Source organism: Coffea arabica, chromosome 2c (genome assembly GCF_036785885.1).
Source record: "Coffea arabica cultivar ET-39 chromosome 2c, Coffea Arabica ET-39 HiFi, whole genome shotgun sequence".
In the NCBI taxonomy this organism is placed as follows: domain Eukaryota; kingdom Viridiplantae; phylum Streptophyta; class Magnoliopsida; order Gentianales; family Rubiaceae; genus Coffea; species Coffea arabica.
In genome coordinates this window covers 4,686,019-4,820,796 of record NC_092312.1, presented here as the reverse complement: position 1 = coordinate 4,820,796, position 134,778 = coordinate 4,686,019, and the positions used below count along the sequence as shown (strand labels likewise).

General features: G+C 37.2%; 21 protein-coding genes and 1 long non-coding RNA gene across 68 annotated transcripts in view; 7 read left to right on the top strand and 15 right to left on the bottom strand.

Moving 5' to 3' along the window:
- The window catches only part of LOC113730304 (sorting nexin 2B-like), a 3,769-nt gene extending 1,204 nt beyond the window's left edge, over positions 1 to 2,565 (top strand). Inside the window, exons 1-5 of one of the 2 annotated variants that reach the window (XM_027254922.2) lie at positions 1 to 217; positions 750 to 959; positions 1,035 to 1,295; positions 1,690 to 1,776; positions 2,188 to 2,565. The exon at positions 1 to 217 is cut by the window's left edge and continues 1,198 nt beyond it. In XM_027254922.2, coding sequence (XP_027110723.1) covers positions 1 to 217; positions 750 to 959; positions 1,035 to 1,295; positions 1,690 to 1,776; positions 2,188 to 2,268 — 856 coding nt within the window. In that variant the 3' untranslated portion in view covers positions 2,269 to 2,565. The remainder of the gene's footprint in view (positions 218 to 749; positions 960 to 1,034; positions 1,296 to 1,689; positions 1,777 to 2,187) is intronic. The other variant, XM_027254923.2, reaches the window with a different exon arrangement.
- Positions 2,566 to 4,718: 2,153 nt separating this feature from the next.
- On the bottom strand, positions 4,719 to 8,085 carry LOC113725330 (probable leucine-rich repeat receptor-like protein kinase IMK3). Its single transcript, XM_072073776.1, has 2 exons — positions 5,678 to 8,085; positions 4,719 to 5,591 (listed from the first exon to the last, which is right to left on the bottom strand). The coding sequence occupies exons 1-2, from the start codon at positions 7,614 to 7,616 to the stop codon at positions 4,972 to 4,974; spliced, it is 2,559 nt and encodes an 852-aa protein (XP_071929877.1). The 5' UTR covers positions 7,617 to 8,085; the 3' UTR covers positions 4,719 to 4,971.
- A 5,141-nt stretch (positions 8,086 to 13,226) lies between these two features.
- On the bottom strand, positions 13,227 to 15,927 carry LOC113730302 (PRA1 family protein B1-like). Of its 4 annotated transcripts, XM_072073775.1 has the most exons (3): positions 15,070 to 15,927; positions 13,865 to 13,917; positions 13,227 to 13,630 (listed from the first exon to the last, which is right to left on the bottom strand). In XM_072073775.1, the coding sequence occupies exon 1, from the start codon at positions 15,772 to 15,774 to the stop codon at positions 15,121 to 15,123; it is 654 nt and encodes a 217-aa protein (XP_071929876.1). In that variant the 5' UTR covers positions 15,775 to 15,927; the 3' UTR covers positions 13,227 to 13,630; positions 13,865 to 13,917; positions 15,070 to 15,120. The 4 variants fall into 4 exon arrangements, with proteins under 4 accessions (XP_071929876.1, XP_071929875.1, XP_027110719.1 ...); XM_072073774.1 differs by lacking the exon at positions 13,227 to 13,630 and having other exon boundaries at positions 13,678 to 13,917; XM_027254918.2 differs by lacking the exons at positions 13,227 to 13,630; positions 13,865 to 13,917 and adding an exon at positions 13,928 to 14,139 and having other exon boundaries at positions 15,070 to 15,926.
- Positions 15,928 to 20,140: 4,213 nt separating this feature from the next.
- LOC113730300 (uncharacterized) lies at positions 20,141 to 25,912 on the bottom strand. 4 transcript variants are annotated; one of them, XM_072073773.1, is made up of 9 exons: positions 25,692 to 25,912; positions 24,672 to 24,872; positions 24,195 to 24,262; positions 23,263 to 23,316; positions 22,515 to 22,766; positions 22,354 to 22,416; positions 21,683 to 21,751; positions 21,480 to 21,525; positions 20,141 to 20,539 (listed from the first exon to the last, which is right to left on the bottom strand). In XM_072073773.1, exons 2-9 carry the CDS (start codon positions 24,820 to 24,822, stop codon positions 20,478 to 20,480), a joined length of 765 nt encoding a protein of 254 aa, XP_071929874.1. In that variant the 5' UTR covers positions 24,823 to 24,872; positions 25,692 to 25,912; the 3' UTR covers positions 20,141 to 20,477. The 4 variants fall into 4 exon arrangements, with proteins under 4 accessions (XP_071929874.1, XP_071929873.1, XP_027110714.1 ...); XM_072073772.1 differs by having other exon boundaries at positions 24,195 to 24,295; positions 25,692 to 25,904; XM_027254913.2 differs by having other exon boundaries at positions 24,195 to 24,295; positions 25,616 to 25,903.
- Positions 25,913 to 26,708: 796 nt separating this feature from the next.
- LOC113725327 (uncharacterized) lies at positions 26,709 to 29,020 on the bottom strand. Its single transcript, XM_027248446.2, has 2 exons — positions 27,778 to 29,020; positions 26,709 to 27,689 (listed from the first exon to the last, which is right to left on the bottom strand). The coding sequence occupies exons 1-2, from the start codon at positions 28,824 to 28,826 to the stop codon at positions 27,050 to 27,052; spliced, it is 1,689 nt and encodes a 562-aa protein (XP_027104247.2). The 5' UTR covers positions 28,827 to 29,020; the 3' UTR covers positions 26,709 to 27,049.
- Positions 29,021 to 31,677: 2,657 nt separating this feature from the next.
- LOC113725326 (uncharacterized) lies at positions 31,678 to 39,009 on the bottom strand. Its single transcript, XM_027248445.2, has 12 exons — positions 38,789 to 39,009; positions 38,625 to 38,670; positions 37,212 to 37,384; positions 36,928 to 37,109; positions 35,782 to 36,804; positions 35,596 to 35,673; positions 35,072 to 35,396; positions 34,793 to 34,992; positions 34,065 to 34,141; positions 33,114 to 33,215; positions 32,052 to 32,238; positions 31,678 to 31,960 (listed from the first exon to the last, which is right to left on the bottom strand). Exons 3-12 carry the CDS (start codon positions 37,381 to 37,383, stop codon positions 31,871 to 31,873), a joined length of 2,436 nt encoding a protein of 811 aa, XP_027104246.1. The 5' UTR covers position 37,384; positions 38,625 to 38,670; positions 38,789 to 39,009; the 3' UTR covers positions 31,678 to 31,870.
- Positions 39,010 to 44,605: 5,596 nt separating this feature from the next.
- LOC140034935 (protein RETICULATA-RELATED 5, chloroplastic-like) lies at positions 44,606 to 50,707 on the top strand. 2 transcript variants are annotated; one of them, XM_072073769.1, is made up of 8 exons: positions 44,606 to 45,508; positions 45,635 to 45,778; positions 46,003 to 46,132; positions 46,675 to 47,223; positions 47,803 to 47,910; positions 48,018 to 48,566; positions 49,496 to 49,609; positions 50,149 to 50,707. In XM_072073769.1, the coding sequence occupies exons 1-8, from the start codon at positions 44,862 to 44,864 to the stop codon at positions 50,293 to 50,295; spliced, it is 2,388 nt and encodes a 795-aa protein (XP_071929870.1). In that variant the 5' UTR covers positions 44,606 to 44,861; the 3' UTR covers positions 50,296 to 50,707. The 2 variants fall into 2 exon arrangements, with proteins under 2 accessions (XP_071929870.1, XP_071929871.1); XM_072073770.1 differs by lacking the exon at positions 45,635 to 45,778 and having other exon boundaries at positions 44,607 to 45,508.
- A 30-nt stretch (positions 50,708 to 50,737) lies between these two features.
- On the bottom strand, positions 50,738 to 52,643 carry LOC113730296 (arogenate dehydrogenase 1, chloroplastic). Of its 4 annotated transcripts, none has more exons than XR_011838806.1 (7): positions 52,366 to 52,643; positions 52,068 to 52,236; positions 51,811 to 51,966; positions 51,564 to 51,661; positions 51,402 to 51,471; positions 51,229 to 51,323; positions 50,738 to 51,143 (listed from the first exon to the last, which is right to left on the bottom strand). XR_011838806.1 is itself a non-coding variant. In XM_072073771.1 (7 exons), exons 1-7 carry the CDS (start codon positions 52,539 to 52,541, stop codon positions 51,078 to 51,080), a joined length of 810 nt encoding a protein of 269 aa, XP_071929872.1. In that variant the 5' UTR covers positions 52,542 to 52,641; the 3' UTR covers positions 50,738 to 51,077. The 4 variants fall into 4 exon arrangements, 2 of the variants coding, with proteins under 2 accessions (XP_071929872.1, XP_027110703.2); XR_011838807.1 differs by having other exon boundaries at positions 51,564 to 51,646; positions 52,366 to 52,640; XM_072073771.1 differs by having other exon boundaries at positions 51,229 to 51,303; positions 52,366 to 52,641.
- Positions 52,644 to 53,996: 1,353 nt separating this feature from the next.
- LOC113730293 (cation/H(+) antiporter 15) lies at positions 53,997 to 57,145 on the bottom strand. 4 transcript variants are annotated; one of them, XM_072073767.1, is made up of 4 exons: positions 56,844 to 57,145; positions 56,517 to 56,570; positions 55,569 to 56,440; positions 53,997 to 55,436 (listed from the first exon to the last, which is right to left on the bottom strand). In XM_072073767.1, the coding sequence occupies exons 1-4, from the start codon at positions 56,941 to 56,943 to the stop codon at positions 54,273 to 54,275; spliced, it is 2,190 nt and encodes a 729-aa protein (XP_071929868.1). In that variant the 5' UTR covers positions 56,944 to 57,145; the 3' UTR covers positions 53,997 to 54,272. The 4 variants fall into 4 exon arrangements, with proteins under 4 accessions (XP_071929868.1, XP_071929869.1, XP_027110700.2 ...); XM_072073768.1 differs by having other exon boundaries at positions 55,569 to 55,702; positions 56,153 to 56,570; positions 56,704 to 57,144; XM_027254899.2 differs by having other exon boundaries at positions 55,569 to 56,570; positions 56,704 to 57,144.
- An 865-nt stretch (positions 57,146 to 58,010) lies between these two features.
- On the bottom strand, positions 58,011 to 63,274 carry LOC113730292 (cation/H(+) antiporter 4). Of its 4 annotated transcripts, none has more exons than XM_027254896.2 (4): positions 63,128 to 63,274; positions 62,747 to 62,986; positions 59,989 to 60,981; positions 58,011 to 59,201 (listed from the first exon to the last, which is right to left on the bottom strand). In XM_027254896.2, exons 3-4 carry the CDS (start codon positions 60,952 to 60,954, stop codon positions 58,089 to 58,091), a joined length of 2,079 nt encoding a protein of 692 aa, XP_027110697.1. In that variant the 5' UTR covers positions 60,955 to 60,981; positions 62,747 to 62,986; positions 63,128 to 63,274; the 3' UTR covers positions 58,011 to 58,088. The 4 variants fall into 4 exon arrangements, with proteins under 4 accessions (XP_027110697.1, XP_027110698.1, XP_071929866.1 ...); XM_027254897.2 differs by having other exon boundaries at positions 59,989 to 61,000; positions 63,134 to 63,270; XM_072073765.1 differs by having other exon boundaries at positions 63,134 to 63,270.
- Positions 63,275 to 64,868: 1,594 nt separating this feature from the next.
- On the bottom strand, positions 64,869 to 71,075 carry LOC113730290 (cation/H(+) antiporter 15-like). The gene is made up of 3 exons (XM_072073761.1): positions 68,485 to 71,075; positions 66,972 to 67,988; positions 64,869 to 66,302 (listed from the first exon to the last, which is right to left on the bottom strand). Exons 1-3 carry the CDS (start codon positions 68,683 to 68,685, stop codon positions 65,196 to 65,198), a joined length of 2,325 nt encoding a protein of 774 aa, XP_071929862.1. The 5' UTR covers positions 68,686 to 71,075; the 3' UTR covers positions 64,869 to 65,195.
- Positions 71,076 to 71,218: 143 nt separating this feature from the next.
- LOC113725325 (copper transport protein ATX1-like) lies at positions 71,219 to 72,204 on the bottom strand. Its single transcript, XM_072073764.1, has 3 exons — positions 72,014 to 72,204; positions 71,859 to 71,934; positions 71,219 to 71,696 (listed from the first exon to the last, which is right to left on the bottom strand). The coding sequence occupies exons 1-3, from the start codon at positions 72,020 to 72,022 to the stop codon at positions 71,533 to 71,535; spliced, it is 249 nt and encodes an 82-aa protein (XP_071929865.1). The 5' UTR covers positions 72,023 to 72,204; the 3' UTR covers positions 71,219 to 71,532.
- Positions 72,205 to 73,134: 930 nt separating this feature from the next.
- LOC113725322 (staphylococcal-like nuclease CAN2) lies at positions 73,135 to 75,231 on the top strand. The gene is made up of 9 exons (XM_072073762.1): positions 73,135 to 73,267; positions 73,530 to 73,585; positions 73,694 to 73,808; positions 73,905 to 74,015; positions 74,120 to 74,307; positions 74,399 to 74,455; positions 74,531 to 74,690; positions 74,785 to 74,853; positions 74,952 to 75,231. Exons 1-9 carry the CDS (start codon positions 73,148 to 73,150, stop codon positions 75,048 to 75,050), a joined length of 975 nt encoding a protein of 324 aa, XP_071929863.1. The 5' UTR covers positions 73,135 to 73,147; the 3' UTR covers positions 75,051 to 75,231.
- Positions 75,232 to 75,960: 729 nt separating this feature from the next.
- On the bottom strand, positions 75,961 to 78,678 carry LOC113725323 (uncharacterized). 14 transcript variants are annotated; one of them, XR_011838804.1, is made up of 6 exons: positions 78,000 to 78,678; positions 77,392 to 77,461; positions 77,197 to 77,288; positions 77,020 to 77,069; positions 76,890 to 76,939; positions 75,961 to 76,115 (listed from the first exon to the last, which is right to left on the bottom strand). XR_011838804.1 is itself a non-coding variant. In XM_072073763.1 (4 exons), exons 1-3 carry the CDS (start codon positions 78,414 to 78,416, stop codon positions 77,236 to 77,238), a joined length of 540 nt encoding a protein of 179 aa, XP_071929864.1. In that variant the 5' UTR covers positions 78,417 to 78,678; the 3' UTR covers positions 75,961 to 76,115; positions 77,197 to 77,235. The 14 variants fall into 14 exon arrangements, 4 of the variants coding, with proteins under 4 accessions (XP_071929864.1, XP_027104242.1, XP_027104240.1 ...); XR_003457311.2 differs by having other exon boundaries at positions 76,044 to 76,252; XR_011838805.1 differs by having other exon boundaries at positions 76,044 to 76,241.
- Positions 78,679 to 86,652: 7,974 nt separating this feature from the next.
- LOC113725320 (wound-induced protein 1-like) lies at positions 86,653 to 87,637 on the bottom strand. Its single transcript, XM_027248437.2, has one exon. The coding sequence runs from the start codon at positions 87,397 to 87,399 to the stop codon at positions 87,070 to 87,072; it is 330 nt and encodes a 109-aa protein (XP_027104238.1). The 5' UTR covers positions 87,400 to 87,637; the 3' UTR covers positions 86,653 to 87,069.
- A 1,744-nt stretch (positions 87,638 to 89,381) lies between these two features.
- LOC113721267 (uncharacterized) lies at positions 89,382 to 92,763 on the top strand. 2 transcript variants are annotated; one of them, XR_011838798.1, is made up of 2 exons: positions 89,382 to 90,742; positions 92,395 to 92,763. It is a non-coding gene; the product is annotated as an uncharacterized lncRNA (long non-coding RNA). The 2 variants fall into 2 exon arrangements; XR_003455886.2 differs by having other exon boundaries at positions 92,327 to 92,763.
- A 1,121-nt stretch (positions 92,764 to 93,884) lies between these two features.
- LOC113725319 (uncharacterized) lies at positions 93,885 to 96,747 on the bottom strand. Of its 3 annotated transcripts, none has more exons than XM_027248436.2 (2): positions 96,514 to 96,747; positions 93,885 to 95,979 (listed from the first exon to the last, which is right to left on the bottom strand). In XM_027248436.2, the coding sequence occupies exon 2, from the start codon at positions 95,786 to 95,788 to the stop codon at positions 94,091 to 94,093; it is 1,698 nt and encodes a 565-aa protein (XP_027104237.1). In that variant the 5' UTR covers positions 95,789 to 95,979; positions 96,514 to 96,747; the 3' UTR covers positions 93,885 to 94,090. The 3 variants fall into 3 exon arrangements, with proteins under 3 accessions (XP_027104237.1, XP_027104235.1, XP_027104236.1); XM_027248434.2 differs by having other exon boundaries at positions 93,885 to 95,891; positions 96,514 to 96,746; XM_027248435.2 differs by having other exon boundaries at positions 93,885 to 95,864; positions 96,514 to 96,746.
- Positions 96,748 to 98,175: 1,428 nt separating this feature from the next.
- Positions 98,176 to 102,515, bottom strand: LOC113725318 (alpha-soluble NSF attachment protein-like). The gene is made up of 9 exons (XM_027248433.2): positions 102,259 to 102,515; positions 101,456 to 101,505; positions 101,271 to 101,343; positions 100,651 to 100,730; positions 100,152 to 100,303; positions 99,524 to 99,683; positions 99,396 to 99,443; positions 99,017 to 99,097; positions 98,176 to 98,512 (listed from the first exon to the last, which is right to left on the bottom strand). The coding sequence occupies exons 1-9, from the start codon at positions 102,401 to 102,403 to the stop codon at positions 98,432 to 98,434; spliced, it is 870 nt and encodes a 289-aa protein (XP_027104234.1). The 5' UTR covers positions 102,404 to 102,515; the 3' UTR covers positions 98,176 to 98,431.
- A 736-nt stretch (positions 102,516 to 103,251) lies between these two features.
- LOC113725315 (amino acid transporter AVT6C) lies at positions 103,252 to 107,062 on the top strand. 4 transcript variants are annotated; one of them, XM_027248427.2, is made up of 6 exons: positions 103,252 to 103,459; positions 103,554 to 104,144; positions 104,731 to 104,883; positions 105,194 to 105,397; positions 105,969 to 106,434; positions 106,533 to 107,062. In XM_027248427.2, exons 2-6 carry the CDS (start codon positions 103,739 to 103,741, stop codon positions 106,654 to 106,656), a joined length of 1,353 nt encoding a protein of 450 aa, XP_027104228.1. In that variant the 5' UTR covers positions 103,252 to 103,459; positions 103,554 to 103,738; the 3' UTR covers positions 106,657 to 107,062. The 4 variants fall into 4 exon arrangements, with proteins under 4 accessions (XP_027104228.1, XP_027104229.1, XP_027104230.1 ...); XM_027248428.2 differs by having other exon boundaries at positions 103,321 to 103,459; positions 103,658 to 104,144; XM_027248429.2 differs by lacking the exon at positions 103,252 to 103,459 and having other exon boundaries at positions 103,468 to 104,144; positions 106,533 to 106,699; positions 106,771 to 107,062.
- A 3,072-nt stretch (positions 107,063 to 110,134) lies between these two features.
- LOC113725316 (amino acid transporter AVT6C-like) lies at positions 110,135 to 112,335 on the top strand. The gene is made up of 5 exons (XM_027248431.2): positions 110,135 to 110,653; positions 110,902 to 111,045; positions 111,206 to 111,409; positions 111,530 to 111,995; positions 112,128 to 112,335. The coding sequence occupies exons 1-5, from the start codon at positions 110,275 to 110,277 to the stop codon at positions 112,252 to 112,254; spliced, it is 1,320 nt and encodes a 439-aa protein (XP_027104232.1). The 5' UTR covers positions 110,135 to 110,274; the 3' UTR covers positions 112,255 to 112,335.
- A 1,145-nt stretch (positions 112,336 to 113,480) lies between these two features.
- Positions 113,481 to 115,481, bottom strand: LOC113725312 (protein VAPYRIN-LIKE-like). Its single transcript, XM_027248425.2, has 2 exons — positions 114,294 to 115,481; positions 113,481 to 114,128 (listed from the first exon to the last, which is right to left on the bottom strand). The coding sequence occupies exons 1-2, from the start codon at positions 115,479 to 115,481 to the stop codon at positions 113,688 to 113,690; spliced, it is 1,629 nt and encodes a 542-aa protein (XP_027104226.1). The 3' UTR covers positions 113,481 to 113,687.
- A 48-nt stretch (positions 115,482 to 115,529) lies between these two features.
- LOC113725309 (sister chromatid cohesion 1 protein 1) lies at positions 115,530 to 122,283 on the top strand. Of its 11 annotated transcripts, none has more exons than XM_072073756.1 (20): positions 115,530 to 115,687; positions 116,348 to 116,416; positions 116,537 to 116,595; positions 116,703 to 116,747; positions 116,854 to 116,873; positions 117,007 to 117,083; positions 117,685 to 117,802; positions 118,650 to 118,722; positions 118,833 to 118,911; positions 119,076 to 119,188; positions 119,971 to 120,044; positions 120,149 to 120,301; positions 120,421 to 120,589; positions 120,660 to 120,742; positions 120,822 to 121,029; positions 121,123 to 121,201; positions 121,328 to 121,461; positions 121,564 to 121,651; positions 121,757 to 121,869; positions 121,974 to 122,283. In XM_072073756.1, the coding sequence occupies exons 1-20, from the start codon at positions 115,530 to 115,532 to the stop codon at positions 122,054 to 122,056; spliced, it is 1,995 nt and encodes a 664-aa protein (XP_071929857.1). In that variant the 3' UTR covers positions 122,057 to 122,283. The 11 variants fall into 11 exon arrangements, with proteins under 11 accessions (XP_071929857.1, XP_071929855.1, XP_071929853.1 ...); XM_072073754.1 differs by having other exon boundaries at positions 121,953 to 122,283; XM_072073760.1 differs by lacking the exon at positions 115,530 to 115,687 and adding an exon at positions 115,896 to 116,124.
- The last annotated feature ends 12,495 nt before the right edge of the window (positions 122,284 to 134,778 follow it).

The window sequence follows — 134,778 nt, the reverse complement described above, 5'->3', positions numbered from 1 at the left end:
CGGGGAGGTTGTTGCGGGAGTGGTGGATGTGAATGAGGTGGCCCAGCCTGCAAAAGGTGGGAAGGATTTGCTGAGGCTTTTTAAGGAGTTGAAGCAAAGCGTTACTAATGATTGGGGTGCAACGAAGCCAGCTTTGGTAGAGGAGGACAAGGAATTTATGGAGAGGAAAGATAAGTTGCAGGAATTGGAACAGCAGCTCAGCAATGTCTCTCAGCAGGTTCGATTTCTTGCCTACTATTTTGTGGCATTCCTTGATTTAATCGAATTTATAGTTTGCAATTATTGTGCTTGTGTCTCTTTATATGTCGTATTGCTTTCTTTAGTGGTGCGTCCTTTACTAACAAGTTGTGAACGTGTATCCTAATATCTAGAAAATGATCCTGGGAAATTTTGACTTGATACTGGCTCACATATTACTGCGATTCTTCATTACCTTTTAGTACTTACAATTACATGTAGTTTGCACTGAAATATACCATTTCCAATCATTATTAGCTTTCAGGGTATTAAGATCAGTAATATTGCTAAAACTCAGTTGAAGCTGAGGTTTGCTTAGAGAATGTGGGGATGGGTTCGATGCACTTGACTTGCCTAGACTCCTTTCTTTATTGAACAATACCATATTCTTGTTTCTAGTTTACAGCACATAAGTATTCAATTTTTCTTGTTGCAATTTCTATTGGAAAATTCTGACAGGTAATGGAGTTGCTTGATTTTAGAAAATTGTTAATTTTTTTTGGTTATTTTAGGCTGAAGAGCTTGTGAAAGCTCAGCAAGACATTGGAGAAACAGTTGGGCAATTGGGCCTGGCTCTAGTCAAGTTAACTAAGTTTGAGACCGAGGAAGCTGTTTACGATTCCCAAAGAGTGCGAGCAGCTGACATGAAGAATGTTGCAACTGCTGCTGTCAAAGCTAGCAGACTATATCGGGAATTGAATTCACAGACTGTCAAGCATTTGGTAAATCACTGGTTTATATTTCTTGACTTTCATGACCTAGAATTCATATTTTCACATGGCTCATGCACTTACCAGGATAAGCTGCATGAATACCTCGGAGTGATGTTAGCTGTCAACAATGCATTTTCAGACCGATCAAATGCTCTATTGACTGTTCAGACCCTTTTATCTGAGTTGTCATCATTAAATTCAAGAATTGAAAAGCTTGAAGTTGCTTCATCTAAGATATTTGGTGGAGACAGGGCTAGAATCCGGAAAATAGAAGAGTTAAGGGAAACTGTAAGGGCTACGGAGGATGCCAAAACTTGTGCTATTGCAGAATATAAACGAATAAAGGTAGGATTATTTCATTTTAATGAACAGCTGCTTGAAGAACATGTAAATCTGTCTTTAGCATATGCTTTTGTTTATTCACTTGTTTGTCCTGATAGGTCTTTCTCTGCTGTCCAACTTCTTAAGTAGCTCACATAACCTGGTGTCTTTTGATACGACTAGACACTTCAAATATCCAACTAGCCTGGCAAACTTGTAAAATAAATTGTCTACAATTCTTTGCTTAAACAACATGTTAATGGTTCTTAATATCTGAGAAGACTTTGAAATGGCGAAGGGGGAGGATTTGGAGGACTTTATGAAACTTGGATGCAAAATATAGAAGCTTATTTCTTACAGTTAAACGTGCTGGTTAATAGTATGGAATCAAGTGTGGTATATGGTGTGATCTATGCAGGAGAACAATAGAAATGAGCTAGACAGATTAGACAGGGAGAGGCGTGAAGACTTCTTGAGCATGTTGAAAGGATTTATTGTTAATCAGGTAAGTATTGTTTTTCTCTGCTTGTGTCAATTCTTCCCTGTCGTTTGTTTTGGTGGAGAGAGGAAGATTGTCTATATGACCTTGGAAGATTAGTTTGGTCTCAATAGCTGAACTTGGCCTGTATCGGTGTTTCAATCTTTTCTTCTTAAATTCAAATTGATAAAAAATACATCTGATAAGTTTTGGCAAGTGGATATCTGTGCTAATTTTGTTCCTTCAGTTTCTTACTTTCTCATCTAGTGGCACCGTTTTCCTCCTCCAGTTTCATCTATATCTGGAGATACCAAATAAAACTACTTGTGGATTTAACGTACCTCTATTGTGATGTTTCGAGGATCTTTACTTGTCTGGCTGCCATTTTCTGATTACCGTTCCTAATTTCTGGACAAGTAACACGTTTAATTTTAGCAGGCAGGATATGCTGAGAAAATGGCCAGTGTATGGGAGACGGTTGCAGAAGAAACAAGCGGATATGTGAAATGCACTAGCTGAAGAGCTGGCTGTAAATATTTCCTTTTCCAACTTCCTTTGTACTTCAGTCATGTACACTAGTTAATGGAGTCACTTATTCATCGCATGGTGGAAGCTATATACTTGTATCAGCTTTTGATTGTTACATGTAAAATCGGTGGAAGTGTGCTTAAGAGATTCAGTTTTGCTGTCTTGTACACCAAACTGGTTGTCACAAGAAGTGACGAAACAAATTTTGTTTTTGGCTGGTGCTACTTTGTGTTTGAGAGGAAGGTTGTGTACACTCTGTAGTGGTTCTCCTAAGATATTTGTTTTCTACTTCTTTGGTGCGTGATTGAATTTTTAGTGCTTCATAGGTGCGATGGTACGGTTGCGGTTACCGCGTACGGGGGCGCAGAAAAGCCCAACAGGACCAATTCAGAAAAAAGAAAAGCCAAGAAAAAGGTTGGGAATTGAAAGACTGAAAAGGGCAAGGCCGGCACGCATCAGTTCCCATGCACAATGGTCGTAGCCCTGTTTAGTTTAGGATGGAAATAATTTCAAAACTTCTCCTGAGACTTTTGACTATGTCACTGGTTTCTCTGATTTTTAAAATTATATTAATTTTTTTGAGATTTATTATCTCGTCACGTCTAAATTTAATTAATAATTAAAAAGTGATATTAAAAAAGAGAAAATAATATGATTTTATTCTTGTCTCTTATTAATTAAATTATTTAATTAATTTAATATCAGTTCAAACATTAAAAAAATTACAATTTACTATTTATCATTAGAGATTAACATATGGTAGAAAAATATTATATTATTCTATATATTTCATTTAATATAATATCTAAATATCTTTTTTCAGTTATAAATTCATTGTCAAACAAGATCAATAATAAATAATTAAAAAAATATGTAACCAAAATATTATAAAGTGCGAATTTTAATATCATAAAAAATTCAAGCAACTAACTTTAATATGTTGACAAGAATATTGATGATGCTAAAATTTGTTCTCTATAATATTTTGATTGCAAACTTTTTGATTATTTGTTGTTGATCATGTTTGATAATAGGTATATAACTGAAAAAATTAATTTGGATCTTATATTAAGTGAAAAATATAAAATGATATATTATTTTTTGATATTATATGTGATTTAATCCCTTATGATAAACAACAAATTTTAGTATTTTACTTTAATGTGTGGGTTAGTATCAAGTTAATTAACTAATTTAGTAAATGAGGGATAGTGATGTAATCATATTATCTTTTCTCTTATAATATTACTTTTTAATTATTGATTAAGTCTAAATGTTATAAGCTAATTAATCTCGATGGAGGTTAGTGTAATTTTTATAATCTGGAGGAAGACTGGTGTAATTTTGAAGTCCTGAGGTTTTTGAAATTATCCCTTTTAGGAAAGCAAAAGAATGAGATATTTTCATAATCTTCAATTCCAAAATTTAGGGATAATTTTAGGGACCTACCCTGAGGTTTCTGAGACTTTCATTGATCTCTCTCATTATAAATATGAGCCCTATTGCTTACACAAGATATGATAAAAGTACTACTCTACCTTAAGACATTACGCTTTATAATAAATGGATATTTGACCAAAAATAAGGTCAGGGCATTAAATAAATGAGGTTAACTAATTAAACTAGAATAACTATTGCTTCATCTCAAATTAGCAACCAAAATTGCGATAAAAAAATGGCACCAATTGCTATTGTAACATAGCACCGTTTTTGTGGTTGACATCAATTGACAATAACAAGGCTAGATAACTTTATACAATTTGGTAAAACAATATTTGTTGAATAATATAGAGATTTGATAGTTAGACATTGATGGTGAACAATATTTATGTGTCCTATTAAATCTTGGTTCAAGAGTACATATGATGTTCATTTTGTTATGTGTTTTTCATGATCTATGCAATTTTCTAAACTTATTTGTTTAAGAGATAAGTAATATGCTTTTGAAAAATTACTAGTTTGTTTTGCTGAACCTTACACATCAAGATAAAACTAATTCATACCTTTATTGATAATTTGTTGACTAAAACCTGTATGCTTTATGACCAATAACTTTACTTTCACCGATTTATGATCCGTTTTTTACCCCAAATTTAGATGTTTATATTAATAATTTGATAGCTTTATTATAGAGCTTATTGTGTCCTTTATATAGTGTTGTAAAAGATAGAAAATATGGCCACTGCAGTTTGTACTAATCATCGCAAAGACTTTTGTTGCTGCTATTCATCTTTTGCGAATTTCACTCGTTCCCTATCAATTTTACGTGCAAGTTCGGCTAGTGGATAATCCAAAAATGGCATATATGGAACAAAATTACCAACTTACACTTCAAAATATTTTTGTTAGTAGTACCCTTTTTTATTTGGACTGATTTTGTTTCTGAAACCTTAAGTTCAAAGGAAATTAATGAAAATTTTGAAACCTAAGGGAAGCTCAGTGAAATTGTTGGAAACCTTAGGGGAGGTTTCCAAAATTATCCCAAAAATTTGGGGAATTGGAATTAAGAAGCATTCCAAAGTGTACACACACGCTGAATCCGCCGTCAAAGAAAGTAGCCCATTTCCCTATTTACAGAAATAGCCATTAGACAAACTACCCAATCCCACACCAAATTATAAATCCAAGAATGAAAGAATAGTGAACCCAAAAAAAAAAAAAAAAAAAAAACTTAACCAAAATCCTGGATGATATTTAATCATTTGCTGAGGAGGGGGCTGCATCAGCATCATCCCCGGGACTAGCAGCGGCAGTCTCCGGTCTGATCTCTTCCAGCTGCTGCAGAACTTGCTGAACTTCAGGTCGAGCTGATGGCGAGGGATCAACACAGTGCAAAGCCAGTTTCAATGTATTCAGTAGCTCATCACCAATTGTGGAAGCATCGTTCATCAGTTCCAAATCAAAAACTTCATTGGTCCACTCCTCTTTCACAATTGAAGCGACCCACTGAGGCAAATCAGCACCATTCATCGCCTCTCCCGGAGATTTTCCAGTCAGAAGTTCCAACATGATTACGCCAAGGCTGTAAACATCCGTCTTTGCGTTTGCTTTCTTGAGCTTCGAAAGTTCAGGAGCTCGATAGCCTAGCGCTCCTGCAGTTGCAATCACATTTGCATTTGCAGCCGGTGTCATCAGACGTGAAAGTCCATAATCTGAAATTTTTGCATTTGCGTTTTCATCAAGCAAAACATTGCTTGATGTAAGATTCCCATGAATAATGTTCGCCTGGGTGTGAAGATAGAGCAATCCCCTCGTCATGCCTTTTGCTATTCTCATTCTTGCTAGCCAATCAATAGGCGTATCGGGTCCTCGAGCTGCAAGAGAAGAAGAAAGTTCAAATTACTTGTGCACAGCGAAATGGTCAAATCCTATGCAAGAATAGGGGCTAATTTGAACTCACCATGAAGGAAGGTTGCCAGACTTCCTTTAGGCATGTAATCGAATACGAGAAGCTTTTCACCTTTCGGACCTAAATAATAAGCCCTCATCGCTAAAAGGTTTGGATGCCTGATCTTCCCCAGTATATTAACCTCAGTTTCAAATTCCCTTTGTCCTTTAGTAATCTTCTCTCTCAATCTCTTCACTGCAGCAACACTGCCATCCTCCAGTGTTGCCTTATATACTGTTCCATAGGTGCTCTTACCCATGATCTCTGCTGTGGCACACAACAGATCGTCTGCTGTAAAAACCATGGGTCCATCAAAGTGGACAAGCTTTCCTCCTGCTTCTCCAGCTGCTTCAACTTCACCTGCAGTTGGAGGAGCGCCTTTTTCTCCGGCCCTGGTACCAGCAGCAGCCGCCCTTCCTGCAACCTGACCATCCTTGGATTTCGTAGCAGCTTTCCTCCCGATCAGCAAGCATATCAAAATGCAGCAAAGGACAAGCAGAACGATGAGGAGAGCCCCAGCTGCGATGAGAATAATGTCTTTGGTGCTCAGTCTATGATGTTTCTTTGCTGGAGTTTCTGGTGGAGTTGATGGGCCCGGAGAGGGTGGTATTGGACATTGGGTTAATGCACTGTATCCGCATAGCTCAAGATTGCCCACGAAGGCGCTTGCATTGAACTTTTGAGCAAGCTTAGTTGGAACAGGACCGGACAGATTGTTGTAAGACACATTAAAGGAACTAAGATTAGGTAAATCACCTATAGATGCTGGAATCTCTCCGCTAAACTTGTTTTGAGATAAATCAACTTGTGTCAGGAAAGAAATGTTCCCAACTGTTGCTGGAATAGGACCAGCAAATTGGTTATTTCTCAAGTTGAGAACAGATAGTTTCTGTAGTTTGTTTACAGCTGCAGGAATTTGGTGGTCAAGATGGTTGCTTTCCAAGTTCAAAACTACAAGGTTTGATAAATTGGAAAGAGCGGCAGGTAAGCTGCCATTGAGTGCATTATATGAGAAATCAAGTGTTCTAAGCCTAGATAGTCTTCCAATTTCATTGGGTATCAATCCAGCCATGTGGTTATGACTGAGTGAAATCTCTTGGAGCTCACTTAAGTTGCCAAGAGAAGCTGGAATTGTCCCAGAAAATGAATTGTGACCAAGTGTCAGGGACTGAAGTTGATAGAGGGCCTTCACATTTCCACCCCAAGAGTCGGGAATGGAACCAGAGAGATTGTTGTGCTCTAGAGCAAGAAAAATCAGCGATTGCGATTGAGTAAGGCTGGCGGGAATTGAACCAGACAGAGAGTTGTAGCTAAAATTAAGCCTAAAGAGCCTGGTTGAATTGGCAAGAGTAGCTGGAATAGTTCCAGAGAGGGAGTTGTTACTGAAATCTAGTGATTGAAGAAGGGGACTCAAACCAAGTGTAGGTGGGATTGAACCAGAAAACCGATTATTGAATAATTGAACACCTCTGAGGTTAGGCAGAAGGCCCAACGAGGAAGGAATTGCACCACCAATTGCATTATCGTGGAGGCTAAGCTTTCTGAGAGCTTGAAGCTGCCCAATTTTTTCAGTTACTCGACCACCTAGACCTTTCCAGGGAAGCTGGATTACAATTACTAGTCCCCGAGCACATTTAATCCCGGCCCAACCACCGGAACAAGCTCCAATACCACTGTCGTTCCAGCTTCTCAGGAACCCTTTAGGATCAACCAATTCATGTTTGAATGCTTGCAATGCTTCGTAGTCTGCTTGTGTGATAATTATACCATCCCATGCCTGACTAGAAGCTGGTTGAAAGGAACAGATCAGTAGCAGTAGAAATAACAGCAAAAAATGAGCATAGAAATGAATCTTCCATCTTTCTTTCTTTCTATCAGAAATATCGTGCAACTCGGTTCCTTGGATTAAGAAACGAGAGAATGGTTGTGGGTTGTCTACGAAACTGTCCATGACCAAACTAAAAGAATAATGAGGACATGAAAGAATGTAAAGGGTAAATAATGAAGAGGGATAAACTTAAAGATTCCTCAGAAAGATTTCTGGAAAGTAATTAGTTGGTGAATGATTCTCTCCCTTTCCCGTCCCTTGTAAAGTTTTCTTTAAGCAGGTCTAGAGAAAGAGAGAACGCATGCTAGTACAACTGAAGCAAGAAAAGGAACAGTTTTAGGACGAAGGTTTTGTAGTGGGAACTTGAGAACTAAGTGAGTAGTAGTACCCTACCAAGAGAGATGGAGGATGATGTAGGCTCCTGCGATGTGGCACGTGAAGAAGTGAAGAAGCTGAGAGAGAGAGAGAAGAGCCAAAGGGAAAGAATCTACAGTTTGTGGGAGGCATGAAAACTGTCAGGTGCCAATAGAATAGATTGCTGCAGACTGCAGAGGCGCTTCTTTCACGGCGCTGAAGAAAGCCTAACGGCTATTTTTGGTGGCTGGTGCCCTCTGGGGTTGGGAAACAGAGGCCGTGTTTTTATTTCACCGGCCGCTCCTCTATTCCAACGGCTATCTTTTTCATGTGGGCCCAGATATGGCTGCCTTTTAAACTAGCTTAGTTTAGGATTAGGATGGTCACACCATTCACACTTGTCCTTGGCGAGTAATTGACCAAACACCCCATCACCGTTGACCATAATCTGAGTGTTATCCATGCACATAATAGTCTTTACATGAGTATCTTTACCTACGTGGCTTTTTGGAGAAGTCTCTATTTCTATTTATTGTTATACGAGGTTTCCAACATGGATTTGTCCTCTTCTAGGTTTGACGATGACCAGAAATAAACAAGTGGCAAGCACGTGGGCAGACTCTAATCCAAATTTTGTAACGCCACCGCACATATTCTCTGAATTGCTGATGTGGCAAAATTTTAGACAAGCTTCTAATGTAAATTGTAAATGTGGGGCCCCATTTCCAGTTCCATAAGATTATTACCAATAAACAAATAGTTCAATGACTTGCCATGATATATAATTAACAACTTACACAATTTATAATAAACTCTCTGCACATGTCACTTCCTCTTTTACACTTTGGTACATCGAAATGCTTAGAATGGAAAGGTTTTTCCATCCAAAATGTTTTTTCAATTAGAATTAATGTTATTGAAAAAAAAATTCATTCCAATATTTCGTACGAATGTCAGGATGAAATGTTCATGTACAATCAATATTTAGACGTCAAAATGAAATAAAATATGTATAAAATTTACTTGATTGCCTTGAAATCTATTATTATATATTTTCACATGTGTTTGTTTATTCGTGCTATGTTATTTGTTACTTTGCACAAGGAACTTGACTCTTGTTTTAATATGCACGATGAATAACTTATGTACTTTTTTTTTTTTTTTTTTTAGGTGTGTCCCGCAGGGAGTGGACCCCGCAGACTATTCACCATCCTCAGCAACTTGCTGGCAGCAAGGTTCGAACCAGGGACCTGAGTCTCCATCTTCAGCAAATAATTTGATTATAATATTTTATCATTTTTGAAATATGAATATTTATTATAAATTTTTTAATTTCAAATTATAGGACTGTAATTACATACTTACAACAAATAAAATCACATGAAGAGCTTTTCTTAGAATTTTGTGAAGAATGGGGTTTCCAAGAAAAAGGTGGAATGAACATTTATGAATTACGTGCAGGTTATTACAAAATTGGCAATCAACTTTCCATATCCCATTTTGCACATAAACACCAAATTCATGCAAAAAGGGCCAAAGAGCTCTGCAATCTTTATCAACTTTGGCTCGTCCAGGAACATATCGTTTTAACGCTGGCACAATTAGCAATTTTATGTAAAATAGTACCATGCATGCAGTATTTTTATTCACCAATCATCTAAAATCTCATGTTCATGTACGTACCGTAGACATTAGGCTTACTATATATTTTCCATTGTAGTTGGGCCGTTATTGGCACCACTTTTCTAAAATCTCATGTACCGTAGATATTATAATTCACATACCATAACCTTCATTTCTGCAAATTCCAAAGGACACATTAAACGTATGTTCCTAGCTGATTTCAAAATCATCCACTTGGATAGGAGGATAAATTTGTAATCTTAAGAAAAAAAATTTTCAATTTAAAAACTAAAACTAGCAAAAAATCAATTCACCTATCCAAAACTTATTTTCACTTTCTATTTCAATGGCCCTCAAGCAAAAAATCATAATAAATTAAAGGCTCCGTTTGGATTAACTATTTTTTGGGATGTTTTTGAAAAATTTTACTATAACAATGTATATTAAAAACTTTTACTATAAATAGTTTTTGAAATATTTGATATATTGTATGAATGAAATTTTTTTGAGTTATTTTTATTTGTGTATTACTGTAATATTGTATTTGAAAAACTTGTTTTTCAAAAAATGGCCAATCCAAACGGATAATTTTTTCCTATAGATTAACAATTTTATTTTCCTTTTTTTTTGTTTCTTGATTAATTAGTTATTAACGCGCCATCACATCAGGTATTCTTATTATTTAAGATTACTCACTCTTTTTGCATTCTTTTAAAAGAAGTTTAATTCAACAATACGACTGCATGCTATGCCCAACAAGATTGCAACTAGAAATACAAAGGATCCGATGATGGCAACGGTACTAGAAGATGATCTTGCCCTGTAGTAACGAGTAGCAAGAAAGAAGAGAGTATATTACCGACAAAATTAGCTAGTTTGCAATGCATTCGAAAATCTGCTTAAAAAAAACACCATGTTTATTGGCATAATAGTTCCTGCCTGTGGGCTAGCATTGTTGCAGTGAAAGTTTCTCGCAATGTTGGGCTTTGGTCCAGTTCGCATATACATAAGGTCGTACAGGGAAACTTCGTAATCAAATGATTATCGTTTTGACCACCGAATCAAACGACTTGCACCAATGGTATGGTATGATCATTGGATCATCCAGAGATCATTAGGGCTTTACTACAGTCAGCACATTAGAACCACTGCCCATCCATTTTCCATTAAAAATAAACCATCAACTATTGCTCCCTCCGGCCCATTATGAATCTCATGTTTTCACTTTACGAGTGTTTCAAAATAAAAATCACCATTTCAAATTTAACACATGGTTTCAATCTTATCATTTAAGAAAACAATTTTTAAAATCTCAAAACACATTTAACATGGAAACAGTTTGATTTAAAGGATACATAAATAAATTTACCAATATCACCTCATCAAAATATGATGATTATACTATCTCCACAAAATATTGAATTCCCAAAAACCACTCTAAAATTGGCTAATTTCTTAGAATATATGTAAAAAAAAAAAACATCACATAAATGTATCTCTAACAGCGGGGATTTCTCATTCTATACCTGTCTGACAACTGCTGAATTTCTGATGTCAGCCACAGCCGTGTGCTGACTGTGCACGGCTGCCTGACACCAGAAATTCAACAGGTGTTTGGGAGTGTCGGCCGCAGCCGTGCTGACTGTGCACGGTTGCGGCTGGCACTCCCTGACGACTCCAGCCCCTGTCGGATGACTTTGGGGGAAAAAAAAAAGCTTTTAAACATAATTTGGTTTTATAGCATGGCATGAAGGAAGAGCTCTTTTATAGCAAAAGGTGGCTGCCACTCGTACAAGTCAAAAGTGTGTAATGAAGATGATGGAATGGGTGACCCAACTAGGGATGGCAATAGGAACGGGCACCCGCCCCGCGGGGGGTCATTGGGGCGGGGGCGGGGGGCGGGGGGAATTTTTTACCCCCGTTTAGAAATGGACCCCACCAAATATATATATATATATATATATAATGATATTATCAATTATATTACTAATTATATATGTCTATTAATAAAAATTATTAATTGCTCATGCTAAATTTATTAATATATTTATATTAAATTCTTAACTACACTTAATACAATAACACTTTTTCTAAAAAAACACAATAATAATTTAGTAATTGTAGTTGTATCAAAAGTGAAAACTTGATTATTTTAGTTATATTTGTTTTATTATATTAAATTGTATTCAAATAATTTTTGTTTAATTATTTTTATGAGTTTCAATTGTGAAGTTATAATGAATAATAATTTGGTGATGCGTTAATATTTAATATTTGATTATTTGCTCAAATTTAATTATAATTAAGTTATATAAAAAAAAAATTTTAACTCCATGGATGCCCCCGTGAGGGAAGCGGGGCGAGGCAGGGCAGGAGTGGGTGAAATTAAAATGCAACAAGGCGGGGTTGGGGGAAATATCCCCTGCCCCATTGCCATCCCTAGACCCAGCAACTACAAAAGAAACAATATCGGAAGTGGATACAAATAATGTGAGCATTATTCTTCCTTTGTTGCACGTGTCTAAAAACTTGTCAACTTTTGATCATGTTTGTCCGCTCACTATGTAACTCCATTTTTTATGCCGTCAATATTCGAGGATGGAAGAATCAATTATGAAGATTTCTGCACAATGATGAGAAGCGGTACAAAACGGCCAAACAAGCGCTTCTAGTTCAAAGCTCCAAGAGCTTAAGCTTTATGACAGGATACCAAACAAGCTCTTCTAGTTCAAAGCTCCAAGAGCTTAGGCTTTATGACAGGAAAATCTTCTTCTCGGTTACAAATTACATTACTAAGTTGAGCAGCAGGTTATCGTTACTTTGACATTGAGATTCCAAGCACCTTGTAAGGCAGGCTTTCAGTTTGGAAATTTAAAGTATAGCATTCATTTTGTGGTTTGTTCCAGCTCAGTTGTTGCTCTTTCTGCTGTTTCCTCACTTTTTTTAACAACCTTCCTTTGGATGTCTGGAGAAGGGGGGGGGGGGGAATCTGGATGTCTAAACCTAGCATTTAATCCCCCCTTCTTTCTTGATTTATTTTTTAAATAAATGAAAAATGAAAATAACCTTTCGTATCACCGGTATGCATTCCGCATGGGAAAGATGGATCTGCTCTTTACTGGAAATCCATCCTCTCTTCATCACACACTTTTGACTTGCATGAGTCGGAGCCACCTTTTACTATAAATGAACTCTTCCTTCATGCCATGCTATAAAACCAAAATACGTTTAAAAGCTTTTTTTTTTTTCCCAAAGTCATCCGACAGGGGCTGGAGTCGTCAGGGAGTGCCAGCCGCAGCCATGCGATTGCGCACGGCTGCGGCTGACACTCCCTGACACCGGTTGAATTTCTGATGTCAAGCAGCCGTGCACACGACTGACACCAGAAATTCAGCAGTTGTCAGACAGGTTTGCAAAATTCATTCTTGCTGCCGTGCTGACTAGCACGGTAGGTATAGAATGAGAAATCCCTGCTGTCAAAGATACATTTATACGATGTTTTTTTTTTACATATATTCTAAGAAATTGGCCTCTAAAATTAGGACAGAGGGAGTATCTTTCAATTGGAAAAAAAAAAAAAAAAAAAAAACACACCAACAAGAAGTTGAAAGAAGATGAGCTAAAAAAACTGCAATCAGATCCATATACTCAGCATGGCTGCAAAAGCATGTAGCATCAGTGTCCTCATCTCTAGGCAAGTCGATTGCAGCTTTAATAATATACCAATGCATTAGAGAAGAAGATTATAGAACAACATTAACACTAATGCAACTTCTATTTCATAAAGAATTCCTTTTAACATTCGAATCAAAAAGATAAATTAGTAGCAATGGGAACCTCTTTATTCTCACTTTCTAAGAAGAGGAACCAGAACGCACATTTAACATGGAAACATTTTGATTTAAAGGATACATAAATAAATTTACCAATATCACCTCATCTAAATATAATGATTATGCTGTCTCCACAAAAAATTGAATTCCCAAAAACCACTCTAAAATTAGGACGGAGGGAGTATCTTTCAATTGGGAAAAAAAAAACACACCAACAAGAAGTTGAAAGAAGATAAGCTAAGAAAACCGCAATCAGATCCATATACTCAGCATGGCTGCAAAAGCATGCAGCATCAGTGTCCTCATCTCTAGGCAAGTCGATTGCAGCTTTAATAATATACCAATGCATTAGAGAAGAAGATTATAGAACAACATTAGCACTAATGCAACTTCTATTTCATAAAGAATTCCATTTAACATCCGAATCAAAAAGATAAATTAGTAGCAATGGGAACCTCTTTATTCTCACTTTCTAAGAAGAGGAACCAGAACGCAAGCAGCTTACAGAACAAAAATATCTAGCAAATTAGTCGGGCATACTATCTCAAAATCCCCACTCACCTGCTTAATTGTTTGCAAGTAGATGGCCAAGGGAAATGCAAGGTTATGTTGTCCTGCATTTTCACAAATTCAGAGGCATTAATCTCAAAGATCCACACAACTCTTTATGTGAAAACCAGCTGAACATATAGCGTCCAACTAGATCAGCATTCTGGAGTCACTTAGACAACTTTCGAACCATGCGCAGGCTGTTGAGGCACCTTCCATGGATATCCGTCTCTTACACCTTGACATATCAGGCCTTGTCAAATACATTTTACCATGGAAGCACTCTCCTGGATAAGAATTTAGACCTTATAATTTAAATGAACCATACAAGCAAAACAATAGCCTTGAGTCTGTAGCACACTTGACCTTCTTGCAAGGCAACTGCCATGCAAAATATATTGGACCACTAACAGACGGAAGAGAACAAAGAATTTCTTTTCCTTGTGTGCGCGTGTGAAGGGGAGATGATACATTTAAAGTGGCACTGAGGGGAACACAGTTCTCCAATCTGTATAAATGCCGCTAAAATACATAACCAACAAAACCGAGATTCAGTCAAGCAAGCATCCAGAACCAAAAGTATCATAGTATCAGAATTTGTCCCATGAAGGCTCCACCAGGAAAAAAAAAAGAGCGAACACGCACACATCTAGTGAAGCATCCATTCTTCTTCTCTATTGCCCCCTTCTCCTATATTTACCAACTCTGAAGCAGAAGTTACAAGTCACAACTTAATGAACTTGTTTTACAGTCAAACATTCCAAACCTTCCTCATGATGAAGTGGCACATTAACAAAAATCCTTTCGAAGATCAGCCTATGCGGCTAAACAAATTAGCCAAACAAGGAAATAGGGATGTTGCTATTCTATATGGTGGAAAAGACAACAAACTCGGTACTACACGCAAACTTATTTATTCAATTCCTTGTACTACTCTCACATTTTTTGACTCCTAATGCAATCAAACGCAAAAGGCAAAATTGAATGTTCGATTGAACAAATAAATGATTGTAAAAGGCAAAAGAATAGAACTACAAAACCAGGAAACAAATCGAGTGTAAATGTGATTACAGGTTACAGATCCAACCTAAGGTACAAGAAACTAAAAAAAAGTGTCCGCAAAACCCGAGGCAATGTCTCATATTTTAACCAACAAATATTACAATTTAAAAACCAAAAATCTAAAATTATCAAATATAGAATCAGGAATCTCCAACCTTGCTGGAATCAGGCACCAAAATCGGGAGAGATGGGATCAGATCCGACTACTACACACGGGCGGCAACGGCTGGAGCGGCAGAGGAGGCAGCTCCGCCAAGGAAGGAGAGGAAACCGGCATTGACAGGCTCTTGATCGTCCAAGAACAAATCCTCGGGAATTCTAAAAGCTCCATGAGCGCAAACAATGGCCAATCCAACTAAGGAAGCGGAGATGAGAAGCGATCCAACGGACGTGAGGACCGCCACAACTATGGTGGAGACGACTAAGATCAGTAGAGTCTCGCGATCGGAAAAAGTGCGGCCGAAGACAACGAGAGGCTGATCGGAAGGCCTGAAGAGGTAAAGGAAGCACCAGGAAGCGAGTAAGGCGAGGAGGACCAGGAGAGAGAAAGGGTGAGAGAGGAGAGAGAGCGCGAGAACGAAAGCGAGGAGGGAAATGTAATTGACGCGGAAATAGTTGAAGTTCTTGCGGATGCGGGAGGCGGCATCAGAGAGGTTATCGGGGCGGGAAAAGGCGGTGCGGTCTAGAAGTTCGGACCAGGGGCGACGCTGGGAGAAGCCCTGGCGGAGGGAGGAGGAGAGGCGGTTGATGAAGGAACGGAAGGCAGGGGTGGCGATGGGAGGCTGGGATTGGGGACCGCCAGGGGGGGCAGAGCTGGTGGATTGGGGACTAGAGATGGGGAGCGTCGGTTGAGATGCCATTCCTTATTGTTTTCTAATGGTTGGTTGCGAAGCAATGGAAGGGAAAGGGGAAAGGGGAAAGGGGAAATGGGGAAGTGGGATAGGGGAAAGGGAAGCCGGGAGGGGCAAATAGGCTTCGTTTCTGTGCTTTGCTTTTCGCGACTTGTAATAACAGGAGGAGGGGAGTCCTTGGCCACCGCGTAAATTAATTACTTAATTAATAATAATGGCAATGGCATCGGTGCATTCCCATTTCCCAATGGCGCGTGAGATGAGAGCCGCCGTCTCCCTTTGGCTCCGTTTGGATTAGCTGTTTTTGGGGTTGTTTTTCAAAAACAGTACTGTAGCATTTTGTCTTTGAAATATAAATCCGTTTGGATTAGTTGTTTTTGGAGTTGTTTTTCAAAAACTATATGAAAAACTTTTACTGTAGATATTTTTTGGATTGTTTTTAGAGGTATTTTTAAAACATATTTTTGGGTATTTTTATAATTTATAATTTTTATATACATTTATGCATTTATAATACATTTATAAATAAATATATTTATATATTCGCTAAAAAATATATAAATGTATTATATTATATATAATACATAATATAAATATATTTATAAATATATAAGTGTATATTATTATAAATGTATAAATTATAAATGAATATTATATAAATGTATAAATTACAATTTATAATTTATAATTTTTATATTTTGATATAAATATACATTTATGCATTTATAATATATTTATAAATAAATATATTTACATATTTATATAAAAATATATAAATGTATTATAAATTAATTATATTATATATAATACATAATATAAATATATTTATAAATGTATAAGTGTATATTATTATAAATGTATAAATTATAAATGAATATTATATAAATGTATAAATTATAAATTATAAATTATATATTTTTATATAAATATACATTTATGCATTTATAATACATTTATAAATATTTATAAATAAATATATTTATGTATTTATATAAAAATATATAAATGTATTATATTATATATAATACATAATATAAATATATTTATAAACATATAAGTCTATATTATTATAAATGTATAAATTACAACTGAATATTAGATAAATGTATAAATTATAATTTTATTAATATATATTAGTATTAAGTATAAATGTATTAATATAAATGTACAAATGTATTAATATTATGTATAAATATAAAATTAATATTATGTATATTAATATAAATGTATAAATGTATTATAAATGTATTATATTATATATAATACATAATATAAATGTATATTATAAATATACATTAATATATATATTATGTATAAATGTACATTTATATAAATGTATAATATATATAATATATAATATATGTTATATGATATACAATTTATATAATATATAATATTCATATAAATATATAAAAATATTTATAATATGTATAAATAAATATATAAATATTTCAAATATATTATATATATTAATATTAATTATAAATATTATAATATTATAAATATGGTGTTTATATAATATTTCAATTTGTAATATTTATTGTATATTTCATTATATAAATATTCATATAATATATAATATATAATTTTCAATTTGTATAATATACATAATATTGTATATATAATATAATATACATAATATAATATATTATACATAATATACATTATTACATTATTACATATTATGTATATTATATATTATACATAACATTATTATAAATTATTATACACAATAATGTACATAATAATATTATACATTAATAATGTATATATTATAATATAATGTACATAATATATTATGTATAAATTTTTACACATTTATGTATACAATATTACATATTATGTATATTATATTATATTATGTATAATATACAATATTATGTATAATATTAATTTATATAAATATTTATATAATATATAATATATAATTTTTAATTTGTATATTTCAATTTATATTAATATAATATAATATATATATTTATATATATAATATACATAATTGAAATATACATATGTAGTTGTTTTTGATATAATATTTGGATATGGTGTTTTTGGAGTTGTTTTGGAAATACACATTTACTGTAGCATTTGGAATGTAAAAAACAGTTTTTCAAAAACAACCCCAAAAACAAGGGATCCAAACACACCCGTCCATATCCAAACATTATATCAAAAACAACTCCAAATATACAAATTTAATATGTATATTTCAATTTGTATATTTCAATTATTTATATTATATATTTTATATTAATATAAATTGAAATATACAAATTGAAAATTATATATTTATATGTTATATATGTTATATATTATATAAATATTTATATACATTAATATTATACATAATATAATATACATAATATGTAATATTGTATACATAAATGTATAAATATTTATACATAATATATTATGTACATTATATTATAATATATACATTATTAATGTACTTTCATTATTATGTACATTATTGTGTATAATAATGTTATGTATATTATATGTAATAATGTAATAATGTATATGTATAATATATTATATTATGTATATTATATTATATATATACCATATTATGTATATTATACAAATTGAAAATTTTATATTATATGTTTATATATTATATATTATATAAATATTTATATAATGAAATATACAATAAATATTACAAATTGAAATATTATATAAACACCACATTTATTAATATTCAAATATTTATAATTAATATTATATATATTAAATATTTATAAATAATATATTTATTTATTTATTTATTCATATTATATAAAATTTATTTATTTAATATATTTATTTATATATTTATAATATATTTATATAAAAAATATATATATTATAAAAAAATTTATAACATAATATATATTATATTATATAGATTATACATTTATATAAATGTACATTTAGACATAATATATATTTATGTATATTTATAATATACATTTATATTATGTATTATATATAATATTAGACATTTATAATACATTTATACATTTATATTAATATACATAATATTAATTTTACATTTATACATAATATTAATACATTTATATATTTATATTAATTATATTAATACATTTATACATAATATTAATATATATTTATAATATATTAATTTTTACATTTATATAATATTCATTTATAATTTATACATTTATAATAATATACATTTATAAATATATTTATATTATGTATTATGTATAATATAATACATTTATAATATATTGATATATTTTTATATAAATATATAAATATATTTATTTATAAATATTTATAAATGTATTATAAATGCATAAATGTATATAAATATATAAATTATAAATTATAAAAATACTCAAAAATATGTTTTAAAAATACCTCTAAAAATAATCCAAAAAACATCTACAGTAAAAGTTTTTCATATAGTTTTTGAAAAACAACCTCAAAAACAACTAATCCAAACGGACTTATATTTCAAAAACGAAATGCTACAGTATTGTTTTTGAAAAACAACCCCAAAAACCGCTAATCCAAACGGACCCTTTGTACCAAACTACTCATCGAGTAAACGAATGGAATGAATGAAGTTGCCCTAAGCTCTCAACACAAATTCAAGGCGGGTCTGGATGGCTTCATACTATAAAGATTTACTAGACATCAAGAAAGAAAGAGAGAGAAACAAGAAAACAAGAAAACAAGTGAGGAAACTCGGGGAAGGCCAGAAGTGTGCATTTGAAAAATACTAGTACTATTATGGGACATTAGCTACACTATCGCAAGGTTTGATTCAACCCTCAAGTTCTCACTTTTCACCAAACTCAGAGCTTTACATTTTGTCTTCGTTGAGTTCGAGCTTCATAAAACTAAATTTAAACTCGACTTAATTAGGTCAAAATTTGTTTCGACCCCTACTTCCAACATCCTCTGCCCGCTCCTCCTATTTTCTTCCCACATACAAAATAATTCCTATTATCTTCTTGCCCATATCATTTTTACAAGCCTCGCTTACAATTATTTTTATTTTTCTTTTTTGTTGCTGAAACTCCAAGGAGATTCTACGCCGTAAACTGTTCGATTGCATCTGCAAATGCACCTCACGTAAAATCCCATTTGGGCGAAGTTTAACGAATGAAGGTTGACACTGAAATTTTTTTTTTTTTTTTCAAGTTCCAGGTCATGGCAGATGCCATAGTTACTAGACAGTGATTTGCCTATAAACCGCAAGTTCACGATCGGGATTGGCATCTTTTTCCACCGTCACTGAGAGAGATAAATGCTGATATTCATCAACAGCTATTAAGCTCAGATCCAAAAGATGACGTGATACATGCAAGAGTGCTGGCAATTCTCAACAATCAATCACACATCCACAAATCACTCCAGGCCATTACCAGAACACCCAAATTTTCAGGTCTCCTTGTTCTCTCTTCGTACAAAGCATGATTCCCACTGAAGTACAGTCCAATATATGTGCTAATGTATGCTAATATACAAAAACAAATTAAGCTCGATACAGCTTCCGAATCCGAATACATTATGAGTTCTTTCTGGTTCTACTGCCATCTCACTTGATAAACAGTAACAAGATACCTTCACTAGCTAGGCCTATGCTCTCAAATTACAAGACGAGAGCAAAACTTAAAAGAATTGATGAACTTAGGAAAACAAACAACCACCACAGCAGTCCCCATAAAGTGCTTGGCCAAAGTGCTTCTGACAGTAAGTTACTTGATACCATGAAAAGATGGGAGAACAGCTATAAGCGGATCACCATAACCAACAGCTTCTGCATATGTCGTGTACAGATGAAAGTATAAGCCAATTGATTATTATCTCGTTCAAATGAATTACAGGCTTGTGCATCAATAATTTTCCTTTGTGATGCGCATCATACTAATTCAGCTTTGGAACCTTTAAAGAAGAATATAACAGCATCGCTTAGCCACATGAATATCATGTGTGTGTTATCAGTCCTTAAATTAACACTTGGTCAGCTAACAAAGATGATCCTCGTAGTAGTATTCAGTCTTTGGGAGAATAATAGTTGCTAGTTAAAATATCCAAAGTTAAACAACATGTTCATCCAAGCAAATGGTATACTTTGTCTAATAATGATGAAACTGGAGCAGATGCAAGGGATTCAAGGAAGAAGAACTACTTGCAATATAAAAACGTTCAAGAAATAATCCACAGAGTTCACATTATGGAAGCACATAATACCAGATACCAATAATGGCTAACAAACTTTAAGAACAAGAAATTTTTTTCTCAAAAAAAAAATTACTGATTATAAGCAATCAAACAGATCTCTTATAATTGGACCACAGGATAAGATGCACCAACAATCATGTCAATATCTACTTTGAAACTAGTTACTGGCTTTCTATTTCTATGTGGTTAAGTGAAACCAAATTCGAGTGTCCAAAATGACTAACTACGTTATGTCCCAATATAAACCACGGTCAACACCTTTTGGAGGCAGCATCGTATGATTCATGAACATGAATGAACAATGTTGTTTATTCTCCTAAAGCAGACCACGAAATCCCCCATAAATTAAGATTATTTGGTAAAAACCTTCTTTCCTATCAGATTATTTTGGAGTATGAAAAGTGAAAACTATAATTCTAACTACCAAATTAAACCCCCAAAACCTGCCAGGCCCCATATGACACGAGACTTAAAGTGAAACAGAATATGCACGTAAAGGGGCAATGATATCTTACCGCCATCATTGTAAAGAATCTTCAGAACTTCTCCAGCCACATCTGACTGCTCGGTCATTTTCCCACGGACGAGATGAAAGGAAAGGGGGAAAAAACAAAAGTATAAATTAATGATCATAAGCCATTATGGTGAAAGCAAAGCACCATTCAAAACATATATATGTATTGCTGTGCGGAGGTGCATACACAAACAGAAGGCTTACTTTAACAGGAAGTTCAGTGCCAAACTGATCCAGATAGCCTATGGTTTGTCCTTCTTTGATCAAATCTCCCTGCACATGAGAAGGAAATCATTGAATATGCACTAAAAAGCAAATCACAAATTGTTGAGTTGATTTTGGCAAAATTACAAAAACATGGTCATACCAAAAAACATATATAAGGAGAATAGTTTTACCAATTCTGAAACTATGCTGCATAAAAAATAGAAAAGTAGATGAGCAATCCACAGACGAGCCACTTGCCGAACAACCATAAATTGCCAATATAGATATGATGTTGTACTCCAAACCCTTCCCTTCCCAAACTTGGAATTTCAGGAGCAATTTTTAAGTGCAGAAAAATAAAGAGTTTCTGGAGGACTTTACAATTGGATAAATTCTGCCATACAAAATTACTAGGTTTTTGCAAACACAAATATTTTACCTAGAGCTTCTAAGTCCTTTCCGGACCCAAAGAATAGAGTGAACTTACCAGATATGTCATCACTGTCGCAGCTAAGTAGCAGAAAATGCAGAAAAAACAAACAAACAAATGCAGGAACAACAGGAGATGTTATCTTTACATCATGCAGCTTCCTATTGCCTACAAAACCACTCCATTCCACCATAGCACCTTGAAGATAATGGAATAAAGACGCATTTCCTGTTCGTACCTCTTTCAGGATAGGAGGTTGCCTCTTTCCTTTCAAAGTCCTGCCTCTTCGGAATGAACCGACCTAATAAAGAAATAAAAGAGAACAGATAAGTATGCATGACCAGATAACAGGTAAATATTTGTAATTAATGGTTCAATGGTCGGTTATGTGATACATACTGTTGGAGATGCTGCTAGAACATAGCCACTAGCCCCTGAAGCCTCTAGTGCCGCTAACTTGGCTGACTTCTCTGCAGGGACATTTGTAAATGGGCTCATTTTTTCTGTAGAAGGTTTAGGTGGAGCAGGAGGAGGAACTGATTGATTCATCGGTTCACTTGGAATAGGTGGTGCTACGGTAGGAGACTCAACAGGTGCTGGAGCTATGGGAGGTTGAATATTTCGCTTCAAATGCATCTCAAAGTCCCCAACCTACGGACAAAAATGAACATCTCACTAGCCACCATAGTTTTTCAACATGCAGCTACCCATTGAAACCCAGCACCCAACAACTCTATATGATTATTTTCAATGTATGAAATGCATGACTTGTGCAACAAATTCAATTTCAACACATAGACGTGCCCACATTGCATGAAGACTTGCAATCACAATCTTATGCATTGACATTTAATATTTATTCGAGACACAAGTTTATGGTCATGAATCCCACTGACTCATTGGTACTAAATCCCTTATAACAGAAAATAAAGAAACCAGGAATACAGTAGACAATTCCATCGCCATTTCCTGGTTAAGGAAAATAATTGAAAATAAATGCCTTCACCAAGTAAACCTGCTTTCTAGACACAGAAAATAAATGCCTTCGCCAAGTAACCCTGCTTTCTTCTAAGGCTGATGATCAGAAAATGATCATTTCTCCCAATATAAATCTAACGAAAATTCTCAAAAACACAAATACAATTACCTTAACTCTCAGCTCTGCAATTTCAGTGTCATCACAGACTTCTGTGAGAAGTGCCTGATATAGAAAAGAAAAGATTCTCATCATGTGTTGTCAAATAAAGGAAATGTTGGAACATGTTTATACATCACTGTACGAACATGAGAGGCAAGTTCAAACAAGAAGAGTTGAAAAGAGAAGCTTTTGCAAGTATAGATAGAATCCAAGTTGATTTTCTTTACAAAATATCAAGTATGATTAACTTCAGAGCTTTCACATAAGCAGATCTTCGGTTGATGCAATTATACAAGAATATGGGCATCCACGAGCTTATAAAGACTACGGCTTAGAGAGAGAGAGAGATATAAAGAAGAAGGCTAAGGCTACAAACACATGAAAGTAAAACCTGACAGGTGTGATATGGCAGTAAATGCAATTATCATCTGTAAGTTAAACAAACGTGGATAAAATTCTTAGGTAATTGAAAAAAGAATATGCTATCACTTGGGCCAAAGAAAAAAAAAAGATCAAATAATAACTCTTATTGCAATAATCCCTCAGTCTATCACTTTCTTGCAACACTGAATGCATAGTGTTCACTCACGAATTTTCTTCACCTTATTAGTAATCAATGAATGAGAAATATGGAGAAGTCAAGCATAAACTTCGGGCAAACAATTCTGGAGTCTTCATCCAATCATTTGCAAATGATCAAAGAATAACTCATGCAAAAATCGGGAAGCATGACAATAGTTTTGATGCTTTATGCACTATCTCTAGTGTACTTTACTTGTATTCAAAGTTAAAGCTTACTATAGTGCACCAACCACCAAGGAAAGCATTGTCTCCATGCTGTTGATTACTTTTATTTTAACTCATTCTTTTACCAAGGCAAAGACTCTACTCACTCAAGAGCTCAAATGCAGAAAGCAATATTCTCTATGAGGACAGCATACCTTGAAACCATTGGGAAATGTTGCTCTCCGGATTGAATTCTTGGGACCTGACTCTTTTTGGGAACTATCTGACATAACAGCTCCATTAGACTTGCCTAAATCTGGGATTAAAGGTTTAAAAAAATGCTAAACAGAAGCATTTAACAAATCCTTGAAGAATGAAAATGAAAGAAAGTCAAACCCCAAGATCTTTCAGCTGTCATTTCTCATATTCCAAGGCAGATAATCAGCACTAAAAAGGAAAATATCAATGTCTATAAACTCCCAAAAAAAAACCAAAGAAGTTAAACTACACTAATCCATTGGTGTCCATTTTCCCACTTTTAAATGACTATCAAAAGAAGTGGAGATTAAAATTTCACACCAAATACCATGAAACGAACTTGGAACACCATTTCGTACCAGAACTTGGGAACTTGAGAGAAATTTGTTACAAAGAAAATTATGGCACAACTAAATCACAAGTAGGCAACTCACCATCAGATTTTGCTGTCACAGGGACTTCAGAAGTCTTCACACATGATACTATCACTCCTCCCATCTTACTTGTGGAAGAGATAAGCTTCCCGTTGTATGCCAATCCTTGGATATGGCACTTGGCAAGGCCAGAGAAGCCAACAGTAGTCATGGGAACCGCACCAGGTTTATCAATTATGGACTTAAGCGGAGATGTGATGCCTATGGAGTATAAAAAATTTACTATAAATATGAGAAATAAATTCAAGCAAGGATATATATAAGAACAAAAGAATTGTAGCACAAGATAAAGGCAAAGGAAGAAAGAAGAAAGAGAAGATTCCAAGTCCAATCATCTTAGTTAAGAATCAAATGAGCTCTTTTTATAATTTGGGGCACAAGCATATAAAATCCAGACCGGGGATGTAAAACGAGCTGTGGATAGACATCAAAATGGGAGATAGCTGAATCAAGTCCAAATAAAGCCTAGTACACGCTACCATTCTTCATAGTATTAGTTCTGGTCGACACAAATTGACAGTCTATAGTTGAAGACACATGCTGTCTCCACAACGTTATGGACTTGAGCAGTAGGATAAACCATGCATAATCTACACAAGCTCTTTGCTTCGCTTCATGGATAAAGGAAGCTCAAAATTCAATCTCAAATACGAATCGCACTTATATACCAGACTACTAGCGTACATGTGATACACATAATGTTAAGCTAAATAAATCGAGGTTCATCGGATCTACAGCCAAAACAACGCAATACAAAATGTGATTAAATGATTTATAACCAGTAATCGAAACAACTTAAAATCAGATAAGCAAGCTAAATCTAGGCTTTAATCCAGCATAGAATATCGTGCAGGAATCTATAATCATTACATTAGCAGAAATGCAGCATTTCATCGTTAGACACGTGAATAGTAAAAATCGAAAGAAAGAGGACGTTATATTACAGTGGAAGGAGCGGAGAACAGCGGCGGACTCCATCAGGAGAAGAAGCGGAGATATCTGAGAAGATGGATAGCTTACCAGCAACAAGGCTTCGAGGGATACAAAGTGGAGAGGAATTTATAATTAGAGAAATTTTTTTTTTTGTTGATGGGAAAAAGCGGAGAGAAGGGGGGAGGGGGGGGGGGGTTGCTTGAGAAGGATTTACTGCGTGGAGCAGGAGGGGTCTTAGAGGAGCGGTTTGTCACTTTTGGGTGTGGGCTGATTAATTAGCTTTGAAATGTCCGCCCCCTCACATCAGTTTCTTCACCCACTGCTACTGGGCAAGCAGCTTTTGTGTATATTTTCCGCTTTCCATTTCCTAATGTGCGCTTCTCGTTGGCGTACCCGGATCTTCGTCTTATCCTGCGCCTCCTTTCTTAATTATCCGACATTTTCTTCTTTTTTTTTCTCCTTTCTTAATCAACCTAGAAAACGGATTACCGTTAAAAAAAGGGTTAAATTGCTCTATCGGCCCTCATGATTTCTCCTAATTACAAACATTCTCTTTTGGATTGTGAATCTCTTTTCATGTTGTTATTCTCTGTAGGGATTCCTAGCGAGAGTTTTTGATAATTTTTTAAATTTTTTATTAGATCTAAATTTTTTCAGATTTTGATTATCAGATCTGAAATTTTTTTGATCTATTTAACAAATCTGACTATAATATCTGGAGTTGAAGCAGTTAGTTAGTAGATCTACCAAGCATGCACAGATACCCGTGGAGTTACAATTATTTTATCTCGTCTTTTTAAATTTGAAGATTTATAATGTAATTTTCATTATTCTTTAGATCTGGAGTATCATTTCTTCATATCCGTTCTTTGATATCTGTGTATGTTTGTTGATGTAATTTTTGCCATCAATGTAAATTTTAATGAAATTATGATATTTCATCAACAAAAAAGAAAACTTATGAAGTGGCTAGAAATTAGGATTTCAGCAACAAGCAAATATGCTTGCAACTTCAAAATTTTCCTTAAATCTGATGAAGAACGGAATTCAGTAAAATAGTGGTTTATTTTAATATTCCTTCTTCCAATAACTTGGACCATGAGATACATAAGAAAATATTCCTCGACTGTTTATTTTAATTTTTGCATCTATCGCATACCTTACAAGGCATGAATAAGAGAGAAAAAAAAAAAAAAAAAAAAGAGTTCGTGCTATAGTACAATAATATCACTTAATTTGCCATTTTATTACATGTTGATTCTTGTCATTTTTCCTACTCCATTGCGAGTTCAAACTATTGTATATTCCATAAACAACAGAAGTTAACAGGCCGAACAAACGAACAAGCTGTTGAAGCATATACGCACAGCTACATTTCTGGAACAATTGTAGAATCAGTAAGCTGGCTGGCTACACCCGCACAGCAATCACCCCGTTTCGTCTAGTCAAGCAAGCATAAGATTAAGGACTTCTCTAAACTCTGCCCTCCGAGTCTCCGAATAAAGTGTTCTATGTTTATTAGGCCAATAAGTTAACCAAATCCATCCTCTGATCTCCCATTCCATCAATTTCCCCATGGCACCTCTGTCCACTTTCCAGCACACTTTATCCCCATACTCGTCACCAGCAAAAATAACCCCTCCATCCTTGTTAAATGGCCGATAAGCAGTGGCATAGCGGTTCTTGAACCAAGCCTTGGGCTGAAGTAACGCAAACTTGGAAGGCTTTGAAGAGAAAACCTCTTTACCATCAGCACTATCATGGAGAAACCAGTTGAGGATTGCACTATTGCCGTAGACGGACTGCTCGAATTTCCAGGGTCGCAAGCTCATTGTCATCGTTTCTCCTGCCGAAAAATTGATACCAACAAAAGGATTTGTTGGTTCCAATGAAGCTTCGATGGCCCTTTCTAGGCCAATTTCTCTTTTGGGATTCTCAGAGGATTTGCTTACCGATATGCTTATGATGTTTGTCTGCACGGTTGGAGTAATATGCAGCGATATCCGTGAAGGAAAGTGCTTTTCAGCTGTTCCAGCTCCCCTTTCGTTCATCAGTGCTTCGTTAACTAGCCTGATAACATCACACCTGGTCATGAGAAAATATTATTGTTTAGAGTCCAGTGAGTCACGATAATGGACATGAATTGTTGGCTTCATCAGGAAAATCAACGTACCTTATATTGTCTGTGTTCACCAACACTTCAATCCACTTCTCCCTAACTATAACGCTGTAATTCAGTTGAATCACGCCCTCAAGTTGATGATAGTTGAGAGAGAAAAGTAAGCGATCATCCGGTGAAGGATTGCTAGAGGTTTCGACATCCATGGCTATTACAGGACAGTACAACTGAACTTTCCACAAGCCAAACGCTGAATTTGAGTAAGAATACAGGGGAGAGGGAGCTTTTAGGCTATGACTCGACGCTTGGAGTTCAACAATCCAATTTGTAATCGCGAGGTTTATGGAACGCATCCATTGCTCTTCTACGTTTGATCCTAAGACTCTCATGAGCATTCTTGATACATCTCTTGATCGCGGGCATGAGAACTGATTTTTCAGAGTACTGAGACACTCAGAGCGGATATCGGAAGGGGCTTCATAGATGCAAATGAGGAAAGTCAGGGAGAGAAACGAGAAGTTGAAGATGTCTTTCAAGTTGAGACTCGAATCTATTGAAGGGAGCTTCAGCAACGAGGGGCATCTATTTGGAGAGTAGCTAAGGATATCTTCGACGAAGTTAAGCAAGAGATTGGAGACGGTTTCCTTGTCTTGTAATGTAGACTTCAGTTTGAACGGCTTAGAGGTCCAAAGGTTGACGGGAACATTATAAGCTGCAAGAATTGAGAGGGAGACAGATGACTGGAGAGATTTGGTTATCGATAGTTTTAGATGAGCCCGGGAAGACCTTGAAGAACATACGCATGTGGACATGGAATTCGATTTCCATTGAGTGATTGGTGGAAGGTTTTGAATCCAGGTCCATACATCCAGGAAGGAAAGAGAAGCCATTTGAAATTTCGAGCAAGGCTGGCTTGGAACAAGGCTTGTAAAGCTTCCAAGTTGTTTCTTTCTACGAATCAAACTCCACAGGCAGGAGAGATTATAAAGAAACTGGTGCGGATTAAACTTTACAGAAGCAAAAGATTTTTGACGAACTGGAAGGTCAAAAGTTATTATTACAAGATATACTAGCATAAAGTAACCAACAAACATAAAAAGCATCAAGGCAAGCAGTTGGCTGCCTTTAGTTTCCTGACGGAATTAGAAGCGTCTATAGACTTTCGTCCACTGAAGTTTCTTAATCACTCTCTGCCGTACCAAAGTTAAAGAGAGGGCTAACCAAATGCTTTAGGTATTTTGATTCCTGTGGAAAGTCTTTGTAAATTGGTGATTCTTGCATTACGAAGCCTTTTGTAATTGTCAAGCTATGTCGAGAATACGGGTCCAATGTGCCTAATTCAATATCATAATGATGGAAGTTTAATCCACCGCTATTCCTTGTTCCCCTGTTTTTGTAAGAGTTCATGAAGAGAAGATAGAGATGTACACGTTGGCTTTTACCAAGCCAAAGATTCTTCCCTTTGCCCAGATTTCTAAAGAGCTAGTAGAGAGAATCTTGTTCCCGTCTTATCAAGTATTGCTAACCTTTGACAAACGAACACTCGTAACTCTTCCTTAGCCCTTGGTATGGAACTGCAGATATTTTTTGTATTTTAGGGTTAATTACATTTACCTCCCCTGAGGTTTGATCATATTACCAATCAATCCCTGTAATTTGTCTAAATAACGGTCTCACCCTTTGAATAATCAAATATTTAACAAAAACCCCCTTAATGCCGAAAATGCCCTTATTGAGGCCATGTTGCACTAAAAAAAGAACATATTTTTATTTTTTTTTAACCCTGAAATAATCCAAAAAAATAGGAAAAAGTTTTTGCTTATTATTTTATAAAAAACATATCTTTACTTCCATAAATAGTTTTGAATCAATAATTATTTTAAATCTTAAAAATGAATATTAAAAATTAGATAAATTGAAAGAAAAATAAAAAAGAAGCAATTATTTTAAATCCTCAAGTATGGTTCGAATTTGTGGTTCAAGGCATGTTGCGGAGAGCACAAGGCATGTTTTCCTCAATTTGAACGATACTTCAGGAATTGAAATAATTTCTTCTTTTTTTATTTTTCTTTCAATTTATCTAATTTTTAATATTCATTTTTAAGATTTAAAATAAATATTAATTCAAAACTATTTATGGAAGCAAAGATATGGTTTTTATAAAATAATAAGCAAAAATTTTTTTCTATTTTTTTGGATTGCTTCAAGGTTAATAAAATAAAAATATGTTCTTTTTTTAATGCAACATGGCCTCAATAAGAGCATTTTCGGCATTAAGAGGGTTTTTGTTAAATGTTTGATCATTCAAAGGGTGAGACCGTTATTTGGACAAATTACAGGGATTGATTGGTAATATAGTCAAACCTCAGGGGAGGTAGATGTAATTAACCCTTTATTTTAAGTTTTTCCCTTTTCATAAGCAAGCAAGTCAAAACTTCGTACTTTTAGTTTTCCTGATTTATCAGGAGGCAAACATCTAAAAGTAATGAAATAGCAGCCAGCGTCCCGAATCTGAATCAACTTTGCACTCATCCAGCTCGATCTTACCTGATTAAATGACACAGACGCAAATCACTGCGCGGGGCATGAGATTAGTTTCGGCCGATGGATTCCATCATAAGTGTTTCCCTAGTTCCCTAATGCTTTTCAATAAAGCCATTTTACTTGCATGCAAATGTATCGTAAAAATTCAAGCACGCCCAGAGCCAACCTACACTTACTACTGATATTGTAAATCCTAATGCTCGACAAGGGTTCTACTTAAGCTAGGCCTGCCAATCAGATCATATATAAGCCGAGCTTTCATAAGTTCAGATTTAACTCATTTAATTTGTAACACTTGCGGGGTTCGGATCATGAGTTTCGAGGTTAATAGATGTAAAGATCATACTCAACTCACAAAATATTCGGATTTTTAATCATGTTCGGTTTTAGTCCAATCTCACTTATTAATCCTCAATTTTCTTAATATAATTACTATAACTATTAAGTTGTAAAACTAATTTAACATTCACAAGATTACAATATTAAAACTAAATATGAACAAGTAATAGCCCTTAAAAAGTACATAAATCAAGAATTTTTCAACAATATTTATGTCTAATTCGTTCAAAGTATATGAAAAATAGTAATAAAACATGCGATAGTAAGCCAATACATCTTCAATGGTTGGAATTTCTTCATAACTGTGTGACTTGAATTCAAACATACTTGATTATTTGGGTTTCTTGGCCAAAAAAAAAAAATTCAACCAATATTATATCAACACAAAATTTTACTCAACCTACAAAAAAAATCAACTTCAGTTATGCATTATCTATATGGGCTCTCAAAAAAGTTAATAGAAGAGCCTTCATATGTGCGTGTGTGTATATATATGTATATACAAATCACAAATATATATATATATATGTGTGTGTGTGTAAATAAAGGGCCGGACTTATATCAAGTTTTAGTCTAATAAAGCCCAAACCCGACTCATATTTAATTCAAGCCTCATTTTTATGCCCAAACCCACACAAGCCTATTGAAAGATCCGATTCATCGGGCTTTTTTTTCATGCCACGCTCAGGCTAATTTTGCCCCATTGACAGTCCTAATTTAAGAATAACTAGGTAAGAAGACGCAAGAATTTTCGGTGTTCAGCTTTATAAAGAGTGATTCTTTTAATCAACCACCACAGATTGCAACTCCTGGAAAACCTTCAACAGCAAAATAGAATTCGTAGTAATCAACCCCCACAGAGTTATTCTATTTAAGCGAAGTAAAAAGAGTTTTTTCCTGGAAAACCTTCATCAGCAAAATAGAATTCGTAGTATGCAACCACCATGATGAGTAAGCTAAGCTAGCTCTGGATTTGGACAGGCTACAAGAAAGCAATTCCAATTATAAATTATACCTTTTACGAGAAAAAAAGAGAAGATAATTAAAAGTGGAACGAGTCAAGGGCAAATATAAGTCAAGATGTTTAAAGTGATTATAGTTGTAGAGTAGTTCTAATGTCACAAAACCACAAAGGGAGTCAAAAGCTCGTTATAATACACAACCAGCGAAGACACATTCCATGCAGCAAACATGGGGAGCCTTGCTGACTGCCGGTTCCCGTAGATGTACCTATTGACAGCGAGACACGGAATACAACGAGCATTCACAAAACAAGAGCAGAGATGAAGCATCTTTTCCCCAAAGCTTTTAGTTTCATTACTTGCCAGCCATAACCCTCCTCGAACAGCTCTATCTGTAGTAATGAGTACAGAAAAAAAATGAGACACTAACCCAGAATAGATTCAACACCCATTAGCATTTATGATCCCAAAACTTTAACTTACCGTGTCTAAAATCTCCTCTTTGTCCTTCAACCCACCTATGGCGTATATCTTTCCTCCAATCACCACAGCCCCAAAATATCCCCTTGCATGTTTCATGGGTTCTCTCATCATCCATGAACAAACACGAGGGTCAAAAACCTCAACAGTGGACACCATTTTCTCTCCATTATAACCACCAAAAGCATACCTATAAGACACCAGTACAAGTTTCAAAACTAAAACACAAAGCTATCAAGATAATCAGATTCTACCAATTATCAGAACATCCACCACCATTATCGTTGTTCTTGATATGTGAAAGTAGTTGTTTTATACTTGACAAGTTTAACACGTTTCCTCGATTTATAATTATTGCTACACCATTACAGGCATTATTGCTATGAAGACAGATTCCCAGCGATTCTAGGTATCCACATTTTAAGCTACAAAATACAGGCTGTAATTACAAGTTATCTATCCTAACTAAACGTTGCTGCAACGCAAGATGCATGATATAAATAGTGCTTTATTATTGAGAAAGAACACACCAAAGCTACTGCTGTTGTAATTATGTCCGGGCACTTAACTGTGTGTGTGTGTGTGTGGATTTTTTTTTTTTGGAGTGTGAGAAAGCTCTCTAAATGAGCAAGCCTACAAGAATGAGTCTCCTAGAAATGATTGGATATGGACATTGCAAGCAACATCACTAGTTTTCTAGAAGTCACTTGATAGTAAGCTCAAATTTTACAATCTGTTATACTTGCCAAGCTAGTACACAGGTGAAAGTGTGTATAAGTGCTTTATTTTTCATCTAACACAGTGCTACTTGAATATTTCAGTGCATATAATTCGGTGAAGTACAACAAAAATGAACTACATTGGAACATGCTATAAGGTGAAAATTTTAGAATGCTTTGTACTTGGCCTACACCTAAGAGAATTTCTTTATTATTATGGTTAAATAGTCAGCATTTGCAGCCTTAGACAATTGAAAAGCTTATTAAATATTTGTTCAAAATTGTACCCATTAACCTTAAGATGATCATGAGAAATAATCCATAGCTAAAAAAACTTGAAACTTACAGTTTCTCATCCAATGCGACTGCAGAGTGGCATCCCCTCTTTGTGCTCATGCTGCTCAGTAAAGTCCATTTAGGTTCTCTAGGATCAAATCTTTCAAGAGATCTGAAACGTGGAAAACTTTGTCAGGAAAAGAAAAGGAAAAAAACTTAAAATTAAAACAAAAAGAACTGTTTGCTCTACAAACTTTGACAGACAGGACTCATTTATAAGAATTCAACATAATGACTTGTATAAGAAGCTCAGTCTACTCCTCAGTTCCAAAAAATGGAACAAGATTCTGTTTGTCAATCTTTTTAGCCAAGATTGCAGATTATACAGATATTTCAGACTGCACTGGTGCTCTATAAACTTTAGTCCTAAGACCCCCACCAACTATAAAGTTAAAAAGGGACAATCCATGTTTCAGGAATACTAACCTCTCGAAGAGTGCCTACATAAATCAATAAAATTACTGCCACCAACAATGGCTTTAAAAATTTTGAAGGAAAAATAATCAGCTTGAAATTACAAAAGGGCCAGGATAAACTACAGAGGAAGGTTGACCCACATTTACCTAATGATAGGCCATCATAAATATAGGACATAAATTAGTAAGGCACAGGGATAGGAAGCATGCTAACCACATCAAAACTAACTTTAATAATATCATAGCCTCAAAAGACAAAAAAAAAAAGATTACAAGTTTATGTGCATCAATTGTCCCTCAGACACAATAACAAAGCTTCTAATCCTCTACAAAAATGAGTAATAGTAGCACAATGGCGTGACCAGAATACATACATACACCAAAGATAAATTAATAGCAGGTGGAATTTCAACAAATCTCAGTAAAACTTGAACATTAAGACATGATGAACAGAGTCAATGATCATGACAATTTGCCATCAAAATGTTTAGTACACAATCAAAAGAAAACATGATGCATAAATTAACACTGTAATGATCTCTTACTTCAGGTACTGTGCTCCATCATATCCCCCAACAACATAGACTGCACCATTTATATCTGCAACTGCTGGAGCAAATCGCTGGAAGGATCAAATGAGAAACAGTAGAATGAAGAAATGAAGTCAGTCATGTGATGCAGCAAGATGAACTATTATTGTTCTCTAACATCAACATGAACTAACCAAGAAACAGTAATATGGTAGACATCTGAGGTAAACAAATTTCTCATTTTAGACCAAACTGACGACTTGGAAAGGCTATAAAAATCTGCCTAAACTTGATAAAGTAAAAATTTGATGTACTTGTTCCTTAATCTGAGTTCCTTCCAACAGTAATATAATAGACATCTGGGGGTAAACAAATTTTGCATTTTTGACCTACTTCGATTGAGAAGGGCTTTAACAATCTGCCTAATTGGATAAGTACAAATTCAATGTACATGCTATGAAATCTGAGTTCCTTTGATTATATTTTTTTTAAAACTAAAAGATCATCCAGAAAATAGCATCTCTGATACATGAGCATTGACGATTCTCAATAAATTCTCTGTATCTTAACCTTCATCTGATAAGAGCTAAAGTGCATAAAGTACTTCTTTGGATGACATTTGACTACCATTTCAGTTGATTAGGCAAAAACTTTTGAAAGACTACATCATCACACATATTCTATGTCTCATGATAAAAACTTTCTTCAAATTGAACTTTTCTGGGTAAAATGTAATGAAATACCTTTTGTTGCATTGGCTGTGTGAAGATCCACTTTCCTATGTTCGCGTCAAACATTTCAACCTCTGAGTAACACTCAACTCCATTTCCTCCACCGATTGCAAACAACTTTTCCAATACAGAAACCCCAGCCAAACTCCCTTTTCTCTGATTTAGAGAAGGACGTTTAGCCCATTGATTGTGTTTCAGATTGTATGATTCAACTAGAAACAAGTAGATTACTTAAGCTTGTCAGAAGAAGTCATATAAATAAGGCAGAAAGACAAAGTTTAAACCGCATACCTGTATCATACCAATGATTTCCATGTACCCCACCAACTAGATAAAGTTCACCATTCAACTGTGCTGCTGAGGCATAAGAGCGCATAAAGGTCATTGGACTAAGAGATTTTACAATATCGTGTGTAGGTGAATAGAGGCTCAAATCTGATATCCAAGAAGAACCATTGTATCCTCCTACTATAAGTAGAGAGTTGTCAAATCCCTGAAAAGGTTTGGATGCTTCAGTGTCTACTCCCTCCAAATGCCCCCTTGAATAGGAAGTTGAACTAGAAGCCAACATTTTACATTGGCTTCTTAATTGTTGAATCTCTATCCTTGACTGAACCTTGAAGGAAAATAGAAACAGGAATTAATCCACAGAATCAACACATATTCCAAGAACTGCGGGGGTTTAATAGAGATACTGTCAAGTGAATAATCCTTTAACTCTATTGAACAAATAAAAGGAACAGGATAAGATGGGAAACAAAACATAAAATACACTAATCAATTTCAGGTCTAAAAAAAAAGCGAAGACAATTTACCAGTTCCTGCTCCAGAGAGTTAATTTTGAGGTTTTGTTTCAAATGAGACCCCTTCAACTCTTCAATTTCTCGCATTAGCTTCAAAGAGAAAGGTCGAAGTATCATAATAAGTTTCTAAAAGGGAAATACTAATAAACAAAAAAAAAAAGGAAACCAAAAAAAAAAAGGAAACAGTCAATAAGTTACCTGAGTTACAGCAGAGGGAACATCACAGGACTTAAGCTCTGTACATGCTACTGAAGCCTCACCTTCCCCTGGATATTCCCCACCAGTCAGAAACAACTGGTCAGGATCTTGGCCATGAATTTTGACTGGATCCACGGAATAATTGTGCATGCCTTTTGCATCATTGGCAATAGAAGTTTTTAATGCAGTGCCATCTCGAATTAAAACACGGGGAACACATGACTCCCACTCTGCATCTGGCTCATCAGGCTTATGAAGGTGCAATCCTGAAGCAATTGACTTCATATGCCCGATTTCCACCCTTAAACCAACAGTAGCTAACGAAATGTTTGAAGTGCTAAGAGTGATTGAATCGGTTACTTTTGACAGCAGATTAGAGTCCATGGAGCTTGGTTTCAAGTCCAAGGGCTCTTCGTATCCTTCTGAACCCCAATCATTAGAACAAGTTTCCAAATGCTGGTATTCTCTGTGAAGAGAAGATGAGACGGATGAAAGCTCCCATTCCATATTGGAATTATCTGATGGAGGCAAAGTTTTTGAAGATTGTGCTGGAAAGCTTTCCTTTTTGTGTAGCCCACTTGAAGCTGCAGAAGGTTTAAACAAAGATATCCATGGTTTCTGTTCAAGGGTAGTACTTTTACTACTCAGAACAGATGCATATGATCGCTCACTTTCTAGTTTTGGGTCTACAACAGTTGATTCCCATGAGTTGCATTCTGTACGCACCTGCGAATTATAGGCTGTTTCTTCTGAAATTGGAGCTCTAACTCCATTATCTACCTCCCTAGCATCAGAACTTGGTAAACCATTGAAAAGTGTGCTCCATTTAGCTGTATTCTGCGATCGAAGAGCATTCCTAGGAGGGCAAGGTGCTGAAGATAAAAATAAGTCTGTCAGTTTGCTCGTTTGAGTCTGGTCGAGCTCAAACCAGAAATGCATTGATTCATAATAGTTATCAGCAATTATTGGAGCAAATTCTTCTTCAAGCAATGGCCGACACTGCTTTCGAACGCGCACTTGCACCTTGAAAGAGAAAAGACATGCAAGAATTAAGTACTTGTTCTTCCTCTACAAGAGAAATAGCCTAAATTGCCATAGCAGCAGCTGGAAAAATGACAAAGAGAGCAGGAATCTTCATCTCTTTACCTGTGCAGGGTAAGGTGTGTGGTCTGTGCCTTCATCAGTCCACCCATACGGGTTGATATTCAATTGGCCTGTGCTTGCAGCTTCAAAGATGCCATGAAGCTTCCTATCGCTATAGTTGAATAGGAAAAGTGTTAAGCCAGGAGTAACGTTCTTCACATAGGAAAAATGTGCTGGCGGCAATCCTGTTCACATCGTTAGAAGGTAATTAATCATCAGAACCAAAACATCTACACAATATGGTCAATTCGAGAAAATAAGTATGCCATAAGACAGGACCAACTGACCAAACAATTGCTTCAATTGGCATTCCTTAATTGTATAATGTTTGCATCCGAATATAACTGCACCTAGGTCAGCTTTCCTTAGATTTCTAGCAGAAACACTGCAATTAACTGTCCATTTATCTTCAGGCTTTTCCTTTAATGGAAGCGTCTTTGTCTTTCTCCCTGCTCCCATGCTGGTATAAAAGTCCATTGAAGTCAGAAACAAGTAGAAATTAAAGCCGCGTAGTGAGAAAAGTATCTGAATAACTAGAATATTATCCCCCACGAACCTATCTCACATGTAAAAACAACTCAAACGAGAAGCACATTTTCAGAAACAGAGGCAAGTTGATAGATAAAATAAACTTACCACTAGGATCTCCTTTTCATTTTAAATGTCGCAAGTTTTAGGCATTCTACATAGCATGTGCTAAACTTGACCCAGAGAGCAAGTAAAGGTACCCGACATGTCTGGTTCTCAATATTGTGCTTGATCTAGTGTTGCACATGAACGAAGTTCGAACACAAAACCTTCGTTTTTCCCTTGTGCTTGACCAATAATGCTCAAAAAGGAGTAGTTTTTTTTTATTCTAACAATTACCAAAATTCTCAACCATGCTTCACTAGCCATAACTCATCAAACATTGCATTCGATGTTAAGAGTAATAAAAAATCCTCAGCCAGATTAGTTTATGTTAAGAGGCTCAGCGATCATAGCAGAGAATAAAAAATGCCAACAAGACACAAACATCTTCTGGCTAAATAAGATGGGAAACGGTAGAACAGAAGGGCAAAAGCAGACAACTATAGTCAAAGCAAGACCATAATTATAGTCCTTGCCAGCACATGACAGTAAATGAAGTTCCAAAAATATCAAACTTCAGCCATCGGGTTAAAAAAGAAAAAAGGAAAAAAAAAAAATCCTTAGCAGAGATTTCACCAAGAAATGATATACACTAAGCAATTGCAACATTAAATGACATAGACATAACTACCAGAGTTTCATACTGCATGCCAGCTATATTAATCAATTTCTTCAAGGTTAGCAAACAGTGCTCTTTCCAAAAAGACTAACAAAATTTTATGCTCACCTATAAATTTCAGAAGTTGAAGGGAAAATGGAAAATTTGCAAAGTTGTAACTCTAAAATAAATAAATAAATAAATCCCTCCTATGATCACATATCAACCTGTTGATCACCAAACCCTCCTTTAACAAAATTTCATGAGAAAACACATAAATTTTTTTCAAAGAAACACACTGTGTTTTCCACTTACGAAAGGAAAATAAGCATGCAGCCACGGTTCTCACAGAACATCAGCCCAAAAAAGCGAACAGGAAAAAGAAAACGCCCCGGCTTTAAGGAGCAAGTGAATATTATCTCAGAGAAAAAAAAAAGAACCAACTTGTAATAAATAAAGAGAGAGAAAGTACATTGCTTGTTCCGTACTACAATTTCAGAGCAGCAGCAGTTCCATAACTGAGAAATACAAGAGTTGAGAAGAAATGAGTGAGGAAGAAGAAATGAAAGAGAGACACAGTGGGATATTTATATATATATATATATAGAGAGAGAGAGAGAGAGAGAGAGAGAGGACCGAAATGAGGAGAAAAGTGTCGGAGAAAAGAGAGAAAATAAAAGATTCAATAGAATCCACAAAGTTGTAGGAGGTTTTTCTTGTATTTTGATCCTGGAATTGAACTAAATGAGTGCACGGGGGTTTAGCTAGTGCAATGTGTGATTGCGCAGTGCCCCGGGATATGAATCGTGATCAAGAGAAAATGCATGAACCGTATCGTCGTTCCAATTCGCCACTGATCCACCAACTTGTGCTGTGCTGTGACCAAGGGGGTCTCCTTCCTGTGGTTTAGTTTAGTATTACGAGCTGGAAGCGTGTTTCTATGACACGCCTTTAGTTGGTTTTTTATTTTAGTGAAACAAAGCCATTTAATTGCTTGCAAGGTGTTTGCCGCACTAAATTGGACATTGTACTAAAATCGTCTACCTGCAACCGTCTTGAAATTTCGTTTTTTGTTTAGGGGAATTATACTAACAAGTAAACGAAATTGGAATTTGATGGGTTAGGGAGGGCTAGTGGGAAGGCAAACCAAAAAGAGGGATTTGTAACAACAGAATCAAAAGTATTTTTCCATGTTTGTTTGTCCAACTTGTACCTTTTTCCCTGCCCAGTAAAAATCTGTAGTAAGTACAATTGATTCTCACAAGTTTTTTAGGAACTTCTTGACTATGTAAAAATGTTCTTAAATTTGGGAAGGGGATTTGAATTCTGGGGTGAACCGTTTGACAGCTCTTGAATTTTCGTTGTCCATTGATCGCGAGATCAAATTTACATTCCCATCGTGCATTTCAGAAAGTTCCATTGAAATGTTCTGGTTTTTACCAAATTGTCTACTGTCTGGAAAGCGTAACTTGGAAATGTACTCTTCCCCTTGTTAGTAGCACTACTAACATGTATCGAATGTGCTAAAGCTAGAAATACTGAGCGTATGTTATGCAATTTTTTTTTTTTTTTTTGAAGCAGTATGTTATGCAATTAAGTAGACGGCCACTGGCTGTCGCTGCAGCCTACAAAATTAGCGTAAATTTTTGAATGCGCTTTTAATTACCTAGTAAGTTGTAAATGCTAACTATTTTTTACGTATTTTATTTATAGTTTATGGATAAAAAAGGAAAAAATTTATTGGTTGGTTCAAATTAGTTGTTTAGCATCTCATACATGCTTTCAACATCTTTTTTTCTCGATTGTTGATAAAAAAAAAAAAAAAAAGCTTATTATGTGTTACTCCATCAGTCCCACTTTAATAGTTCTAGTTTTTTTTCACACAGTTTTAAAAAAAAATAGTTAACTTTGTTGGAACAATCAATTTAGGTAGCTATTTTTCTAAAATACCCTCACATTAATTAGAGTACAACTTTATGAAAACTTGAATTTATGGTAAAAAAAGAATCAACTCTCATTAAAAATTGGAGTTTTTTGCCAAAATAACACTCTTTCTAAAAACTATTCCCAATATGATTCACTTTCAAATTTTATTCCCAAATCGATGTTATTGTTGCCATTTAATTAGCCTGATTGCCATGTAGTATAACAATAAAGGAAAGCTTTAATATAGTCTATACTTTCCAACAAAAACTAAAAATTTAAACTTTTTTATTATAGAGACACAAGAAGATTGCATAACTTTAATAATTTCCTTATAATTATTTAAAATAAATTCTACCATTATTGACCTTGCTATTATTGCTCTCTGTAATTTTTTTAAATGTATCAAACTTATTGCATATATTTTTCAAAAATAAATTTGCAAAATACAAAAGTTGCAATGAAAATTGTAAGCAATAACAAGAAAAAGTTACAAAAACTTCAAAGCTATCATATTGATTTTATGTTATACTTCCGACTCCTTGAAAAGAACTTTTACAAAAAGTAATCAAACTACTGCAATTGAGATAATGCTAAAGTTTCTTGAAAGTAACACAAGCCATTAATTGATGTTGAATAAATGTGCAAAAATACTTCAAGTATACGAGATTATTTGATCATGTAATAGAGAGGCGCTACAAATGAACATGCTTATATATGTGGTGGAAATCAAACATATTGAGTATGAATCTATGTTGTTACGTAGTTTTACTATTAACATTTTATCAAACACACGGTTTGAGAAATCATTTGTCAAAACAATTAGTATTCAAAATTTTTTAAGTCCATAAGAATGTTCCAAAAAATGCATAATAGGAAAAATAAGAAAATAATCTTCGTTTACCTTGAGATTATCAAATTGAGGAGAATATTTTCATCCATAGATATAATATCAGGAATGACAATAAAGTTTTAGATGTTGTTAATATAAATATTGGCTTCTGGCAATTACATTTGACAAGGAAAAATAATGAAAGAACGAAAAATAACGAACCGAAAAGAAAGGTGGGAAGGTTCAAAGATAAAATCAGGGAAAATATTAGTTGCGAAAGAGAGATGGAATATGCCTCTATCTCTATTCTGCCACATATGCAACCTATGTGACAAAAAAAGAATTATAAAGGTAATAAATTTTAAAACTAGATTACTTTGGATATATGTTTCGAAAGAAGAGTCATTTTGACAATAAACTCCATTAAATGGGGTAGGTTTATAGTAACAACAATTTACATTTAATAAGAGTATTTTAGAAAAATTAAAATACAATTATATTTTTCAATTGGAAAGTGAACTACAATTTGGGACAGACAAAAAAAGAAAACAGGACAATTAAAGTGGGACGGATGGAGTATTTTAGACTAGATAAGTATTCATAGAACCACCTTATTGGCATCTTATTGAAGGATTAAACTCTTTTTATTATCGAGGGAACAATTTGAGGAGTGGAATAGATGAGAGATTAAAAGTTAATAAATGAAATATTTCAGAAATTCTTTAAGTAGTTTATCCAAAATGTATAAGCAAGGCTCCGTTTGGATTAGCTGTTTTTTGGTTTGTTTTTCAAAAACACCACTGTAGCATTTTGAATCTGAAAAACAAATCCGTTTGGATTAGTTGTTTTTGGGGTTGTTTTTCAAAAACTATATGAAAAACTTTTACTGTAAATTTTTTTGGATTATTTTTAGAGGTATTTTTGAAACATATTTTTGAGTATTTTTAGAATATTATAATTTTTATATTTTTATATAAATATACATTTATGCATTTATAATCCATTTATATTTACAAATGTATAGATGTATATTATTATAAATGAATAAATTATAAATGAATATTATATAAATGTATAAATTATAAATTATAAATTTTATATTTTTATATAAACATGCATTTATGCATTTATAATACATTTATAGATATTTATAAATAAATATATTTATATATTCATATAAAAATATATAAATGTATTATATTATAAATAATACATAATATAAATATATTTATAAATGTATAAGTGTATATTATTATAAATGTATAAATTATAAATGAATATTATAAATATATTATAAATTATAACTGTATATTATTATAAATGTATAAATTATAAATTAATATTATAAATGTATAAATTAATATATTGTAAATATATATTAATATTATGTAGAAATGTATTTATATAATTAATATAAATGTATATATGTATTGATATTATGTATAAATGTAAAATTAATATTATGTATATTAATATAAATGTATAAATGTATTAATATATATAATACGTAATATAAATGTATATTTAAATGTATAAGTGTATATTATTAAAAATGTATAAATTATAAATGAATATTATATAAATGTATAAATGTATAAATATATATTAATATTATGTAGAAATATATTAATATAATTAATATAAATGTATACATGTATTAATATTATGTATAAATGTAAAATTAATATTATGTATATTAATATAAATGTATAAATGTATTATATTATATATTATACATAATATAAATGTATATTATAAATATACATAAATATTTATATATTATGTATAAATGTACATTTATATAAATGTATAATATATTATACATTATATTATATATAATTTATATAACATATAATATTTATGTAAATATATTATAAATATATAAAAATATATTATAAATAAAATAAAATATTTATAATATGTATGTATAAATATATAATATTGGAAATGTATAATATATATAAGATACATTATTATTAATATAATTTATGTATAATATACATAATTGAAATATACATATTAATATATATTAATATATATTATAAAAAAATTGAATAAATATATTTATAAATATATATATAAATAAATGTATTTACATAAATATATAATATTTATTTCAATTGATATAATATATATAATATTATACATAATTGAAATAAATATATTTATATTAATATAATATACATATATATATAATATACATAATTGAAATATACATATTAAAATATATTAAAATATAATTGAAATATACATATTAAAATACATAATTAAAATATACAAATTGAAATATACTTATTAAAATATACAAATTAAATATACATAATTGAAATATATTTGTAGTTGTTTTTGATATATTGTTTGGATATGGTGTTTTTGAAGTTGTTTTTGAAATACACATTACTGTAGCATTTGAAATGTGAAAAATAATTTTTCAAAAACAGGTGAAAAAACACTCAATCCAAACGCAGCATTAAGTATGTAAACAACTGAGAGACGCTGCAGTATTTAGACAATTGCAAGACCTTGTGGTAATTTGCAAAGTTACACGGCAGTGTTGGCACAGCAGTATTGCCAATTTGCCATCCTGTTGAAGAATACTGAGCACACATGATGCCGAACAAGTGAGCCTTTAAGCAGGCGCTGTCCAGAAAAAGGAACTGAAAAGTGAAAGCTTCCTAGCCACTAGCCGGTAGCCAAGCCGGGCCAGCGTTTGCTTTGTCATCTTACCAGGATTTCAGAGACAGAATCCCCGTTAAATTGACCTGCAGAGCAAAAGCCAAATTTCTCGCAGCAGGCACGGCTCTCAAGAGTCTTTAAGAGTTGAGACAAATTAGTCGATTATTAGTTCCTGCCAGAGCCATACAACACAAGAAGTAATAGTAATCCAACATGACGTGTCGCAAACTCACTAGGATATGAATTGTGATTAGGACTGGGCTGCTTCCTACTACTTAATGTTAAAGATGAAAATACAATTTAAGCATCCAACCTCTTGATAAGGTCCTAAGAACTGCCCGTAATAATACTTATGCAAGACAAACGATCCCTCAAATCAAATACATAGCCCTGTTTAATAATCTCAATCAATACTTAAATTTAATGAATTTAAATTTTAACATATTTAGATATTTTGATAACTAAAAATTAAATATAAGTGACGCTGAATTATTTAAATAAAATTTATTTTAAAAGATAAATGATAAATTATTCACTTATCATTTATTTAATTTAATATGACATACAATCAATGTATCAAATATAATAAATATTTAACAACTCACTAACTTAATAAATTCAGATTTCAATTTTATCAAACACATCTATAATACCACGATCATTTGCTTTAATTATTCCCATCAAATGTCAAGAAATTGTAATCAGTTGTTGTGTTCTTTCTAATTGGTCCTTCCAATTTACTTCAACCGTGATTATGAAATATACAAGAAGAAAACGTAAAATTGGGTGAGAGAATGAAAATCAACTCCAACTATTTTTTTATGAAATACAGAACCATAAAAGCAGAAATTGGACGAGGAAATGAAGATGTAAGAGAGCAACGTGCCAGATCGCTGGCCTACCATTGAAGCTATGCATATCTTAATACTCTATCTGCCACGTAAGGAAAATCGCAAAATCAGCAATTCTTTCCATAAAATTACGTGGCATGTGCTATTCCTCTGGTACAAAAGGTACAAAAAGAAAGAGATAGAGAGAGAGAGAGAGACAAGGAGGGAGTCCGTCCACTTGTACAATTTTTAAACGACAAATACGTTCAAGGCTTTAAGCCTCAACGTGAATCCCTCCACCAACCCTCAACTCCAACCCCAACCCAACCAAAAAATTGGACTTCAACAATATGCTCCGATGCGCGGACCATGTGGTGTTTGCAAGACTAATAGCATCAAAAGGAGGGAGCACTGCTACTGAAATCCTGGGCCACTGAGCAGTGTAAAAATGAAGCCCCACATTCACCGTTCCACTGACTTCAGCTCAAGACCACTTCTCCACTTTAATACTCAGAAGAGGAGGAGTCCTGTACCCCGTCGTTGCGTCTTCCCTGATGAAATTTCATTCAACAGCCGCCAGCTTCGCGCTTTCAGGCTGGAGCATGGCCACGTCGGAGTCTCCGTCCGTTGTCGTCAAATTCCGGTGGACCATGGCGAATATTCTGGGCCTAGAAGGCGTGATGTTCTTGTCGCGCCTCTCCTGGCTGTTGGCGCCTGCGTTCTACGGTCGGCAGTGGCCAGAGCGGATGAGAAGCCTCCGGAGGTAGCTCCCACTGCGACTGTTACGCCAGAAGCGCAGCTGGAGGCGCCCGTGGAGGAGGTGATTAATTCGAGGATTTACGATGCGACAGTGATGGGAGAGCCGTTGGCGGTTGGGAAAGATAAGACGAAGGTATGGGAAAAGGTGATGAATGCTAGGATAGTTTATTTAGGTGAAGCTGAGCAGGTGCCTGTTCGCGACGATAGGGAATTGGAGCTGGAGATTGTGAAGAATTTGAAGAAAAGATGTGACGAGGCAGAGCGGCGGATTTCCCTGGCTTTGGATGCATTTCCTTCTAACCTACAAGCTCTGCTCAATGAATATTTGGATAAAAAGTACTATTTCCATCTTTCAATCAGTCTGTCTTACTGACTTTTGTTAGTCTGCTAGTTATGAAACTCTGTACTGTGCGGAAGTGCTGTAAATCATTTGTGTTTGAGATCCGTACATTTGCTTTGAAGGTTTGTTATGACGGGAGAGAGTGGATCAATTACACCTGTTCTAGCTACTAGCCTGCGTCGTTCATCCTTTGAGAATATAAAATGCCTAACTCGTGCGCTCTTTGTGAAGTATGCTTGGTTTGTTAACTCTCCTGTACGCGTTATGTGAGTATAGCATGTTTTGAATAATTTGATGAATTACAGATTAGTAAGTGGTCTGTTATGATTTTCGACATTGAGATTGCTACAAGTTAACTTGTACCCAGAGGAGGACAAAGAGTGAGAAAGGATACAGGTTGCTATCATAGATTAGCCTCTAGTGATCCATGAAGGTGTACTTGGAGACGAATTATGTTGCACTTCTCTTATGAAAATTATCCCTATGACAGGATTGATGGAGAAACCCTCAAATCTTTTCTTAGACACTGGCCTCCTGAGCGCTGGCAGGAATATGAACCTCTGATCAGTTACTGCCGAGATAATGGAATTCAGCTGGTTGCGTGTGGCATTCCACTTGAGGTATTCCACAGTTTTATCGGGCATAAGAAATACTTCTCGTGTTATGTCTGCTACAAACATTTCAGGGCTATGTACAGCTAGTAAGGCTTAGTTGACCTAAATATTTGCTGATGCTCACAAGCAAACTTGTTCCTAGAAGTCAAATTCTCATATAAGACTTGAGGAAAACAAATCAAACTTGCTAGTATTTGGTGGTGAGTTGGTTTTAATTGTTGATCTTTAGATAAGATTCAGATTTCAGGTCAATATTGTTTTTTAGTATCAAAATGTACTGTTTCTGGCATTCAGAAATATTAATTTGTTTCCAAAACAGTGATATATTTTGTCAGATAGTATACTAAATCTTTTTGGCTGTTGAGTATCAATGTCACATATTCCAATATCATAGAATTCACATTTCAGCTACACAAGATCTCAGAAAGTGAAGTAATCTCTGGTTGTTTTTCTTCATCTACTGGCCAAAATAGACTGCTAAATGGGATAATTTTCTATTATAGAGAATTGGTGAAATTCTTGTCTCTCTTATGAAATTCATTTTCCAGATCTTAAGAACAGTTCAAGCTGAAGGAATTCATGGACTTTCTAAAGCTGATCGGAAAAAGTTTGCGCCACCAGCCGGTTCAGGCTTTATCTCGGGGTTTTCTTCATTCTCACGCAGATCACCAATGGATACAAATTATGCATATCAATCTACTCCTTTTGGGCCAAGTTCATATTTATCGCTACAGGCAAAAGTGGTTGAGGATTATACCATGTCTCAAATTATCTCGGAAGCTGTGACAGATGGTGGAGCTGTGACAGATGGTGGAGCAACGGATATGCTAGTTGTAGTGACAGGTGCAAGCCACGTTACATACGGATCAAGAGGGACTGGACTACCTGCTAGGATTTCAAGGAAGATGCCAAAGAAAAATCAAGTTGTCATTCTGCTTGACCCTGAAAGACAGCAGATACGGAGAGAGGGAGAAGTTCCTATTGCTGATTTCTTGTGGTATTCTGCTGCGAGACCTTGCAGTCGGAACTGCTTTGATCGTGCAGAAATAGCCCGAGTGATGAATGCTGCTGGTAAAAAGCGCGATGCATTACCCCAGGTTAGTTCCATCTGTCTGTCCTCCCACGAATGGGAAGAGTCTTTTTCTCATAACATGCTTTATCATGCGAATCATTCTCCATATACAGGGGCACTCAATTTGGAACCCACAGGACTCCCTCCCTCCCCAATTGAACAGACAAGAACTTATCTTCTGAACTTGAAAGTCTTAGAAGTTTTTAAATTATTACCAAAGCAATCTTTCTTGTGGTTTATGTCTAGCTTTGGAAACAATTTGGACTCTATCTCTACAAATTTTTTCCTTTTTCCTAATTCAGAAGTCGCTCTAGTCTGTTTGTGGCATTTTGTTTATAAAGAAAATAAGTCCAAGTTTGTGGTAGTGTATCATTTTGATTTTTGATGGATTGTTGGCTTTGTCCTATATTTAGTTCAACGTGTTTTGGTAATTGTTTTTGGAAGCAAGGAAGTTGTTAAGATGCACAGCCTTGGGTTTAAGTTTGAAATACCTTTTTACCTGTTTTGGATATATGTAGATGTGTATCCTGCAACAGACTTCACCTTACCGAGTATTTGTACTGTTGCATCATCTCATCAATTGAATCTCATGGAAATTTTATAGGACCTTCAGAAAGGACTTGATCTTGGTCTGGTATCTCCAGAAGTGCTACAGAACTTTTTTGATCTAGAGAAATATCCTGTTATTTCAGACTTGAGTCATCGTTTTCAGGTACTCTACAGTCTACTCACACTTAATAATAAATGACTCGTTGCAAGCAGTTGCTTCCAGTTGTTGATATGGTTAAGTTGGTGGTGGTAACAACTTATCTTGTGCAGGGCTTTAGAGAGAGATTATTAGCAGACCCCAAATTTCTGCATAGATTAGCTATAGAAGAAGCTATATCGATAACAACCACACTCCTGGCGCAGTATGAAAGGCGTAAAGAAAATTTTTTTTATGAGCTTGATTACGTCATCACGGACACACTGAGGGGATCGGTTGTTGACTTTTTCACAGTGTGGCTTCCTGCCCCTACACTCTCATTCCTTTCAGTTTCTGATGGTTTTAGTGGACCTGATCGCATGGAAGCATTAAAAGGTCTTCTTGGTTCTATCCCAGATAATGCTTTTCAGAGAAGTCCAGCTGGGAAGGACTGGAATTTGATTCATAGAGTTGCTTCAGTACTTATTGGTGGTCTGAAACTAGCAGGAGTTGGATTCATATCTAGCATAGGAGCTGTAGCTTCATCGAACGTTGTATATGCAATGCGGAAAGTACTAAATCCTGCTCTTGCTGTCAAACATCCAATTAAACGCTCACCAATACTGAAAACAGCAGTTGTATATGCATGCTTTCTTGGAACATCAGCGAATCTCCGATATCAAGTAGGTTGGATATGTGTTTTTCAAGTTTGACATTAGCTAGAGTTATTAATTTTTTTCAAGTGCTGATAATTATCTTGATTATCCAGTAAATACATATAACCTCGTCTAAAAAGCTATCATGAGCATTGGAATCAGGTAACCAGAGAGCATGGCTTCTTTGGTATTGTTACATCATATGCTGTACCTTGTCGGAAACTCCGTAACTGTTGACATTGATTTTTACATGATAATGATAAATACAGTTTTCTTTTGTGTGTATGTGTGTTCTGCATGTTTATATGAGGAGACATTGATTCTTACAAGATATTGATAAATGCAGTTTTATTTGTGTTCTGCATCTGCGGGAGAGAGAGAGAGAGAGAGAGAGAGAGAGAGAGAGAGATTATACATGGGCATCTTAGGGTTATAAACTTCCTGCAACTAAGAAAACTTTTATCCAACATATCCATTTGCCACATTCTTTTTCATGTCACTTGGTGTAACCCCATGATATAGAGCAAATGGTTGACATGAGAGCCAATTCTCTTTATAGGTGAAGGCTGGTGAACCCTCAAGAATAGAAGTGTGTGTAGTGAGGCCAATTTAATATGCTAAACCAAATAGACACAGGAAAAAACGTTATCTGACACATGCATTTCTAAGCCTGAACTGCACCTTTAACGTGTCACATGGACTGATACTCATGCAACAATCTCGAAGTAGTCTTTGATTGTATAAGACGCTTGTGAAACAACTGCAGAGTTTGAGCTTGACATATGTGCTTATCTCCTGTGTTACAATGTTAAAATTACTGAATCAAAGACTCCAAAGTTATTGATTTGGCAAATCCTCTTTTTCTTCTTCTAAATTGTGTGTTTCAGTCGGAAGTTGGGTGGGGTGGTGGTCTTATTGTATGATATTTGTTGAAACTGACTGGTGTTTTATTGTAGGTTATTGCAGGGCTAGTGGAGCATCGGATTTCAGACAAATTTAGTGATCAAGCATTTCTTGTAAATATGCTATCCTTTGTTGTTCGAACGATCAACTCCTACTGGGGAACCCAGGTTAGAGATATTCTATTCTTTGGGAACCCTAGCTTTTTTATTTTATACTTCACAACATAAATCTCAAGCTAATAAGGATAGACAAATTTATTTATAAACGTCAACATTCAGAAAAATAGGGGTTTTATCTTTTGCTTTTCTACCTAGATAAAGGGGTCGGCACGATTGCGTACTTGGAACGATGAAAAGAAAGAAATAAAGTCTGTTACTCTGGCTATCATGAATAGGCTTCTAGTTTTTGCAGTTTGCACAGCCTTGATCATCTTGAATTCTAACTCTTTGTATGCCATTAAGTAATTGCTTTGTGCCTTTTGTTGACTATACTACCTTTATGGTGCTTAATGGAAAGTTGGTTTCATTGTTGGGTCTGTTGCACACAGAGAGGTGGTCTCTATTTGACAATTTGGTTGTTATAAATAGGATTTCAGTTATGTTGTTTTAGATATATGATATGCATAGCAGTAATCATTTTGAGTTGTAGCCCTTGCTGTGTTGGGAACGATACTGATATTTACTGATATTTCTTTAACATGCTTCAGCAATGGGTTGATCTAGCTAGATTCACGGGACTTCAGGCTCAGAAGAATGAAAAGGTTTCATCTGAGACATCAGATTCTCCTAAACCTGCTGCATTGGAATGTAATGCTCCAGAAGATGCCAACATTGATGAAACTAACGAGCAATAGATGGAAACCCACAACAGCCCACTGCATAGGCTTCTTATACAACCTTAAGAAATGAGTTTCAATATTTCCATCGTTTTGCTTCCAGACCAAGAGTATCTGGCGCATCTATTAGAGTTTTGCACTTCATAAAATTCAATATAGGGCGAGTGGGAAGAACTTTTCATGGATTGTGCTGTTTATTGGTGCTCCGTTGTTGAAAATACCCGCAAAAAAAAAAAAAAAGCCAGAGAAAAGTGGGAGGATTGAAACTATAATTTTACTTATAATATATAGGGCAACCTTTATATCACAATTTTTACTGTTCACATCATCCTGTGTATAAAATGCAACTGGATGAGTGATACAATTTGGTGAATTATATAACATTTGTTGAAGTCCATTTCAGTAAACTTAGTGAACATAGTTTCAATCACTCAGTCGCGTAATCATTGGACCCAGTGACTAGGGAATAGCTTTTATTTTATTTTTTTTCGATAACAATAACAATTGTATAACTTATCCTGTTCTAATTTACAAGGAAGAGGTGCCTAAAGAGACTTGTGTACTAGAAACTAGTAAATATGCAGACTTGACTTGACTTGACTAAGAGGATGGTATGGCATCACATTTGAATTTTTTTAGCTAGAGGTAAAGTTTAAACTCCCACCTACAATTCAAGAATGGGATTTAAGGAAAAGCTTTTAGGAAAAGCTCTTTCTGCTATCAGGTAGAGAATTCAAATTCAAAAAAATCACTCGGTCGCCTGGATTGATGATCGACACATTGGATGGATTTCGATCCGTCTATTCATTCATCCGGTCTAGCAGCTTATGTTTGACACCATCGAAGGCAACTTCAAAGTTCTTCAGCTGTACCAAAAATATCATATGAAGTTTTGATGTCCTGTGTCTTGGCTATGAAAAGCATAAGGTGAAAATGGAAGAATTTCTCTACCTGTTGTCTAGCAAACCTATTATGCACGTACAGCCCGTTGAACAGATCAAAACTATCATTTGCTACGCTTTCCTTCTGCAAGTGGAATGCCACGTCTTTTAAAGGACTACTGTGGTTAGAAATTGAGACGTCTCTAATGCTGGAGATCAGTGCTCTCATAGTGATTGACTTACCACTTCAAAAAGCTTTTCAAATCCTTTCGTGTCAATAGGCGTGGGTTCAATCTGCATTTCTGCCAAGACCCTGTTGAAAAATAAGCTATGTCAGCTTGTTATGTCTCTGGTATCTCTAGCCTAATTTAGTCATCGATGGTTGAACTGCGTTGAACTTTGTACCTGCCAATGGTATGAGTGAGGAATTGACTTTTGGCAGCCAATTTATCGTGCTCTTCGCATGTCATTTCCAGCATTTTGCATCCCTGTGCAATTATCAGCTTCATAGATATGTGAAAAACAGTCCAAACGAAGATATAGCTTAACATGTCCAGATGAAAAATAAGGTCATATGGATATATATATATATATATATATTTTAACTGGTGTCAAGAAGTATAGGCAGCCGATGAAGATCTAATAGACTCACCTCACTTGCAAAGATATGGAGGAAACCAGAGCACACAGCTTCATTCCTGATGCGGACTTTCTCATACATCAGAGTCAGGCCGTGCCACCCATCTCTTCCACTTTCTGGCCCAAACATGGGATGGGTGCATATCAAATCCGATTCTGGAGGCAGAGCCTTTTTCAAGGGACCAAAAAGAGCGCATAGTAAATGAAACGGTGTCCTGTTTTAACACATCAATCTTGTTTTGGCTAATCGAAATTCTTTTAAGAGCATACTTGAAGTAGAACATCTCTGGGATATTCTTTCACTGAGAGTACATCAGCAAAAAGAGTCGGCTGTTTCAAGCATTGAAACGGCATGGACTCGACGACATCTGAAAGAGAGAGGATTGAGGTGCACAGCAGTACAACTTCATTGTCTGATTGGAGAAATTCGTCCATGTCCCTGCACCACTAGTTACTATGCGTACACATATGGGTATTTGTTCATGCGAAATATGATACAGTACAACAACAGATTTTCCTCGGTTTTGAAATGCAGAAAAAGCTTGTTTTAATGGGGATATATACCTACCTGATGAAGGGGATGCCCAGACGAGCGCAATGCTCAGAGTAGTCGGATCTTGAAGTTGCCCTTATGGAATGCCCTTGTTTTATCATGGTTTGCGTTAGGAACTGTGCAAATGGTCCAAAACCAATGATACCTATCTTCAGAGCTCTTAGGGGAGCAGAGGATGTAGGGGAAGACATAGGGGATGCCACCCTGTGATCCCGAAGAAGGTGAAGTTTTCTAGAGAATATAAATTATTTTGTAAACGTATTTGACTGGGTCCATCTTAATTTAACTGTTAGCGGAAACTAACACTCCAAGTAGGCGGCATGGACATATAGGCAGATTGGACACGTTTCTGCCTTTCTGGTGGATATGCATGGTCCCATGTGGAGGCGTTGTCTTTTATCTTGTTTTTGTGTTCATGTCCTGATGACTCACTGTGGGTCGGGATTCGGCGTTCATACCCAATGTTGTTAAATTCGGATTGAATAGCGATTCCACTAAATCACAAAGTCAGGGTTAATTGATCGAATGGATAGGATCATTTTAAAAAATTCGTCAGCGTCTGCATGATGTCATAATTATTCTATATTTTTATAAATTTTAGAAATATTGAAATTAAGTTGTTAGTTATATTCAGCCAATCATACCAAATATTTCAAAAATATTAGACTTTTAATCAAATATACACCTAATCATTATATATAAAAATATAAATTCATGCCTAAAATATATCTATTCTCCAAAATTACATGAAAAACTAAATTAAAACAAATTAATGTAAGTTGGAATCGCTGATGTGAAATTAATAAGATGATAAGGATGAAAACATCTTTGATTTAGAGATCATTCAGAAAAACGAATCATTTTGGTATTTACATTAAGTGGATGGTGTTTTCTTATTCCTATTAAAAAATGAAAGTGTTACAATTTAGATAACTCAGATTATATTTGGGGAAAATAAGAAAGAAAAATTTGAGAATCGAGTCAACCAATTAAACCGGATCACTGGTTTAGTCAATTTTTTTACTATTTTTACTGATTTTTGACTAAAACGGATTTTGTACTACAAATTAACTCGAGAAAAAGGTCGGTTCACGGTCGGATTGATCAGTTCCATCGATCCCGTTCCGGATCTAAACAACACTTTGAGGTTGTTAGAATGACTTTTCTGGGCGGCATCCAGCTTTGAGGTTAACCCTGACAGCATTTATCCAATTTCCATTTGGCCCTAATTAATTGCCAAATCATAGAGGTTATAGATATTACCACCGGCAACAAGATACCAATTTCGGCTGGCGCTTGTTGATGAACATTAATGGTAGGCATGAAATTCAAATAACGGGTCTAATGGTTGCTAGCAAACAGATCATGATGAACCCTTCTGACAGTGCGTCGTTGCTGGCAAGCAATGCTCCATTTCTGATTCCTGATCGAGCTATTATCTTTACTTTGTTTTCTTTATGATGCCAGAGCTGTTGCTGGATTCACATTGTAAACTTTGCTAAAGCAAATGTTACCCTCACTTAGTTATTCATGGGTAATTCCTTTAACATATTTGCGTCACTGTTTTAGTGCAGATTAACTTGGGCTCCAGAAAATGCGTCAAAGCCACTAACGAATAGTAAGACTTGTTGATTTACTCCACGAAGAAGTTGAACAGTTCTGCTGTGTGCATTTGTCTCGTTCATTGTACGTTCTTCTAGTGATGATGTCAATGCTACTCTGGAGCGGTGCATTTTCACGGTATCAAACATCTATTGGAACTATACTAACTCTAAGGATTATGATTACAGCTTGTTCATAAACTAAATAGTGCGAGGGGCCTCCATGTATAAAGTAATGGACTTCATCTACTCTAGCTTTTGCAGTCTTCTAATTTATTGGATGCTTCCGCTGATTATGTTGCTCTATAGAATCAGGAATCATCATGTAGCATGGAAGGGCTCTTGATCAATGACTACTGGTTTTGAAATCCTCTTCATCACTTTCCCTTTTAGCCTCTGCTGTTGCACCACTAATATGGATGCTGTCCGTTCAGAATCAGGCTCAGCAAGCATGTCCCCTATCACACCAAGTTCTGGACAACCTATCCAAGCACCAAGGCCTTCCAAGAGAGGAGATTCTTGGTGATTTCTTCCTACAAGAATCAAATCAAAACTACCTCCTAATCTTGTTGCAGATGCAGCTAGTCCTACACTATCTCTGATGATCTCTTCTTGGTACGCAAAACGCTCATTTCCTATGTTGACATGTCGGATTTCATCTATCAGATTATTATCGATCTTCCTCTCTCTCATATTATCACTTCCTAGGAAGAGGAAACGGAAAACTGTAAGGCTGACATGGGGATGCATCACCATGCGAGCAGCATAAGATAGTGACTCTGCATCATCTGCACCACCAATGAAGATTACTGCAACATGATATGAAGATTGACCGTTCAAAATGGTTCTGGAGCCACGTAGAGTTGTCCGATCCACTAAAACAGCAACGGAGCAAGGTGCCTTTTCTATGACCTGGGCATTCATGTTTTGTATGGCACGGTTTACTGATCCAATCGAGCCATCAATCTCCCATTGCTTATGAAATGGTAGAATGATGATGTTGGTATTTTGATCAAGTGCCACGCGGCAAACATCTTCGTGCATTGTGTCAAATTGTGAGATAGAACTGAATGACTGAAAGGTGACACAAGCCTCATTGCAGAGCTCATATTGCCGCAAGGCATTGATAATGCGGCCTGATCTGGAGGAACTAGGCTGCAGCAATCTGTGGGACTGATGAGCAATGAGCATGGGGTTTGCCCGACCTACCAGCTCAATGAGCAGGACGGCTATGACTGTAACTGGGCTTTCTTCCGTTGCATTGGAAGCTTCAAGCAGATTCACCATTGCGGGGACATTCTCTTGGTTATGGATGCAGACTAATATTCTCAACTCTGTGCCGCGCTTGCAATGCTGAATGGTTCTCCGTCTCACTGGAGTAAGTCGCGAAGATGGGTCATAGAGAAGTTTGATTAGTAGTGTTGTGATTGCCGTGACTAGAATCACTGACACAACACATAAAGCAAATGCTTCAGGTTTCAAAACCTGTCATTTCAAATAAAAATGATAATAATGAAAAAAAAAAAAGAAGAAAAGAGCCGTATCACGGATTGTGATCGCATGTTTGAGAAGTAAGTTACTAGCCAGGAAAACATAGTAGGATCAGAAAGTTGGCACCTCTACGTCCAGAAACAGATTGTACAAGACGAGTTCAGAAAGGCCTCTGACATTCATCATCAAACCGAGCACAAAAGATTCTTGAATTTTCAAGTCCATGTAACAAGCGGGCAACATTACTGCTCCGACCTTGACTACGCAAGACAAAAAAACTATCAATGCCACTGTCCAAGCACCTTGAAAGTGGATGCAGAAGATGTCTGTTTTAAGGCCACTAGCAGTTAGAAATGCTGGATACAGGATCTTTCCAACAGGAATATCAAGTTTTGCAGTTAATGCGGCGCCCAGAGGTGGACCTTCAGGCACCACCAAACCAATAACCATGGGTCCAAACATAAAGTGCTGGCCAATCATCTCGCTTATAAACCCGACTACAAGAAGAACAGTAAAAATAGCAGTAATATGCGACTCCCCTATAGATCTTCCTTCAGGTACTAGACTCAAACTTTTTAATATTAGTGGTCGAATGATATATACTGAAACAAGTACAAAAATGACAAAGACTAAGATAGCTAACACTGAAATCATTGGATAGTCCCCTGAAGTTTGTAAAACTGCAAATGAGGATGCCATGAAGCAAATACCAATCAGATCACAGAACATTGCTGATGAGACTGCAAGGCGACCCAAGTCGGTTTGAATCATCTTGAGCTCAGTCAGGACGCTGGCAACATTTTGGAAGGATAACAGACACTGGGCTGCCGCTATTACAGGCAACGGTTTGGCAACGCTAGGATCCAAAGAAGCATAGCGCTTCAAGGCAAAGGCTAAAAGCAGAGAAAAAACCAGCGTTGTGAACACTGCAGAGAGACCTAGAATCGCGGGCTTCCACCCTGGGCGGATCATCATCTTAGGGTCCATCTTCACTGCTACTGAAAAAAGGAAGAACATTAGGCCAAATGTTGAAAAGGTTTCGAATATGATCTGGCCTCTTGGAGGAAAGAATACCGCTCCTACAGATGCTACATGTCCTAAAAGTGATGCGCCAAAGATTATACCGCCCTGGTTGACAAAAAACGTTCAAGATGAGAAACCAGAGAAATGGTACTAGCTAAAAATGCTTGCCAAACTTACAATCAGACATTGAAAAGATTCGTATACACAACGCATGTCATGGAGTCAGTCGCATGCTTACAAAAATTTGTGAAACAATAGTGGATTGACCAAGAGGCTTGATGATGACATCAATAAGCATGGATGTTAAAGAGACGAGGGAAAGTTGCATTAGCAAAAGAGGTGTAGAATAATTCAGCGGGTTCTCATTGGTCCACAAACCATTGGAAGAGATCTTGTGAGGGTCATGGCACACAAGTGTCCTGTTTCCTACCGAGTCAAGTACTATATTAGCCGATGCATTCATTGTCTGGGAGGCCATTTTTCTTTTCTTTTAAGCAATAGGAGTTTCAATCATCTCCAGTGTGTAGCAGCAAGTAATTGGAGCTGTTGGGGAGAAACAGAAAAACGGAAAGAAAGAAACACTTTCTTGAACACTTTCTTGGCCTTAGTTAGAAAAACACACAGAATACCCAACACACGCAAACTGAGGGAGCAAAGAGTGGGACGGTTCACCTCCAATTTTGGCAAATTTGACCACGTCTGTTGTGCCTAGACATGGTTTACCACTGCTTATGAAAGATATTATTATTACCACACACGTATCTGTCAGAGATGCCAACTACCATGCACCGTTTTTTTTTTTTTTGGGGCCCCGGGAGGGTTCCTAGAGCTTTTTTTTTTAGAATATACTTGGTGCTCCTAGATATTTCTTTTCTTTTAGTTGATGTCTTGTTCAGGAAAAGAAATGATCTTTTTTTTTAGTAGAACTTCTTGTTTTATCATCTAATAATTTGATAGCATATTTTATGTGTCAATTTTTGATAAATCGAAATTACGCTTCATTATTAAAGAAAAAATTGAGTTCACCTGCAAAGTTGTACTAAAAATCATACATAAAAATCCCTAAAATCAAAGAGATGCGTCATGATTTAATTTAGTTTGTGCCTGTCATGTAAGTATAAGTGGCTTTAAGATTTCTCAAAAAAATTACAGCGTCCGAGTTGCATTCATGCCACATAATTAGCTTGAATGAATGGGTCATAGGGTGAGCATTTTAGCAGGAGGCGGTCCCTTTTTCATTCAAATTCAGATAAGCTTGTGCCCTGCAAACATGAATTTCATTGTTCTTTTGACCATTGACAGTTTAAGTTTTTTAAGGCCGGTTCTTACCATTAGATCATAAATAATCTTTCATTATGAACAGAGGAATGACATTGGCCATTTTTGTATCCATTTTAAAGGCTGTGTGAAGCTCGTTAAGATGAACAATGGCCCTGATTTTACTTGATAATTAACCAAGGCTTGATCTTGAGTTCATTCTTTTTGCCCTTTTAACTTTTCATTCTTCTTCTTGTGATATAAATTAAGGAAAGGAACAAGCTCCACTGCGGGCAAAGAAACAAGCGCTATATATTAGTTTTTGCATTCTATTTTTCTTTGTAAACATTGGTTCCATCCGTGATATCAACCTTTGATTTTGTTCATTTGTTGTTGCACCACCAAGACTGAAACAGGCTTCTGGAAATCTGCAGCAGCAAGCATGTCCCCTAGAGGACCGAGCTCTGGCAATTCAGTCCACCTTATTAGTCCTGACAACAAGGGTGAGTCCCCTCTATGACGCCGGCCTACCATGATCAAATCAAAAACTTCCGCCACCTGATGAACTAGCAAAGCAGTGTCAGATTCATCATTCACCATCTCCTCCTTAAATGCAACATTATCCTGTTGTGAAGAACGGAGCTTAAACGCCCTCAAGCTTTCTGCGTCAAGAACTTTCTCCCACTCGTCCTCTACTACATCTTCTCGTGATATAAGCCTAACGACAGACAGGTGAACTCCTGGAGATTTTGCCATGCGAAGGCCATAGGCCAGTGCCTCGCGATCATCATTGCCTCCCAAGAAAAGCACAGCGACACGGTGCAGTACTGATGGAACACGTGATGGATTGCTCATTTTCTTGCGATCAATGAGAATGCCGACAGAACAAGGTGCCATGTCCAGCACAGAGCAGTTTATCGTCCTTATGACCTTGCTGTCATGTATGAGCCTTCCCTGATGGTTCCATTTCCTGTGAAATGGGAGAATCAAGATGGATGTCACTTTGTCAAATGCAAGGGAACAAATGTCCTCTTGCATGAATTGAGGTAGTGACACAGACGTGAAGCATTGCACGCTGATGAATCCTGGGTGAAGATCCCCTTGGAAACGAAATATGTCAATTACTTTAGTCGAACGAAAGCCCAGTGAAGAAGACTTTTGGCCCAGTTCATGGTTAATTAGAACTGGCGCAGCTTTGCCTACAAGCTTCTCCAGATGTAGTGCATAGACGCCAATTGGACTTCCCCTGGTAGGATTAGACATATGTAGGAGCTTTATTGCGGCCAGTGCATCATCTTGCCGATGGGTGCAAAGAAGTATGCGAAATTCTGAATTGGAAGCCAAGTCCTGAATGTCTCTCTTCTGATATCCAGTATATTTTCTTGAGTAGTCATACAACAATCTGATTGTGAGAGATGTTACTATATCCACAAGTAGAACTGAACTAGTTACTGAGGCAAAAGTTTCCCGGTCTATTGCCTGTAATTAAGAAAGAAACAGGTTATTTTTCTTGTACAGTCGACTAATAAAGTCAACCAATCACAGAAAGATTTTGTTTGAAACTGCATCAGCCAACACAAACATTATCTGGTTCTTACCTCTTGAACTGTATCATTGCATGGAAAAACCACTAAGTGAAAAAGATTCCAAGTTCCAACCAAAAGCTTTAGAGGAAAAGAAAGAAAATATTCTTAATTAACAAGAGGGGTGATAATTGATGCCAAAGGAGTGGATCATACACAGACTAAAACTTGCTGAACCCCTACTGTGAACTCCTGAGAAGGTCAATTCTTAATAGCATTCATACAATGCCTTTACTTAGACCACTAGTTTCAGTAGCTGAATTTAAGACTTCTGAAGCATGAAACCCCTACCAGGATCACATTTTTAACACATTAATAACATAGTATCCATGAAACTTAAGCTTCCCGTATGATAAAGCATTGGGGTTTGGTGGAAACCTTGTCACTGCTTGACTTTCCAAAAACTGCTTAATACACTGATCATGTCAAAACATCGTCAAGCATAACATAACTTTAGGAATTCAAGGTGTTAATTTTGACAGAGATGGTTATCATCTTATGGACCAAAATATATATTTATTCAACTTGGTGTAATAACATTGGCATATGCTTACCAACTTGTTACCATTCACAGTAATTTCACAGATGCATAAAAATTAAATTAGGTTCCCACAACTTGTTCGGTAACATGAGAAAATGGGATATACAGTGCTGCACAAATGAAAGAAACACGAAACTTTTACCTGATTCATGAAATAGTTCTGACATAAAGCCAGTTCAACAATCCCTTGTGAACTCATGATGGCAGAAAGGACTGTAGCATCTCTAATTGGCAATTTGCACATCAATGCCGGCAATATGACTGATATGAATTTTACAACAGAAAAAACAAAGATAATGATCCATACAATCTGCAGAAATTCAGCATCATATACCTTGAGTATATCAAACTTTAGTCCACAGGTACTGATTATTAATGGGGCAAATAGCCCTGATATTAGTGTCTCCAGCTTCTCCGCCAGTGTTGAACCTAAAGGTGGCCCAGATGGAACTGTCAAGCCAACTATGAAAGGACCAAAATGATACTGGAGTCCAATAGAATCACTGACAACAGCAGACAACAGGACACTTAGTGATACCAGAACAATGTAAAACCCCCTAACTGCCTGTCCTTCAGGTGTTTGCTTAATTATCCACATAAATAGCGGTCGCAAGACCAGAATAGCAGCTAAGATGATAATAATACTTGTTGTTGTAGTTTTTACACTCACGGATTTATCCATATCTGCATATGCAAATCTCATCCATGCTGTGAAAGGAGAAGTTATCAAATCACTAATCAACGTGCATGCCAAAGCAAGGCGGCCAATCTCACTGTTAACAATTTTTAGGTCAATGAGGAGAGAAGCAACAACAGCAAAGGGAGTCAAAATTTGTATTCCAACAATAGCTTTAGCCGCTGGCACATGATATTGGTGCAGAATATTATAAAGGACTGAATTGAAGCCAGTGACCACAATCATTGTGATTGCAACCGATACTAGTCCTATTGTCCATGCCTTTTTCCCACTTCTTGTGATCGTGCTAATGTCCATGTGTACTCCAGCAAGAAACATGAAAAAGACATAGCCAACTTTCGACAAGATGTCAAGGAAAATTTCATCTTCTGCAGGGAAGACAATTTCTGAAAACTTTGAGATCTTTCCCATGCAACTTGGTCCAAGAATCACACCAGCCTGGATGACAGGAAATTATCTGCAAAATTAAATGCAGGCACTAGTACATTCTTTCATGCTAATTCTTCATGTTACAAATATTGGTATTGTTCGAAATAAGTACGTGGATTAATATCTAAACCAACAGTAACTTAAATTATGTGCAATGGAACTGCATAAATGCTAAACGTCCCATTGATCAAAACATTTTTTCCGATGCTTCTAGCAAGTCATCCCGTTGAGATGGGGTTAGTTTTCTCTTGCATTCCTTGTGACAAAGCTAGAACTAGGACTTATGCTTGTCAAAGTGCAACATATTTACCGGTTCCAGCAACAGAACACTACCAGATTAGACATGACTGCTGATAGGAAAAGCAACATACTGACATGCATACTACCTTTATGTGTATAAAATTGTCAGAGAATTGAAGAAGCTCCTCAAATGACAGGTCAACCAGATAGTTAAATGAGGGCTATGTGATCCAACAAACGGGTGAAAAATTGCTCCCTCATGATTCATAACCAAGAGACGAAACATAGAGGTAGGGAAATACCTTCAAGGTTCTTTAAAAAAGGAGGAGGAGAAGAAATATTTTCAAGTTACGGGGCTAGGAACGCCATAATCAAATGAGGCTGTGTGGGAGGGGGGCAAAAATTATATAAACCAAAGCAGATGTACTGGTCTTGCTTAGTCATATATTTAGGAAATTTCTTGAGAGTCCCATCACTCACTCAATAGCAATCGGTAAGGGGTTAGCACTAATTAGAGGTGGCAATTTGTCCCAAATCCCAATGAGTTACTCATGTCCATAGGGATTTTGGGCGGGATGGGTACTAAAATTTAATATTGGGTTTAAAATGGGACAAATCTCAATTATACCTATTAATTGATGGAAAATTTTGGGAAATACTTGGGTACCCATTGGGCTCAAATAGTAAGGGCTCCGTTTGGATTAACTTTTTAGGGGGTGTTTTTGAAATATTTTATTGTAGAAGTATATATGAAAAATTTTTACTATAAAATTTTTTTTAAATATTTGATATACTAATATGGATGGGATGTTTTTTGAGTTATTGTATATTACTGTAACATTGTATTTGAAAAACCTATTTTTTGAAAAAATAGTCAATCCAAATGGAGTGTTAGATTCAAAAATTATCTTTAATAATTTTATAGTTATACCAGCGAATATAATCTAGTAGTCCCAAAAATATATTTAATAAAACTAAAAGGAATTTAATAAATCAAAAATATTAAAATTATATAAAAAATAAAAAATATGAATTAAAGGAAAAAATATGTAGAAAATAGATTTGGGTATTGGGCGGGATCAATCTAAACCCATCCAAAAGTGATCCCGCCCAAATTAGTCCCAAAACACATATGGGTAAGGTTGGGACCAAACCCATAGGACTCGGTTCCATCTCAAACCCAAGCAAAACCCGCCCATTTTGCCACCTCTAGCACTAATGCTCTAATACAGGACATTACGTATATTGGTGTTAGAAAATGAAGCATTCAAATACTTCTTGTTTCGACTCTTTTAAATTTTAAGCAATAAACCATAGTCTCGCTAAAAGAATTGACAGATAAAAAGAACACATCACCAGCTCAATGTCCCCGTTCTCTGATCAATTCTGTCACAATTGTTGCTAATATGGGTATACAAGGGTGAAATTAACAATTGAAGAAACAGGTCAAGGTGGCAGAGAACAAATGATTTGAAGAATACACCTTGATTAAAAAGATCAGTTTAAAAAGCACGAGAAAGCAGAGAGACAATACCAGGAATTCGGAGACTATTCTTTGAAATTTGAAGGGCCTGAACAGAAGATGGAGAAACTGAGTGATCAGGAAAATAGCAGATAATTGAAATTCAAGACGAGGCAAAGCATGATGTAGAAAATCATGGGCTCCCTCTGGAGTCCATATTCCTGGATAATGAATCGGTTCATTGAGAACGCATTCATGTTGTTGGCCATCAGTTTCCCCAGGCAGTTCCCCATGCGGGATCGACTGTCCGACCTGCATCAATGAAGAAGGGGCTTATTCTCTTCCACCTTTTATTACAACACCACCATCATAATATGTACGTGTTAAGTTTTATAAAGAAATTGGGATGAATATTTGCTGGAACAAAAACGCACATAAAGAAAGGCCAAAGACCTTTACTTTGAACAAACATGATGAAATCAAGAAAATGAATATTTAACAGAAACCCCAGCAGGCTGGAAGCAGCTAGTTAGCGACGATCATTTCGGAGGGATTTATGAAAGCTATTTATTACAACTGTCATTCTTGGAGAGAAAACCACAATAGGATTCTCTGGCACCATAACAAGGAGGAGTTTTTTGCCAAAATAACACTCTTGCTAAAAAATATTTCTAATATGATTCACTTTCAAATTTTATTACCATAATGATATTATTGCTCCCATCTAATTATCCTGATTGCCACGTAGAATAACAAGAAAGGAAAGTTCTAATTCAGATTATAGTTTCTAACATTAACTAAAATTTTAATTTTTTTTATTATAGAGGTACAAGAAGATTGCATAACTTTTATAATTTCCTTATAATTATCTGAAATAAATTTTACCATTATTGACCTTACTATTATTGGTCTCCAAATTTTTTTAAATGTATCAAACCTATTGCATATATATTTTTTCAAAAAATAATTTTAAAAATACAAAAATTGCAACGAAAATTGTAATCAATTAAAAAAATTTCAAGGTTATCATATTTGTTTATGTTATCCTTCCTACTCTTTGAAAAGACGAAAATAATCTTCATCTACCTTAAGATTATCGACTTGCGAAACATATTTTTTAGATGTTATTAATATAAAGATTGGCTTCTTAGATTATGTTTGACAAGGGAAAGATAACGAAAGAAAAAAATGTGGGAAGCTTTATAGAGAAAATTGAAGAAAATATTAGATGAGGAAGAGAAATGGAGGACGTCTTTATCTCTATCCTGACACATATGCAGCGTAAGTGGCAAAAAAGGATCACAAAGATAATAAGTTTTAAAATTAAGTGGCAAAAAAGGATCACAAAGGTAATAAGTTTTAAAATTAAATTACTTTGAGTATATATTCTAGAAGAAGAGTTATTTTGGCAATAAACTCTAACAAGGAGAGGTAAAACTTAAAGCTTAAAAGTGAGGTTGCAAACCAAGGCCGAAATAAGCTGAAAATTTGATTTTCAACTAAAACCCCCGATTTTCTTTAAAGTGAGAGCTTATATCATGCCTCCAGTGCAAGCCCAGCTTCGCGTGTAAATTCTGCATCGACTTCTTTTTAGGCCAGACATGAGAAAGTCATGAAATACTAGGTTACGTGATGCTACCACCACACTCCTATTCGCGTCGACACACACAGTAATTTCTATTCTACCTTGGAAGGAACTAAATCGCCGTCGGGCCAGCAGTCCAAACCGATGCAGGTTCGTTGATAAAATTGCAAGAAAGCTTAGAGAAGAATGCAAATCGTGAAATTTGATTCCTTGACCTGTATCCAAGAAAAGCTTTAAGCCTCTCTTCGCATTGACCAACTCAACTGGGGTGAGCTGGTTATATACATTTAAACCGATTGAGCGCATTTCATCTATGGGTTACATTTGAATTTGGCAACAATAAATTCATTTATGACTTTATAGCCAATTTTAATAATGTCCATATTGCTCTACCAGTCTTGCATGCATGCCTTTATATTTTAATCCTTTATGCTCTCCATTATATTTTTGCCCTTCTTTATCCTCTTGGATTTTTGGAGGAGCTTCATTCGGAGTTGAAAGGGTTATACTGTCAAGCTTCTAATTCTCTTTAGGTGCAATTCAACAAATAAACAACGATCGATGAAATTCTGACTTTTTTCAGACTGTTCTTTCGTTTGAGGAAAAGGCGAAGCTAAAAGCTCATCCTATTATCTGCTTTTTTTAAATTGATCACTGAAAGTGCGATTACAATAATGTGATTGAGTAGAGTTCAACGGATGACATATATAATCAGCATCCAAATTCATTGCTAGAGGATTCAGAACTCTACTCCCCGACCAAAACCAGAGAAGGAAAAACAAATTTTCTAGTTCTAGACAGTAGTTGAGTCATGTAAATCTGATGATCAACTAAATGGACCCGAGGAAACTGCTAAAAAAGGCCTCGGCCATTTTGCTGCTCAATGAGAAGCGGCAACCTATCAGCGAGAACGATGTGCAGCTACTTCTCAAGTTCTCATCTTTTCCTCACAATTTGCTGTTGCACCACCAGTACTGAAACTGGTTTATTAATATCTGATGCTGCAAGCATGTCTCCAATAGGCCCCAGTTCTGGCAATTCAATCCATTCATTAAGGCCTAATAACTGAGGTGATTCCTCCCTGTGGCGACGTCCAACCATGATAAGATCAAAGGCTTCCTCCATTGCATGTACCTGCAGAGCCGTTTCAGCACCATCTTTCACCTTTTCCTCCCTGTACACTATGTTATCCTGGTGAGTGCCTTGCAGCCTTGTGTCCTTTAGGAGTTCTGCATCTAAAACAGCATCCCACTGGATCTCGCTCATAGGATCCCAAGGAATAAATCTGATGACAGTCAAATGGATCCCTGGTGATCTTGCCATACGCTTGCCATATGCCAGTGCCTCGCGATCATCAGCACCACCAATAAAGATTACAGCAACACTGTAAATTAATGAAAGAGGTGAAGGGCGCTTTATCTTGTGACGATCAACAAGAATCCCCACCGAGCAAGGAGCCATGTCATACACACTACAGTTTATTATCCTCAAACTACTGTTGTCTAAGATCAGTTTGCCCTGTTGATTCCATTTTCTATGAAATGGAAGTATAATAAGCGATGCCAACTTGTCAAAGGCAAGAGAACAAACATCGTGGTGCATGAACCTGGGCAATGACATTGCAGTAAACAGTTGCACGCTAACCAACCCCGAGTATTGCTGTTGGAAGGAACGGAAGAACTCAATAATCTTTTGCGAACGAGAGCCACCTGAAGAAGCTTTTTGTCCTAATTGATGATCTATTAGTAGCGGACTGGCCCTGCCTACAAGCTCCACCAAATTGACTGCATACACAGCAAGAGGACTTTCTTTGTTAGGGAAGGAAGATTCCAGTATCCTTCTCACGGCGAGGACATCATCCAGCCGATGGGTACATGTAAGCACTCGCAGCTCAGCATTGTAATGGATGTGCTCGATATCTCTCTTATGATAACCTGTATAGATCCTCGAGTAATCATATAATGACATCACAGAGAGTTGTGTGCCTGCTGCTATTAAAAGGACTGATGCAGTCACCGTGGTAAGTGTTTCTCCATCAAATATCTGCATTTCAGCATGAAACAGAATATCAAATGTCCTGTTCAATGCAGTACTACATCTTCAAGTGAAAGATGAATGCAGCATTTACAAATTCGTCGAACAGGAATTGTTGTGCTCGTTTATTTCACAAAATAAACAGGATGATATACATAAACCTCCCTCCCAAAGGGCACGAAGTAGAAGAAAAATGGAGAGAATTCTAGGTACCGAAAAAGAGGTGGTCAATTTCAACTCAGCACCTTTTTCAACCAATGTTTCATGTAAAGCAACTTTTTTTTTTAAAAGATACTAAGTAGCCTAGATAAAGTTATAGCAGAAACATGACATCGTGCTTAACCTAATGCAGACCGACTCAAATGCCACCGCCAGTGCAAATCAAAATGTAATAATGCTGCATTCATATATCCTAACTGTGGGCTGAACCTAGCTCATGATTGAGCACCTGAAAGGAGTGACTAAACGAAAGAAACGAGCAAGTTCACTTTATTTTGCCTAGTCAGTTTTAAGCTCAGTTGAGGATGAAGCTCCTGTTCAAATGTTAGTTAAAGAATCCAAATTACACAGAAATCAGGATTAAAAGTTCAACGTCCTGGTCCAAAGACAACTGAGCTATTACAGAGCCCATGGGTGATAATAAATCAACTGGAGCTCCTAAATCAAGGTAAAAAGTACCTGGGCAATAGCGAAGGTAAAATAGAAAGCCATCTGGACAACTCCTTGCGTACACATGACGAAGGAAAGAGCTAAAGCATCTTTAATCGGCACTTTGCACACCAATGCCGGAAAGAGAATGGCTGCGAACTTCAGTGCGAGACAAACAGCAATGAGAGCCCACACCCTCCATACCCATTCCAGGTCATACAAAACAGTCAAATTCACTTTCATGCTACAGTAGGTCACCAACAGCGGAGTAAGCATTCCACATGCGAGAGTTTCCAACTTGTCAACAAGCGTTGATCCTAAAGGCGGGCCATCCGGCAATGCCAAGCCTAGCAAAAAAGGACCATAAAGGAAGTTGACCCCAGCATTGTCGGTGAGTATTACGGCCAGCAGGACTGCACCGGATATGATAATGATGTAAACTCTGTGTACTGGCTTTCCTTCTGGTGTCTGCTTGATGATCCAATGTGCAAATGGCTCTGCTGAGGCCACGATAAGAAAACACCATGCAACTAATAAGATGACGGAAGATGCTGTTATCCCGTCCCTCCAGCCTGAGCCCATCTTTATATTGGAAGCTATGGTCGCCAAAAAATTGCTAATCAAGTCGCTGATTAATGTGGACGCCAAAGTGAGGCGGCCAAGCTCTGAGTTAATGATTTTCAGGTCGATGAGAAGGGAAGCAATCACAGGAAAGGGGAAGAGTATGTTGGTGGATATTATGCTTCGAACAGCTGGTATGTGATAGCGGTGGACATTGAGGGAAGCATTTGTCTTGCACATTAAAACTATGGCAGAGCCTCCAGCAAATGGAATTAAGGGTGCCAGAATTCCTACGCTCCAGGCGGTCAGACTAGCACTTCCTGTCCATACCAGTCTGGGGTCCATTTTCACTCCACTCAGGAATATAAAGAAACTATAACCGATTTTTGACAATATATCAATGTATATATCTCCCTCTCGAGGGAACAATGTCTCTGTAAAATTCGGTATGTTTCCAAGGACAGTTGGTCCCAGTATGATACCAGCCTGATTCACACAAGAAACACGGATTGAGAAGTTAAGAAGATGATTCAGACAAAGTACTCATAGAAAGAGCTGCTAACTTTATCTTCTCTGCTCAGTTATCACAACTAATCTACTTCCCTTGGCAATCAGGTTCACCGCCGTTCTTCTACCCCAAATGCTCCATCATTCTCCCTCCTTCCCTCTCCCAAGTTAAAAGATGTTAAAGAGCGAAAAGGAATTGGTTCTCTTTTTTTCTTCTATTTCTTTTTTTTTTTTTAATTTTGTTTTAATCTACAGAGCAATTGTACCTCAGCATAAACAAGTAGAAACAATGTAAATGTTAAAACAGTTAAAGAGACAATCACAAAAACAAGCTGGCCCCCTTTTCCAATTTTTTTTTTTTGGGTTAATAAATGCATCTCTATATTTTACTTCTGAACGCAGAACACAAAAAGAAGAGATAGTATGTTGAATTGTTGATAACAACAACAATGAAAAAAAAAAGTGCAAAAAGTACCAAGATTTCAGAGCAAATGCGGGGTAAGTGCATTCGCATGAGCAAAACATGGAGAGACTGAGTAAGGACGAAGATGATAGCCAATTGCAATTGAAGACGCGGCAATGTACTAGAAAGAATGTTTCCTTGGTTCCAGACACCCCCATTTGTATGAATATTTATGGCGCTTGGGTCGACGAAGCAGGTGTCGTTAACCGCCATGATCACGACTTCTATCTGGGTTTTCAGGGACGCTTCTGACGTTCACGTCCGAAAATACTACCAATACCGGGCCATCTTTTTGACTCCCTACCCTTAAGTACTACTACTATGAGAGTTGGGTTTGTGAATTGTGATGAAAATATTGCTGGAGTTTTACGAGAATTTCGAAATTATTATCGACAGATGTCCGCTGGCAGGGTGGCTCGCTATCCAGAATTAGCTGGTCAATCTGAATTCAATTCTGGCAAAATGGATGGATCAGGTGACGTACAATTACCCAAAAATGCTCGTAGCCTTTTGTTTTCTTCGCTCAAAGCTATTTTCTTTTGTCATTGCTGACATCTTTTATGACAGAAAGGATTTGACAAATGGTTGCAGCCAGCCAGTCAGCGACCGTTTCTGGGCTTTGATTATAGTCATGTGATTGTTTCAATAACTACAACCCCTACAATTTTGCAGGTTTTTTTGGGTTTCAATATATATATATATATATAGGTAGAGAGAGAGAGAGAGAGAGAGTAGAAAGTTGACATTAATTTTCCCTCAGGATTGTTGGAGGCAAAGGTAGGTCTATAAGAATTCTTCAGAAATGTAATTTTGGGGTATTATTACCCTGCTTATTTATCGGATATAATTAGTGCCTCAGTTGAAATGGAACCCATACAGCTGGTAACTCGAGTTACAGACCGGACCAATCTTTTGATTGGCTAGGCAAGGAGAAATTCCTTATTCAACAGACTAGCTATGGCACGATGGACACGACTCGCGAGAGTAGACTCCATGTGCGAGAAGCCATGGCTTTAACCTGTGGCCGTGGGCTATGTGCTGCGACAACTTCTGAATTCCGGCACCACCCTTTCAGGGATACCTCCACAATGGAAAATGTACTTCGATGTACTTCATTCACCCATATCACAACCAAGTAAGTTTTGGCATTTTCGAAGGACTTGGAAGACAAAGGAACATAGGATTGGTGGTGTCATTCTGCAGTAGAGAGTAGACTGCTGATTGACGACGACTCCTCAAGAGTATGCTAAATTTACAGCATAGGATTATTCTTGGCAGCTTTTCATTTACTATACTGCACTATTTTATTGGGAAACTGCAATGGATCAGCTGGACTAGAATCTGCTTCTTGGGTGTGGAAAAGCATATGGGGAGGGAAGGAACTGATAGACAAAGGGATGAGACATAGAGTGGGGGATGGCAAAACCATACAGGTCTGGAAAGATAAGTGGATCCCAGGCTACGAGGAGGGGACGGTCAAATCAGCAAGGAAGGAGGGTTGCAGTATAGAGAGGGTGGAGGAACCAATCACAGAAGGGGAATGGAACCAGAGGCAGCCAAACAGATGGTTTGATTAGGAAGATGTCAGACAAATTCTAGCCATTCCACTAAGCTTGACAGGAGGAAAGGATATAATGTACTGGCAACATACAAAATCTGGACAATTTACTGCCAAATCAGCTTATGCAGCAGAAAGAGAAGGACCTGGAAAGCATGGAAAAATGGAAAGAAGGGAAGGAATTAGTTACCCCCAACGGGGGTCAAAAATGTGGAAGAGCCTATGGTCATTGCTGCTGAAGCACAAGCTCAAACATTTTGTATGAAGATGTCTACTAAATAGTCTACCAGTCAATGAACAAATACACAAAAGATCTGGGAAAAGGAATGAAATCTGTGACTGCTGTGGGGAGGAAGTGGAAACAATAGAACATATGCTTTTCTTTTGTAAAAATGCAGAACTCCCTTGGAGGATGGCTCCAATCCAATGGGATGGTTTAAATGACATGAGGAGCAACTTCGTGAGGAGGTGGGAAGGAATATTAGAAGCAAACAAGAGAGATAGGGGCCAGGAACATATTGCTCTGACTGTAAATATTATGTGGCAGATATGAAAAGTTAGGGACATAAGGGTATTCTCTGATGAGGTAGTAGATGCAGGTCATAGTGTACAAAAAGCATATATGGAGTGGGTAGAATTCATGGAAGTCCAAAGTAGTAGAGGAGGGGAGTACATGGAACAAACAAATCACACACAGCCTTCAGTAAATTGGAAACCACCAAGCAAAGGAGTGGTCCTGATCAACATGGACACTGCATTTTCAAAAGGAATGCAGAAGTGTGGACTGGGAGGGATAGCTAAAAACTAGAAGGGGAGGATACAAAAGGTATGGGCAAAATCTGCTGAAAAGTCTAGTGAACCACTGGTGAAAGAAGCTGCAGCCATTAGAATGGGAATGAAGATGGCGCAGGAAGATAAGTGGAAAGCAGTGGAATTCCAATCAGACTACAAAGCCATAATAGACATGATTAGAGAAGGGAACGTCAAGGAATCAAGAGTTGCAGTCTTACTAGAGGATATACAAAAAATGAAAGACTTGTTTGATCAATGTACTTTTTCTTTTGTTAATAAAATAGGTAATAGTTTGTGCACACAATCTAGCAAAGTTTGCTGTTAAACTTGTTAGAGATGTTAGTTTGGGAAGAAAATTTTCCCATGTGGCTCAAAGTGAGCGCACAAAAGGACCTGTTGGATAGTAACCCGTTTATAGCTGATCTTATAATATCAAGTTAGCAATGAAATACAAAGTGACTTTTGACCAAAACAAAATACTAAGCTGACTGATTCGGCTTCGAACCTTGCAATTTCCCGCTACCAAGAATTGAAAATGACAAGGCATTGCGCAGCTACTTATAAATTTGCTAGTTCTGTGTATTAGTAATTATTTCCACCCCAGCTTAAGTTAAAATGCTCTACTCTTTTATCATGGTCCACGACATGCTCTGGCTTATTAGTAAATGGATATGGAACGAACGATTAATCGGACAAAGAAAAGCTGTATGCTAGACTGAGTAGGAGTAACAATTATCTGCGGAAGGTTCTTGCTGACCCCAATTGCTGGCTTGCTTTCCAACCTTATGAATAACCTTAATGACCTCTTCAGTCGTGACGTTGCCCGTTACCGTCACCTTACTTAGCTGTTTGTCGATGTCATAAGTTTCAATATCTGCCACTCCCCAAACAAAGAAAGGCAAAGAAAATATTGATATTTATTAAAAACTAATAATAATAAGCTGTATGATTGCGACATATATTGTGAATTGAGGAACTCAAGAAAGGATGAGAAATGAAGGGGCAGGAGTTCTGTGAAGCAGAAATAGTAGAGTACCTTCAATCTTCTTGATGGCCCTCAATATTTTCTTAATGCATTCGTCACAGTGCAGACCTACCTTCAGCTCCACCACCTACCAACAACATCACAAATTATCAATTGGAGAAAAATGATCCAACCGGTGAAAGTAATTACAGCTTTAAGATACTTACATTGGCCATAGATTACTGATTGCGGATGAACTCTGACAACTGGTTCGATCAAACAGTGGAATCAGATCGAGCTGTAGTGATAAAAATGGAATCGCCACTTCAATCTTTGGTAGTTGGAGGAGGAGGAGGAGGAGAAGTTCTTGTAAGGAATAATATGTTTGGTTGATGAAAATGAACTGCTTGAGCAGTTTTTTCAAAAAACTCTTTAAATGGTTAAGTGGGAGCACATGCTGATTCTTTTCATCTTTACTTGATGGAGTTTAAAGCTTTTTCAAAAAGCTTCTTTAAGGCTGTCTTTTTGACTCTTAAGCGGACAATGCAAAACCACCTCCATGCTTTGGGGCGGCCAAAGTTGACAATGCATTATAAATACATTTTCAATCACCTTTTTTATGTTATGTACATTACATCAAAAAAGTATCACAATAATTTTTTTCAAAAAATTGTCCCAATTAATCTCCTATCCAAACACACTCTATTTGATATGGAAAGATAGTGCCAAAATTTAGAATGCCCGCAAAAAAAAAAAAAATTTAATTTAGTTGTTTGTTACTAGTGTGCAAAATATATCTCCTTGTTTTATACGTATGACATGTAGATTGATGAGCTTATTAAGCATTATTTGTATCCTTGTCATAAAATAAAAACCCAAAATTCTCCAAAAAAAAAAAAAAGGAAAAGACTTTTTATTTTATTTTTTCTTTCCTTACTATCCAATTTTTCTTCCCTCGGCTCTGCCTGTCCAACAGGATTAAAGGGCAAAAAGAACAAATATCCAGTCACCGGTAACTTTGTTCCTTTATTTCCAGCTGGGCAAAATAGTCATCCAAAGACCAGAGTGAAGGAAACGAACGTTGAGGCGTTGACCCCAGCCCGCTGCGGCCCAGCTCGATGAGATCCTCATCGATTTAAGTACTCGGACGCCAACCTATTAAAAGATGCCACCTGCTATTCCTTTGCCAATAATTCTTTCCCAACGCCATCCTCAACACAAAACTTCTCATAAACACCAATCAAACGAAAAAGATTCCGCAGCAGTCACCATAAAGCAAATCAAACCCTTGTTAAATCTTATCTCCAAGCCGATTCCGAAAATCTTGAAGAAAAATTAAAAGGAAAAAAAAAAAAGAGAAAATGGGAAACGCTCTGAGGTTATTCTGTGGATATTGTTGCAAGCCTACATCAGAATCGGATTCCCTGGGCGGCCTTTCAGCTCTAGCTCATGATCTTTATAACTTCGAAATTACCTCCCAGGTAAGGGTCATGTCACAGGGTTCTTGCTTGAATTCAAGAGTTTTATACCCCTTTTTTTGTTGTCTTTGGTTGCTATGTCACAGGGTTCTTGCTTGAATTCAAGGGTTTTATACCCCTTTTTTTTTTTGGTGTTTGGTTGCTAATCAAAACGTTGACTAGCTTAGAGCACAATAAGACTTGATTTGGTGATAGAGGGTGGGCATTAGTTCTGTTCTTGAATGATCGGAATTGGTTTACTTCTTGTTCTTTTGTTCATATCAAGGTTCCTGAAGGACTGAGGGAGCATGTTGCGTCATCGAAAAAGGCTCAAGCTAATTGGTAATTGACTGAACACTTGAGGCCAAATGTCTTTGTAACAATGCTATGCATCTCACTGATTTTAACCTTAACATTCCTACGTTGTTGTGAATTTCGATAAATATCAAGGTACAAAAAGCTTTCCGCTGCATGGCGAGAATCGAAACCTCCACCTAAAACACCGGAAGAAGCCTCGAGGCTTATAATCCGGACCTTAAAAAGGCACCAGAAGGCCGATGTTGAGGTAATCTTTGCAGGATTTCTTCAATTGTATGCACAAAGCTCAAATAAATGAGTGCTGGCTGTCTGATTTAATTCATTTGTGCATATTAAACTGCAGGGTTTATTGGCTTTCTATCGTCTTCCTCTGCCACATACTCTGGTTGAGCTGACTGATGGCACTCCTCCTCCACACCCGCAAGGACTCCAGTTCGAATTGCAAACACTTCCAGTTAAAAAAAAAAAAAAAAAAATTATCTTCTCAGACATATTTGGTCATTTCTAATGCACGGTCAAGTGTCAATGAGTTCACACTATACTGTAAACTGTCTATAGGTAGACGCAAAGGCAGTAGCAGATGGAGATACAATAACTGTCTATGTTAGTACCACGGATCCTAGGGAGTCGTCATCTGTTCCCAGGGATGTAAAAGTTGCTGCTGTTCAAAGATCAAAAGCGCGTGCAGTCAAAAATTATGCAAAAGCAGATGCATTGCATAAGCAAATCGTGGATGCAGGATACCGGTTAGTCATACCTCGCAAGTTCTCCCAGATCTTCCATCTCGCTGTTACTTTACTCGACTGTTCAACTGATTAATGTGAGGTTCTACTTCAGGGTACTGATGATTCAGAATGAGGAAATTCTAGCTCGAAAATATAGGATCAGATTAAGGTACGTGAAACTGCTGATGATAGGTCTTTTCATGCTACAATGCATTTCTTGATAATGACGCGAGATGAGAAACAGGGGAATAGATGCGCCAGAGAGCGCTATGCCATACGGGAAAGAAGCCAAGGAGGAGCTGACTAGAATAGTTCAGGGAAAGTGCTTGAGGGTTCTTGTATTTGATGAGGATCGTTATGGGCGCAGTGTAGGAGATATATACTGCAACGGCATATTTGTACAGGTAACAAATTTGAGAAAGATCAATCTTGGCTGCCCTAGTTACATTCCTTCTTTGGTCCGTGCATAATGAGTTTTTTCTCCATTGTGATCTTTAGGAATCAATGCTTAAGAAAGGTCTAGCCTGGCATTACACTGCCTATGACAGACGCCCAGAGCTGGACAAGGTAACTTTGCGTTTATGATTTGGCCCTCGTCTACTACCTTCAGTGTTGTGTCGATGTCATCAAAAAATAATAATAATGTTTTGCCTGCCTCATTTCAGTGGGAGAAAGATGCTCGAGCCAAGCGACTTGGACTGTGGGCGTCGTCAAACCCTGAGAAGCCATGGGAATGGAGGAAAGACAGACGTGAAGAAAGATAGTTGTTTCAAAGGCAAAGAAACTGTTCTACATGCCTGCTTATATAACCCCTTGACGTTTAGAGTACCTACAGTGCATAACATTTAGAGGTGCAAAGCAACTGGCAACGAGATACAGCGCACGCTTGCCATTTGGAATTCGCAAATGTTATAATGATATATCTAATTGATGCTTGATGGCAAAGGAAGTTTCTAAACAGAAACCAGCACTCTTGGTGGCCACATTTAAGGAGTGCAAAATTTTTTTCCCAAGGAAAATATTTTCAGTGCAAATCATCTTCATAGGAAAAAAAGTTATTTCCCTTCATTTTCAGGTGTTTGGTGCACTTTCGAAAAATTGTCCTTGAAGCCAAAAGCCCACAAAGAATGTTCCCCTCAAAGATTCGTCAGTTTCCTTTTGCCAACGACCAGAACTCCCATCCACACCTATATCAATTCATCACCCCAATCCAAATACTTCAAATTCCAAAAAATTAGATCATACTCAGGAAACCCATAGTATCGCAAACCCATTACCATTACAGATCATACTAATTACCTAATCGCTATGTCAATGGAAATTGCATCAATAATGAGATCCTTATGATTGATAGAGTTCTATCAGATGAAGCACTTCACTGATGCTTACAAATAGTACTAAGAAAGATAAGGAAGATGGAGAGGCGCCTTTGTGGTGGTGGTGGGGGAGGTGGCTGTAGGTCTAGGTTAGGCACGATAGATAATTTTCAGTCATGATCTGAAAATTTTCGGTTTAGTAAAGGATCATGAGAATGATGAGCTCTCAAATTTTTTTTCCTATTAAAGGGATCGTGAGGTTGATGAGCTCTGAGAGTTATTGAAAAATAACTTTAGTACAACAGATGCGGAAGTCATTTTTCTCGTGATTGCGTAAAAGATTTTCCGCGGGAAAAAATTTTCCCAATCTTTTTGGCTGCCAAACACCAGAATTTCCTGAAAATATTTTCAGTCCAAACAAATAGACCCTAAGTGCCAACATTTTCCACTTCCCCCTTATCTCCAATCTCCTTGTCCCGCACTCTCACGGCTGTGGAGCCCCATTATTCGCATCTGGCAAAACTTTCAGCTATAAATTTTAATTGCAAATGTACTTGTATTGCAATTGCCCCTCCAATAATTTATATAGAAGCAGTAAAGATAATTTCCAGGAGACTTGCAGTAACAGCATTCATCTTTCTGCAGAGAAGCTGATATCAAATATCAAATGTAAAGATCAGCGTAATGAGCTTTTAGATGCAGCAAGAATTGATGATCAAAGCTCAAAACTGGAACACTAGGCAATAACAGGTTCAAATTTGCACCACCTTTCTAAACAAACTCAACAAAGAATAAAAGAAGGATGATCTCTCATTCCAATAGGCAGAAAGTACATGACTGACACATCAAAGTTGCAAAGAAACCAACAGAAACTAAAAAAGTATCTGTCCAGAAAGTTACGAACTTGATTCACTGATACACTGGACAATTAGTTCCTAGGAGGAAATAAGGGGGGGGGGGGGGGGGGGGAGAATAAAAGAAGCACAAAAATTTCAGGTGCAAAATCTGCAGCTCAACTTCGGCTCAAAACCCAACAAATACATACACTGGAGCACCAAAAAAAAAATACACTGCAAAGAACAAGAAGTTCTTCAAGTAGACAAGAGGATTTAATCTTTTCTGCTACGCTGAGTTTTAATCTCTTTGCAGCAGTCCATAACTAATCTGCTATGCTAGACAACATGCAGAGAGACCAGTAACTATAATAACATGAATTGGCTCCTTAATCCAGGGCTCTGCAAGCAAGGGAATTTATAGCAACAAATTAAAGTAAGATGAGTAACGTACTTGTTAAGGAGGCCAGCCAAAATGGGAGAGCATAGAACAAATTATTGTACCTAACCAAAATTGAGGTATGAGCAGGTTGAATGTAAAAGATTCCCACCAAATGACTTAAGTAAAGGCATGTATGATATACCATTCTAGTGTTTAACATCTAATTGAAGTTGAGACGCTCTAAAACGCATGCTGTTACAAAATAGAAATAAGCTTCACAAATAACAGGCCAAAAGTGATATAATGCACTAGAAGAAAATAAAGTTCGTAGAAAAACCATTGGGATAAAACAAGAAGAATGTAGGATGATTCAACTCACATTCTTCTTTTCTTTCAACCAATAGAGACTTCTTCCATCTTATTTGGCTTCATCTTTTGTATCCTCAGAATCCGAGTCACTTGCATTGTACCCTTTCAAAAAAGAAACAAATTTATAAGTTGACAAAGTTACTACCTAAACAACAAACCAAGCAACCAAAATGGATTTGGACACAAATAGACACAGAACAAAAACCTGGATGCTTATCGCTAACTTTCCATACTGAAGACCGAGCCCTCGAAGCTCTATTCATCCAAGTCTTTCCCTAAACCCAAAATATTTCAAAATCAGACGACTACAAATTCGGGTAAGAAAAAATAGACATCATTAGCGAAGAGTAGAACCCCACGTCCAACGTTCAAAAATATACATCCAACGCCTGCCCTTCTAAAACAATTTTAAAAATGAAAGAGGAGACAGGAATGAGCAAGAAATTCAAACTGCATTTCATCTCGTATACTAAAGCGGGATTGGAGAAAAATGCTGACTGGAATTAAATTCCAGAATTTTAAACCTCTCTATTTCAATTATACTTTGTTTGACCTCCCCTCTTTGGCATGATAAAAAGAACAGGAAAGAAAAAGGTCGAGTCTTCTGCCAGAACTTTTCAATTCCCTATTCCTGATTTTTTCATTTTTTTTTTAAAATTGCTCACAGTTGTAATCAACTTAAAGTTAAAACTGGAGTTCTAAACATCTGGCCAAATCCCAAATCCCAAACATGCAGGTGCACACTTGCACCTGGCCAAATCCCAAAGCAGAGGAAGTATGAGAAAAGGGGGTGTGGAGTAAAAGTGGAAGGACCTTTTGGGCGTCTCTGGGGATACCATAACCACTATAATACATCTGGCTGACAAGGACCTGCATGGCGGTATCACCAGCCTTGGCTTCTTTGAGGGTGTCCTGAAACCACCGCTTGACACAATCAGCCACGGCCTCCGCCAGAGGAATCCGGCGGCCCTGCTCGGACGCCGACGTGGAGTTGTCGTTGGAAGTCGATTTCTTCCCCTCCATCCCCTTATTTTCAAGTCTAAGCTGCGGCAATTGCTGGTCCTTTGATGCAAGCCGCCGGGACCCACTAAGGCCGGCGGCGGGGGGCTGGGCAGAGGACAAGGTGGTGGGTCGGGGGGATTTGGGGACTTGGCGGCGGTGAAGTCTGTTGGTGGAGATAACCCTGGACAATTCTTGGAGTGCAGCTGGAGATGGAAGTGACTTTCCCATAATAAAGAGAACAACACATAGACGAACAATGAAACTCAATCAGAGAGAGATCGAAGAAAGATTACAAAAATGTCTCTCCAATTTTATTTTTTTTTTTTTATTTTTTTTTTTTGGGGAGATTATGGGGTTGTGAAAGGGCGAAGTGTGACTGGATTATTTGGACAGGCTAACCTTAGTAGAACCGGCTCATCTTTTTGCTTTCTAATGATGTGGCGGTACTGGGCAGAACCGGAGCAGAGGATTCCAGGGTCTTAAACAAATGAGTTTGAAAGTATTAGTTGAGGACTTTGAATATATCTATAAAAAAAAAAAAAAAGGAAAAATTAAGGCATAAAGCACAAAACAAAAAAGTACCCATCATTATTAGTATTATCTTTTCTTTTCTTTTCTTTTTTTGTTACTGCCTCTCTAACCCAGATATCGAAATTCACCTATCCGCTCTGTTTTGAAATCTACAGTCTCACATATCTAAAAGATTTTCCCCGTTTACAAGACCAAAAATTATTCACCGTTTTGATATTTTTCAGAAGTACCTAAACGCAAGTCGAATGTCAAGAAAACAATTACCAAAGCAACATGGAGCTTGACTCTTAACCTTCAGCCCGCACCAAAGCCCAGGAAAAGTTATGCACTCAATGCCCACAAAATTCACCTCCTACTTTTAGTCCCACACTCACCAGGTGCCCATCCACCACCACCACCATCGCCCCCCCCCCCTCCCAAAAAAAAAAAAAAAATCCCCCCAACCCACTGCAGCCCAAAAAAAAAAATTCATTATTGTTTCCTAGTTACTGTATACCTATCCAAGTCCGCGGAAAAAAAAAAGTTAAAAAAAAATTGACATCCAAACACGTTCTGATTATAGGTTATATCGACGAGACAATGCCAGTTTAATAATTCAATTTAACACTTAAATTTAATATATTTAGATCTTAACATATTGAGACTGTTTGATAACAAAAAATTAAATATTTGAACTAATTAAAGTGACATTGAATCTTTTATGCAAAACTTGCTTACAAAATTAAGTAATAAATTATTCACTTTATCATTGAATGTGTAATACTTAACAATTCAATAATTTAATGGATTCATATTTCAAATTTCAAATTTTAGAGTTCAAATTTATCAAATGCATCCTAAATGTAATAGTCATACATGTTTTCACCCAATTTCCATATATTTTAGGTTATATCGACAAGACTAAGGTCCTGTTGGATAACCCAATTCAGCGCTTAAATTTAATGGATTCAAATCTTAACATATTCAAACCATTTGATAACCAAAAATTGAACAATTGAACTAATTAAGTAGCACTGGATTTCCTAAGCAAAACTTGATCTCAAAATTAAGTGATAAATTATTCACTTATTATTAAATGTGATGTGATATGTATTTAAATGTATTAGATTTAATACTTAACAATTCAATAAGATAACGGATTCAAATTTCAGATTTCAAACTTCGGGTTTATCAAACGCATCCTAAATGTAATAGTCATACATGTTTTCACCTAATTTCCATATATTATTATTAAACTCCACAGCGTATGACATATACATTCTTAAGCTTCTCCTTTGACATTAGATTGGTATTAGGAAAAAGATTTTATAATAGAATTACGGCAAATGGGTCGGTAAATTGTACTAATAGAATTCATCACGCAATTACACAGCAGTTATATCGCAAATTGTTGTACCCGTTGCTCCAAAAAAAACAAAACGAGATGAGCTGTTGCTTTCCTAATCACTCTGCATTTTTTGGCTTTAGCTTGAGCTGAATAAACCAAGTGAACGATGGTCAAAACTGCTTGGAACTCTGCAGTGTCCGTTGGAACTTCGAAAATGAAAAGGGTGCTAGCTACAGGGTTTTTTTTTTTTTTTCGATGCATTAAGATTGGGCTCGTCTCTATGATTATTTGTTAGTAATACTTCTCCACCAGTGTTGAACATATTGTTGTGAACCTAATAATCCGAAACTGGCTTCAAACAAAGATGATATCACACATTACATAATTGAAAAGAATGAATATTTGTCAGCTTGAATATTGCAACCTAATCTAATCACCAGCCTTTGGGCCGGTGACTATCACCAAAATATTAAAATTTGGTGGGATGGACATTAATAAGTGGCATTGCTTAAACTTTGTCTCCCAGTAAAGTGTCAAACTTTTACTCTCACCAATTGTCACATTAAAAGGTGGTTTTGTTTAAAAAATTTAGGCGAGCGCGTAGTACACTCGTTTTTCCTCCGAATTACTCCTGAACCTCCTTAGGTCTGCTACCTTTCCTTAGTATAGAATAGATTAGGTTATACAGCAATCATCGTCTCTAAAAAAAAAATAAGAATATTGCAACCTAATCTAGTAAATTGCCTGTCATGTGAACCTAAACCATATTGTAAGTGCTACTAAACATGATTTCCTCATAAGTAGTAATTGATAAAAGGCAAAACCAAAAAAAATTAATAAATCTGACAGATCCGAGCCTTCGCTCTGGATTTTGGGTCATCAAAACATAAAGATTTCCCTGTTTTTATGTTCGTTATACGGCAAGAGAAATATGATAATGGGAGTGTTTGGATAGCAAAAATATCTCAAATAATATTTCGTTTGAATTATAAATACATTTTTTTATATTCTCAATTATCTTTTTATCTCACATATATCATATTATAAAAAGTACTATCATAATTATTTCAAATAATATTTTAAATAATACTCAGTCAGTTACTGCCTTCCTCCGGCAGGACAAAAGCAAGAAAAGCAAAGACACTCCAAAATGTCAGAATCCTCATCTAGTTGTCGGGGTTGCGTAGCACCCACTGATTAATAATTCAGCTGAATTCAGACCTTGGCCCGCTGTAGTTCAATTAAATTACTATAACCTGTCCGCCCTCTTTTTTTCTTTACGTTGGGTTCCCTTCCTTCAAGCTATTTGTTAAAGCATCAGACTTCAAACCGCAAGCGGGGAGATGAATAGTATTACATTATTGTTATTTATTTGGATTAATCTGTCTTTTATACGCTAATGGTGCGAACACATTCACCATTAGACGCGTGACATAAAATATAAATTCAAAATATATCGTGCATTTAATCATAATAACATGTATACTGTTAATGTATATAAAATTTATTTTACATTTTTTCCATGCTTAGCTTTCCTGCTGTTACTGCATATCTGACGTTTGTCCTATTCAATGAGAGCCTTATAATTTGTTTGTCAGTAAGTTCACCTGTGTTACATCATCCCATAATTTAGTTGATTCTAATTTTGAGAAGATTTTGTGAACCAAGTATAGCTTCGGACGTCGACCAAAGTTAATCTAATAAAATATGATTTATATCGCTGTTCATGAGATATTGGAGAAAGATACTTATTTCATGTAACTAGTTATTGAATCGACGACAGATTTGCAGAAATTGAAATGTAGAATAGAAAGGGCCAATAGAGTTAGAAATGTAATAGTCTGCTACCGCCTCCTTTTGACCACACCCAAGCGATCATAACAACGTTAGTATCAAAGTCAAACAACATGCCTCTCTCTCTCTCTCTCTCTCTCTCGAGATTGTTGGATTTATGACACTTGTACCAAAATGAAATGAAAGAAATTTCCAGGGTTATTAGGGTCTACCTAATTGTTGATTTTAGGAGTTCGAATCTTGTGTTTAGCATAACAGTTTGAGTGTAACTTTTTTCCTTTGTGGTTTAGTCTTAATATGAATCACAATCAATCTTTATTTATTGTCACGCCCACTTAGGACTTAATGAATGGAGTTTCCTTAGGCCACTCGCCGACTTCAGAGAAAAGTCGGCAAATTTTTATAGAAAAAAACGAGGGCAATGGTAAGGTTGTGGGATAACATCGAATTCCAACGTCAGGGTCAATTTTCCACGCAGAAAAGCGAAGATAAAAGGGTTCCCACTTCCTAGCAGGAGTAGCGTGCTGAATACAGACTCTTCTGTCTTATATATATTCTCTGTTGCATGTTGGTCTTCTTATCAGAAAGCCCGCTCATGATTCGAGCTCCTTTCGCGCCTAAATTGCCTATCTAATTCTGCACCTTGTCCAATTAATTAAAGGAATAGTGGTATTACGAAGGAAGTACCGTTGGTTGATTTCAAAAGTGTGTTCAGTGGACAAAAGGTCCCAACGGTTATCAGAAAAATCATTCGGGACGGTTTTATGTAAAATGTATATGGCGTAACTCTGTCTGCACGTATGATGTGACTATAAAATAAAATTTTGTAAACTCCACGTATGATGTGACTATATATATATATATATATATTTTTTTTTTTTTTTGGTCAAATCTTAGCCGTGTAGTATCAGACCGTTGGTGCCCCTCTTCCGTGTTTAGTCCCTTATTCTGATGCCAAATCTCACTCCAAATTCAATTGACACATTGCTGGTTCAACGTGTAAAGTTAGAATTTTGTGTGCTTATTGAAATTATTTTTGGTAACAATTACTACAATTAGCTTATATACTACTAATACAGAATATTTTTGGCGAAAATCGTACGAGAGATTGGTAAATCAACCATACAAGTCGATGTTCTTGTAATAGGTAAGAATCACATACACTTTTGGGATGGGATGGAATGGAACATGTTGTGCGTGGAGGGGATAACGGGGAGGCTTGGAATAATACTACTATAATAGTACTCCTATGTGTTATGTATATTCTTTATGCTCCCATAATCTTGACATCAATGACCAATTCTCCTGCAGCTCTGGTGACACTAAATGATTCTAGGAGTCACTACTCACTAGCATATATCCAGTTTATGTACCAAAAAAAAAGAAGAGGAATCTAATGTCCAGAATAGGATCATGGATTAATTTCAATTTGTGTCGTTTTAGTTGCATTTTTGGCACGTGACAAATTTAATCCCCAGTTGGGCAGTTTTTTTCTTTTCTTGAAAGGCCAGTTGGGCAGTTATTCCCCTTTGTTCCTCTCGAAGCATTTATGTAATTTGAGCAGTGCTGAAGGACAAAAACGTTATTGTATTTGTGTCACATCAAGTTGTAGAATGATGCGGATTCTAATGGGAATATTAGCCCCACCCCCACCGAAAAAAAAAAAGAAAGAAAAACGCAGCGAATGATGATGGGTACGGTCTACCATCTTCTTTTTTTAGACTAGGAATAAACTACGCGTAAAAATTCATTTTCGCGAGGGATAATTTCATAAACCTACCTTCCCGAGGTTTATAACAATTTCACCGAGTTTTTTGGGTTTAAAAAATTACACTTTCACTATTATTTTTGTTAATAATATAACTTTCATTTATTATTAGGCCATATCATAAAACAAAAGGTGGGATTCCAAAAAAAAAAAAAAAAAAGAGTACGGATAACATTTCCTTATCCTTTTTATTTCGTCATGTTTGCGTTCTTTGTCTTGTCCATGGTGGTGGATAATGTGAGAAGAATATGCTACCTAGGTTGCGGAAGCGAACACGAATTTCTATTCTTTTTTTCCTACAAATGAACACGAATTTCTATTCAACCATGCTTTATTGGTGCAAGTCACGCACGAGTTTTTGGCTAATTAGACAACAAACTGTGTAAGCTCATTCTTTTAGTGATGAGACCTTCTCCAAGAAATTCGTAATGGAAAAGCCAGCTCTTTGGAACAAAGATAATCAGTACTTCATGCGAGATTTGAGCAGCCTCTAGTGTCATTTGATTTTGTACATACATGTGTTTAACAATTCAAGTTGAGGAGAATTAAAATCATAAAATGACCAAGGAAACTTTCAACTCGATAAGTTTGATTAGTGACTGAACGAATCCACCGTGCTTGGATGTAATTAAAAAAAAAATATATATATATATATACAGTAAAAATGTACAACAACTAGTTTCAACTAATTTGGGGAAAAAACATTACACTACTATTTTCTAAGATATTTCTTTTTTTTTTTTTTTGGGGCTTGGGGTTGAAATAATTTTCTGCCAAAATGTAGCAAAAAATGCATGTAACCACTGGGTCAATGGCTCGGTGGCTATCAGGGAGGGGCTTAACTCTCTCCTTGAACTGTAGGTGAGGGGGTTCAAACCTCACCTGCAGCGAAAAAAATTGTGTCAGAGCACTCCTTTGATTTAGTTGGGTTTGTATATCCACTAGTCTCCTCCTACCATATCCTCCTTAGGCTTTCTCTCCCTCTAGATTAGGATAGAGTAAGTTATACGAATGTATCGTTGCTGACATTTTTGTCCTGGTTGATCCGGCTGTAAGTGTCCGCTAATGACAGGACAGCACGAGTGAAGGACGATAATGAAACGTACATGAACGGGAGGATGTTACACAATCGTGACTCTATGCAAAAGTTTGACCGTCGGATTGGTTAGCTAGAAGGTCTCAAAAGACATCCTCCAGCTGGTAGTATCACGTGCTCTGATTCTCTCCTTCGCACGTTCCCAAATTCGATTTAAATTTTCCTTTCGAACAGGAGTGGGCAAAATTATCCGTTAATTCACCGGATTCTATACGATTCGATTTAAAAAAAAGCCCAAAGGCAACTAATTGTTGTTTGCTTGCTCCCCAATGGTCATTTCTTACTTTGCTGGTCAATTGTCAACTTGTATAAGTAGAATCCAACGCATCGATCAATTGATCAGTACTCATGAATAATAAACCTTTTGTTTTCTTCCCCTGCAAACACTCCTCCTCCTGTTCATCCAATGCCTATCTTATCTATCTAGCAGATACCTATAGCCAATGACTCATCTACATGTCTCGAATAACTTGTTGGCACTTGAATCGGTCCATTTGGTTGGTATAATTCAATAATATTTGCGTTGAACTTATGCCAAGATGATGCGTTTCTTCGCCCTTATCAACAAATCGAGTGACATTCGACAAACAAACTAATTCAGCGAAAACCACTTGGTAATTTAATTATGCACCATAAGATAAGACGTTTGACATTTCTTCTTATTCCAGATTTTCATATGAATTTCTTCTCGATGTGACAGACAAGGCAAGCTTTCGTCGGCTGGTGTTTGCTTATTCTGTCAAAATAACGGATCAATCCTTGCAATTATTCGGGATAGGATCCTAACAATTAACATAGCCTCGTCAGTTTTGTGGTATTTTTCTTACCCTTAATTTCTTCGATGGCGACATATATTTGTTTATGAATGATGGAGTTTATCAATTTTGCAGAACATATTGCCAGTGTTGGACGCAACATATCATACTGGACCAGGTCTTCTACGTTAACATTCCTAATTTTGATTGATTGCATCTAAGAGATTCTAAGAAGATGAACCAGAATTAGGAAAAATAAGCATTAGTTCAAAATAGTGATTAATCAAAGGGAATTCCACACGATCGATCATACTAGATAAATGTTGAGAATGACTACACAGTGGTTAATGAAGTGTGTGTTGTGATCTCACCTAATGCAAAATTGTCGAATTGCTATTTTTTGAAGTTTTTTTTGTGTAAAAATGTACAATAGCAATTCAATGTATGTCAGATGATTGAAAAATAGAAATGAATGATAAAAAGGTGATTGAAAAATAAATTCATAAAAAAAGCTTAAAAATTTTTTGTTGACAAATAGATGCAAGATTAATTAGCCATCACTAACCGCATGAAGCAGTTGGTTAGCGAATTAGTGGAATCATCACGAACAAACTTATGCTCGGTGATTTCTCCTTGTATGTTGAAAGACTAGTTTAGGTTAGAGTGCGTGTGATAGAACTAAAATTTGAAATCTAAATTAATTAAATTATTAAATTGCTGAATTCTAAATCCATTAAATTATTAAATTGTTAAGTATTAAATTTAATACACTTGAGTGCATATCACATTTAATGATAAGTAAATAACTTATAACAAATGCCACTTAATTCATTTAAATATTTAATTTTTAATTATCAAATAATTATCAACTATATTAGAGTTTGGATAGGAGATTATTTGAAATAATTACTGTAACACTTTTTGTGATATGATATATGTGAGATAAGAAAATAAATAGAGAGATAAAAATATGTGTTAAAAATTGTATTGCTGATGTAAGCAAATAATTTCTGATCCGGCTATCCAAATACATTCAAATTTAAGTGTTGAATTGGATTGTAAAACAGTTTTCAAAATATATTGTTAAAACAAACTAGTGCAAACTAATAGTAGTATAAAGTAACACAGATTCAGCCAAGAATTAAAAAAAAAAAAAAAAACAGATGCTACTATAATAAGTAGGTGGCATGAGATTATCAAGCAAACAAATCCGACAACATTTATTGAAAAGGCAAACAAAACATATAGGAGTGACGTCATCCGAGACCAAATACCAGGAACCCTTCCCAGTCATGATGGACTCAAACATAATATACGCCCTTGAACAGGACATAACAGAACAGAACAAAAGCAAACACGCACTTTAAAGGGACTAAAAACGACGCGCTGAAAAGTGAAAAGCGATCCCGACCGTCGATCCTACATCTTCGCAGACGTAAGGCACGACTTTACCGGTTACCGCCACCACTTCAGCCCATATGGGACTGACTCAAACCACAATAAGCGTGGTTGCACCTCGTACTACTCCTTTTTTTATTTAATTATTACGATAATACTACTAATAAATTAGTAGTGCAGCAGCAGGAGATCACAACCCAATCCAAATTTAGTCAAATAGCCAGGACGAGACCGGGCACGGATATCCCGACTTGGCTAGCGAGACTGCTCTCCCAAACGGACGGGCAATGGAGAGAGGTAATCTGGGCAAAATTCGAGGAGGAGGGATTATCTGCGGCCCCGAATCGGGTCACCGTCAGGGAAGTGTTGAAGTACTCGCGGACTTGGGTAATTATCCCATCAGTGACGGTCCAGGCGTGAACCCAGGTGATGTTGCGGGCCTGATCGCACCCTTCTACGAGGACGGTGGATCCAAAGGCGGCGACTGATTGTGGGACGAAATTGAAGGAGTCTTTGTCAGTATTGCCGGTGAGGAGGCGCATCAGAAACTGGTGGGAAGGCGGACCATGGAACCACCACTCCAGGTCGGGAGCCACGAGCCGCTGGACCTTGTCCACGTCACGTGCACTCAAGGCTTCATACAGGGCGAGCACCAGCCCTTTGTTTTGAGTTTCCTCCAGAGTTTGAGTGTTTGCCAGTTCCGAACGAAGAAGGAGAGGCTTTTTTGTTTTCGATATATAAGAGGCTGAGGAAAGACGGCGATGAGGATTGCAAAACGGAGGGGATTGGGGGACAATATATAGGGAGAGGGAAGGGCGTTTTCGTTATTCAGTGTAAAGTCGGAGGGTGATTGTTTTGAATACTAGGATTCTGTTTCTGGTGTGACGTGGCTGTTTTTGGTTGGGTAATGATTGTGGGGCTCGTTTTTCATTATCTGGTCGGGGCCACGTTGTAGGGTTTGGAGCAGTTGTCAAGCCAACTTTATTGAAAGCCCCCAATACCCGCCCCCAGCCCCACGACATTCAGGACCCAGCCAGAAGGAGGGGAAATAATCAAATAAAAAAAGAGATAGAGAGAGCGAGCGCCTCGGCCTAGCTATAGCCTATAGCAAGTGTTAATTTAATTCATGCCAAATTTCAGTTACTCGTGGAATACATTTTTTCGTTTTTTTTTTTTTATAAATAGAGTTCTTCTTCCATTTATGATCTCAGAGCGTGTTTGTGCATTGCCACGTGAGTCTAAACAAAGGGAGGTTGTTTGTAAATCATGATGACATCCGCATTTGGCGTGTTATCCATCCAATATTATATTACTCCCTACTTATGTAAGCAGTTGATGAGATTTTGTTTTTCTCTCTTTTTTTTTTCTCTTCAAGGGAATGAATTCTTGTAGCGAGGTTCGGGTGAGTACTGTCCGGCTTTTGCATTCGGGTCAAAGTGATTTGTTGCCGTCCATTGAAGTTTAAGACTGTGCCTTTACGAATTCGAAAGAGGAGGGATGAAGGAAACAAACAAAAGAAGCACCAAAGGAAGGAATATGTAAAGTCGTGATGTGACGTATATAAAATAAAAAAATAATTAAAAAATATATTTATGACACAAGCGAAATATTAAACGAAATAATTCAGCAATTCAAACACAATGTTAGCAAAGTTTGACAGCCCCAAAGGGAAAGAGAAAGTCTGATGTTATTTCAGCCATGGATCGGCAATGCTAACACCATGTTGTTTGGATTGCGGTTTTTCGTCGAAAAATTACGTCGTTTTTCGTGATCACATTTCCCTATCACCTTTTTCCCTCACATATATCAAATCGTTACAGTAATTTTTTCATGAAAAATCATAAAAAATGCAATCCAAACACAACAAAATATTTACTTTCCTAAGGCCTTGCTTGGATTGCTTGTTTCCGTCGGAAAATATTGTCGTTTTTCGTGATCACATTTCCCTATCACCTTTTTCCATCACATATATCAAATCGTTACAGTAATTTTTCCATGAAAAATAATAGAAAATGCAATCCATACACAACCTAAGTATTTGCATCTTGACAACGAGACGCATGTTTAGAGACGCATGTTTACTTCCTAATAAGCTCACTTCCACAAAGAGAATCGTCATTAAAGATAATGCAACCTCTCAATTCAACACCGTCTAAGAGTAAAAGGAGTGACGAGTGCGACGCCCACCCCACAACAATTTTGTCAGTATGGTCAATAAATACGCAATATTAGTGGCGGAGATATGTAAATATAAAGATTAAATCTGTGGCTAATAAATCAGCCAATGCCCCAAATGATGCACCACTAAGTAAGCCGTAATCTATTTTCTTTCCTCTTTTTGGTAAAAGTAAATCCGTGTGTGTGTGTGTGTGTGTGTATATATATATATGTATATAGTGGGTGTATATGGTCCAGCACTCCAGCTCCAGCGTGCATGCACGAGCGACAGAAAAATAATTGAAAAAAATAAAAGAGGTACAGGTGTATCATTCACAATGCCACACTGGCAAGCGCTGTGCATCGCTTTCGGAGAAGAAAAATCAAAATACGAGTCAGAGTCGAAGTCAAATCGCCCTGGCCTAGACACTAGAGGACAAACTGGAGTTGTGCGAATGAATCCACATTTGACTCTGTCTTTTCTTTTCTAAGAGGTGGTCGTCCATAGAAACGGAAAAAAAAAAAGACCATTAATCTGGCCCCCTTGTTTCCTCACTCTCGTAAGCCGTGAGATACAGTAGTATACTATTTGTTTGTGAGATATCCCCAGATTTTAGACTACTGGAAGCTCCAATGATGCAAGCATTCAGGAGGGCGGGCTGCGTTCTACGCCTGCTAAATCCAAAACTTGGATAAGCCTTCCTCAGAGGTAGCTAGCAAAACTGAATAGCACCGGACCAGTATCGTTTTAAATCTTCTTCTTATTATCGCACAACTCGCCAGAATAAATCAACCGAATACGATGGCCGTTTCCGCTGTCCCTGACCTTGCGTGTGGTAGTAGTAAGCCGTAAGCGAAGAAGAACTTGAAGTACTAAGCGAGAGGCGTGGCCCGCGACGTTGGGGGTGTCCCCGGCCCTCATTAATTACGCAGTTTAGATGCAGCCATATATTTTTTTTAATGTGGTCCAGTACTCTATTGGGTGATGCTGGAGGTCAAGGTTCAACCCCTGTCTCCTACAAAAAAAATTTGCCACTTTACGTGGTCGATCTTCTATCTCCATGAAATAGCTTGAGCGGCCCGCTTCCACTCCTTAAGATATGGCGACCTTCTTGGTTTATCCAGGGTTCGAGTCCCGTTGTTAACGTGCTCGGTGTGGAATGGGGCCTCTACTCCGGATCGCAGGAGATTAGTCGGGCCCCGTAAGAATTGATCCGGACATTCCTGTGTTGACAAAAAAAAAAAAAAATATATATATATATATATATATTTTTTAATGTATATAATGTGTATTGGTGTAAAAGGATCAACTGTAATTTTATATTTTTTGTTTTCTGACGATTCGAAAACCGGTGACTTATCGATTATAAATGAAGCGTTTTATTAATTAAATTATGTTTGACACGTGTCTATTAGCTACCTCCTAACGAGCCGTGAGTAGTGACGACTGACTGCGGAGCGCTGCTTAGTCATCTGTGTGGGAGGCTCCCGCATCTTTCTTTCTACCGTCCCACCATCTCCGGTCTCCCGCCCATTTGTCGTATCCTTTCCTTTGCTAGAAAAATTTACTAAGTCGGTTGTAAAGGCGTCAGGTGCATTTGGGTTTCATCCCCTTCGTTTCATTCATGATGCTGCTACGAACTACTACTTATATATTCTTTGCTCCGATGACAAATATCCCGGGCGCAAAACGGGGAGTTTCACCGATGTTATGTCGGAAACTCGGAGGTACGTGGAAGTCCTGTTTCTTTTTTTTCCTCTTTTTCTTGTTTACTTTGAGTTTTGTTTGGGTACAAGAGAAATTGCAAAAGGGATGCGCGATCAAAGTTAAGAAAAAAAAAACATATTCATTGATTGATTCATAGAAGAGTCAATACCAAACGTCAGAGCAGATGAAGAAGTTAGAGAGGGAAAGCGAATGGAACAGAGAGTCATTCTATAACTTGCAAAACAAGGGAAATTGTTGAGCCGAAATCCAATCCATTTCTGATTGTTTGGCTGGTGAAAACCAATTTGCCCATCATGGCGGCGTGTAAGAGGGTTTATATCTTTTCACGCCGCTACTACATTTTTCAAACCACATCTTCACTGTCCCCGAATTAATCTGCAAGAAACAAGAAGCATACATACGAACACTAATGTACAGGAATGAAGGTTCTCATGCATAACGTTTCACACGCATCACGAATTTCATATCTTGATCATGCCCCGACTCTGAGGGCTCATCAACCTTCAAAGTAGTAATTTAATCACCTTCAATTACCCAACAATGGAGAGCAAGAAGAGTGGCGTCTTCGACAGCATTGTGACTAAGCACAGTGGAGTTACTTCTTGTTGCTATGCCTTCTTGGACAATTATTGGGGGTTTAAAAATTGGAGTAAATGACATTAATTGAATCATGCAATAATTCTCTAGTAAAAACATTGGACGTGCATTTTTTGTTGGTTTCTTCTAGGGCTTTTTCCGTTGCCTATAGTGTTAGTGATGCATGCGCTCACGGATGGCCCTAATGCCTTTGGATGGAATTGATGAGATGATGCTCAATCGGTGTCCATCATAAGGAATGCCAAGTTCATTTCCGCAACTTTAAACAATTGCTCAGAAAGTTCCCTCAGGAGCCATCATGTAGCTTAGCTAAAATCGACCCTTCATTCGCCTAAGCGGCCAATAAATCTCTAAGAAGACACCTTGTCTAACAATGCAAATCTATTCTCGAAGACTATTAACCTTATAACATTAGGTTGCTGAAAAGGTTTTGATCTAATTAAAATCCCACGAATTAGAGGTCCTAGATTCAAATTTTTCTTTCTCCTCCACATTTCTTAAATTTCACACTTTCCCTACTAGAAAGGGGGGGAAAAAAAACTTACTATTACCTTGGGTTATATTTGCCTTCCGCTTGGATATCACCTATTCATTGGTAATTACCAAAATTCAAGGCCGAAAGAAAATATTAAAGCAATAATTAGACTACTTGGACGGTGCTCGTTTTTGGAATACGAACATTCAGAAAATGTCACTGATGTTAATCATGCCGGTTTGAATTGCTATTTTTAAGAGTTTTTGTAGAAAAATATAATGTAACGATTTGATGTGTGTGAGATAAAAAGGTGATTGAAAATGTATTCACGAAAAATATATCAATTTTTCTACAAAAAAAAAAAAATCACAATCCAAAGTGGGGATGTTGGCGCAATTGCAAGTATGGCTAGTTTGTTTAGTGGCTTATTTACCTACTATTCTGTCGTCCTCGTTACCAAAAAGGCGCACCTCCGTTTACAATTTGACGTTTGTGTGCCACTTTACTATAGGTTGATGTTTACTACAATTCTTACCTCTTCAAGAAAACAAATTAAACGTTGACGTGTCACTTACCCAGAAGGAGTATGATCGAAGTGGCAAAGATACCCAGACAGTAGTGGAAGCTTTTCTCATAAACATGGTGACGCACATTGAGGAAGACCTCTAAGCATGCTGATCTGGTAATTCCACCATCCTCTGCTCTATGTGATCAAGACTTTGTTCTTAAATCAGCAGCGGAATACTGCTGTTAGAAACCAACTTTTTACCTTCTTCCATGACTAACAGAGCATTAGCACAGGATCAGTTCCCTTGGGAGCATTCGCATAGGATCAGCTCTTAGCATGCTTATCAGTTGTCAGAAAGAACTTCAAAAATGAATAACTTATTTAGACAGGTTGCTGTAATTTAGACATGATTTCTGGGATATCTATTCACATTTCAGGAACGCATAATGTCCGCATTGCTACTTTCATCAGATCAGACAAGTCCAGAAACATACATACATACATGCCTGGTCTAAGAAAGAACAGCAGATGTTTTGGAATGAAAATATTTCGCAAGGCAAACTAGATAACTTTCTTTGACGCCTGTCAACATAATTCAAAATCAGGAGACAAAAGAAAATTGAGAAACTTAATTCTTTGATCAAACTTCACAGCATCAGCTATCGAAGCAACTAAGAACATACAAGCAAAACATTGCATCAAAGACTGGAGAACTCGAGAGAAAGAAACAAAACCTCCAAGATATTCGCGACCATACAAGTGACTCTGATATTCAATCCTCAATTTCCTAGTTTCATCTTTTCATTCCAATGTATTTATATATACATACATATATTATCACCAGCTTCACAGACCATTGCTGATTCAACACCAATATTGGATCAGACGTTCGGCTGATGAGACAACGATTTGCTTATACTGATTCAATGCAACCGCAATAAACAGAAAACAGAGTTTTAAATATGTTGCGAACTCTGAGAGGCACATTCTCCTCGTTGCTTCTTAGATGTTTTGTCGTCACCAAATTTGACTTTCTCTTTGACGAAAGAGCAGGATAATCACAAGGAAAATCCTCGAGTATCCAAATATAAGCTGCAAATGCCATGTCAAAAGCTGTTACAATTTTTTATGCCGACACAGGAAAAGGATTGGAGGCTATGTCTATCCTCGCCAATTCTACGAGAAGGTAAGCACAGAAAGTTGCTTGTCAGTAAAAGAGGAAAGAGGAAGTAATCGCTTAGCTATTGCCTTTTCTTCTTTATGAATTTGAAATGGCAAAATATGAATGGGAATTCTGTAGCTACCAGTTAATTTGCAATGTAAAAGATTTTCCATCACACATAGAAGAGAGAGTTCAAGTTTTATCCCTAACATCCGCAAAGAGGAAAAATAATATGCAGAAATAAGAGAAGACAAGCTCAAGCTCAAAGTCAAGCTAACCTTAGAGAAACCATCAAAAGGACCAAACAAATTAAAAAGAAGAAGAAAAATGATGGCACGATTTCAACATATAAACTAATGCAGGCTGGACAAATTCTTTAGCTAAAATCTTGAGAAGTAATTTATCCCTTTCTCAACTAGATTCTACAATTCAAATAAATATCAAAATTCCCAACTTCAGCTGGTCGTAATACCCCAAAAGACTTTACAAATGGTGAAACCACAAAAGAACAAATCTTTAGCATGAAATGCATATAAAGTTATAGACATGTGGATAGTGCGTGCAAATTTACTATTCAAATCATAAGTACAATTCAAAATCTTGTGCTAATTGTCGTCTCTGGTTATAGATGAAGGCGACGGTGGGGTCATAATCCCATCCTTACGTCCTGTATGATATTCTTCTTCCAGAGGAGGAAGGTGCCTACCAGGGCTAAAATATTCCTTTGAAAATCTGGTGGGACTAGGTGAGTTAGCTCTGAAACCCACTGGAGGGGAGGAGCTCATTCCAGGAGAACTTGGGCTGGACCTAACCTGAAACTCCCCATCTTCCCGAGGCAAAGGTGAAATTGGCAATTGGTCACCGTCATCGACTTGTTTCTTATAAAATTTATCCTCCACAATGTCATAGGAATTCCCTGTCCTTGCTTCCTGAGCAAGAGAGCACCAGCAGCAGAAAAGCCATGCCGCACAATCAGCAATAGCTGGTCTGGAACAACACAAGTTATATGGTGGCAAATTAAACCTCTTCCGCATCTGAATCCTCCAAAAGCCACCGTATAGTAACCCAAAAACACAAAGGAAAATACCAGTAACCCCCAAGGCCTCCCTGACAGCCTCATTGTTGATGTTAATTGCAGCCAAATTGAAAATCCAAAAAGGAGCCATACAAAACAGAAGAAATGTTGCAATGTGCACATACATGTTGCCGAATCCAAGTCTTTCCATGTTCCAACCAAAAACGCAAAAAGAACAGAACAGAGAAAGATAAGCTAAAGATATATCATCCCAAAAATCAAAAATACCCCCACTCCACTGTGGTCTCGTCTCAAGAATTTTCCCATCATCATCCCTAGATGCAAATGAGAACCGCCTCTCAAGTGATTTTCTCCTCAACTGGCTCGCTCTGCTACTCTCAGCAGTGGTAGCCTGAAGTTGTGCCTCCTCATCCAAATCAGATTCATAGTCTCTTCCAAGAGGGCTAAGCAGGGAGTACAGAGCGGCAGCAGCAGGTGCACCAATTGCAACAGATATAGTTATTCCAACTCCTATAGCAGGTCGCTCTGATCTCCTGTATCCCAAGTTAAGGCCACATAATGCATACTGAGCGAAACAGTTCAACTGGAGTAAACCAACCACTACCATCATGTGTGCCCATTCATGAGGCTTGTAAGTACCATTCTTGCAATAAATCTTCCTAAGCTTCGAAATGTCTTCTGGTCTCCATCGTACCAGAAGCACAAGATGATAGCAACGTTGTGGATGTTGATATAGACACATTAATGTAAACAATGCATTGAGAATTTGGTTATTCACTTCAAACCAAGCATCTCTTTGGGACTTCTTTGGCAAAGCATGGTTTAGCATTCCAGTCATGACCAAGAAAAGAATTGCACCAGATACAGCAACACATGTAATCCAGATGAAAAGAGCGAGATTCATAGGATTCCGGAACCATTCTTTGGAAATTTTCCATAAAGCATTCCAATGAATTTTCCGGGAAAATAACTTACTAACTTGCTCACGAATGTGAAGACTGCTGGAAGGTACAGCACGAGAAATTTCATCCCTTTCCTGGGCAATCTGATAAAATTTTGCTGAAGGGGATGACAAGTTACCAATTTTAAAGAACCTCAGCCTCTTGGGAAGCGCAGAGAAGTTATTCTGAAAATTATTTTGAGAGTCTTCATCACTTATCAACCCCCTCTGTGATGTTGAAATGTGCAGAGCAACACGACTCCCGACTTTACCATTGTCGCTTTCCTCAATTCCACCATTCTTTTCACCATTATTGGTAGGCACCATATTTTCTTCTATGAAGTTTTCAGGCCCCTAAAAAGTCACAATCCCCATCTGTGGCTCACGGTCAATTTCTTCCTGCCTAGTCAACAAACTTAGCTTCAGACAGCTGTAAATTTAAAGCATTAATGCACATCAGGCCGGGCACTATGTTCCATTGCAGTAAACACATTTGAAAATCACAACCTAGATAAAACCTGAAACGCCAAAAATACTGGTAAATCACACCCTAAGTAAAACCCAAAATCCAAAAGCACATAGCATCACCCGAAGATTAGTTCCATATTTCTTGTCTGGAAATCGGGGATAAAAGAAAAGGATACGCAAGAAAGCATTAGTTCCAGTTTGCTACTCAGAATAAGGGGATAAGAAACAGGGCCTACAAAACCAAATTTATAAATAGAAGCCCAACTACCAAAGAACAAACGAGGCCTCACAGCTATAAGTTCTGGGAATCAGATCAACAAGCAAAAAATTCTGGCTTGCAAAAGGTTGTGGACTACAGTCAATATTTCAACCACAAGTTAAAACCCATAAACCAAAACATCAGCTGAAGCTCCAGGGTAAGGTATGATAACAGCGGAAAGATCTACAAGCTCATACTGGAATATGTAAGATAAAAGCAGAAAGAAACAAACAATTGAGCCCAGCAAGAAAAAGTACTATAATTGGAAAAAGAAAAAAAAAGAAAAGAACAAGGAAATCCAGAAGTAGAGATAGTAAAAGCAAACCATTTGTTTAGGAACAGATGGGAAGCGAGTGGATGAGAGGAACCATCTTCACAGGAAGAAGATTGAGGGTGTTTGATTGCTTCATCGGAGAACCATGGCAGCAAGGAGTAAGAGCCGTTCAAAATTTTAAAAGAGAGGACAGAATAATAAAAGTTAAAGCAACTTTGATTCTTTTAATTTCTTTTTTTTTTTTTTTTAATTTTGGAACGCCTTCTAACATTTTGTTGGTTTCTCCAAAACTTCAATTGGGTGCAAGCGTGCGACTGGGACTAGTCAACAGGCTTTTAAGTGTAAATACATTATTACTTTGACCCACGCTTTCCAAACCCACCTATTAATTTTGAATGAATGAGCCTAAATATATATTTAATTAAACTAATTTGATTGATGAATAATGAATTGATTCGACTCATTTATTTATATTTATTTTAAAATAATTATATATTTAAACTCAAATTTTAATCAGTGTTAAATAAATAAATTTAAATTTCTCACTAATTTAATGGTAATTAAAATACCATTATTTCTTTTTTTGTCAAATAATATGAAAAGAAAAATAAAGTCACCAATTCTACTGCCTCTCTAGCGTGAGATAATTAGTCACGATGGCGGCTAATGTTGGGTTGACATCAACGCGACGACGTCGTTGCCCTACTTTTGTCAACGGGAAGGGAACGGGTTTGTAAAGAGCGCGGACTCAGTGCGGAGGCCGTAGCGTGGCTACCAGGTAAAGAATCTCCTTCTTAATTTCTGGTAGAAAGAGCAGACAAGGAAGGAAAGAATTTTTAGAGATTTATTATTATAGCTATAGCCTATAGGCACCAAATCAGCAGCAAATGATTGCTCTTGTTGTCTTTGATGATCCATCTGGAATCTCATCAATGAATATATGATCATATTACGCATGCAGCAGAGACTTGCAATAGTAGTAGATAAACCACTAACTCCAGGGAAAGATAGGGAGGCGGGAAAAAGAAATTTCACAGGCGTAACAGGCCTATCTAATCAATGGCAGAGTGACAAGTGTTGGCGGGTTTATGGCGTGGACCTCACCAAAGACAACAATACTCCGTCAAGCCATAGTTCCCGTCTTACCCACGACTGACTACCATATAACCACAGGCCACATCTGCTCTGCTCATTAAACAACCAATCACTACCCTGCATTCTCAACTTGCATGCCAAGGTAAGGATGATCTATCCCCATCCCATTCACAAGCCCCGCCACTAAAAAATTTTTTAAATGGGGAAAAAAAGGAAAACCGGCAAGTGATGGAGGACTCCGATGGGATTTGCAAATATACGAAAATCTATAGTACAATTTACCACAAGAGATGCTCCTCTTGTTTTCCTTCTGCATTAAGCATCTTGGTCTTTGCCACCTTTTGGCATGGGGTTGTAATTCAGGCACGGAACCAAAGAGTGCTTAAAGCGACTGATGGAATACCAGACTCATCGCCAATGCCAAAATCAAAGAACGATGGGCATGAATCCGTGCTCCAAAATCAAAGAACGATGGCGAACTAAATATTTCTGCAGCCGACACATGATTCCGGGCAGCAGCGTCATGAATTAAAATTATCTAAGGGCTTTTATAATCTGATTGCTACTATCAAATACTCGAAATCAGTACAATTGTACCAAATACCAAAAAGAAAAACATACAAAGAACACACAGCGTCGGCACTTTATTGGGCCATTTTAAGATAGAAATACATTAGTGTAGTACATTTTAACATGACAATGTAGGAAATGTGACACTATATTCAATATAAGAAACATACTAAATCAATTGTACACGCAGTGAAGGAACCCAAGATTATAAGAGCAGAACACGAGCATACAGGAGACACACACGACCACACCGTACAAACCAATCAAAACATAATGGGTCAGAGGTGTCAGTTAAAAAAAATAATCAGGTAAGATCATCTTCCTCCAGCTCTTTGGCCTTCAATGCTTCCTTCACTCTCAAGAGAAGAGTAGTTTTCCATGCATCCTGAAACAAATAATATAAAGACAATGCTTAGTCACCACATACAATGTTAGGATTATTGGTACAAATTCAGTAGTGATCACGTTGATTTAGCAACTGTCACAGCAAAAACATATCTAGCTTGCGCAGGCAGGGCAACATCAGACAGAGAGTGTGGAGCAGGCTGTCCTTTAAAGCCTTTTCACCACACTTCAGAAAACACATCTAAATCCTTCAATAGAACATATATAACTTTTCAATTCTGATAACATTTTAGCAATTGCATCCATCCCTTTTTAAGTAACACCATACCAATACGAATCACATACTTAAACTTCTGTAATTATACTAAGAAGATCTCATTTGCACGTAATATGTTTATCTTTTCGCTTCATCTGATGGTACCCACTTCATGTCAATATAAAATACACGAACCAGAAAAAAGTTTTATCAGAACAAAGGCAGAATTTTAAGATTTCAATTCTAAAAATAGGAGAACACAGCATCAAACAACAAGTCTCAATTTACCAGCTGAGTCATGCTATCATATTCCTTCACAGCATCAGTAAACTTTGCCACATCTTCATCATCAATTGCAGCAGCCAAATCCTGTCATTACAACAGCAAACAAATGAAGCCTTTATATCGTGTTTTTTTGCTGAAGAGTGGAAACAGGAAAGTGACAATCTGAGACTATATAAATTATTAAAGAGAAAATGGGCATATCTTTGGCAACTGTTGAAAGCAAAATAAGCATGAATCTGGTGAGACAAGAATGGAGTGGCTAAAGAAGTTCAGACAACTAATAAAACTATATGAAGGACTAGACAGCAGAAGCTCCCCATTTCTAGCCAGAAAAAAGACTCTTAAATGCTAAACCAGAGGATATTCAGAAGATATTACATACCGCTAAAAGTCTGTACTCCCGTGTTCCCGAGAACGTTGGATCAAGTTCCTGTACATACCAATGTCAGACAGAGAGAACAAAAGCGAAACTCTCCAGAGCCTAACCAAAAGTACCCATATCAGTAGTACCTGATACCGCTCCAGTGCATTATTGATTGCCACAACATCACCTTTACACAGTTGGCATATGCCAGCATTAAGAAGATGCCCCTTCACTCCGTACTTTAACAAGTTATTATTAAGTGATTGTCGGGCTATGTCTTCATAAATCTCAATTGCCTTTGGATATCTGCAGGGCATTATGATTATCAGTAAACTGTGAAAATTCCAAAAAACTTAATACCCAGAAAAAAGAGATGAAGTTATCGGAATCATTTTGTGACCCTGAAATTGAGAAGTTAATGAGGTTAAATGGCCTTCTGCTATCAGAGCATTTTAAGGCAAAAACAAAAAGTCTTATGACCAATTCCTTGCTCTTTCTTGCATCTTACCGTAGTTTCCAAACTTGTATCAGCTAAAACATCATTTACGTGCTACCTGGGAGTAACTACCATATGCAAGCTGGCACTCAGGCTTCTTAACCTTAAAACTTTAGTACCATCTTCCCATTTCTGCATTGACTGTTCATGACCATTTTGCATAAAACTACGTATGATAAGAAGACAAATGGCTTGTATTTTAGTTTTCTTCACACACGCTATGCTTAAACTCTAAATAATGAGGAAAAACATAACATCTGTATTGAAGACAGGCTTACTGTTCCAATTGAGAAGCAAATTGGGCAATTTTCTGCCTGCACTGATTTGCAGTGGTGTTGACATCTTCACTTTGGAAAAGATCAGCTGCTCTCTCATAGTAGACAATAGCCTGCTCCAAATTCTGTTCTTGCTCATATAGTTCAGCAATTTCCTAGATTCAAATAAAGGAATCAATAGCTGACACTCAAAAGTAAGGAAACATAGATTAAGGGATAAAGCAGATATCACAGCCATCATGGTTTGATAGACAGTAAATATATAGCATCGTAGGTTACGAGTTCTGATAAGTTGACCAATAGTCTGTACGTACTGATGTTACAGTATCAGGAAATACTTTAGATGAGACATGAAAACTTTACATATGAATCACAAAAGTATCAAATCTACCTAAAAGACATTCTGTTCTTTCAGAAAAAAGAAAGGAGCTTCAAGAATAAGATGGAAGATAACTACATGGGCAAAAGATATTTTATTTAGGTGAAGTCACAGAGATTGCACCTTGTAGTATCTTGCGGACATATTGAGCCTTCCAATTTCCAAGAACAAATTCACGGACTGCTCCAAGCAAGATATAGACTCTGTGAAGAATCAAATTATCAGCCATCAACAGTTCCTAAAATAAAAGCTCTATAATCTAAGTGAAAAGATGATGGCTTAAATCCCAAAATGGGGTTGGATGAAGATCAGAGGAAGAAAGGAACAAGAATATCAAAACAGATAAAAGCTAGGCTGGAAATTAGGATTAAAAAGAAAGTTCATTGCATTTCTTACAGTGCGGTTCAATTTGCAAAGAAGCACCTCAATAAACTACTGGAATTTTAGTAGCGCTTATATGCAAAAAAAGATGGGGTAAAATTGGCTGCTGAAGAAGCCAACTGATAACATGAGAAACAAAGCAAGCAAAGGAAATAAAGTTTAAGACAATATTTAATCTACATTTTTGGCGTTGAAATATGGACAAGTTCCTAAAAACATCATGTAATCAATAACTAAAAACTAAGACTAATCTCCAATTTAAGCTGAAACAACCAGCCACCAGACAAATGATTGTATTGAGTGATAACCGACAGCCATAGTCTGAGCTCAAACAGTGTGTCAAAACTGGCAAGAGACCAAACCTTTAATGTTTGTCTTCTTATAGCAATGAGCAGCATCAGCATAAGCATTTGCAGCTTCATGTTTGCTATCCAACTGTGATATCAAAATTACGAAATTTAGTACAGCAAAAGAGAACAGCTACGGAATTGATACAGAAAATAGGAGGTAGATAGATCCAAGCAATCAACAACTTTCAAATACTTACCTTCAGATGACAGCTTGCCAACTTGACATACACAGCTCCAGCCTGATCCCCTGAAAGACCCCAAAAGTCTAAATTAATGGCAAACAGCAGCAGAATTCAGCTTAACAAACTTACAGAGACTGAGTAAATAAATGTCAGTCAGGAACTACAAATAATCAATTATCAGCCACTTCAAGAAACTGAAAGGCTCGATTCCCATTTACCAAATATGAATACAAAGAGAAGAATGCGTATTTCTTAACAAGCAAAAAGACGAACGCTGAAATTTATTTATTTTTAAATCAACTTAATTACCAATACCACAAGGCAACAGCTTCTTTTTTCTTCAATAAATCTAGATTCTTGAACTAATAAATTAGAAATAACAGTTGCGCTTATGCAGGTTTCTGATATTATTTCTAAAAATTAGAAATCATTAACTAATGTTACAACGTTATATCTAAAACTTCCCAAAACAGATATTTGTGCGTTCTCGGATGCCCTTGAATTTGCACTTCCCTATTCTTTAGATAGTTAAACATCCCCAACAAGCACCAATTAGCTATAATCATAAGCCTACCTTTTGAACTGCGAAGTACAAAAGTCAAAACCTTTCCTGGTCAACGTGTCCGATCGATAACTGGATCATTTTAATCCGTCAAATCAATTAACCAATCGCATTTACCTCTAATTCACAATTAAACCCTAAACCAGCTCAATAGCAACGCAGGAAAAGGAGAACAAAATTGTAAAAATGAATCCCATTATAACTGGCGATAAAAAAGAAGATCGATCAGGAAACCATAAAAGCTTAGAAAAAGTACAGGATTTGGCGAGTTTGTAGGCGTTGGCAGCCTTATCAAATAAATCGGCAGCGTCTTCATGTTTGGAGCCGAAGAGTCCCCATCCGCCGAGCTTCTTCTCGGCTTTCTTCTCAAATTCTTCGGCTCGAGCAATCTGGTCCCCCATTCTTCGATATTTCTTCGTAGAGCAGAGGAACTTTTGATTTAATGGAGAAAATGGCTACTCAAATAGGAAAAGGTAAAGAAACGCGACAGGGCACCGTACGCTTTTTGCTAATGCGGTAATGCCACGTACCATTTTACCTATTCTTCTTCGCACAGCAAAAAGCCCAGCTAAAGCCGAAAAGGTTTGGTTTGGGCCTCGGCCGTCCTTAGTCCTTTCCTCTGATCAAACCTCCTTGACATCCCTCCCCAGGCCCGTACAACAATTCTTGGATTCGATTCCGATGGCCTTTGGAAAAAGAATGGAGTGGGCCAATGGTTCATTGATGGAATCTATTCGATTAAAAAGGGTATTTAGTAATGGGTACGAGGGACATGAATTGGTATTACAGAAAATGATGCTCTTTTCTGTCGTTTAGTATACTGTTATGAAAATTACTTAATAAGAAAAAAGACATTGTTACATCTCGGTCTCTATCTTTTTCACTCGTAACTTAGATTTCAACCAATTAATTAATCAATAGCATATATCCATCCCATAGCCAAAACCAAAATGATTTTGCTTCCAAGTTCGATTTGAACCAAAAAAACCTTGTAATCACACATGCATGCATCTCAAAATTTCGGCTGTAGATGTTGACTATTAGGGAAAGTTTCAAAGAGACATCATCTTGTTTTGCTGCCCATGAACTCTATTATTTATGGACCACACGTAATTATTATTAGTAAATGGACAATAAACACGTCCTTCCAATTCGGCAGTCTAATGAATAAGACAATTTAACACGGTCCTACATCGTCCAGGGCGGCTGGTTTCTATATCAAAAATGGACAGGCAATAAATCTAGTAGCACAACATTCAGGACTAGGATTGGCGACTCTGCTGCAATGCAACCATGTTACAAACCACAAAAGTCAGATCCAAAAATGTCCCTAAATGGTTTCTGGGCATCCTATCTACGTCCTTATCTGATTTCATAATTGATAACGCCCATTAAATCGTCATCAACTTTTCTACTGCCATCTCGCGTTGCATTGTATGTAGGTGGAGTAATCCCAGGTCCGCCTGATGCAAGTATTTGTCGATTTAACAGTCTGTTCTGCCCCATGATTCATGAAACCCCGAATGATTTTTGACCCCTCGTCTCCCCCAGTTTTTTGTGCAGAGCGAACGGCCCACCTCGTGGAGTTTGTTGGGGGCGGTTGTCGCTTTCTTTTTCAGCTGCGACTGCTGCTGAAATTTCACCTCTTTCTACAGGTATGTATATTAATAAGCCCGTAGTACTCTGAGGCTGAGGGCGTGACATGCCAGACTTTTGTTCCGGAGGACGAAGGAACAATGAAACAACAGCAACAACAACAACAGCAGAGAGATGCCGGAGCAAGTGTTCCTCTTTTACCGGAGGTGGCGGTTCAGTCAGACGGGGTGGGAATATCAGAGGGGGCATCAATGTATAGTGCCATTTTTAATGTGTCAACCAGCATGGTTGGTGCAGGGATCATGTCTATTCCGGCAACTTTTAAGGTTCTGGGGATAATCCCCAGTTTCGCAGTAATCTTGATTGTTGCTTTCTTTGTTGAGGTCACGGTGGAATTCTTGTTGAAGTACACCCGTCATACGGGAGAGTTGGATTCTTATGGTGCTCTGATGGCCGAGTCATTTGGCAAGCCTGGAGCTGTTGCTCTTCAAGTTTGTGTCTTGGTCACTAACCTGGGTGCCATGATTATTTATTTGATTATTATTGGTACGTTTCTGATAGTTTGATTATTATTTACATAGGACTACCTATCTAGCGACTTTGATTACTTTTGTTTGGTCTGCAATATGCATATCTTTTGTATGTCACCTCTATGTCTCAGAAGAAGGAAGATATGATTTTATCAGTTCAATTACGACATGTACTTTCTTTTGTTTGGAATTGCCAGCGTTGGGGGGCTTGAATTTGATAGTAAAATTGATATAGTTGCCTACTTCAGTCACAGATGGTTACAATTTGCCGTGTACATGCTTGCACCAGTTTGTTTGTCCTTTACTAGCTTTATTACTTTGTTAGTTAGCTCAGTTAGTCTCCCATGGTTGAGCCAGAAACTGAGGGATCAGCTGGATGTCCACCTACATGTTCAAAAACGACAAATGCCAACAAAGAGCAATACGTTCGTAATTAGTTGAAGTGTACTCTTGAATTCTATGTGATTATGTAGGTGAATTGAAACTGGCAATGTCCAATTAAGTATAGGATATTGGATCAATATGACATGATTGTGACATCACCTGCACAGAGATGCTTTTCATCATCGTGGTTCAGGACTCATTCAAATTCATGTATGCAGGAGACGTGCTCTCAGGAAATTGTTCTGGAGGGTCAATTCACTTGGGCGTACTTCAGGAATGGTTTGGCACCCATTGGTGGAATTCGCGTGCATATGCGCTTTTGTTTGTCGTGCTCTTTATTATGCTTCCATTGGTTATTTTACGGAGAATTGGTGAGTAGAAAATGTTAAAGTATGTGTTTTCCACCAACGCGTGGTGATCCTAGTGATTACTATCCTGATTGAATTTCAAGAATTAAGTGCATGTGCAACAAAAACTTGATTTGAGGGACATCTTATATCATTCTTCGTTTTCTTTGGCATAGGGATTTGATCACCCTTAGATATCAGAAATCTGACTTTTAAAGGGATTTGTGATGTTATTTGATGATTTTCGGGGCTAAATAAGAAACTGAAAATTGTTGGAACTTGGTAAACATTATAACACTGTGATAACTAAGTCTTTTATAGCTTGCCTCCGCAGACTCTTTGCGGTATGCTTCAGCAGCGTCTATTCTACTGGCGGTGCTCTTTGTTGTGCTCTGTTCGGGAATGGCCATACAAGCAATGTGGGAAGGTAAAACACAAAAAGCAAGACTTGTACCAGACTTTGCGCATGGGATGTCGTTCTTTGATCTTTTCACCACAATTCCGGTCATTGCTACAGCCTTTGGATGCCATGTTAACGGTAAGAGATCATATAGAATGTCTTGAATAGTTAGCAAAGTATTACTTCTTTATTTAGCATGTTTTTCTGGGACCTTGATGCTCTACTCAGTAGCGAGTTTATTCTTTTGTGGGGGCATACTGTTCTATTTTTTCTGCGTCATTATACTTAATTTTCCATGTGACAGTGCCAGCAAAAGATAAGTGGAAAAGCATTAAATAATGATTAGGAATTGAACTACTAAATTCCCACAATGCTGGCTCTATGTCATATTGTCTGCATCCTTGAAGCCGTTCACTCAAGTCTTGCTTAGAGCTTCTTTTTTTTTAATTGTGGATAGCTTAAGTTGCTACCCTGGTTTTATAAGTGAAAGCAAATGTGTTAAGCTAAATTATTTGTATTCTGACAGCTTTGAGATCCTGCAATCCACGCGTGTTCCTATACTTTTAGTTTGAGCACATTTACTTTCTAGTCTTTCATTGGAAAGCTGCCAATGTAATCCTTCTTAGGTATTTTCGCTGATTGACTAATGCCAATTACGACCGGCTTCTGTTAAATGTACTATTATTCTCTGGGCTCCTCAATTCTGCAGTTCATCCCATAAGAGCAGAGCTGGGAAGACCTTCTCAAATGAGCTTGGCAGTTCGGATTTCTCTGGTACTCTGTATCGCCATTTACTTTGCGGTTGGCTTCTTCGGTTACGTACTATTTGGCGACTCAATCATGGCCGACATGCTCGTCAACTTTGATGCTGTTTCGGATTCCGTCATTGGTAAATTACTCAATGACACTATTCGGTTGAGTTATGCAATTCACCTCATGCTGGTTTTTCCTGTGATGAACTTTTCCTTGAGAGCTAATGTGGACGAACTTCTCTTTTCAAAGAGACCTTTGTTGGCGACAGATTCTATCAGATTTTTATCTCTGACCTGCGTTCTGCTTGCATTTACTTATGTGGCTGCTGTGGCCATCCCAAATATATGGTACTTCTTCCAGTTTATGGGAACAACCACAGTCGTGTGCCTCATGTTCATTTTCCCAAGCTCGCTTATTCTTAGGTATGAAATTCTGTTGTCTCTCTCTCTCTGTTTAATCTAAATGTAATGAATGTGCTTCTCACCTTGTGGAGTATTCGTTTTTTGCAAATTTCCTGCAGGGATGTTCATTGCATATCCACATGCCGTGATAGGATTCTGGCCACACTGGTGATCGTCCTTGCGGCAGGGACTAGTTTGATTGCCATTTCCTCTAATATATACAACTACTTTGGAAAGAAATGACAAGTGACGTGGCAGAATGGAGGAAAGTGATGAGAATGCGGAGGTAATCATACATCCTGAGACAATAACACTCCTTTATACTGCCTTTGACTCTCTCCGCTTTGGCTTTTCCAGAGGCAGGGGAAATGGGTAAAGGGCCTCCTAGAGGTCGCCGCCGCGGTTAATTCACAGGTTAACCGTGAGATTTTTCAGGCATTGACTTGAGAATCTCCGTCACTCGCAAGATGTTTCTTTTATTGACTTCTTGTTACTCACTGTGAACTGAGCAACAAGTGTGTCCATAAAGTGTTATTAAAAAAAAAAAAAGGAATCGTGTGTCAGCATTCCTGGAAAATGTTATGATAGATGGTGAAGGAGAATTTTAATACAGAAATGAAGCACCTGGAAAGCCCTGCATTTGCTCTTAGGTTGGATTTCCTGCACTTGTAGTTTTGGTGCCTTGAGCTCCCTCCAGCTTCCCTCTTTTTTTGAAACCTAATTAATTAATAGGCGGTGGTCCTGTTGGATCCCAAGAGATTGAATCATGATCAACATATAGATAAAACTACGCTCTCCTTCCCCTGACAGGAATAAATTTTTTTTTCTTTTAAAAAAAGCTGTATCCCTTTCAAAAAAGAGAAAAAAAAAAAAAAAAAAGGCTGTTAGTAGACTATGCCTTAATTCTTTACTACAAGCAAAAAAGTGCTTTTGGCATGATCAATCCATTCAAGGAAACGCACGACTTAAATGTGTATGGAAAACCTGGTAACACTAGTTTGTCTCAGTTGAAAAAGATCAGAAAAATAAAATAGTCAAAGCAGGCAACCTCTCCATGGACGAGTTCAATGCATTCAAAGTCTCAAATCAAGGGTTTTCCATTCTTGAAAGAGGGTTGGAAATGATTTGAACATGACGCGATGGAGGTCCCTGGCAGCGATTGATTCTGATATTTGCATTAATTGCCTACACAACAAGCCAGCATACTTTGTAGTAACTCTTCTCTTCTTGATCCATCGCCTAGCCAACAACCCGCGGTTTGGCTGCGGCTAATTATCAACAACCCACGGTGTAGTATTTTATATTTTTATTGGGCCGTGCATACGATATGCTATAATCATTAGTAGCAATTGCTGGTTGCTCCATCCGTCGGGACCCCTCGTCCACCAAAGATTTGTCGTCGGCTGAAAATTCTACAGGCCTACGTAACCCTGAAAGGGATCCGCATCGTAGATAATCCGACAGCACTTTTTGATGAATGACAGGCAGACAATAATAATAATAAGGGTTAATCGCACTTTATCCCCTTCAAGTATAGGCTGTTTCTCACCTTACCCCTCAACGTTTGTTTTTCCTCAGTCTACCCCAAAAACTAATAGTCAACTCTAATTGACATAAACGAAATATTGAAAAGACAATAATATCCTTATGAAAATACTGAACAACCCAAAATACCCATAGATGCCGGTTTATGAAATGCAAGTTTCCAAAATTACCCTGGAATAATAGAGGGAAATTTCCCTCCATCTGGCACGGGAAAAAAAAAAAAAAGACCAGTTCTTTATATATCCATTGTTGAATAAAAAACCAACTCTTTATGACTTTCGTCCATTATACTCACAGAGTACCCATTTTCCTTAAATACTAATTTATTTGTCGGATAACATAAAAATAAACTCGTTGTTGAATAAAAGAGTCTCGCTTTTCAAAGCTTTCGTCCATTATAAGAATAAAGTACCCATTTTTCTTAAACAAAAATTTAGTTATTGGATATAATAAAAATTAACTCGTTGTTGAATAAAAAACAAGTTCTTTATGACTTTCCTCCATTACAACAACATAGTACCCAAGGTGCCTTAAATAGAAATTTATTTATCGAATAAAATAAAAATAAATCCGTTGTTGAATAAAAGACCAGCACTTTATGCCTTTCGTCCATTATGCTCACACAGTACCCAAGGTGCCTTAAATAGAAATTTACTTGTTAGTTAAAAATAAATTTAAACCCGTTGTTGAATAAAATACCAGTTCTTTATGACTTTCATTCATTATACTCACACAGTGCCCATTTTCCTTAAATTCTAATTTATTTATCGGATAATATAAAAATAAATCCGTTGTTGAATAAAAGAGCCCCACATTTCACATTTACGGTTGGAATCCCCTCAACTTTTCCTATCCCCTTTCTGCTTAACTGCAACGCCCAACAGGTCTTCAGGTTCTAGATCACAAAAGACCTTTACACGTGCCCATCCAACACATTTTCCCTTCCGTTTGTGGCCATAATCACTTATACCTCCTATTCTCCCACCTTTCCACACCTCTTCTTTGACTAATAAACATATTACAGCAACATCCCTGTTTCTAAGGCTTCATATCTGTTTTTCAATTTTTTCATGCTCATTTGCCAATTTTTCATGCTCCCTTTGCAAGTACATTAGTTTCTCCTTTTGCTCCACCAATCTAGATTGCAACACTGCACTTACTTCTTTTGTTTTGCTACAAACTTCAGGAACTATCCATGAAAGTGCCCACATGCATGTCGGTTATACATAAAAAAAAATAGTTGTTTAAACTCTTTCTAACTTATTCAGGTATAGAGCCAAATTAAAGACAATATTAACAAATTATTAATGAAAAATTTTTACGTTGTAATTTGAGCAGTCGTAAACTCTTCTTCCCGGATTTTCAAGTGTCAAAGGGGTGCACAATGGTGCCTCTTTACCACATCCACACATTTTTTGGGCTGATCTTTCAACATTATTTGAAGCACTTTGTGACATTTTATGATGCTTTTGGTTGACAAAGAGAAATTTTAGGAACTTTGGAATCTGCTAAAATGTATGAGAAAAATTGGCTGCAAAATACCACCTTTTATAGAACCCCAACCAACGGCTCTTTGAGGGAAAAAGTAGGCTAAAAGCATCAGACACCATTGAGGGGCATTTTTGTCAGCTAAAACTAACAGCCCTTTTCGTATGGCAATTTCGAAATCTTGAAGTTTTTAACGGTGCAATTGCTGACCGAGGGGATAAACTAAGGAAAAATAAATGTTGGGGGCTAAAGTGAGAAACGACTTATACTTAAAGGGGATAAAGTGCGATTAATCTTAATAATAATTATCATGTACAGGACTCAGACAACCTTATATCACCCACAATTCCGACCACATACATTGTCATATTCTTAATTCAACTCTCTATTTCCACGTCCATGTACACTTTTCCTGCCAGCCAGAACCACAAGTACTCACGTCCCACCATCCCAGCCGCCCATGCTACACAATTTTTACCACTAAATTCCCTCTTTACCCTTGATTTCCTTGCCTCTAGGGGGGAAATGGTGATAGCCAACAACAATAATTTCTTTTTCCCCTTTCGGTGCAACATAAGACAATTCGAATTTCATCTCATGTCCAAAGAAAAGAATTTCTGCAATATAATATCGTTTCACCCACCTGCCGAAAATTTGACTCTGCTGCTTTAGAGAGGCCACGTTGGTCAATGCACGAACTGGTCCATAAATTTTGAAACATTCATGAAGTAGAAGGCAAGAAAGAGGCAAAGAGCAACAGCTGACAAACATCAGGCGCAAATATAAAGCATATCCAAAGCCCGAGTCCCAGCCAACTTCCAGCGAGGGATGATGGCTCCGGCAGTAAAGGATGACGCCGGAGCACGCGTTCCTCTGTTGCCGGACCTCGACTCGCCACCGGAGAAAGGACCATCGATTCCTGGTGCTGTGTTCAATGTCTCCACGAGTATTATTGGTGCAGGGATTATGTCCATCCCTGCGACCCTTAAAGTCTTAGGCGTTGTTCCAGCTTTTGTGATGATAGTGGTGATCGGCGTGATAGTAGATATATCGGTCGAGTTCTTGCTAAGGTTTACGTACAACGGCGAGTCCAGGACGTATGCCGGATTAATGTATGAATCTTTTGGTCGGGTTGGTTCCGTGGCGGTTCAAATTTGTGTCATGCTCACCAATCTTGGTTGCTTGATCATTTATCTAATAATCATCGGTAAGCAACATCTTGGTTTTAAGTTAACCATATACTGCAAGTCTACCTGCTAAAATAAGCTCAGCATGTTTTCTTGTGTCCAAGTTCTGATTACCTACTAGTAATCGGACGGGGTTGATGACGTAGTATTAAGTGATGGTTATCAACCTCGTAAAAGTGACTCTGGTGCTATCTGTGCATGATTTTGTCGGGATCGTTTACATTATTGCAATTAAGTGGTTGTTTACCGCTTCTACAATGTTTATTAGGAGATGTCCTCTCTGGGAAAGGGGCAGAGCACTTGGGTGTTTTACAAGAATGGTTTGGCGTCCACTGGTGGAATGAGCGTGCGGTTGCAATCCTCTTCATAGTTTTGTTTGTCATGCTACCGCTAGTCTTGTATCGCAGAGTAGGTGAGTGATAACCACCAAGTCTTCTTCTGAGCCGTTCCTTTACTTCTTAACATGTTCATGCAAAGTGTAACACTATCGACAATGATCTTTTACACGGTATGAGACATGATTGCATATTGCTTATGAATTAGTGTCTGTTTCACTTGGCTTTTGATTGCAGAATCTTTATGGCTTAGTTCAGCAGTAGCAGTATTTCTAGCAGTTGTATTCGTTGGAATATGCTCAGTGATGGCAATATATGCACTTTCGCGTGGAGAAACTAGGAGTATAAGGATAGTACCAGAGCTTGATAATGGAGCGTCCTTCTTCAACCTTTTCACAGCTTGTCCTGTTATTATTACAGCCTTTACATTTCACTTCAATGGTAAGAACAAGTATGCTTCAAGTGCTTGACTTTTTTGTGGCATTTCACAAAAAGTTTAACAATGTGCTTGTCCACTCTGTCTAATATTCGAACAAATTTTGTTGGTGAATGGCTTGGTAGTTCATCCTATTGGAGTTGAGCTTGGTAAACCTGCTGCTATGATCTCGGCCGTCAGAATCTCATTAGTACTCTGTGGTGCTCTCTACTTCACCATTGGCATTTTCGGGTACCTCCTTTTCGGGGATTCGGTCATGGATGACATACTGGTGAATTTTGATCAAGGTTCTGGTTCAACGATTAGCTCATTACTCAATGACATAGTTAGACTGAGCTATGCACTCCATTTGATGCTGGTGTTTCCACTTGTCAACTTCTCTTTGAGGGCCAACATCGATGAACTTCTGTTCCCTAAGAGGGCTGTTTTGGCAACAGATAACAAGAGATTTGTCATTCTTACTCTAGTCTTGTTAGGCTTCTCCTACGTTGCAGCAATAGCCATTCCCAGTATATGGTACTTCTTTCAGTTCATGGGATCAACTTCTGCTGTCTGCCTTGCCTTCATCTTCCCAGGCGTAATTGCTTTAAGGTATTGCCGAACCCACCTTATGCTGATAGTAAGGGGAAAAAACAAAAGATTAACAGAAATTGCCCTTGTTTTCTTGGTTTCTGATTTCGCTGTTAAATTGAACCATTTGTTTTTTTTTTCTCCCTTTGGCAGAGATATCCACGGCATTTCAACAAGAAGGGACAGGATAATAGCAGCAGCAATGGTCATTCTAGCTGTTGTGACAAGCATCATAGCTATTTCTACGAATATATACAAGTTAGTTGGAAACAAGTCATAGGTCTTTCTCTTTTTCAGCTTCGTTGTGGTTGAGTTGTATGTTTTCCTGTATAATAGCAAATGTGGGTTGTATTGTTTTCTATCAGGTGGACTTTTGTTCAAGAGCTTTCAACCTGAGCGCTGAGAACATGACTCACTAACACTTCGCTGACTTCTTGAATCAATTATTACTAACACAGCACACTTTTTAACTTGAGATTAGCACTAGTGCAATATTAGTATCCTTCGGTTGATTGATGGACATAAGAATAAGGATGCTTCCACTCTCCAGATCTTCTCGACTCTATTTGCTACTGTAAGTTCGTCCAGAAGCTAGGACACCGTTACGGAACAAACCATCCAAGCCTTTACAAATTACAAGAGGTTCTACTAAGATTCTAAAGGCACAATCACCTTTAAAGCTGGCTTGAATGAATAATGATAAATCTACAACTACCAGCTTAAACCAACAGTTCAAAGATAGCAGCGTAATATTCGACACAGCATAGCATTTTACCAAGTACCTTTTCATCTTCTGATAGGAAGCCACCAATGTTCCGTCTCAGCCAAAAGATCGACACTACTTAGATCAAGATAACGAATTAAAACCAAGTACTAGCCTCTCTCTTCTCCTTCAATCTGCTTATCTAATTCAAGTAGTAGTATATTTCTGTCTCAGCTTCTTCAACATACCTTGGGTAAATTACATGTGTAATCTGAGGTGATTTCATCTATTGTTACATTATCCCCTAACGTTTTAAAATGTCCACGTCACCCCTTATAGTTTTATATAAAGTTGAAATTTGACCAAAAATATCTATGTAACATCGTTAATTGAAATATCAACAATACTCTTACTTAAATGCTAAATTAATGGATGGTTTAACCATCTTGTATAAAGTGTAGAGAGACAGTAAAGTAGATATTTATATAAATCATAAGCGAGTTGCATGAATGTCAAAATTTTATCACATGTGCTTTTAAACCTCGAATGCCTTAACCGATTATGCATTCCGTCTATTTTTAACTTTACATAAAGCCACAAGTGGGTTATGTGGTTATTTTAAAATTGTAAGGGGGTCATCTAGCATTCTGTAAAATCACAGGAGGTAATACGTAATTTGCCCATATACTTATATCCTAATAGCTAACTTGCAGTGGGAGGGGTTTTTTGGGGCGGGGGGGGGGGGGGGAGGAACATATTTATGGCTATTATCAGTATCATGCTACCTCGTTGATCTCACAAAATTGCGTAGAACGATGAATAGGCATTTTGAAATGATAGTAAGCAGTAAGATTCAAGGCAGGTAAGTTAATATCCTACAAAGGGAGGAGGCTCTGCAATCTGCATACGCTTACTCATGATTTTTAGCAAGTGTGGGAGATAAAACTAGAGAGATTGAGCATCCGACACAGAATCAAGACAATCAATGGCACCATCGCACAGCTACATTGTCAAAACAGTACGGAAGAGGGTGAAGCTGAGGAAACCGGAGAAGCAGCCCCTTTGTCACTGAGAAGGCGTGATACATCTTCATACCCCATCATTCTTGAAATGTAAAGAGGAGTAGCACCTTTCTTGCTCTTGGCATTAACATTGGCTCCTCGATTAATCAGCACCTCCACGGTCTCGAAGCATCCACCTTCAACAGCCAAATGCAACGGGGTGTGGCCTTCAGCATCCTGGCATTCCAACTCAGCCCCAAATTCAACCAGTGTCATAACTGCATCTTTGTGCCCTTTGATAGCAGCCATATGTATTGCCGTCAAACCATACTGATCACAGAAGTTCATGGATGCACCCGTCTCTAGCAGTGACTCAAGCAGCTTCAATTCTCCACGTCTCGCAGCATGGAGCACTGCTTCGCCTCGCTCAAGCACTCTCGCTACCTCAAACTGCATTTTCAGCAAATTCATCATATTATGAGTTGGGACTTCGGACTTTATATCGTGCTACAATTTTAGTAACAAAGGAAGCAAGAGGGAAAAAAAAAAAAAAAAGCATCAATGGCTGTGCCCCTGCAAAATGAAGTGGTAGACTGTAGACAATTCATCGCTTACGTGTCCTTTATCTCGTGCAACATCAATAGCTGAACGGCCCAGATCTTTTTCTGCTATATTTGGGTTGGCTTGCATCTCAATTAACATGTCCACCATCTGACGATGTCCATTCGCCGCGGCCCTAAACAAAGCCGTCCGACCGTCTCTGCATCTCGCGTCCACGCTCGCCCCTGCACCTAATAACAGCTTGGCGCAGCCCAAGTGTCCCCTGCTTGCCGCCAAATGCAGCGGCGTCCTTCCCTCCTTATCTCTACCATCCAGCGAACCAAGGTCCTTCATTCTCACAATCCTCTCAACCTGGTCCGTCCGATCAAAGGCCGCAGCCACGTGTAACTCCGTCCACCCCTTCGACGCCAACCTCGCGTCATCCAAGCCCGCACGGGCGCCAACCTTCAGCCCAGCTTCCACGAGCAGACTAACCATTTCATCCGAGTTTTCCCTGGCCTGAGTGGCGGCTCGATACAAGGACTCAGCATCCCGAGTTGAGAGATCAGCAACAACAGACCTTTGGCGCTTGATAATGCTCCTGACGGCCTCGATATCTCCGATGCCGGTGGCATGGTGGAGAAGCAACGGGCCCACAAAAGCAACCTTGAGCTTGAGGTCGTGAGTGGGGCGGTGGGGGACGGAGTTGAACCAGGAGGTAAGGAAGTCGGGGTGAGTTGAATCGGGAGTGAGTTCAGGTGCAAGGGCGGTCTTGATGAGGAAACGGTCGGAAGGAGAACGGGGGAAGGTGGGAGGGAGGAGGGATTGGGGCTTGAGGATGATTTGTAAGGGAGCGGTGGCTAAGGGAGGGAGGAGTCCAGCGGGTGGGTTGACGAGGAACTTGTGGGGAGCGGAGGTCTGGACCTTGAAGGCCACGGGGGCGGTGGGAATGAGTGAGGTGAGAGTGAGATTGACTCGGCATTTGCAGCCCAGAGCAAAATCTATGCGAATTTCTTGGTCCGATACCTCAACGAATTTCTCCATCCTGAGCCCCTCCGGTCCTCCCTCAACTAATGAACAAATGCTTGAATTGTTCTTGTCGCTAGTAGTGGTGCGATTACAATTTCTTTGGTCGTAATCTGAATCTTTGCTGGTGTCTGAGGGTGGTGATGTCTTGGATTTAAATCCAATGGAGGCAAAAAAAAGGGCTGAATTTACAGGGGAGAAAACTGATGAGAGTGAAGTGGACACTTGCTTGTACATTAAACAATTAAAAAGAGGGGACACGTGTGAGGCAGGAAGGCAGGTGGTATGAAACCTTGCTTGTTTTCAAGAGTAACCCTATCCCTCGGAGGAGCATTCCTTCTTCGCATCGGCGTACGTTGGCGCTCAAATTCGGCAAATCCAGAACACTCAAGACGGACGGAAAAAATATGCTGTGGTGTAGAAATTGAAGAAGATCATATAGGGTAACTAACACTTGTAAAGGTGATTCGATATACTCAATACTAATAAGATCTCCTCAAATCACATGGATGCAATGCAAATTGCAATGCTGTATATTTGCAGTGAGTCTCTTTTTTGATGCCTTTGGCGCGAAATTCCGTTAATGATATGAGAGTGGATTTCTTTTTGCATGGCGTTGCATTCCACATGACATGATCTCTCTCTCTCTCTCTCTCTCCACACACACACACACACACAAAACATACGCCCGCAGATTTGAGTAATCTTCTCACCAAGCAATCTTCCTTCAACTATATATACGAAAGCTCAGTTTTAAAACTCTTCTCAAGTTCTGTGAATTTATATTTAACAAAAAAAATAAAAAAGGTTTAAGCAGTGGAGCAAAAATGTTTTACTCTAGGCAGCTCCTTGCTCGCAAAGCTCCGCTCGGCCAAATATGGTACAGTATTTCAACTTCGTCTTTCTCTTCATTCTACTGCTTAATGTCAATCATGAAATTATGCTTTGCGTAATTCGCAAATTTCCACATATGTTACGCAGTCCTGCGTTCCTTATTTACACTCTGTTTTGGCGTTTATTTGGACTTCCACTTATATCAGTGAATTCATGTCCATGGATTATCTTAATCTCGTTTCCTCCGTTTTTCCTGCTTTGATTTGAAGGATGGCGGCTACGACCAAAGAGAAGATTACCCGTAAAAAACTGGACAAGCTCGACATTATCAAAATCTGGTTACTCTCTTATTTCTCCCACTTCCTACTTAGTGTTCTTCCACTCGATTGATTTTAATCTTATTACTAGTAGCTGATTATGTGCATTTTATTTTTAAAATTTTTTTTTATCAAATGCAGCGAAGAGATTTTGAATCCATCGGTTCCAATGGCTCTCAGACTCTCCAGTATTCTCATGGGTAGATGAACTTACCTGAATATTAGACTGGCTTCACTTTCTCGAGCTCTGTTTTCAAATTTCAGCCTTAACAACAGAGCCTTGTTCTGTGTTGATCGATTTTCTCAGGTGGAGTCGTCATCGTCTACGAACGCAAAGTGAAACTCCTCTACGGTAAAATCTCTGTAGTCGATTATATTTTTCATAAACTCTTTTCTTTCCTCCTCTTTACGAGAACAGAGATTCATGTTTTCTCTGTTGTTTTTGGTTTGAGTTGCAGATGATGTAAATCGTCTCCTGGTAAAGTAGCAATCCTCCACTGCTTGTTACGAATTTAAACTATGATATTATAGCTCCATCGTATTCACTGCCGTTGTGTTATTTATGTTTGTCTAAATAGGTGTTTTTCCGGTAATCTGGATATTTTTCTCAGGTGGAGTTAAACCAAGCTTGGAAAGTTCAATTAGTGTCAGATCCAACCGTATTGCCTAAGGGCAAAGCTCAAGCCAAGTTAGCACCATTTCTGTCTGTCATTGTCTCCCATACATCAGTAATTAAAGCATTTGCTCAGAGGAGTTCATTTCTCCAGCGTCTATAAGAATTAATGTCTCGTTTTACAGGAAACCTTTTACTTCTGATCGGTTAACTAATTCTAGTGCGTAGTGATTCTACATGAACGAGAGCTCTCGAACAAAATTTGATTTGCAAAATACAACAAGGCTGCATTTGGATCAAGGGATTTGATGAATGATGTGAAATCCTCTCAAATCCCTGTAGTTGTTTATATTACTTAGGAGGTACTTGAATTTGTAAATGACCAATTATCGTAGTGTGTATAATATTTGATAATTGGTGAGTTACAAATGCAACTGCCTTTTAATCAATTCAGGCAACTAGATTGATGTGGATGGATTTCAAATCTTTCATCGAACTCCTCAATCCAAACGAAGCTTAACAGAAAAGCACAGTTTAATATTAATTTGTTAAAAAACGTTTGGATGGGACACTTTAGCAGATGCATAGCTGAAATTGGCAGGCTACACTTCCCTGTTTATCTGCTCCTCCTCCTTTCTTTTGGTCTGATCTTTAGTGATTTGGTTGATATGTGCAGATATGAATCCATTACTCTACCAGCAATTAGGGAGGAGGATATTGAAGAAATGGAAACTCTTCAACATTCTAATGTGCCCACAACAATGGGGTTTACACAAACTGCCTATTTTTCAATGGTAGAGCACAGATTAAAGCATTACAGACCTCATTGAGTTTTTTTGGGAATTTGTTTATGCTTCTATATCTGGAATTTAAGTTAATTGTTTCAATTTAGGGGAAAAAAATATTAGCAGACTATACGTTGATAAAATTCTCTAGTGAAGTTATCAACACGAATTATGTGGAGATTGGATGGACATGCCTTCACCAACATTTTATGCAATCCTTGGAATAGAAATGGGTGAAGTTGAGAAATACAGTATCTATCATTTACGTACACCTAGTTAGGCATTAGCAAAATGCTAGCCTGTTTAGCAGCTTTATGATTTCCAACTCTAGTCCATTATAAAGCTTGGCGGTCAAGATACTGGAATTATATAATAACTGTAGTTTTTGTTTCTTTTCAGAAACTGTTAATCCAGCTGCATGATTCTTTTTCCTTTTTACTGCTTGTTTGAAGTCATTTATGAATTCCTGAGGCAGTGTTAGTAGTTTGCTAGTTAGACTGTCCTGGAAGATTGTATTAATATCCTTCCATTTGCTCTTTGTGTTTGAATTTTTTTGTTGTTCTTCCTCTTTTAGTTTGTACCCCTAAAAGACCAGCAATTGTAATTTTGTGGACCAAGAAAAGCTTCATTGTTCTCCTTCCTTTTAACAAATCCACATCCCATCATTCAGTTTTCTGTTTGGAGGGGCTAATGTCCAGCCTGATTAACCATCGCTTATCTTGTTCGGATATGTGAAGTGAGTTGTCTTTAATGACAAAACATAACCAGGAAGTGCAAGTAACTTTTATTATGTGGTGCGTTAGTGTAATTCATCTAGCTCAGATGTGGAGCTGAACTCTTAAAACTTTGTCTGCAGAGGCTGGATAACATGGATGATTCCTACATCAATCCAAATCCGGAGGAGGATCTTCCGCAGGATGACCATCAAGGTATCTTTGATCCATTACAATTTGTCGTTGGCATATAGTAACCATTTTTCTGTTGAACTGACGTCCAATTTCCAATTAATGGTGGGTCGGTTTGGCCTTTTCTTTCTCAGCTAATCCAGCTGATATCACTTTATTTGATAGCCATGATCCATCTATGGCGGACACAATCATGCATAACCGCTTTGAAAGGTAAACTTTAGTTCCAAGTTGAGCTGTTTCATTTGGTTCTCAATTAAAAATGCCCTCTTCCATAGTTGAGTTTATATATTGCAGTTTTCAGCCTGATCAATGGCTGCTTGATAACTTCACCACTGAATTATTGCTTTTCTTCATTTCCTTGCATGGAAGTACAGGTTTGATATTGAAGGAGATGAGGACACACAATTGAACTTTGCAGCTTCAGAACATGCTACTATTCCTAGTACTCTTGTACCTTCTCCACCTCCTCAAGACAAACCCTATCCATGTAAGCAACAGCAAATGCTTCTGTTTGCTTTCTAATGCTAGCATCTGCATACAGAATAACTTCATCATTTCATCTTCGTGTTTTTCTTTCTCCATCTTAATTTGTAATGCATTTGCAACTGCACGTATCCTCAAGGGTATAAAATTGAGGTTCTTGTACCACCATGGAAAGTGGACAGAATGTTGTTGTTGTTGGTTTTTTTTTTTCCCTATATTAGAGTTAATCATTTTGATATAGGTAACAGGAAAATGTGCTACCTAAACAGGCTTCTTTTTTATTTTGCAATCATTATGTAACCTAAACAGCTATTACCTACGGTTGCACATAATAATCTTCAATTCCATTTGACAATGCTACTGGAGAACTTGCAGTCTCCTGACTCCATTTCTTGAAATAGCTATCAAGGGCAAGAGTAAAAATTAGCGGTATGGCTGTAGCACATTTCAAAGAGATATTCTGAAATTAAAAAGAGCAAGGAAAGGAAAACTGAAAGTATTTTTAGAAAATAACAATATTTGCTAAGGATTTCAATAGATTGGTTTGTAGCATAGTTGTTCCTGAAATTAGAACATTTTCTAACCAAATGTCTATTCTAAACATTAAAGAATTATAGAACCCAATTGTCTTGATCCTTAAAATTTTCTTCGGATAGAGAACTATATATGCCGAGAGGAAGTGAAGTTCTAAGAATGAAAATAGAAAACAATTCCAATGCTAAATTGTATATTGATGAAAAGAAACAGACAAGATGTTCAGTATTACTGATCACTAGCTTCTTGCAGCTGATGAAGTACAGGATCACAATCCTGAGGCCCAAGTAAATCAGCAGGTTGCTAAAGACAAGAAAGTTCTTCAGGTGTTTGACATTTTGAGTGGTGTAATTTGCTTCATGAATATAATAGATGATGAAGCTGAACATGAATTTTATCAATCTGAGACGTGAATATATTTATACATCAGCAGGATCAGTTAAGGCAAGGTCCAACTCGAAAGAGAGCAAGGCAGCCTGCTGCCATGGCAATGGACTGTGAGCAAACCATTATCCCTGGTCACGTATATCAATCTTGGCTTCAGAACACCTCCGATATTACCTCAAGAAGAAGAAAGAATAGTGTAAAGAAACACAATGCTTCCTTTCAATAGGAAATAACTGGAATTTTAAAATTAGTGGGTTCCTGATTTCTCTATTTTTGAAGTTTACTAGAAATAAAATTAGCATTTTATGTTTCTAGCAGCGATCAGGTGCCATGTCCAAAAGGAAGATAGCAAATATCACGGAACTTCCTCTTACCGTTCTACATGATGGATTATTCACTTATGGGAACAGAGAAGTGCATTTTCCTGCTCCTCTTCTTGAACTATGGAAAAAATGTACCCAGCCAGCTCATGATTCAGCTTCGGGTGGGTTTTTTGACATGATTATGTAAGATCTCCCTCCAAAAGCTTGAACCTAACATTCTCTTGCAAACAGGTGGGACTTGGACACGTCAACCCCCTGATCCATCATCGTCATCTCAACCAGAGCGAATACATAAACGAGATCCAATTGGTTATGTAAGCCACTGCTTTTATATATTAAACTTCTAGGAAAAGAATTATGTGATTGCATCTAACAAAGTGTTTGAATGTGAAGCCCATTGAAGATTTTCATAGTGGTGTTGGCTCTCAAACTGAGGAAATTTCCATCGAGAAGCAGAGGACAAATCATGACATAAGCATGCAACCTGAAATTCTTATGGAGGAGATAGGAACTGATACTGCAAATACCAAAGTGCCATTTTCTGGGGCTTACATAGGGGCCCTCAGTCAGAGCAACCTGATGGCAACACCAGGAGATTCCAGTATATTTGCATCCAAGTTCTTATTTCTCGTGCCTATGGGATGATTTGTTTTCACTCCTGACAAACGCGACGTTGTTTCACTGGAATATGCAGGTGATGAAGTAAGATCGATCCCGAGCTCGGGGTCTGGTCATGGTTTCCTGTCAAATGATTCAGAAGTCAATTTGGCAAGGTCAGTAGTATTAAGGCAGACTGTAAATTAAAATTGCAAGATAAAAGCACAAAATGTTTGGGATGCAGTGCAGCTTCAAACTATTTTGTGCTAAAAAGGGGCTGATATAGCTAAACAAATGTTCAGGTCCAACATGAAAAGACCACACTCTTCACCTAGGCACAGAGTTTATGGCCTTGAACCGGTGGCAGAGGAGAACTCGTCGCATCCAAACTTCAAGTTGTCTAGACTATCTGAAAATGGTCTTATACCAGATAATGGTGATCAATTATCAAGAGTTCCTTCCTAATTGGCTAATTGTGGTGGTTTTAGCCGTTGTTTTTGGCATGCGTGTTATATGATGTTGCTGTCTATCTTTGCAGAACTTATGGTGGAAACTGGACCAACGCAAACCCAGAAACATCCAATTGCTGGTCAAACTAATGATCAGATCACTCGTTCGATTCAAATGCAAGACTTTGCAATCATATTTTTGAATAATCTTCTTCTCTTTACTCGTGACTTTGAGTATATAGTTTGTGTAATTCATTCTCTTTTGGAACACGGCGTCTACAGGCAGCTGAAGGCTCATTTTGAAACACCAGGATCTTCTGAAGCAGAATCTTTGAACCAGCTGGCTAGAGGAATGGATAAGAAAAGGGCAGCAGCTCTTTTCTTACGGACTTGTGGTATGTTTCATTGATCGCATGTTACTTGTCATCCTTTTGAAACGTATTCCATTTGTAACGCATCTTGTCTACTCGAAAATAAGACGAGGCAATTCTGCTGGCAGTTCTAGCTACCCAAGACGTCATCAGAGTTCAGCAGAAGAAGCCATATGGGGATATACTCATCTCAAGAGGGCCAAAGATGTGAGGAAGCTAAAGAAAGCCATTTGCTGGTTTATTATACTTTTGCTATCAGCAAGTTCTAATTATTTGACGTGTGTTCGGTCAAGAGCTGCACACTCTTTTTCTTTTTCGGTTCAAGTTATGTCTTTTATGATTGGAGACGAATAGTAATTATTGATGATGCACCTTTTTTACGAGGTGCATACGTTTAGCCGTCTTTCACTTCCAATGCCAATTTCTCACACTTGGTAATGATTTTAGCCGCGGGTAGCTTTAGCTGTTTCAAAATCCTCTTATGCTGATATTGTCTACATGCCCTCGTGACGCCGGAGTGTTTTTGTTTTTTTTTTTGATGGACGCCGGAGTTTTTGAAAATTACTTACAATCCAGATGATTTGAGAATCAAATAACCAAAAAGGCCCAACGTGCACAAGGGCAGGATATCTGAGTGACCAAGGTTGGGGTTTGAAATCTGGACCTTGACAGGTTGGTTAACATTTTCGCCAACGGTATATGATTGTTATTCTACTAGGAGGGATCACCGCGCGATGCACGGTGTTAATTAAATGTTACCCAGAAAATGCCCTGATTTTTGAGTGAAGATATCATAAATCGGACGTATTGCATTTAAGCTATTTGGGTATAAAACAATTAAGTTTTTTAAAAAACAATGTTGTAAGAAAACGCGAGTAAATTAATGTTTGAATTTAACATGGTGTTGAGAAAAAGGACGAAAAGAAAACAATTGAGTCGAATAAAATTGAAGCTCACGAGTATGATTTTACTTCGTGAAGACATGGGACGAACTGTGCGAAGAAGTAAATGGGAGGTTTTTAAATATTAAACAATGAGTAAACACTTCTAAATTTTCTATTATTCTGTGGAGGATTGATTTGTCTGTGTTGGTTACAAAGCTACAACAAGCATTAATTTTGATGTTGTTCAAGCCTTTGTATATTGTTTATTTAATTTTTTGTATGTAACATGAAAATTGGACAAACTAACGCGACAACTCTGGATAAGAGAATGGAAGTGCGATGTATGGTACGAAGCAAGGATTTTGTATACAACAATCTATTTCCACAGTCAACGGAAATGTTTCTTAACCGAAGTTTATTGATCGGAGAATCAAATAACCATTTTGATAAATAGAAAGGTGGAATGGCTAGTGTATTTGATTTTCATGGCATAACAGGCCATTTATATGAAATTAGTTACTGATTAATTATTGATTATGTGGGAAAAAGGAGCAGCAATAATAGATGCTAGGTATTTGTAATGTACTTGCTGCATGCTTGATTTCAGTGAAATATAGCCATATTGAGCCTGAATGTAGTGTTTGCTTCAATGGTATTAAAAACTGAAACAATGTGCGATGAAGAGTTTGAAGAGAAAAGCGAACTTAGTTTATAGAGAAAGGCATGTTGCAGAAGTTACGTACAATGAGGACAATTAGAATAAACTTTGAAGGTGCAAGACCATGGAAAGACTTTCTCGACTCCATTATCATCAAATACTAAAACTGTGAAGGTAGTTGGTGATTCTGGAATGAAGACAAGGATGTCATTGTGCTGCAACTGATGCTGAAGAACGAAGCTTCTCCAATTTGTTTTTAGTTTTTTCCCTTTCACACCAACCTGTGTAAGTTTCTCTCCAGTTCTAATAAGAAGGGTTGGAGTTTTGTGTCCATTAACAAAGTGATCGACGAATCTTGGGATTTTCTAATAGAAAAGAACGAAAGTGAGATGTGAGAACAGAATATATAGGAAAAAGAAACAGTGCAAGGATAGGTTACCAATGTGTTTGGTGTTGCTGTATTAAAAGTTTGGTAGAAGGAAACCGAATCAGTGAGAGTTTGGGTTAAATCTGGCTTGGCTGATGAAGCAACTGACTGCGAAATTATCATAGAATCTGCACAAGCTGGAGTTATTTAGCAGATAATAAATCAGAGATAATTTTGTTAGAAGCAGCAGATAGAAAGTTAAGGATAAACTGACCTTGTGCATGATTAGTATTGGCCTGGAATAAATTTGGTAATGGCACTGTCCAAGACAGGTAAACCTGTTTTTGCAGCTCGGAAAAATGGACGACATCAAATATGAGATTGCCGGTATGACGGAGAAGCAATATATCATGTCTGTTAGTAATGTTGTCACGGCAATATTCATCCCAGCCTTGTTCAAATGAACGTTCACCAACCACAACAGGCCATTTATAAATTCCATGCCTGAGAATAATTGCGTTGCGTTGGTGCTGAGTAAGCAATAGCCTGAATTCAGCAGGCAGAATCTGCGTTTTGAGGAGTGGAAAATAGAAATGTCAAATGAAGTTATATAACTGGACAGCACGTGGCTAACAAATATTTTCCATCATATAGAAGAAAATTAAACCTCTCCTCTGTGATTGCATTTCAGTAGAAAACAACAGGGGATCGAGCTGGTAGTTGTCAATTCATAGGTAGACGAACCTTCCGCCATTGATCTAATTCGACAAGATAATTAAAGAAAAATGTGAAAGATGTAATTATATGAGGGCAAAGAAAATAACTGAATGCTATAGATGATTTGAGAGAAGCAAGTACGGAACTTAACTTGTAGTGCTCTGCTGGGATGTATGATTTGTTGAAGTAGTTATATATAAACAATCGATGGCTAATAGTTTTTTAAAAAAATGAATTTCTGTATATGTAAGCTGGCATTTATTTGTTGACAGTTAAGGGCATTAATGATTTGGCACATCAAAGATGCAGAACTGGTTAATAATAAAAGAAGTTAATGCAGAGAAAGTCCAGTGATTGTTACCACTGTGCATCTATTTTATTCACTGTGTTTCAAATGAAGCAAGGGTATACACAGTTCTGACCGAGGGAAAAAGTTGTGCCTCTGGAAATGAATTTAAGCCTGCACAGCTACACAATTTAAAGCTAATGGATACACGAAGTGTGAGCTTTAGCTTCAGAGTAAGAGGAACTCATAATAGTAGGTATGATATTTAGTAAGAGAGCTATGTGCAGGGGAAAGCTTGAACAGGTTTTGATAAAGGTGTTCTGCAAAATTTGGTGTATAACAGCTAGCAGATTCAGTAGAAGGTTAGTTAATGAGGTGAATAGAGCAGAAGGTGAATTTAAAGGCTACTGTAACAAGCACATAATAGTCATAAACCATCAATTCAAATACATAGCTGGTGCTGATTGCAGGTCATCAGCAAACGTAAAAGGTAGCAGATCAAAAACAGTCTAAGGGGTATCTATGAACAAAAGTACATGTTTCATTAATATAACAGCTAGCAGATTCAGTAGAAGGTTAGTTAATGAGGTGAATAGAGCAGAAGGTGAATTTAAAGGCTACTGTAACAAGCACATAATAGTCATAAATCATCAATTCAAATACATAGCTGGTGCTGATTGCAGGTCATCAGCAAACGTAAAAGGCAGCAGATCAAAAACAGTCTAAGGGATATCTATGAACAAAAGTACATGTTTCATTAATACATCAATGATCCTTCCAGGAATGCATAGGGAACTTTGCAAAAATATATGATAGTATGGTAAGCATAGAACCTAAGAATTAGGTGGACAAAAGACCCAACAGTAACAAGTCAGTTGGTTTTTTGCTTCTTGGTAGAGCTGCACTCTGCATTTTCATCCTCATTTGCTTCAGTGCTTTGTGGTCCATCAAACCTTTCAGAAAGGCGAACACAAACCTTTGAACGAACACTATTCTCCTCTGCGATCATATTTTTTTTGATTTGTCATATTATTTATTTGGAGTAAAATAGAAATGCAAAACTAAAAACCAGATGTTTGTGAGTTACCTGGAGTTGCGAGCTGTATAGTGCCGGATTCTTTGCCAGGAAAGGGAGAGTCATCTTTCGTCTCACTTGTTAACTGGGCAGAATTGGCATCACCATTAATTTCAGAGTAGTATATAATTGTGTACCGCTGCCTTGCATCTGCGAGCTGTGTTTACACAGGTTTGATGTGAAGCAGAAACATCTTTGATTTAAGCTCTTTGTGGACAAATTCGAGGGGAAGTTCAACATTCTGTCGAGAGAACGAAAAGTATGAGTAAAAAGCATAGAATACTTTTATTAGCAAGATTTAGGAGTAAAAACCTCATTAAAGTGCTGCATTGCTTCCAGTGCACTAAACGTGAGCAGGCGCTCTGCTAATTCGCCAAAAATTGAAGCTGGTATCACACCGGTGTCATCGGTTAAATCAACATCAAAGCGGCATCTGAAAACAGGTATACAATATGCAGCAAGTGGTTTTTTTGATATGAACAAGCATTACAAAACAATTAACAGAAACGATATATTACAAGCAGAATATTTAGCACCTAGGCACTGCAGGGTGTCTCTCTTTGCATGAGTTACAGGTAAACTCAATTTGGTAGTCTGCTGCTGTAGCTCGGCAACAATTTTTACAGCTCATGTACCAATACTTTTGGAAGATGTGTTCAAAAGAGAATTGTGCCTTCACCCATATAGTCTAAAAGATGAGCAACTGTGAGTATAAAATAGTTATCATGCACGACAAAAGTATGAAAGCAGCGCAGCATGTTTTACTCCTAAACCTTTTGTGATGAAGTTATGTTGCAAATCCAGGTGGTTTTCTGGTCTGATTTTAAGGATAGCTGTGGATTATATTTAATATAGTCCTTTTTTTCGACAATCTCCTTAATCAACTTAGTGTTCCTCAATGCCCTGGGTGAAAGGAAAATAAAGAATGTCAGGACTCAAAGTCAGGACAGCATTTAGATCTAAATTGTGCAGAGGACGATGACCGGAAATAGAGTGTACCAGTTTTTGAGTTCCCTTGCTTCTTGTATAGGTGGATCAACAAGAATTGCTGAATCAAACCAAGTACCAAGTGCGACCCCTACATGACGAAAAGAAATGGAACATTTGTTTACAGGTACTGCAGACAAATACAAAATGCAAACGGTAAAAATCTTGGGGAAAAAAATGGGAGCAAACCATTATAGTTATTCACTCTGATTCTGCGAGCAATGATCACAGGATAGCTGTGAAGTTTAGATACAATTTCCTGTCCCTCATTACCCAGGAAAGTATCCCACAGAGACAATAGCACCGGCTGTGATCTGTGTTCGTGGTAAGAGGTAATAGTCAATCAGACTGGAAAAAGCAACTGCAGAGGAAAAAAAGAAAAGGCAGCGTGCACTTTTGCCTAAACTGAAGCTTAAAGCTTTTACTCTTCGTTAAGCAGGACAAATTTCTGAACATCTGATTGCCTTGAGTTCTTGATAACTGTTTTCCTCTCAAGCGCGCTGATCACAACTCCCAGCACGTCTAAGCACAATACAGAAAAAATCTTGGTAAAGAACTTTTTTCAGAATGCAAACACATTAAGAGTAAAGTATTGAAAGACTCACCTACTGATCTAGTTTTGTCATCCATGTATTGAACTAAGTCAGTAAACTTTGAATAGCAGAATTTAACAGGCATAATTTCATCATCATCAGCAATTTCGTCGATAACAGTCGTGCTACTAATAACCCATTGAACGGTAAGCTCAGATGTCTGGAATTTTGACGGTATAGGTCTGACCTCAGCATTGGAAATTTTGTATTTTTTATAAACTTGCAAGATCTGGCTCATTCTATGAATGTCATCATTGAAGATGATTCCTTCAACCCTTGATCCCTACTTAAAGAGATGAAATTAATACAGGATTAGGAAAGCAAAAGAATAGTGTGTTTAAATAATTAGATCTAAAACCGAAGAGTGGCTTTGCTTAACCTCTGAATCGTAGAAAATAAATTTATGCTTTTTTGTTGGTGTTCCCATTGAGCCTGTGATCTGTTGTTTTTCCTGAACAGTGATGATACAGCTCCAATTTTTCATGTGAGGCATAATATCTCGCATTGGCAGTAAGTCAGCCATCCTATAAACACATAAGTCGATGGATAAATGACCAGGAACTAAAAGTTCAAAGAACACAGCAATCTAACAAAAGCAAATCTGCATAAGCATCTTACTTTAGTATAATTCAAGCAGAAAATGGTCTAGGCCTGAGCTAATCTAAAAATTTCGTCAAAGACAACATTACGAGTTTTGCAATCAACTTTTGTGTCATCAAATGTTCCAGGAACCAGAAGAATTTTAACTTTGGCAGCGGTCTTAGCTCTGGATAGAGCAACATACAACTGGCCGTGAGAAAAAACTGGTTCTCGTAGATAGATGCCGACGTAGTCAAGAGTTTGACCCTGCGATTTATTGATAGTCAAAGCAAAGCAAAGGCGGACAGGAAATTGCGTTCTTATGAATGCAATCCCATTTTTGTCATTGTCAGGCGTTTGAAGAGATATCCTTGGAATAAAAACTCTCTTGCCTCGATGATGGCCAAAAACAATCTCAGCAGAAATTGTGTGCTGCCCAAGTTCTCGACATATTAACCTTGTGCCATTGCATAGACCTTCAGCTGGATTTAAATTTCTTAGAAGCATTAGCGGACAGTTTTCCTTCAACAGCAGCTTATGAGGGAGGAGACCTCTAGGATTCTGAGAATTGAGGAAGTCCTCATAATCGCCTTGGTGCCGTTGATCAACAGTTTTGTCCGAGCTAGTATAAGTTTGAAGGGTTCCAGGAAACTTCCTAATCATTATTTCATTGAGCTCATCAACTGAGCTATTTTTAGGAGCAAGGATGCACCTATTTATCAGGCTATAAGGATCCTGCGAATAGAGGTTCAAATCTGGAAAGATGCTTTCTATTAACCTGTGTAAAAGAAGGTTCATTGATAATGGAAATAGGAGGAGTAACTATTAAAAAGACACTAAGCTTGGTTATATGTAGCAAGCTAACCTGTTTAAAGATTCCTCCTTATCGTAATAAGGAATAACTATATCTGATGGTAAAGTTATTTCACCCTTATCATCAACAGGCTCCCTTCCCTCTCCTACTCTTAAAAGGAACTGTGCAAATCCTGGATCAAGCATAGCGCGCATATTTTCTGTGAGCATGACTTTACGTAGTTTAGGCCACAGAGGAGAAACAGGAAAGGTCGACCCTATGAGGACTTCTTTAGTTGCTTGCTCAATGACGGGTAGAGTCTGCCGAAAATCTTCTCCAAAAACTATTACCTTTCCTCCAAATGGCAAATCAGAGTCCATTAAATCTTTCAGCAGCTCGTCAAATGCTTCAATTGTGTCCCGCTTAGCCATCGAAGCCTCATCCCACAAAATAAGCTTAGATTCAGAAATGAGTTTTGCAGCAGAGCTTTGTTTACTAAGCTGACAATTCTTAGTCTTTGAGAAATCAAGTGGTATCTTGAACCTCGAGTGAGCCGTCCTTCCGCCAGGAAGGATCGATGCTGCAATTCCAGACGTTGCTACTGCAAGTGCAACATGGTTTTGTGATCGCAAAGTTGCGAGAAGTGCCCGATACAAAAAAGTTTTGCCTGTGCCGCCGGGGCCATCAACGAAAAATGCTTGGCCTTCTAAGGAAGAACATGCTTTTATGATTAGATCATAGGCATGTTTTTGGTCAGAATTCAACATCTGAGGCAACAACAGGTCATCGGGTGTCACCACTAAGTTCCTTTCAGTTTCAATCTCTTTTGTCAACCTCTCAGTGTACCCAGGTGAAAGCTCATCAGAGACAAAGTGAAAATCAGCAATGCTTTTGCCCATTTGTTCTAGTAAAGTGTTAATATCTTGCAAAACTTTTCTTCTAATTTCAGGAGAAGAAAGGGCATCGAATGGCTGCTGGTAATGATAGTCAGCAGAAAGCTCAGGTTCAAATTTTTCCCAAAGTGATCTAGGATCTGTTGGAGAACAATACACAAGGAGAGTGGCAAACAATAACCTCAATGAGCACGGCATCTGGAATGCCACTGCTTCCTGTAGCGTCTCGTCTATATACGCATCGGACTGCAAAAGGCCGAGGACCAAAGCAGCTTCTCTAAATGAAGCTAATCTCTGGTCATTAACAGTCAAAAGGTCTTCAAAAGAGGTCGGCCCAGCAATGTGCGTCAAAAGCAACCTCAAATAATACCTCTCTCTTTCCCTTGGACTAATAGTCACCATCCGACCAATCACCTTTCGACGCTTTCTTTCAGTCCACTCTTTATATTTAGCAGACCAAACAAAATGTTCAGGAAAATCTCTGTACAAGCATTTCAAATTCTGTGCTGTAGGATTTGTTCTATTCATGTGGAAAAACTGAGTTAACATCGTCTTAGAAAAGTCAATTTTACTCAGTAATTGCACCAAGTCAGAGCTCTTGTCAAACGAAATGAATTGCTGGTCCGGAAGGTGAACCTGGAGGGTGTAAACTGCAGGGGTCATTTCATTGAGTCTAAATTCATAAATGCGCCAAAAAGCTTTCGAAGGTGAAACCCATCGACCTTTTTGAAAGTCTTTTATTTCATCTATATCATCTGCTGGTTCACCCGATATAATCCTAAAGCTCACCTGATCGTGTCCTTTGAAAACATACTTATACAAGTACTTTACAAGTTTAAGAGTAGAACAGATTTCCACGTTGATGTGGCAATCAAATAAAGCAAGCAGGTGTCGCGCCCCATTTTTTGATAAGAAAAATAAATGGTTTGAGAAAGATGTTTTTAATTCAATTTTGATTGGAAAATGATTTTTGTGAGTTGAAAAGACATGGGTCTCAATGGGACTTGGAAAGCGACGATTCGACCCAAAAAATAGTTTTAAAAAGGGTTTTGAAATGAAAAGTTTGGAGTCGCCACTTGGTAATGATTTAAGGTGTACCAAGTCACCTAAAAATGAGTTTTAAAGTCAAGTAGTAATAAAGCCTTTTTAAAACGACTCCTAGTCTACGTAAAACAAAGAAAAAGGTTCGGGAGTCACGTTTGACAAAGGGGAAGGCAAGGATAGACTCCAAGGCACCCCTTTGACCTAGCCAAGGCTAGTTGCGTGACTTAACCCTAACTTCCCTAACTTTCTACCCAGGGTATGTATTGCATGTCGGATTATGCCTATATGAATGCAAAAACGGAAAAATGCAATCCTAAATTCTACGATGTCTCTCGTGAGGTTTTTGGTCCCAGACCACATGAATTGTGGCGGCCAATAAAGGGAAACCTCATAGAGGTCGATTGATGCAAATGGTGACTCAAGTGCAAGTGTGCAAGTGTATGAAAAGATTCATGTATGAAATGGTGTAAAAACAAAGTGTTTGTGTGCGCATGTGTAAAGAAAGTTCACGTGTGAATTTGGATGAAAAATCAAGGTATTAGTGTGTGCAAATGAATGAAGATAGGATTATAAATATATATGTGAAATTTGAGTTCTACTTGTGGAGTAAGATGAGTAAAACATAATGAAAAATATGGATTGAGAAATGTGGGAAAAAGGGTGATTAAAAGAACATGGAAGTGAGAAAAAAAAAATGAAAGTATGTCCCTAAGGGAATGCAACAAATTGGGTACGGGGATGACGCCTAATTTTTCGACTTTGATTTTCCCTCGGATTAGAAGGTAAAACTAGCGTGCTAAGGCTATCGAGTAGCCACACTCGCTCGTTTCCCTTATCAAGAGGGGATTTTCACGCAAATGAACCCTAACTAGCATGAGATGCAAGTCCTAAAGTGAAGGGGAAGGGGTTTGAGGAACATGCCAAATGATAAACTAAGGAAAAATGCGTGATATGTGGTGAACAAGCAAATGATGTACTAACGAGGGGAAATCCCTAAGGGTCTAGCGTTGGACTAGCCCATTCAATGAATTCCGACTAGCATTGGACTAGTGGAAACGTACATTCATCCATTACATTCATTCGTAGCTATGGAAAGCGAGTAGACATGCCAAACACTTATAAACACATAGCACATAACACTTAGCATGCTCAACTAGATGCAAGAACCTAATTAAAGCAAGTAACACACAACACATAGGCAATTAAAGCCCTAACTATTACATTTGCTAGCTAGGCACACGTCTTCGATAGGTCTTCATTGAATGCTCCTCCAAGCCCTATCTATTACAAGCCAAGAGGTGTACACATACCCCATAAAAACTAATTTAAATAAAAAGCAAAAGTAAATGACATAAATAAAAGAAATTAAAGAAAGGCTAGGAAAGCAAAGTAGACATGTATTTCGCACGTAGCACGTTGGTTCACATAGAAGTGACAAAAAAGATAAAAGAAATTATACCGCCTCCTTTTGTGGTGCTAATACGGTGGACAAGACTTAAATGGCTTATTTATCCTCCAAAATAAAAGAAATGGTCAAGGTACCAATTTATTTGGGAAAAATTAAAAGAAAAGTGTAAATACCAAGCTCACATGATCCTAAAGCCACTAAACCATGAATTGAAGCAATAAGCAATGAAGTTGTAGAATTAAAAATCACCAAGGACCAAATTGAGACAAATAACCAAGCACTCAAACCTAAATGAACGTTTTTGGGAACTTCAAGGGTCTCAAAACAAAGCCAAGGTCAAGCAATCACATAAACATGGAATTGACCGGTTAGAAGCATTTAAATGCCTAAGCATTCCATATTCATGAAATAAAGCCCCAACTATTGTGATTAAAATCATCAAAAACATCCAAATTCCACATAAAGCCAAATTATCCCATAAAGTTCTTGAAATCCTTTGATCTCATCCTAAAAAAAACCTTACAAGAGCCTAACCAAAACATACCAGCAGCAATGAAGACTATAGAGTAACAAGATTGATCAAATAAGTCAAGTAATCGGGCCGTAGTACATTGCTGCGAAATCCAAGGGACCCAATTGATTAAATTTTCAAAGTTTCTGGGCCTTAGTGGCTTAAGGGGAGACTTGGGGGGGGCCAAAGGCAATTTTTATAACATCTGCATGCATGCATACGTAGAAGACTTAGATTTCTGCAATTAAAACTAAAATAACCTGCTGCATTTTTAGTTCAAGGCTATAAGGGGAATTTCCAGCCACGATTCCATCCAATTCATTATGCAAAAAGGTTTTTCCAACACCAAGATTCTATCCATCATCCACTAAACATGCAGCTTCATTGAAAGGGTGAAACAAAAATTTGGAGCTGACCATTAAGGGGAAAGAACTATCAGCAAAAGCAAGAAAAATGTTGCTGCAATTTTATAACTTCAACGAATCCCTTTCCTTGCAACCATGTTCATGCCAATTCCTTATTCAAATTAAACACATTCATGCAAACAAACCAAGAAGAAACATGCTGGAATTATTATCTAATGAAAACAGCAAAGCTAGGAACCAAAATGTAAGAAAACAACAAGACAAGGCCGTGAGTTTCTGGTTCAGCAAACTGAACTGCATTTTCCAGCAAGCACTTGGGCATGATTCAAATATCTTTTAAATCCTAACACACAAACTCAGCACCAAGCTTTTCACTTCTTTCCCTTCAACACAAGATTAAACTAGCAAAGGATGACTAAAACTAGCTTTGTGAGCTATTGCGGGGAGCAAAGAAGACAGCAAAACATAAAGATGAAGTGCATCTATCAAGAACCCAGAAAATTTTACAGCTTAACATTCATTATTCTCACCATGAACACACGCACTGAACAACACAATAGAGGAAATCTGGGATAGAAGAGATGGTGTAATGTTCAAAAATTTTCATGCATAACACTTGACAGCTTTTGCTACAATTTCCTGCTTCAACATTCATCCAGCCTTTTCCCGCAACTTTAAACTCTCAAATGCAGATTTCATAGAAGACTTCAAGCACAAGCCAACAAAACCATCACTCAATCACCATTTAACAACTTAAACACTTTGACTAACATAACACAATTGAACATGCAACAAAAGGAGCGGAACACATTCCCCAAAAGTTCATGTAACTCAACCAAAGCTATGCTGCGTTTTTTTTCTGATTCACTATCGAGTTTCCTGATGCAAACCAAACGCAAGGAACAACTTAGACAACGAAGGCTTGGACTGAAGGAACCAGATTACCAAACATTTCCCACTGTTAGCCGCAAAAATCTTATATTTAAACATCTGAAATTCGGACAAATGATCATGCAAGCATAGAAATAACATTCTGCAGTTTTTAGATTCGATTTTCTACCATTTTATTGCTGCTGTCCGCAACTTCCGTGGCTCAACAACTCAAAGATCACATAAAACCAAATCCAAACAAAACAAAATACTAAAACCAGGCACCCGTATCTAACACTAAAGAGACACAAAACAAACAGCAACCAGGGAAATATCAAGAAGCAAAACATGATAAAAAAATCATGAAGCCAAACCAGCAACGAAAATAGCCCAAGATTCATGCTCCCCAGACTTGGATTCTCATGAAAAATCTTACCTCAAAATCCTGGCGGATTAAAGGAAGTCACCTCAAAGATCACGCTGATTCCAGAGACGCTATCGAGAACTTCCGCCGCAAAGCTGAAGAACCCGCAACTTGGAGCACCAATCTGACCATGTTGGAGGTGTTTTTAAAGAGTGGTTACTGAACATAAATTGTTGCCTGACGTCCACAGAGAGTGCAGGAGAAGATGACTCGCTCCAAAACTAAGAAATTGCTTGGAAATGGCCATGAACGAGGCTGATTCGTCTGCTTGGGAGATGAATCTTCAGCAAGTTTCCTCCTTTTCCTTCTTTCAATCCTCCCTTTTCTTCCTACAACCAGCCAAACCCCAGCTCTCTCTTGCTCTCAACTCTCTCAAAAACTCCAGTTTTCCCAGCCGTCCATCTTTCGGTTCCTCCTTCTAACCCAGCTCTCTCGTTTTCTCTCTTTCGGCTGCTGCTCCATTGTCCCCATTTGCGGCT

Bases quoted from the DNA above. Each gene is read 5' to 3' on its own strand.
- LOC113730302 (XM_072073775.1), bottom strand. From the start codon at position 15,774: ATGGCATCTCAACCGACGCTCCCCATCTCTAGTCCCCAATCCACCAGC.
- LOC113725312 (XM_027248425.2), bottom strand. From the start codon at position 115,481: ATGTACAAGCAAGTGTCCACTTCACTCTCATCAGTTTTCTCCCCTGTA. The intron at 114,129-114,293 runs GTAAGCGATGAA...CTGAAAATGCAG, and splicing joins TTGCACGAGATAAAGGACAC to TTTGAGGTAGCGAGAGTGCT.
- LOC113730300 (XM_027254913.2), bottom strand. From the start codon at position 25,649: ATGGAGTCCGCCGCTGTTCTCCGCTCCTTCCACT. The intron at 24,873-25,615 runs GTAATATAACGT...TATACTCCATAG, and splicing joins TGTTCTCCGCTCCTTCCACT to GCATCACATCTCCGCTTAAG. The intron at 22,417-22,514 runs GTATGTATCACA...TTTCTTTATTAG, and splicing joins TTCTAGCAGCATCTCCAACA to GTCGGTTCATTCCGAAGAGG.
- LOC113725309 (XM_072073750.1), top strand. From the start codon at position 115,530: ATGAAACCTTGCTTGTTTTCAAGAGTAACCCTATCCCTCGGAGGAGCA. The intron at 116,874-117,006 runs GTAAAGTAGCAA...TATTTTTCTCAG, and splicing joins ATGATGTAAATCGTCTCCTG to GTGGAGTTAAACCAAGCTTG. The intron at 121,030-121,122 runs GTATATTTGCAT...TGGAATATGCAG, and splicing joins GGCAACACCAGGAGATTCCA to GTGATGAAGTAAGATCGATC.
- LOC113730293 (XM_027254899.2), bottom strand. From the start codon at position 56,943: ATGGCCTCCCAGACAATGAATGCATCGGCTAATATAGTACTTGACTCG. The intron at 56,571-56,703 runs GTAAGCATGCGA...TTTGTCAACCAG, and splicing joins CTATTGTTTCACAAATTTTT to GGCGGTATAATCTTTGGCGC. The intron at 55,437-55,568 runs GTGCCAACTTTC...TTGAAATGACAG, and splicing joins ATCTGTTTCTGGACGTAGAG to GTTTTGAAACCTGAAGCATT.
- LOC113730290 (XM_072073761.1), bottom strand. From the start codon at position 68,685: ATGGCGGTTAACGACACCTGCTTCGTCGACCCAAGCGCCATAAATATT. The intron at 67,989-68,484 runs GTACTTTTTGCA...TGTGTGAATCAG, and splicing joins GCATTTGCTCTGAAATCTTG to GCTGGTATCATACTGGGACC. The intron at 66,303-66,971 runs GTACTTTTTACC...GCTGAAATGCAG, and splicing joins TTACCTTCGCTATTGCCCAG to ATATTTGATGGAGAAACACT.
- LOC113725330 (XM_072073776.1), bottom strand. From the start codon at position 7,616: ATGGACAGTTTCGTAGACAACCCACAACCATTCTCTCGTTTCTTAATC. The intron at 5,592-5,677 runs GTGAGTTCAAAT...CTTCTCTTGCAG, and splicing joins TCTGGCAACCTTCCTTCATG to CTCGAGGACCCGATACGCCT.
- LOC113725319 (XM_027248436.2), bottom strand. From the start codon at position 95,788: ATGGTGCCTACCAATAATGGTGAAAAGAATGGTGGAATTGAGGAAAGC.
- LOC113725318 (XM_027248433.2), bottom strand. From the start codon at position 102,403: ATGGGGGACCAGATTGCTCGAGCCGAAGAATTTGAGAAGAAAGCCGAG. The intron at 99,684-100,151 runs GTAAGCCTGTCT...AATGCCCTGCAG, and splicing joins TTTGCTTCTCAATTGGAACA to ATATCCAAAGGCAATTGAGA. The intron at 99,098-99,395 runs GTATGTAATATC...TTGTAATGACAG, and splicing joins GGGAGTACAGACTTTTAGCG to GATTTGGCTGCTGCAATTGA.
- LOC113725325 (XM_072073764.1), bottom strand. The intron at 71,697-71,858 runs GTACTCTACTAT...GGGGAGTGGCAG, and splicing joins GGCCATCAAGAAGATTGAAG to ATATTGAAACTTATGACATC.
- LOC113725323 (XM_072073763.1), bottom strand. From the start codon at position 78,416: ATGGGAAAGTCACTTCCATCTCCAGCTGCACTCCAAGAATTGTCCAGG. The intron at 77,462-77,999 runs GTCCTTCCACTT...TTTTGGGTTTAG, and splicing joins TCCCCAGAGACGCCCAAAAG to GGAAAGACTTGGATGAATAG. The intron at 77,289-77,391 runs GTTTTTGTTCTG...CTTTTTTGAAAG, and splicing joins AGTTAGCGATAAGCATCCAG to GGTACAATGCAAGTGACTCG.
- LOC113725320 (XM_027248437.2), bottom strand. From the start codon at position 87,399: ATGCGCCTCCTCACCGGCAATACTGACAAAGACTCCTTCAATTTCGTC.
- LOC113730296 (XM_072073771.1), bottom strand. From the start codon at position 52,541: ATGTCTTCCCCTACATCCTCTGCTCCCCTAAGAGCTCTGAAGATAGGT. The intron at 52,237-52,365 runs GTAGGTATATAT...CTAGTGGTGCAG, and splicing joins CTGGGCATCCCCTTCATCAG to GGACATGGACGAATTTCTCC. The intron at 51,472-51,563 runs GTACAAAGTTCA...ATTTTTCAACAG, and splicing joins CTCACTCATACCATTGGCAG to GGTCTTGGCAGAAATGCAGA.
- LOC113725327 (XM_027248446.2), bottom strand. From the start codon at position 28,826: ATGCTTTTTATGTTTGTTGGTTACTTTATGCTAGTATATCTTGTAATA. The intron at 27,690-27,777 runs GTACGTTGATTT...TCTCATGACCAG, and splicing joins GTGAACACAGACAATATAAG to GTGTGATGTTATCAGGCTAG.
- LOC113725316 (XM_027248431.2), top strand. From the start codon at position 110,275: ATGATGGCTCCGGCAGTAAAGGATGACGCCGGAGCACGCGTTCCTCTG. The intron at 111,046-111,205 runs GTGAGTGATAAC...TTTTGATTGCAG, and splicing joins AGTCTTGTATCGCAGAGTAG to AATCTTTATGGCTTAGTTCA. The intron at 111,996-112,127 runs GTATTGCCGAAC...TCCCTTTGGCAG, and splicing joins CCAGGCGTAATTGCTTTAAG to AGATATCCACGGCATTTCAA.
- LOC113730292 (XM_027254895.2), bottom strand. From the start codon at position 62,992: ATGCAGGTCGGACAGTCGATCCCGCATGGGGAACTGCCTGGGGAAACT. The intron at 60,982-62,746 runs GTATTGTCTCTC...CCTGTCATCCAG, and splicing joins GAATAGTCTCCGAATTCCTG to GCTGGTGTGATTCTTGGACC. The intron at 59,202-59,988 runs GTAAAAGTTTCG...TCTTAATTACAG, and splicing joins AGAACTATTTCATGAATCAG to GCAATAGACCGGGAAACTTT.
- LOC113725326 (XM_027248445.2), bottom strand. From the start codon at position 37,383: ATGGGAGCAGGGAGAAAGACAAAGACGCTTCCATTAAAGGAAAAGCCT. The intron at 35,397-35,595 runs GTAAATTGTCTT...TTTTCCTTCAAG, and splicing joins ACTCTCTGGAGCAGGAACTG to GTTCAGTCAAGGATAGAGAT. The intron at 34,142-34,792 runs GTATTTCATTAC...TGATCCTTCCAG, and splicing joins CACAGCCAATGCAACAAAAG to CGATTTGCTCCAGCAGTTGC.
- LOC140034935 (XM_072073769.1), top strand. From the start codon at position 44,862: ATGAAGCCCCACATTCACCGTTCCACTGACTTCAGCTCAAGACCACTT. The intron at 48,567-49,495 runs GTAGGTTGGATA...GTTTTATTGTAG, and splicing joins CAGCGAATCTCCGATATCAA to GTTATTGCAGGGCTAGTGGA. The intron at 49,610-50,148 runs GTTAGAGATATT...AACATGCTTCAG, and splicing joins ACTCCTACTGGGGAACCCAG to CAATGGGTTGATCTAGCTAG.
- LOC113725322 (XM_072073762.1), top strand. From the start codon at position 73,148: ATGGGAAACGCTCTGAGGTTATTCTGTGGATATTGTTGCAAGCCTACA. The intron at 73,586-73,693 runs GTAATTGACTGA...ATAAATATCAAG, and splicing joins AAAAAGGCTCAAGCTAATTG to GTACAAAAAGCTTTCCGCTG. The intron at 74,854-74,951 runs GTAACTTTGCGT...GCCTCATTTCAG, and splicing joins GACGCCCAGAGCTGGACAAG to TGGGAGAAAGATGCTCGAGC.
- LOC113725315 (XM_027248427.2), top strand. From the start codon at position 103,739: ATGAAACAACAGCAACAACAACAACAGCAGAGAGATGCCGGAGCAAGT. The intron at 104,145-104,730 runs GTACGTTTCTGA...TCATGTATGCAG, and splicing joins TATTTATTTGATTATTATTG to GAGACGTGCTCTCAGGAAAT. The intron at 104,884-105,193 runs GTGAGTAGAAAA...TTGCCTCCGCAG, and splicing joins GGTTATTTTACGGAGAATTG to ACTCTTTGCGGTATGCTTCA.